The 144,179-nt window shown below is 43.9% G+C and overlaps 1 protein-coding gene across 1 annotated transcript; it reads left to right on the top strand.

Annotated features, from left to right (window-relative positions):
• Nucleotides 1-28,619: 28,619 nt before the first annotated feature.
• On the top strand, nt 28,620-139,762 carry gabrg1 (gamma-aminobutyric acid type A receptor subunit gamma1; the record flags this gene model as incomplete). Its single annotated transcript, XM_041190138.1, has 8 exons — nt 28,620-28,806; nt 51,763-51,830; nt 64,512-64,732; nt 71,966-72,048; nt 81,252-81,389; nt 109,132-109,284; nt 114,543-114,748; nt 139,487-139,762. Coding segments are annotated over 8 exons (1,332 nt in total), but the record flags the coding sequence as incomplete, so codon positions are not given.
• Between the last annotated feature and the right edge of the window lie 4,417 nt (nt 139,763-144,179).

The raw sequence follows: 144,179 nt of genomic DNA, 5'->3' as shown, positions 1-144,179 counted from the left end.
ATTGCTAGATCTGCAAAAAGGCTTGAAGTGTCCAGTTTTGTCATGCTGGAAGAATTTCACGCACCCCTGCTGGGCAGTCTTTGTGTCTATGCTGGATTTTCACACTACAAAGCGAGCATTTCAAAATGGCTGCCGGTGTGGAGTTTCCCGCCCTTTCACTTGCTTTGGCTGGCTTATGTATGGGTGGGGCCATTGCCCATGGACCTACTCAATCCATGGAGTCATGTGAGGCCTCAGTGATCCCACAAATTATAGTCCGAATAAATGCACTAAGCCTGGCTTGCCTCACCTATTGGACTGCTTGATCCAAAGTCAGATCATGGCCAGAATTTCTAACTCATTGGGTGGGCACACGCCTGACCCAACCAAGCATAAAATGACACGTGATGATGTCGGGTGAGTGCCCCGACGTCATCGCGCACTTGTGCGAATTTTCGGTCGGCGGGTGCGCGCTGGAGTCGGCAGCGTGCCCGCCGACAATTAAAAGGCCTATTAAGGCCAATAAAGTTATAATTGAAATAAATTTTTCGCTGCCCTTCCAACCTTATGGAAAGCTCATCCACAAGCGCGATGAGGATTCTAATGGCAAATAAAAATAAAATAAAAATTTTAACATTTCATTTATAACATGTGACAGAGTCACTTTAGGGGACATGTTTTATAACATTTTTTAAATCTTGATTTTTAATGTTTTAAACTGTTCATCTCCTTGAGACAGCTCTGTGTCTCTGGGAGTTTTTCCCGCATTCACCCACGTACATGCACAAAGTTCGTGCTCGCCCTCTTCCGCCCATCCACCTTCCCCCCACCCCCACCAGTGCTGCCGATTGCATTTCACGCTGGGCAGGCCTTAATTGGCCTGCTGGACTGAAATTGTGGTCCGGCCCTGATCGCTGGCGGCAGTCAGCTTCCCACCTGAGCCCACCCATCCAATGAAGGAAAAATCCTCCCCCACCTTTGGTCTGCAGAATATCGGAGAGTTTTTCAGCCATGGTTATGTGGATTAGCTTGTCCTTCAGCACCAAGAGCTAGCTAAGCAATATAGGTCATTTAGGCATAATTTAATTGATTTCTCCAGGTTGTTGTGAGCACTGGTTAAAACATGCTCTTTCAATTTCTAAATTTTGCTTTGGATTAAGATAGGTGTCAAAGGCTTTAATAATGGAGTCAAAGTTCATGGTGGACTCCTGCACACACTGCCTTGGGAAAACATCATCTGCTACTGGACCTTCTGCATAAAGAAAGGAGCTAACTTGAAGGTTTGGTTCTTTTTGTAAAGAGCTGATGCTGCTCGGTACCATAGAAAATGGTGTTCCATAACTCCCACTGCTGGCCTCTCTGCAGGCCCTCGAGGCAGTCAAACAGGTGGGGCAAAGGCAGGGACTGCTCACCAGGTATGGTCATTGTTACCACTCTCCAGTGTGCCTCCTTCATCTGCAGCATTAGCCTGGACTTCTGGATTACTAGTCCAGTGGTATTACCACTATGTCACTGTTTCCTCATTTCAGAAAAAAAAAACCTGGCTTCATACTTGAGAACAGTATTGAGAAAGATTCAATGCTGATATCTATGGTAAAATCGCACTGTTCACTGAACACTAGATGACCCCCTGATGGGAATAAGCATATTGTGATAGACACTCCGGTATCTCCTCTTGCATTACTTAGACAAGCCTTAAGGCTTTGTGCCTTAACGCGAGAAGCATTCGCAATAAAGTGGATGAATTAACCGTGCAAATAGATATAAGCAGGTATGATATAGTCAGGATTACGGAGACAGGGCTGCAGGGTGACCAGGGATGGGAACTGAACATCCAGGGGTATTCACTATTTAGGACAGACAAAAAGGAAAAGGCGGTAGAGTTGTATTGCTGGTTAAAGAGGAAGTTAACGCAATAGTGAGGAAAGATATTTGCTCCGACGATGTGGAATCTGTATGGGTAAAGCTGAGAAACACTACGGGGCAAAAAATGTTAGTGGGGGTTGTATATAGACCCCCAAACTGTAGTGGTGATGTTGGGAATGGCATTAAACAGGAAATTAGAGACGCATGCAATAAAGCAACATTTGTAATTATGGGTGACTTTAACCTGCATATAGATTGGGTAAATCAAATTAGTAACAATACCGTAGAGGAGGAATTCCTGGAATGCAAGCGGGATGTTTTTCTGACCAATACATTGAGGAACCAACTAGAGAATAGGCCATCCTAGACTGGGTATTGTGTAACGAGAAAGGAATAATTGGCAATCTAGTTGTGCGAGGCCCTTTGGGGATGAGCGACCATAATATGATAGAATTCTTCATCAAGATGCAGAGTGACGTAATTGATTCTCAGACTAGGGACCTGAATCTTAATAAATGAAATTATGATGGCATGAGGCACGAGTTGGCTATGATGGATTGGGAAACGTTACTCAAAGCAATGATAGAGGATAGCCAATGGCAAACATTCAAAGAATGCATGGGTGAACTGAAACAATTGTTTATTCTTGTCCAGTGCAGAAGTAAAACAGGAAAGGTGGCCAAACCTTGACTTACAAGGGAAATGAGAGATAGTATTAGATCCAAGGAAGAAGCATACAAATTGGCCAGAAAAAGCAACAGGCCTAAGGATTGGGAGCAGTTTAGAATTCAGCAAAGGAAGACCAAGAGATTGATTAAGATGGGGAAAATAGAGTACGAGAGTAAGCTTGCAGGGAACATAAAAACTGACTGTAAAAGTTTCTATAGGTATGTGAAGAAAAAAAGATTGGTGAAGCCAAATGTAGGTCCCTTACAATCAGAAACAGAGGAATTTATAATGGGGAGAAAAGAAATGGCTGACCAACTAAATAGATTCTTTGGTCCTGTCTTCACAAAGGAGGACACAAATAACATACCAGAAATGTTGGGGAACACAGGGTTTAGGGAGAGGGAGGAACTGAAAGAAATCAGTATTAATAGGGAAATAGTGTTGGGGGATATTGATGGGATTGAAGGCTGATAAATCCCCAGGGCCTGATAATCTACCTCCCAGAGTACTTAAGGAAGTGGCCCTACAAATAGTGGATGCATTGGTGCTCATCTTCCGAGATTCTATAAAGCCTGGAACATTTTCTACAGATTGAAGGGTAGCTAATGTAACCCCACTATTTAAAAAGGGAGGCAGCGAGAAAACACGGAATTATAGACCTGTCAGCCTGACGTTGGTAATGGGGAAAATTCTAGAGTCCATTATAAAAGATTTAATAGCTGAGCACGTGGAAAACAGTGACAGAATCGGACAGAGTCAGCATGGATTTATGAAAGGGAAATCATGTTTGACTAATCTACTGGAATTTTTTGAGGATGTAACTAGTAGAGTTGATGAGGGGAGCCGGTAGATGTGGTTTATTTCAGAAGGCTTTCAACAAAGTCCCACATAAGAGATTGGTGTGTAAAATTAAAGCGCATGGGACTGGGGGTAGTGTATTGAGGTGGATAGAAAACTGATGTAGAGTAAGGCTGAATGGAAACAGAGTAGGAATAAATGGGTCTTGTTCCAAATGGCAGGCAGTGACTAGTGGGATGTGGAAGGGATCAATAACCCCAGTTATTCACAATGGATATTAATTATTTAGATGAGGGAACTAAATGTAATGTCTCCAAATTTGCCGTTGACACAAAGCTGGGATGGAGGGTGAGTTGAGGAGGATGCAGAGTTGCTTCAGCGTGATTTGGACAAACTGAGTGAGTGGGCAAATGCATGGCAGATGTAGTATAACGTGTATAAATGTGAGTTTATCCACTTTGGTAGCAAAAACAGGAAGGCAGATTATTATCTGGCTATAAATTGAGAAAGGGGAATGTGCAATGAGACCTGGGGGTCCTCGTACACCAGTCGCTGAAGGTAAGCATGTAGGTGCAGCAGGTGGTAAAGAAGGCAAATGATATGTTGGCCTTCATAGCCAGAGGATTCGAATACAGGAACAGAGATACCTTGCTGCAATTGTACAGGGCCTTGGTGAGACCACACCTGGAATATTGTGTGCAGTTTTTGTCTCCTTATCTGAGGAACAATGTACTTGCTATAAAGGGAGTGCAGCAAAGGTTTACCCAACCGATTCCTGGGATGGCGGGACTAACATATGAAGAGAGATTGAGTCGGTTAGGATTATATTCTCTGGAGTTCAGAAGAATGAGGGGGTATCTCATAGAAACCTATAAAATTCTAACAGGACTAGACAGGGTAGATGCAGGAAGGATGTTCCCGATGGTGGGGAAATCTAGAACCAGGGATCACAGTCTGAGGATATGGGGTAGACCATTGAGGACTGAGATGAGGAGAAATTTCTTCACCCAGAGAGCGGTGAGCCTGTGGAATTCGTTACCACAGAAAGTAGTTGAGGCCAAAACATTGTATGTTTTCAAGAAGGAGTTAGGTATAGCTCTTGGAGCAAAAGGGATCAAAGGATATGGAGAGAAAGCGGGAGCAGGCTATTGAGTTGGATGATCAGCCATGATCATAATGAATGGCAGAGCTGGCTCGAAGGGCCGAATGGCCTACTCCTGCTCCTATTTTCCATGTTTCTATGTTTCTACTTTGTCATTCTTTGGATATATATTCTAAAGGATCTGGAAATAAAAGTGATTAGTTATTACTCCACCAGTACAAATGCTCTTTCAGACATAACCGATATTTACTATGTTCGGTGTAGGTAGATTGGAAAGGGATGGTATTTCCAAGCAACCTTTCACATGTTTCCTTTGTAGAGGGGGACATAGTGCAGTGAAAAATTAGCTAGTGAAATTGTCAGTATAATCTCCAATGTGTTATTTCTATTGTGTGGCAAAGGAGAGGAGGGTAAGTGAGAAGCAATTATGGACTTCCAACTGTGACGAAGCAAGAATCCACAAAGCACAAGCCTCTCTGATTTAGGGGCTGTGATGAAAGTATTGATGCACATACACATTACTGTAATATACATCCCTCGTGCACAGAAGTAAAATGGAGATGCCTCTCTACAAAGGGCACATCCATCAAAATCAACATCTATATTCTTATTTTGGGCTAGCATTCTCTGTATTATCCTTCGTCGGCTAAATTTAACTGAATCCAAATAATCATTTTTTTCTGCACATCACATTTCTGCACAGCTCATCACATTTGATTAATCCATACAGCTTTACTGTAGATCAGGACTTCTCAACTGGGAGTCCTGGGGGCCTGCGATAATTGTTTCAAGGGGTCCACCAAAGATAAAGAATTCCGAAAGCTACCACATGTATGGCACATGTGCCTTCCATAAAAATCATCGGCCAAGGCTTATGGTCATCAGTTCATGTGTTGTCAAGGAGAGAGCAACCAGTCTCAGAAAGCCCTCTCCCCTTGTCTTTTTACTCAAATGAAAGTAGAAGCAAGACTGGCACAACAGTCAACAATCAGTGCCATCAAAACTCTATCAACTCCGATGAACTTTACCAACCTCAGGAACAGCTTAGTAACTTCAGTATAACTCTAATAACCTCGGTGACAGATCAGTAACTTCAGCAGAATGCTACCCATCTCAGCGACAGTCTCAAATTCAGGATAAATCCAACAACCTCAGTATCAACTTTGGTAACTCATCCTTTTTCAGTAGAGCTCTACCAATCTTGGTCATGGTTTACTAACTTCAGTGACAGTGTATCAACTTCAATAACATGCTACCAACCTCAAGAAAAAAATGTAAATTAGCAGGAGCAAGATAAATTACAAAGAACAGAAAAAAACATTGTAATACATGGATAAGTTTTTAATTTAATACTTCCGCACCTTGACAGAATTGTTGGTAAGTTCCAACAAGTTTTGCACAGAATCATAGGCCAGGATTTTATGGCCCTGCGGCATAGCCGCAAAATCCGGACCATGAATAGTTACTGTCCATCAAGTCCATCACACTCTGCAAAAGCAATCCAGGTGATTCTACTACCCACCCCACCACCCCCACACACACACACACACACCACCGCCCCCCCCCACCCCCCCAGGAAGTTTTGCGAATCTTTTCCCTTCAAGTTTTTAGCTAATTTTCTTTTGAAGGCGTCAATTGAATCTGTTTGCAGTATCTTCTCAGGCAGTGCTTTCCAGATCCTAATCACTCCATGCTTAATAAAGTTTTTCCTCATGTTGCCTTTGGTCCTTTTGCCACTCATCTTATAGCGCTGTCCTCTGGCTCTGAACCCTTCCACTGATGGGAACAATTTCTCTATATCTACTCTGTCTAGAGCCCTCATGATTTTGAACATCCCTAGCAGTTCCCAGCTAATTCGCAACTCTAAAGACAGCACTGTGGGTGTATCGACACCACATGGACTGCAATGGTTCAAGAAGGTGGCTCACCACCACCCTCTTGAGTGTAATTAGGGATGGACAACAAATGCTGGCCTTGTCAGTGATGTCCACATTCCATGAAAGAATAGATATAAATAAAAGAAGAATAACCCCAGCTTCTCCAATCTATCCACATAACAGTAGTCTCTCATCTCTGGATCCATTCGTGTCAATCTTTTCTGAACTCTATCGAAAGCCTTCACATTTTTCCTTAGGTGCAGTACCCAGGATTGGACACAATACTCCAGTTGTGGCTGAATCAACATCTTATAAAGATTCATCAACTTATTAATTATTAATCATTAATTAAAACAAATGGCCATAATACATATTTAATTGTATTTCTAATGTATATACAGATTTTGTTGTGTTACAGGGGGTCCATGAAATTTGATAGCATAGGCAAAAGGGTCTTCAGGAGCAAAAAGGCTGAGAATTCCTTGGGGAGGACTTTCCCCTCGGCACGCAGGCTGGTGGGCCCGGGAGCTGCCTTGCATAGGTTCACCGCCCGCGATCAGGCCCCGACCGTGATTTCACAGGGACATGTGAAATATGAGTTTAAAAAACTTAGTCATTATTCGAAACCTCATCCCGCCCATGGATGAGGTTTCGTTAAAAATGCAAAGGCCGCCTGGCCTATTTGCCTGCCCACCAATTGAACGGTTGGAAAAATTCAATATAATTAATTAAGGGTCTTAATAGGCCTCTTAATTGTCGCGCTGCCACCTCTCACGTGTGCCCACCGACCTTAAGATTGCGAGAGTGCGCAATGATGTCAGTTCGTTCGCCCAATGTCATCGTGCACTTTCATTCCTGCTTGGGTCGGGCACATGCCTGCCCACGGGAGGAAAGTTTCTGCCCCTGCCCTAGGTTACAGGGTGAATTTTACACCTTTCGTTGGGGGACGGGACTCCGATCCAGAAGTATGTGGTTCACCAACTCCTGCCCCTGCCTTTTAAAGACATCACATAAAGCATTTATTGTCCAAGTAGTTTCTGCCCAGTGGGAAGCTGGCCAACAACCTACATGAAGAGTGGGCAGTGTGCCCACTTGGGGCTTCAGGGCAGGACATCTAGGGAGAGAGAGGTCAGGCTGTTAACCAGAGATCAGTCACAGCCAGCTATTTAAAGGCATCAAGGAATGGGTTGGTGGCAGCTGCACAACAATTAGTGGCCTGGAGGCAGAAGTTTAGACCAAGAAGACTTATAACGCTGTTGAACTACTACAGTAGCAGCTAAGAGCTTGTTTTTACATTTTGGTGATTATTGTGCCAGCAGTGTATTCTTCAGGATCCTTGCCAGGGAGGATGTTATCAGGGCTCATAGCCTTTGCAGTATGCAGTACCTTCAGCTGATATGTGAAGTGAATTTCATTCATTGAAGACTGATATCTTTGATGCTAGGGACCCCAGGAAGAGACTGATATGGATCATCCACTCGGCACTTCTGGCTGAAGATGGAGTGTCTTTTACACTCATGTGCTAGGCTCCTGAATAATTGAGGATGGGGATATTTGTGGAGCCTCCACCTTGAGTTAGTTTTTAAATGTCCACCACCATTCATGACTGGGTCTAGCAGGGCTACAAAGTTTTTATCTGATCCTCTGGTTGTGGGAATAACTTAGATCTATCACATGCCTGCATATAGCCCTATGTTGTAGCTTCACCTGGTTGCACCTCATTTTTAGATATGCCTGGTGCTGCTCCTGGCATGCTCTCCTGCACTCCTCACTTAACCAGGGTTGTTCCCTGGCTTGATGGTAATGGCAGAGTGGGATATACACCGGACCACGAGATTACAGCTTGAGGTTGAATAATATTCTGCTGCTGATGATGGCTCATAGCATCTCATGAGGCCCAGTTTTGGGCTGCTGGATCTGTTCTGAATCTATCCCATTCAGCATGATGGTTATGCCACACAACATGATAGAGTATCCTCAATGTGAAGATAGATTTTGTCATGGACAGATGCGTCTGTGACATGTAGTTTGGTGAGGAGGTTTTGTTCCCTCACCACCTGCCACAGGCCTACTCTGGTAGATATGTTCTGGTGATACTGCCAAGTCAGTTTTGGAGATGGGCATTGAAGTTCCAACCCAGAGAACATTCTGTGTCCTTGCTACCCTCGGTGCTTCTTCCAGTTCTTGTTCAATATGGAGGAGCATTACAAAGAGTAGCTTTTAATTACAGGTGTAATTTGAACCGTATCCCCAGAGCATGAGCTTCTGTCTCTAGATTACTAGCCCAGTAACATTACCCCACCGTACCTGCATACCATCTCGCTGTATATTCTCAACTTTAAGTAGGAGGAGATGAACACTAAATACACAGATTAAAAGGAGATTTAAAATACAATCCCTTTGTTTATGCAGAATACATTTTGCAGTATAATAGATTGGAGTTGTGGAATTTAATCATCAAAGCATTGGTAAAAAATTAACATACCATCCCATAAGAATAGAATTTGGCTCTCAGAGGCTCCCATGTTATCATTATCAATTATCATTACAGCATAAATGTTCGCAGTGTCTAAAAATCATTATAAAATCCTCTGACTCACAATGAGCAACACCATGGCCATATAATGGTAATATAAATTTATGTTATATAAAAACCATTAATTCATAATTATCAATGAGTAAGTTTGACATAAAGTCATGGACATGTTATTTTCTTATTTACTCATGGCAATTGGAAACCTTATTTACTCTAAGCATTCATATGGGTCTGGATTTTCCTTCATTATTGCACCAAGAATTTGGGGGAAAGGCTAAAATTGGTTGGTAAGGCTCCTGCCCAACCTCACTTTCCCTTCTCCCCACCCCCACTGAGCTGGCCATTAACCATTCATTGCCCTGCATATAAATGCTGACAAGAAGGCAGAGATGCACTGCCCCATTTTCATACTTGTTGTCAGCATCTTTTCCATCATCAGAAAGCTGGTGGTAAGCTAGGAACCAAGTCTGCATGTAGGACAATGGGATAAAGACAAAAAATGCTGTAAAAACTCAGTAGGTTAGGCAGCATTTGTGGAGAAAGTTAACAGTTCAGGCCACCAACTTTTCATCAGGAAAACTGGTTGGGTCCATACTGTCACTATCTGTAGAAGAGGAGGAGATTTTGGCCCATGATGTTTTTTAAGGGAGAAGATTTTAACCATTCCCCACAACTCCACCCAGCTGGAATAGTATGGGCGAAGGATTGAGATGAAAGGTAGGGTTTAGCACGGCATTTTGTTCCCTCATCTTAACTTGCCTGCTTGAAGTACAGGATGGCCACCAGCACCAGCGGCAGCCTAATTTCAATGACAAAATCACACTTCTTGATGCCATCAGGACATTTTGAATGTTTTAATTGCAGGCCTCATTAAGCCTGCACAGTTTCAAGCCTGCCAGCAGAATCTGATGACCGGTAGGAACAAGAGTGCTCCTCCTGGCTCATGAAATTAACTTGAGTTTTTCCTGCTCCAGGCCCCCTTCCTGATAGCAAACATTCCTAATTGTGCCTCCTTCATTCCTCACCAAACCTTCCAGAACATTTGAGGGAGTCTCGGTGGTGGCCTGCCATCCCTACAAATTTGTCTACTGCACTCTGGCAGTGTTGTCCTTCCTGCTGTTTTCGGGTGTGAGTTAGTACTGGAGAATGCTAATGAGCTCCAAACTACATACTCCTAGACAGGATGCACAGATCACTGTCTGTTTTCACCAATACCTGCCTTGAGTTAAAATCCAACCTAGAATTTGTATTAATAAGCAATGTATAAACAATTAACAAGTAGGTGCCCAGGATGCATGCTGGCATGTGGATAGAACCATTGAAAAATTACAGCACAGAAAAAGGCTGTTCAGCCCATCATGCCTGCACTGGCCAAAAAAGAGAACAGAAAGAAACTAGCTGCTCATTTAATCCCACTTTCCAGCATCTGGTCCATAGCCTTGTAGGTTACAGCACTTCAGATGCAGATCCAGGTATCTTTTAAATGAGTTGAGCATTTCAGCCTCAATCACCAATTCAGGCAATGAATTCTAGATGTTAACCACCCTCTCGATGAAAAGGTTTTTTGTCATGCCCCTTCTATGAATCACCTTAAATCTATGCCCCCTGGTAATTGATCGCTCAGCTAGGAGAAACAGGTCTTTCCTGTCTACCTGTCTAGGCCCATCATAATTTTGTACACCTCAATTAGGTCACCCCTCAACCTCCTCTGTTCCAAGGAAAACAACCCCAGCCTATCCAATCTCTCCTCATAGCTGCAATTTTCAAGCCCTGGCAACATTTTGTAAATCTCCTCTGCACTCTCTCCAGAGCAATTATGTCCTTCCTGTAATGTAGTGATCTGTGGATGCTTGCTATTTTCCAGTAAATCATGGTATTTTGACTTGATCCTATGTATTGCAGCAAGCTCAGTGGCAGGGGTACAGAGCCCCCCTGATTTTCAGCCATGCTACGTTTTACATCAGAGATTCATGGAAATCTTTTGTAGCTATTTATATTTTCTAGTTTTTCTTCAGTAAGACCAATATTACACATATTATGAGCTGTAAAAAAAGTAATAATTCAGTATATATTAAACTAATTTACTAAACAAACAACATTATATATACCTGATTGATGCAGTTCCTTTGTACTACAAGCAGAAGATCTGTTGTGCAGATATTAAGTTTTAATTTTCTAAAATTTTCTCTGATTAGAGCATGTATCTCAATTTATTTTCACATTATCCCAAAAGCAATAACATAATTCCTGGTGTAGTAGATTTGCATAGTGGGTGCAGCACAGTCAAAATACTCAGTACTGACATTGTGATGTGTCTGTGGAGACATTACACCAAAGGTCTATCATAAAACTAGTTGAAGCTGTTGGATTGCTCTTACATGATTGCTATAATCTTCTTTTCAATATGTGTAATGACTACACTGAACAAAAAGTTCTAACTATAATGGTTCCTAGTATTGTTTGTTTGCTTCAAGCTAACTAAAAATCTGTTCAATTAGCCTTTGGTGTACTAGTTTTGTGCAATCGCTGAAGTCAGACCATTTCTCCTTCTTCCTACAGTTCATCTTCTGCAGGCAAGGGGAACTCCTTCTGGCTGCACGCATTTCCCACTTCTGCTAGCAGAATTTTTCAGAGCACTGTAGACATAAATGGTTTTTGACACTTCCTCAGGGCTGTAGAGTGGAACCTCACGTGATATGTCCAGACGTCAGGAGCATTGCTTCAACATTCTTACATTATGTTCCACAAAAATTTGGATGGAACCTAGTGCTTGTAGGTATAACCTTTCCTACTGCCTTTAGGGGTCATGTGATTGTGCTGACAAATGAACCCCAAGTGCAGTTAATCTTTATGGGCAGAGCTTTCCAGTTGTGGACCTGGTTCAAGCTTGTAGCTTTTAAAAGAGCTCTGTAATAAAGTTATCTGTTTCAAGAAACCTGTCCAGTACAGCAAGTTGATAAATAGTCCTGATGCTGTACCTCACCTTGTGAATGTGAGTACGTTAATTCTTAAGGAAATGGAGAAAAGTACACTCATCAGTCATGCCACCTTTCAACAGAATCAACCCTATGACTCGTCCATGGAAGACTGGAGACAGTATGTAGAGCGCCTAGCTTTTTATTTTGTGGCAAATGAAATAACAGTGGAGGAAAAGTCAACCTATTGGCCTTTTGGATTTGATTTCTATGTCTCCAGAACCCTCTCTGCAGCCGAGAAGGGTTATTTCCAACTTGAAAAGGAAGGTTTTTCAGTAATATTTGGCTTGAAGAAATTCCATCAGTATCTGCATGGATGATAATTCATCATAGTATCAGACAATAAACCATTAATGGGTTTATTTAGTGAAGCTAAAGCCATTCCGCTGATAGCCTCAGCCAGAATTCAACGTTGGGCTTTGATTTTATTGACATATGAGTATACCTTTATGCACCGTCCGGGTGCACGCATTACAAATGCAGACGGACTCAGTTGGCTTCCATTACCAGATAATATTGCACATGCTCCAGTGCCACAAGAAGTTGTACTTGTGTTGAATTTTTTGGACTCCTCACCAGTCTGTGCAAAGCAGATAAAGAAATGGACAAACAAGGATCCAATTTTGTTAAAAGTCCGAGACCAGGCATTGCAAGGATAGTAGAATTCACCAGCATCTGAAGAGATAAGGCCATTCCATGTCCGTGAAACAGAGTTAAGTTGTCAAGTTGGAATCTCGTTGTAGGGATCCAGCATTGTCGTCTCTTTACAAGGAAGGGAAACACTCTTGATGCTCTTGAGCTTCACAGTGCACAAGCAGGTACGTCAAAGATGAAGATGCTTGTACAAAGCTATGTCTGGTGGGCAGGCATAGACAGTGACCTAGAAAGAATGGTTAAACACTGTCTCCAGTGTCAGCAACAACAGAAGTTGCCCGTTTCAGCTCCACTGCATCCGTTGGAGTGGCCCTGGTTGACCCTAGGTTAGACTACACATAGACTATGTAGGTCCATTTTTAGGTACCATGTATTTATTGATCATCACGCATTCTAAGTGGATGGATGTGTATGAAGTTATATCACTGACATTGTGGGCAATTATTGAAAAGCTGCACCAATATTTTAGTGTACATGGCCTACCAGATGTCATTGTTTCAGATAATGGTATTGCCTTTACTAGTACAGAATATCAGAAATTCATGAGCTTAAATGGAATTAAACATATTAAAACAGCATCATATTATCCATCATCAACTGAGTTAGCTGAAAAATCAGTACAAACTTTCAAACCAGGAATGAATAAGTTATTGAAGGTATGTTAGAAATTCGAATTTCACATTTTCTTCTCAACTATCATTCAACTCCTCATGCAAATAAGGGTTGAACACAGTCTTAATTAATGATGAAATGCCGCCTTCATATAAGGTTAAGCCTGGAGTTTCCAAACTTAGAGGGAAAGGACCAGAGTACTCATAATTGAATCACGGTATTTATAACAAAGCTCAGATTTATTGTGGGAGATACAGTTTTCGTGTAGAATTTTGGAAATGGTCCTAGTTGGGTTCCTGGCATAATTGTCTCTGAATGAAACTGGATCCTTTTCATTCCAAATGGAAGTGGAAGACCGGATTGTTTGAAAATATATGGATCATCTGAGGAGTAGAGAGCTATTCTGCCTGGAATTGATGTTGAGCCTTTAATCCCTGAGATGACAGGTTGACCCAGAATAGACATACCTGGTGTCTCTGATAAATTATCTGATCATGAATTGCCATTGTCCCTGATGCTGCAGTTCCTGATCAGGTTGATCCAGTGGGAGAATCTCAAGCAGTAAAGCTATAGCTGAATTAGAAAACCACCTCAGAGACTTAATCTATAATCACATGATCTGTGTATAAATGTATATGTGTGGATTAAGGTGTTCTTTGTAAATAAGAAATGTAAAAAAAACTAAAGGGGGAGGAAATGTAGTGGATAGTAGGTAAAACCTTTCCTGCTGCCTTTAGGAGTCATGTGATTTTATTGGCAAATGAGCCCTAAGCATGGGTAATCTTAGGGGTGGAGGTATCTAGTCAGGGACCTGGTTCATGCATGTAGTTTCTACAAGAGTTCTATAATAAAGTTATCTGTTTCAAGTAAGAAACCAACATCAAGTTTATTACAGAACCTCACTGTATTTTCTTCAGCTTCCACATTGGGATACTAGGTAGATATCAATTACCAATTCCACAAGATCTCCAGCAACCCTTTCTTCTGCTCATACAAAGAGCTGCATCACCTATTGCATGATTTGGTTATGGTAATCTAAGATTATCTGCATTTTGATCAAATTAAATCCTTTCTGATTTACATATGCCTGTGTTGTTTAATACACTGTACACTTTGGAACTCAGTCATCTCGAGGAAGCGCTGGGCCCTTAGTGTTTAATTGTTCAATTGTTCTGTATTTGATTATGTGAGTCTGGTAACTGATCTATGCTAACTGTGTTTGTTTGGTTAAGGCTGGATGTGGAGTCAAAGCAAAGCAAACAGACACTATAGAAGCTGAGCAATAAGCATGAGCGTAGGCATTTTGGATTGCAGAGATATTTAAATACCCTTGTAAATAAACGATTGTTATTTCTACATTAGTCTGAGATTCATAAAATATACAACAGGCCCTCTTTTCGATGTGGGGAAATGACAAATGGGTTGCCTCTGGCAAAAACGGTGGCAGTGATCAACTTGATGCATCGGTAAATAGACAGCTGATTAATGTGATAAATGTTGTCAATGGTGGCTTGAATTGATTTGGTAGCATAAAAGTTGAATATAGTTGTAGATTAACTGCAGCAGGCACAGCTGAATCCCAGCTGAAAGTCAGGCTCATGACACATTTGGGTGATCCATCCCAGCTGAATTATAGATCATGAAAGCAGGGTATTCCAATAATTCCAGTTAGCTACATCTGGATTTTCTGATATAATTCTGAGTTGTCAGCTGTACCGGTGTCCTCCCTCCACAGTTTTTATCTTTTTCCTATAAATCCAGGATGGCCTTGGGAAAGCCTCCTGGAATACTGATGGTCAATACTGCTTGTAGCTTCTGGAGTGATTACTGTGTGGTATCTAGGATACATGTACTGAAGAAATGCCGAATAGAAGGAAAACAGCAGTGAATCACGGAGGTTGGGTGGGTGGGGGGAAACAAAAGTTCTGAGGAACAATATTCAGTTTGTGGTTATTAGCATTCCGAATGAAAAACTCGCTATGGCAACCTAGCTTTAAGAGCAAGGCCATGAAATTCTGTGGTTAATGTTCTGCTCTCTTGCTGTAACTTTTACAGAAGATTAGTGGAACCCATGAAGAAATGGTGTAAGCAGTAGAAAATAACTGTTCTCCTGCCTGAACTTCAGCAGCAAAGCAGTTCAGGAGAACTCCTCCGGAGTTTGAAGGTCGTGGAGTTCAAAACAATTTACAGCTCTCCTAGTGCATACTGAAAAAAGGTGCTCAAAGCTAGACTGCAAAACTGCAGAGAATCTTGTTTGTGCCCAAAGCACGGTCAGTAGGATAAAATTTCTAATCTGTACCAAGATCATCTCCACACTGATTCTGTTGCTTCAAAGTTTTAAAATTATTTTCCCTGCCAAATCAGGTATCCAGTGCCATGTGGGCTGAAGCCCAAAATCCCAATTCTGCAGGCTAAGCACAGTGCTGGCAAAGGCCTCTCCTGATGTGCAGCATTGCAGAAATGTTTTATAGTTTTGCCTTTGCAAGATAATCTGGCAATTAATAAAAAGAAGCAACAGATGACTGGAAACATCACTGTATTTGCATACTAATCACCTTTGTTAAAAGGCAATGTGATTTTGTAGGCTGTAGGATATTAGTGGATATAATTGATGAAGGGCAAGTGTGAAGCTGACATCTCCCAGTTAGGAAGGACCTCAAAATATATATACAACATAATATGTTTGCAACAACTGTTAACTTCAGCATAGCCCACACTGTAACTCTGACATACCTCAGCAAGTTCCACAGTCCTGTAGAGAACATAGCCTGTCAACAACTCCTGGTTTCCCTTCATTTCTTTTCATAGATTTTATACATAAGGTGATCCAGATATTGGGCAGCCAGCAGCCCATGTTGCACCTAGAATCACCATCAGCTTGGAGATGTAGAGTGTGAGAAGTACCTCTTGTACATGCTTTCCCTGCTCATAAACCTCAGGAGTGATTCTATGTTAGTACATTACACTGGTCTGGTCCCACCTGGTGCACTGTGCAATTCTGGTCTTCTTATGAGAAAGATATCCATTGGAGAGGGTGCAGTGAAGGGCAACTAAATTGATTCAAAGGATCTGAAAATGGCAATAAAATCTCAATTATTCAAGTGCTGGTTTAGAAGAAAAATTGCATCATTTTTGTGAGGGTATTAATCCATGCGTCACATGCATGTGCAACTTTGACACCAGACCTGCTGCTTCTGGGCTCCATAGCTCTAGTTAACAACCTTTCTTAAATATACACAGTTGAACATGCATTCAGCAGCATCAAGTTCCAGCCCATGAAAGGCATCACCCCACCACCACATTCCCCACCACCCCCTCCTCACCCACCATCACCTCCCCATCTCACCCACCACCACCTCCCACCCATCACCCACCACCTCCTGCCCATCACCCACCACCACCTCCTGCCCATCACCCACTACCACCTCCTGCCCATCACCCACAACCACCTCCTGCCCATCACCCACCACCTCCCGCCCATCACCCACCACCTCCCCCCCTCACCCACCACCACCACCCCCACTCACCCACCACCAACTAACCCCCCCATCCACCACCACCTCCCCTTCTCACCCACACCACCTCTCCCCTCACCCACCACCTCTCCCCTCACCCACCACCATCTCCCCCCTCACCCACCACCACCTCCCCCTCCCTCACCCACCACCACCTCCCTGCCCCCCTTACCCACCACCACCTCCCCCCTCACCCACCACCTCCCTTTCTCACCCACACCACCTCTCCCCTCACCCACCACCATCTCCCCCCTCACCCACCACCATCTCCCCTTCCCTCACCCACCACCACCTCCCTGCCCCCCTCACCCACCACCACCTCCCCGTCCCTCACCCACCACCACCTCCGCCCCCTCACCCACCACTACTTCCCCCCACCCATCCACCCACCACTACCTCCCCACCCCCTCACCGACCACTGCCTCCCCACCTCCACCCACTACCACCCCCTCACCCACCACCACCCACTATCAGTGTTGTTTAAATACATCATCATCCAACTAGCAAGATACTTGCTTATTAGTTACTATTGGCTTTATCTGAGTTTGTGGAAGGGCTGTCTGTTGGGGGAGTTTCTCAAAGTTATTAAAGACTGGAAGGAATGGTGATGCACATAAGGAAGGCACTGGTTGTCATTGTAAGAACTCTGAGCACACCATTTGCTACCAGTCACAGTTACCAAAGCAACAGTTCCCTATGGGCTGTTGCATAAAAGAGAGATGGGTGTAGAGGCAGCAAAGAAGGGAAATTGCTCACTGAGGGAGGAGGAGGGGGAGAAGGGCTCTCAGAAGGAGGCCTTACTCACCTAGGGTCTTCCAGGAACACTTTTCCTACCTATATCTAAACAAGAAGCAGTGTGCTTGGCATCTGCAATCCACTAGGAAGTGTTCAAACTCCGCTATCCCTTGGAACCAGGCCAGCAGCCCAGAACAGAGTGAGGCAGTGTTGCTAGTGGTGGTGGAGTTGACTGTGACCCTCATTCGACCTGCCAAAACCCTTCCATTAATCTCCAGAATAGGTGTCCCGATTCATGGTAGTTTGGCAGTGACCTCAGAAAGAGAAGGGGGATGAGCAGGAGGAGGCAGCCGGCCCATTCACATTCGGAATGGACTTTACCCTGAGATCCTTACTCGACTCTAGTTTCCCTTAACGCTACCCCAGATCCACATTGTTGAACAGTCCCAAACCTTACCATCTCTTTTGTTATGGACCATCACAGCATCTTCTTGGCCAAATTCCTGCACTAAAAGGCATCATAAAACTGCCATTTCATAACAACTTCATGCAACAGAACATCCAATAATCCATACAAGACTGAACCCCTGTGCATTCCCTTGGTGCCTGTCTTGCTGGTGCCTTTGCCTGTCTGCCCTAGTGCTCCCACGCAATGCTGGCCCAGTGGTTGCAGCTGGTGGAAGGCTCCTGACTTTCATGATAGGGGGACCACAGGTGGCCTTGGAGGATAATCTCCAGCAGCTCTGGGCCTAGAATACCCAACTTTGGACTGAACCATCTTGGCGTGGTCTGAACTGGCGGGCTGATAGACAAGCATGCTGGTGGAGTGGCAGTGGTGAGAAGATGAATGCTGTCATCCTGTGAGAGGACAGCAGTTTCGTGCTCCATGTGACCACAGCCACTCCTCTCGGTGACAGCTCAGCAATCCCAATAATCTGCTGGAGGACAGATTCCTGGACTGCTGTGACACCCTGCAGGTCCCTATGCGGATGGGGATCCACAGACATGATGAGCCTGCATGGCAACAATCTGAGATTTTATGATCTCTGTCTGAGCTTCTGCTGCAGCTCTCAGAAATTGTGTGGCTTTTGCCTTGGTTATAATGAAAGCTGAGACATCAGCCATCAAACTGTACATTAGGGTCAAGTCAGCAAATGCTACCTTGGAGCATGTCATCACTTCCAAGCTGGAAAGGAGGGACTTCAAACTCTGTGTGAAACCCTGTGTCGAGTTGGAGCCAGGTTCTTCCATGCGCTGTGACAACAGGCTTTCTGGCAGACCTAATAATGCACCAAACATTTCAGTGTACATGTCCATCAGCCTTTTTCCATATGCTGCCCCATTGAAGTCCTTCATTTCAGTCCTGTGCAGAACCTGTCTGCCACCTTGCCCACTGGAAGCTGGCACTTGCACGAACATTTACCCTGGCTTTACTGCAGCACTCTTGTGTGATGCTTCGCCACATGCAGATCCCACCCCTAAGCTCCTTCTAAAGTTTGTGCAGTGTTATTGTCTGAGCTCGCGGCTGTGTCAGATTGAGAGATAATATATCTTGCTCAAAAACCTATTTCTAGGCTTTCAACCGACAGGACCACTGGATGGCCATGCAACAGTTCCTTACGTTAATGACTTGAATGAAGGGATCCCTTATGGCACTGTCATTTGAGGAATTGAATGTAGAATTAAGGATGTAATGCTTCAGTTATTGGTGAGACTGCATCTGGAATATTGTGTTCAGTTTTGGTCTCCTTATTGAAGGAAGGATGCAAATGCATTGGAGGCAGTTCAGAGGAGGTTTACTAGATTGATTCATGGAATGAGTGGGTTGTCTTATGGGGAAAAGTTGGACAGACTGGGCTTGTTTCTATTGGGGTTTAGAAAAGTAAGGTGTGACTTGATTGAAGCATATATGATCCTGAACAGTATTGACAAGGTGGATGTGAAAAGGATGTTTCCTCTTGTGGTTGAGCCCAGAACTGGGGGGCACTGTTTTAAAATTAGGGGTCGCCCTTTTAGGACAGAGAAGAGAATTTTTTCTCTCTGAGGGTTGTGCGGTTTTGGAACTCTCTGTCTCAGAAGATGTTGGGGGCGGGGTCATTGAATATTTTTAAGGCAGAGGTAGATAGATTCTTGTTAGACAAGGATATCAAAGGTTAACAGGGATAGATGGAAGTGTGGAATTCAAAACACAAACAGATCAGCCATGATCTTATTGAATGGCGGAGCAGGTTCAAGGGGCTGAATGGCCAACTTCTGCTCCTATTTTATATGTTCGTAAAACTTTAAAACAAAACTTAAAACCAAATTATAATGGTGTTTCTGGGGCTGATGATGCACTCCAGACCCTGCAGTGCCCACCGGTCGCGGAAGCATACCAATGGACACCGTGTGCTCCCTCCCCAGGCCACCTGGCCACGAGTAGCTGCTGGAGAGGGGCAAACAATTGGGCAGGATAACCCCATTGACCGCCCACTGCCTGAAGCTATTAGTGACCAGCTTGACCAGGCCCAGGAGCAAGCTTACAAGGAGGCCCTCTTCCCTCTTCCCTCTTCCCTCTTCCCTCCTTCCTCCTCCCTCCTCTGCACAAGGTGGCCAAAGGTCAGGTGCATGGTGTTGAAGTGCAAATAGAATTTGAGAAGCAGCCTTCTAAAACCCTGGAATAAGGGTCCTCTTACATTCTTTTGTTTATTTGATTCTGCTCAAAAGGTTAAATTAATAAATTAACAAACCAAATTAAGGGTATAGTCCCTTAAAGAGGCACTGTAACAAACAGACAAAAATCTTAAAGGAAACTTATTAAAATTAAACCAAAATGTGATTTTTGTGGTGGGGGAGGCCAAGGCAGGGGAACCAATGATGCACCCCAGCCCCTGCGGTGCCCACCAGCCATGGAATGCCTCAATGGTGCTGCTGGAATCCACGTGCTCCCTCTCCAGGGACACAAGGCGGCGAACATAGCTGCGCAAGAGGGACAGACAGTCTGGCCAGACGAACCTCCCTTGACTGCCCACTGCCTGGACCTTTTTAATGGCCAGGTTGGCTAGGCTCAGGAGCAGGATTTCAAAGACGTCCTTCTTCCGCCTCCAACACCCCCTCGCCCCCATTCCCCTTCCGCACCAGATGGTCAAAGATCAGGAGCATGGGATAGAACTTGAGGAGCAGCCCCCTCAAAATAGTAGAACAGGAGTCCTTTATTTATATTCCTTTGGGTATAACAAATAAACAATTAAATGTGACATGTTAACAATTTTTAAATTCATTTACGCGGTGTGAGCTTTGCTGACCAGGCCAGCATTTATTGCCCATCCCTAGTTGCCCTTGAGAAGGTGGTGGTGAGCTGCCTAGGGCAAATGAATAAGAAAGAGCAAATGAACAAATTAAAGGGGCAGTCCCTTAAAAGCAAACTGCAGCAAAAGATAAAACCACAAAGAAAACTTTCAAAAGTCAGATCAAAGTGTGATTGTGGGGGTCAATGTTGCACCCCAGTCCACGCGGTGCCCACTGGACATGGAAGGCCTCTAACATGCCAATGTTTACAAAATTATTGACCTTTGCAAAAATGCGTCTGTGACCTCCTGGATGTATTTGTGGGTGGACACTTGAAAGATCTCACAGAGGTCCCCAGCAGAGTCCTGGAAAGAGCCACTGGTGTAGAAGTTGAGTGCGGTGGTTACTTTCAAAGCCAGTGCCAATAGATGTACTCCAAGTCCCCGTGGCGCCAAATCCTGCAGAATTAGTAAATGTGAGTCACCAGATCCCTTGACATGCAGAGGCATCTATGACATTGGTTCTCACTCATGTGCAAATTACATGTGCGATGTCTATATACACTGGGTCTAGTGAGGCGTCTACGAATTACAGCTCGCTGAGGATCATCCTCTGTCCGGAGGAGGACTTGCTCCCCCTTGGTCTTGAGGGTTCACTCCTCCCTTTGGTGAGCCAGGCACCTCCGTTGCCGCCTTCTCATTCTTCTCTTCTGCCTATAAGCAACAATACAGGCAGCGATAACACCAGGCTGCATCCTCCTAATGGTCTCCTCACTGCAATGTCATTGAGAAACATGCAACAGTCAGCACTTGTTTCCTAAGGTCCACTTGCAGTCAAGGGATTGTCTGTGATTGTGAGCTCAAGGCCTTTTTATGCATGCCAGAGAGTACTGGCCCCTTAAATGATGCCCAGTGCATGGTGAACATGAACATTCATCACAATTCTCCCCCCAACCCCCACCCCCACCCCCACCACCCCCAGCCCACATGACCAACTGCCAACAGCTTCGTCAGGTGACTGGATGTTCCTTGTTCTGCTTGTAGTCCAAGCACTGGGATCATCGTTACCTGCACTCCAAGCCTGCGCTGTTTGGACTAAACATGGGAGTGAATGTTCAGTGAATACATGCGAACAATTTAGGGGGTTCAGAGGGTTCTCCTCTGAGTGGTGAATGGCCACATCTTATCAAGCTTATCCAGTCGACCAATAGTTCTGCAGTTTCATAACACTCTAGTGAATTTGAAGGCTGCGAATGAGAGGTTAAAACTATGGGAACAATCACTGCCAGAAGAGTCAGGCATGCTTGTGAGGCCAATATTGCCAGCAGATTCCAGGACATGGATGACAAGATGCACTGAGGATCCCCCTGGACAACTCTCCTCCGTCATGGGCCAGCATGATCACCAGCAAAGCTACTCCCCTAATTTCCCCATGAACTTCCATATGACAGTGCATCATTGCCCAGCACATTCACATTGCTCTGAAGTTTGAAGGATGAGCAAGCCTCGAGGGCACGTGTCCGTGCTGAGGTGAGGTGCTATCTGGAGGAGGGTGTCCAGGCATCAGACATCAGAAAGTGCTGCCTCTTCACATGTCCGTCCAGCAACCCAGTCACAACAACACCCTACAATATGCAGGGGCGTTTGCATGATCCTCAGGGGGTTAGTGGCTGCATGCCTTCAACCTGGCAAGGCTCCTCAAGGAAATCCATCGAACCAATGCAGCCAAACACAATGTGTTACACTGATGGTAACACAGAAACATAACACTTGGAACAAGGCAGCTGAGTAAATACCGCTGCTGTGACTGCACTTGGAGATGATTCAGTGGCTGCGGTACACTCCCCGGAATGATGCTGACATCCAGCAGTTTAAATTAGGGATCCTGAGCTGCATTTCTCCTAACCCTAATATGGAGGTGGAGCATTATGAGGTCAGACACTTGGCTGCCTGATCTTGAGAGTTCTCCCCTCACACATAACTACTGTGCCCTCGTGGCCAGCCCTGGCCCTAGTGAAGTCCAAGATGATCAGACAACATGAAGCCCTCAAGAGCATGCATCATTGCTAATGAGAAGCACTGTTCTGCTTCATCACATATTCACTCCTATCCCATTGCTCCCCTCCACATTGAAACAATAATGTGCAATTCCAAAGCATGCCTAAAGGATGTTTTGTCCTCCAGAAATCACCATTTGGAAGTAGCATCAGTAACCTCTTGAAGTGTTAAGCTGATGGGATGCACAGCATTGTCTACCAGCTTTGTGACCAGACCCTTCTCCCCGCAATAGTCACAGCTACAAGGTGAGAAATGCTTAAGGTTGGATGTCTTGACGCCTGCACACAAATGTGCCATTGCTTCATCATCTTGAAGTGTCAAGGTGCTCCCACAGTTTGCTGAGTTAGCAGATTGACACTGGGAACACCAAAAACCTGTTTGGCTTAGGGCAGCACATATAAGCTCTGAACCCTGAGCTCATATCATCAAATCCCTGCTGAGAGACAGTGGGCAGATGGAGTTGGACAGTAGATGAGCCTTCTCTATGTATGAGCACATCTCCCCTTAAACACCACACATTCACCTGTCAAGAGTGCAAACGAGAAATTGCCTCAATTGTACAGAGCCAAGAATGTACATGACGGGACACTACGAGGCATGGGAATGAGGTTTATCCACAAGCAAACAACATAAAGGTGCAGGCATTACTGAGTTGCAACCTGAGGCATGCAGCGGACATCCCTTCTTGATGTTCTCAAGCTCTCTTTGCAGCTCCAGCAACTGATTTAGGACTGAGCCCGGAGGCTTGTCATCAGACTCAGACTCAGCAGAATTATGGCCTCCAGCAATCCTCCAAGTGCCAGCGACCTCTGACGTCTCTGCCTCCACCTGCTGTGGACCAGATGGTGCACTGTGCTCACCAGTTTGTGAACCTGAGTCCAATCTAGAATTAGGAGCCACTGAGGTGTGTGTCTGTGCTGTGGTGGATGGTGTGGTTGAGCGCTATGACGGGTCTTAAAAGGTGCTGTCCTCAGGTTCCTCACCTGAGGTTTTGTCGGGGCTGAAGTTGAGGGTCTGGCTCATGGATGCCCTTGGTGGCTTCTCAGAGGTGCCTACAAGAGAAAGGACTGACAATTAGTGCATGGCCGGTGACCCTGAAACAGGAGACATCACTCACAGTATGGTTGTCTGATGGATGTTGCAGTGCAGGATCCTCACTTGGGTGTGCACTGCTGGCCTCACTATCAGCGCAGGCATAGTCTAAGCCTTCTGTGGACAGCCCTATGGCTCTGTTCTCAAAGTCTGTGAGAACCTTGATTTTGGGAATTCAAACGCCTCTTTGGGACCTCTCCTTATTGTGAGCCGGCTTGTCCTGCATGAAGACAGATGGAGAGACTGGGAGCAAGACTCATGCGAGAGCAAATGATAAGGATGCCTCGCATGTGTAGGTGGAGCCCTGGGCAGGATTAGGCCACAAACTCCAGAGGGGACGCGGAGTGTCTGTGAGGTGGCAACGAGTGAGATCCTTGTGAATGTGTGATGTGCTTATGAGAGTGTGAGTTGAGAATGATGAGATGGTTGATCTACCCTGGTGGAATGGAGAACATTCATCTTCTCCCTGCACTGGGGTGGCTGACTTCTGGCCATTTGCACTGAACATCGCTGCAACCTTGGTGGAAGGCCTGCCACCAGAGTGGGGGTAGAGAACATCATGACGGGCCTCGACTGCACTCCGATGAGGCATCACTGTACTTGGGCGCAGCATGCTTTCTGCCTTTGGAAGCTATATTTTCACTGGAGGTGTTGTAGGCTGCATAGAGTGTGAACTCTGTGCAGGGGCACCGTTTAAATATGGCACCTGGAGTTAGGGAGTGCTGAGGTCACGACAGGGCAGATGAAACAGATACCACCCGCCAATGAAATAGCATGTTCCCCATGGATGAATACTTAACGCAGTCTGAAGCGCATGATTTGGCGTGAAAACCCACCATTATGGCCAGTGGGTGGAACTCCATTTTTTATGCCCACTGATGCACTTAGTTTCACGGAAAATCCCAGCCCTAATTTTGTATAATACGCTATTGTGTGGCACCTTATCAAAAGCTTTTAGAAATCCCAAATACCTGACATATCCTGATTCCCTGCTACCCATTAATTCATCCTAAAAAAAAACTCAAACACAATTTCCCTTTCATAAATTTGTGTTGATCTTTTCGATCATATTGTGGGCTGGATCGTATGTTTCTTGCAGGGGTGAGGGAACTGGCTTCTCCACTTGGTCCCACTTCTACCATCTCTGCTCATCCAATCAAGCACCAGAAGGCCAATTCGTGACCATCTGGCAGGAAGACAACCAATTATAGGAAGGTGGGTTACTCCACACCCAATCCGGAGTGTAGGCTGGGATGTCATGTGGCAGCGGAGGGGTAGAGCAGCGAGCAGGAAGTCGGTCATGGCTAGAAACCATACCTCTCAGCACTTACACATTACTGGCCAATGTAATGAGCAACTTATCTTTGCAGGGCAGGGCCCTGTGATCAATCACCACAGTAAAACCACATCTAACTTATAAAACAGCATCCAATTAAGAGGCTTGAAGTTGTCAAAACATTTAACACTTAACTGTCAGAATGTTCCCGACTCTTCAGCAGGTTTCCCCAATGTTCCCTAACTCTTTTACCTGGTGGGTTTCCCAAGGGCTTCCAAAACCAACCCAACCTGATGGAAATGCTATGTGATATGAAATATATACTCCCCCTAGGCCTGTCAATGGCCACCCCGATGTCACAGGCTGTATACGTAGGGGTGCAACCTGAATCTAACCCAAATCCCTTCCTGCCTATGGGAAGTTTGTGTGGGGCTTCTTTTGTGACGCGGAAATTCAAGTTTCAAGTGTCACTGCCTCAGTTTTAGCGGTTTCCCCCACCCATTCCTGACATTTTTGGGACATGGAAATCCAGCCCAAGAGCAAGGAAGTCTTGCTGCAGCTGCTTTTGTGAAACTACACCTGGAATATTGGGTCAGTTTTGCTCTTCATAATGAAAGAAGTACGTACGTACTTACAGGGGGTGTAACAAGTGTTCAATAGATTGATTCTTGGCATAACAGTGTTGTTCCATGAGGAGAGAATGAGTAGAATCGGCCTCTACCCTCAGGAGTGATCTCATTGTAATATATAACATTCATATAGGACTGGACAGAACCGATGTAGAGTGCCTGTTTCCCTAGCTGGAGAGCCTGTAACAAATGGCATACAATCTCAGAATGAGGAGATGGCCATTTTGAACTGAGATGAGGAAAGGTTTTGTCACTCAGAGGGTTATGAAACTTTGGAATTTTCACTGCAGCGAGCTGTGGATTCTCGGTTATTGAGTATATTCATGACTGACATTGATAGATCCTTGGAGGCTAAGGGAATCAAAAGATATGGGACCAGGCAGGAAAGTGAAGATGAGGCAAAGCTATGCTTTCAATGAACAGCCGAGCAGAGTTGAAGGGCTGTACAGCCTCCTCTGCGGCCTTCTACCGGCCATGCTATAGGCACCACAGGTGGGTGGTGTTGGAAAACTGGCAAGCTGGCTAGTAGCACAAATTGTCACCCCTCCCTGCCTGCCTCTGTATTCCCCTCCATCTGGGGGGGAATTCCTGCGCCTGGTGTGGGACTGTTGGTAAATGGAAAATTGGGTCTGTGGTTATTAGTATTGTATTCCGATGAGTTGTATACTACAGTCCAAACAGAAAGTTACTATTTAGGTTGTCATCTTAACCTGTCTCCCTCCCCATCCTCCTTATGCCACTGCTGAGCTATTCATCATGGCCCTGGTGGTGAGGGCTGTTTCTTCATGATGATGAGATTATGCAGCTTGCAGCAGACCATCATGAATCTTCATGCCTGCTCTCACTCCTCCTGGATAGTTTAGGCAGTGGGAGCATTGTTTTAGCATGTTAATCATGTACTTTATCACATTTATTGTGGTGTCATGGCTTTCACTGTATGCAAGCTGTGGTTTGTGTGGTTTTGTGTGTGAGTGTGTGTGTGTGAACTGCATGCTGAAGTTGTCAATTGTCAGCAGATAGTCCTTTTCTCCCAGTAGCCGCCCTTTGGTTATCCTCGTGGCTCAGCAGAATGGCACAAAATGAAGGTATCAAGACTGCCAGGTTACCTGATGTTGACCTACATGATTGTGTGTGTGTGGTCACACACCAGCTGGTTGTTGAGGGAGTGATTTGTTATACTGGGCAGAATTGACATGTAGTGCAAAATGATATGCATGCAGTCAATGGCATCTTGCACCATAAGAATTGGCAAACCTTGCAAAACTGTGGTCCTCGTATCACTTGCTTTTCTCTGGCAAAGATGTAATTAGCTCTCAATGAAAAGAGCGTCTGTGACTCCCCTAAGGACCAGTGGATGGCAAGCTGTAAAATGCTGCAAATTTCTCCGGTTCCAGTTTGGAAGGATCCAAATGCAAAAAAGTTCATCATCGAGATCACCTTGACAGCTACTGACATTCAATCCTTGTTCTGAAAGATTTTTTTCTATTCCTTCATGAGATATGAGCATCACTAGCTAGGCCAGCATTTATTGCCCATCCCTAATTGTCCTTGAGAAGGTGGTGGTGAGCTGCCTTCTTCAACCGCTGCAGTCCATGTGTTGTAGGTACACCCACAGTGCTGTTAGGGAAGGAGTTCCAAGATTTTGACCCGGCGACATTGAAGGAACGACAGTATATTTCCAAGTCAGAATGATGTGCCACTTGGAGAGGTAATTGCAGGTGGTGGTGTTCCCATGCTTCTGTTGCACTTGTCATGGTAGAGGTCATGGGTTTGGAAGGTGCTGCCGAAAGAGCCTTGGAGAATTGCTGCAGGCTATCTAGCAGACAGTGCTCACTGCCACTGTGCTGCTTTGTCATGGATGACGTCAAGTTTCATGAGTGATGTTGGAACCACACACATCTAGGCAAGTGGAGAGTATTCCATCACACCCCTGACTTGTGCCTTTTAGATGGTGAACAGGCTTTAGGGAGTCAGGATATGAGTTACTCACTGCAGAATTCCCAGCCTCTTACCTGCTCTTGTAGCCACAGTATTTATATGGCTAATCCAGTTTAGTTTCTGATCAATGGTAGATGGCGGAAGATTCAGCAATGGTAATGTTGAATGTCAAAGAGAGATGGTTGGATTTTCTCTTTTTGGAGATGGCCATTGCCTGGCACTGGTGTGGCATGAGTGTTACTTAGCACTTATCAGCCAATCCTGAATATCATCTAGATCTTGCTGAATATGGACACAGACTGCTTCAGTATCTGAGGAGTTGTGAATGATACTGAACACTGTGCAATCATCAGCGAACATCCACACTTCAGACCTTATGGAGGGAAGGGCAGGATGATACCAGGGATCTCAATTATGTGGAGAGATTGGAGAAGCTGGAATTGTTCTCCTGAGAGCAGAGAAGATTAAGGGGAGACCTAGTAGAAGTATTCAAAATTTTGAGGAGTTTTGATAGAGAAAGGAGGACGAAGGTGTTTCCTCTAGTGGATTGGTAGCCAGAGTTTATAGATTTAATATAATTGGCAAAAGAACTAGAAAAAAACTTAAGAATTACTTTTCAGTGCTGTGAGTTATGATCTGGAATTCATAGTTTGAAACGGTGGTAGAAGTAGATTCAATAATAAATTTCAAAAGGAATTGAATAAACACTTGAAAAGGAAAAAAAATTGCTGGGTGGGGGAAGAACAAGAGTGAGACTGATTGCATTGTTCTTTCAAAGAACCAGCACAGGCACAATGAGCCAAATGGCTTCTTTCTATGTAGTATCATTGTATGATTCTGTGATTGAAAAGGGCTTATATGAATTCAAGGGCTGTCATTTATGAAATCTGCAGTTCACAATTGAGCCAATATAGGTATTGAAATGTAGGAACCTTAAGTGTCACAATATAGGGACAATGGCAAGAAGATCATTGCATCATCCATTTTGCTCTAAATTGGTGGATAATTGTCATTTCTTTTTGTACTTGTCTTCTATCTCTCCTTAACCTTATTTCTATTGCACACTCTTTATGTATCTAGTGCAAACAAAGTTGATGATGAAGATTATGAAGATACAGTATTAAATAGAACATGGGTCCTGGCACCAAGAGTCCATGAGAGTGATGTGACTAATATTCTGAATGACTTACTGAAAGGATATGACAACAAACTTAGACCAGATATTGGAGGTAAGCAGTTTCTTAATTCTATAGTGGGATAAAGGAAATCTATTAATGTTTGTATCCTACTTGGGAGTTCATTGGATTAACAATGATTTTTTAAGTATTAAATTGTAATTTTATTTATTCCAGTAACAGTATAGTTTACTTTTAAATGGATGGGAGTTGTAGTGAGACAAAAGCAGTATATTTTTACACAAAAAAGCAAAATACTGCAGATGCCGGAAATCTGAAATAAAACCATAAATGCTGAAAATAATCAGGTCAGGCAGCATCTGTGGAGAGGGAAACCAAGTTAACATTTCAGGTTGATGGACTACCAGCAGAACTGGAAACAGATTTAACACGTCCACCGATGCTGCCAGACCTGTTGAATATTTCCAGCATTTTCTGTTTTTATTTCAGATTTCCAGCATCCACAGTACTTCAATTTTGCCTATGAAAGAGCAATTGTGTTTAGTCAGTTATAACCGGGACGGGAGGAGTGCACAGCTTATCTAGCTCCACTGCTCCTCAGGCTGCACCATTAGTTTAAAAGGTTAATACACTCACCAAAATGGCCTATTATTTATCTTCACTATTATTAGACCCAGAATAAAAGAGACTTTAACTGGGCTTCTTTCATTAAACTCAGAATGATTGATTTATTATAAAAGAAAACTTTTTTCTTGAAACAACTTGCACTTAACACACAATTGTACTCTGGAAGTATAACTATTTACCCCTTTTAAAAGTACCTCAGCATGCACACACATGCACGTGCACACACATACACACAAACAAAGGACAAGCAGATAGGGCCTTTCTGCAGAGATGGGCTTTAGAGAATAGGCATTAAAAAATGAAGGGGTTCGACACGGTTGATCTGGAGCTCCCTCATGTGAAGTCAGGCCACTGGTCCCAGTAGATGAAGGTTCTCTGGCTACAGATTTATAACCACATACACAATTTCAGCCAAGGCAGAGAGAGAGAGAGAGTCAGTTAGGGTAGCCTTCCTGCTTAGCTTATTCCACAACAAGACTGAGTTCACAAAATAACAGGTTCAAAACTTAAAGCTTGTCTCTGCCATGTGATTTCCAGTAAATCACTTGCCTGTGCCTTTACCAGTTTATTTCCCCCATCAATTAAAGTGATTGCAGTTCAAAACAAATAAACATACCTTAAGTACTACGCTGGTCAGGTGATTTCTTGGAATAGGCACGCCTGTTGACAGTTCCAAAGTGAACTTATGACCTTTAAAAAAAAACTTCAGGCCAGCATCCCAATATCCAGATAATGCAATGTCTTTCCATACTTTAAAAGAAAAATCCAGTTTGTGAAGATATGGGTTTTCCAACACCTCTGCCCTTAAGGAATGAAATGCCATTTCCAAATGTGTTTCATTACAAAGTTTCATTACAGGAAAGATATACACAATATAAAAACAAAATTCAAACATGCAGTCACTCACCCATTCATTCCTTATCCATAATCTGTACAGTTTTCTCTGAATTTCTTGTCCTGCGGATAATTCGACAAAATTTACATTCTTGATAATGCATCAGTGATTATATTATCCTTTCCAGCAAAATGAAAAATCTTTAAGTTATCACAGGAACACAGGAACACAGAATTTTAATGGCACAGAAGGAGGCCTTTCAGCCCATCATGTCTGCACTGGCTCTCCAAATGGGCATTACGACCTAGTGCCATTGCGCTGCCTTTTTCCCGTACCCCTGCACATTGTTTCTATTCAAATAATCATCTAATGCCCTCTTGAATGTCTCGATAGAACCTGCCTCCACCACACTTCCAGGCAGTGCATTGCAAACCCAAACCACTTGTGTGAAAACGTTTTATCCCACGTCACATTTGCTTCTTTTGCAAATCACTTTAAATCTGTGCCCTCTCGTTCTTGATCCTTTTACGAGCGGGAACAGCTTCTTCCTATCTACTCTGGGTTATAAGGCTTTATTAGCAAACTCCATCAGAACAGTCTGTCATTCTGCATCTTAAATTTTTCTGCAAAGGCCAAGGAATTATGGTCAATATATACTAGTGTTTCTTAACAGCCATGACGAATATATACCTCAAAATGTTTAAAGAGCCAGTAACAAACCCGGGCTTTCTTTTTCTAATGTAGAATAAGTATTTTGATGTCGTTTTTTTTAACAAAGTACCCCAATAGTTTCTCTATGCCTGCTTTAACTTCTTGCAATAACACTGCACCCACTCCCAAGTCACCAGCAGCAGTTGCCACCTTGAAGGATTTAGTGAAAGTAGGGACAGCTAACACCAGTTCAATAGTTAGAATCACCTTCAGCTTCTCAAAAGCTGTCTAACACTCTCTTAACCATACCACCTTTGTTTTCTTTTGCAATAAAACTCTTGGTGGCCCGGCTATTGTGCTGAAGGTTGGCACAAATTTACGATAGAAGCCTCACATCCCTAAAAATCTCATGATTTCCCATTTAGTTTTAGGGACAGGGAATTCCATCAAAGCCCATACTTTAGCTGATTTTGATAACCCTTGCCCCTGTCCTATGCTATGCCCTAGATTAATTACTCATGCTTTTGCAAACACACTGTTGGCAAGGTTTATTTCTGGATCCACAAACCGTATATTGTTTAAATAGGTTTTCCAATTGTTTCACATGATCTTTCAAAGTGTTGCTATAAATCAATACATGGCCCAAGTAAACTACACAATTAGGAGTGTTAGTTATCACCTGATTCATTGGTCCTTGGAAAGTGGCTGGAGCATTTTTTTAAGCTGAATGCATCATTTGGCATAGGTATAGCCCATTCTGCCTGACAAAAGCTGAAATCTCCTAAGCTCACCATGTTAATGGTACTTGCCAGTATTCTTTCAACAAATCTATCTTGGTAAGCAACTTTGCACTGCCAACTTTGTCAATACAATCTTCTAAACAAGAGATTGGGTAGGAATCTGTTTGTGTTACCGCATTAACCTTTCTATAATCTATGCAGAATCTGGTTAACCCATCATGTTTAGGCACTAACACACTGCTTTGATTTGGCTTAATTAGGTTATTTTCTAACAAATATTTAATTTCTACCTTCACCTGAGCCTGTTTCTCTGGACCTAAACAATAAGGATGCTGCTTTAGAGGATGGGATACTCCTACATCCACATCATGTACGGCCAAGGCTGTACATCCTGGTTTGTCTCTACAGATTTCTTTAAATTCCATAAGTAACCTCACTAGATCTTCTTGTTGTCCTGCATCTAGGTATAAAACTATGGTGTCTAACTGTCCAAATATTTCTGTGTTAGCTAACTGGATTGTAGGAGGTTCAATTTGTGAACGTCTAAGTCTTCTTCTACTTCACTCTCCCTGCATCTTTCATCCTGCACTGTGCTTATAACCTGATATACTTGCTCCTTCTTATCCTCCTCCCTATGATGGTATTGTTTCAACATATTGATATGACACAGCCGATTCTTTTTTCTACCATCTGGGATAGCTATCAAATAATTTACTCTACCAACCCTCCTAATTACCACGTCTAACAGCACCTGTGGAGAAATAAAAAAACAGAGTTAATGCTTCGAGTGGCTCTGAAGAAGAGTCATATCACCTTGAAACGTTAACTGTTTTTTTTCTCCACAGATTCTGTCAGGCTTGTTGAGTTTTTCCAGCATTTTCTGTTTTTGTTGCAGATTTCCAGCATCCGCATTATTTTGCTTTTCTCCTAATTACCATGTATGGAACTGCTGAACCGAACTTTCAGAGGTTCCCCTGTAAAGGAAATAACACTAATACCTCACCCCCTGGTTATAATGTTTGGATCACAGCTTGCTTAACGGCCCACTCCTTCATCTTTGTTTGAGAAACTTTAAGATGTCCTTGCAGGCTCCCGTGAGCGGTCCCTAGAACATTGACACAGAGGGCAGAATCACCCGTGCCAGCTGGCGTTGGGCTGTATGAGCGGACAATATGGCGAGGAGGCCAAAAATCAGTTTCACGACTTTGTCAAACCAGTTTGCGATAGTCCAATCAGCCCATCAATGGCAGGCCACAATTCCTGCTGTTGGATGTCGGGAACCTTATTGTAATACATCTGCATATCATTATAAGGCCAGCCTGCCGTAATCATCCCCCCACCCCCCAAGCTGGATTATCCACCCACATCGGTGTAATTGCACGTAGATGCGTTTCACAACAGTATATATAAGGCGTGCACTTGGGCTGCACTTTGAGAGAAACTCGGAGGTTTGTGCACAGTAATGTTGCACAGCGCTGGCCTGGGTCGCCTGCTGGCCTTCAAGGTTGCGGTGCATTGGAGGCATGGGGGCAAGGGTTGTCCTGCGGTTGAGATGAGTTGAGGGTGGGGGCGAGGCTGGCCTGTGGTTGAGGAGACTTGGAGTTTGGGGGGGGGGGGGGGGGGGGGGGGGGGGTGGGTGGGTGGGGGGGGGGGGGCGGTGGACAAGGCTGTCCTGTGGTTGGCGGTGGCGCACAAGCACATACGGGGTTGAGGGGAGGGAAGCGACTACTCATTAGGGAAACGTTGTATAAAGTGACCATTCATCTGCAGCTGAGACAGTTCAGATGCAGCCACAACGTGAAGTTGGGCCTCTAGCTTATCTGCCCACTCGAGCAACACAGAGGCATGAAAGTGCCGCCAAATGCTCCAGAGCTTTTTATCCCTTGTGCACAGACTGCAAACTAATGAATGCACACCAGCTTTTTGGAACATTTTATTGGACTGCAGAACAGTTGGATGACTGGGCACATTGTACAGTCTCCTTGCTAAAGGTGGCCATGGAGCAGTCACAGGTGGAGATGCTCACAGCCCCTTGCAAAGTCATTATCCCAGTTTGGACCAGTCTCCCCCATGGTTCAAGCTAACAGTGCAGCCTTGCAGTGTGGGTTAGGAGAATGCTTGCTCCTGAGCTGAGAGCACAGCATGCAGTCCAATGGGTAAAGCTGTCACCAATTGGTCAGGTGGAATGGGGCCCAGGTGTGTGGGGTTTCAGGCAGCCATGCTGTGCACTAATCTCTGGCCATCCAAGTGGTGGCCAGCACTCTCCGGGATGTGTTAAGATGCCTTCAGACTTAACCAAGAGACGTTCTTACTACACCCTTGATAACCTGTTCGTCCCTCTCTTTCATTCTGAAAGAGGAGTACATCAGGAGCATAGAGCCTGCTGACCTAGCTGAATGCCTCCTGGCTTACAGGGAGCAGAGGCGGCAGAGAAGACAGCGATGGAGGCACTTGGCTACGCAGAGGGAGGAGTAGCACGATCAGGGAGAAGGGGCAGCTGGAGCTCCCGTACACACCACTGAAGAACCACAGCAAGCCATCACTGGTCGATTTGTAGCTAGACCCAGGATCAATAGACACCACCTTTCATTCTTGCAGATAATTGAGAAGTAGTGTCGCCGAAGACTGTGCATGTCTGTGGAACTGGTCGGTTGCATCTGCCAACTGCTGCAGGATTTAGCACCACAGGGACTTGGGCATCCACTGCCAGTGGCTGTGAAAGTGACTCCAACATTCAATTCCTACACCAGTGGCTCCTTTCAGGGCTTCACAGGTGACCTCTGTGGGATCTCACAAGCCTCCACCCACAAATGCATCCATGAGCTCACGGATGCCATCTTCCTGAGGGCACACAACTTTATGCAATTCACCCAGGACCAAGGGAGACAGGATGCCAGAACGATTGGATTTCCTGAGATCTCTGGTTTCCTACAGGTGCAGGGTGTGATCTACTGCACTCAATTGATGGTCAGATCTCTGTCGCAACACGTGGTCAACTATGTCGACCACAAGGGCTTCCATTCGCTGAATGTGCAGCTGGTGTGCGACCACCACAAACACATCCTGCAGGCCTGCGCACGGTTTCCAGGGAGTATCCATGACTCCTACATTCTCAGTCAGTCACAGTTCCCTGACGTCTTTCAGGGTCCACTGAGGCTGCAGGGTTGGTTCCTAGGGGACAAAGGCTACCCACAGAAGGTGTGGCTGATGACACATGTGCGGCAGCCTCAGACTGCAGCAGAGAGAAGGTATAGCGAGGCTCATGCTACAGCTCGCAGCTTGGTGGAGCAAACCATTGGGATGCTGAAAATGATGTTCCAGTGCCTGGACCGGTCTGGTGGAGCCCTGCAATATAGTCCACAGATGGTGTCACGCATCGTTGTCACCTGCTGCACCCTTTACAAACTGGCGCTGCAATGGGGAGAGGAGCAGGCTGGGGAGGAGATGCAGCATCTGGAGGTCTCCTACAATGAGGACAATGTTAATGGTGATGAGGGTGAGGAGGTCCTCGAAGGCGATGACAACAGTGATGAGGCCCTTGCACTGGCAGACAAGACAAGCGTGCCCGGGAGGCCCTCATAGCTGCTAGATTTGTGGAGGGTGATGTCGTCATGTAGTGAGGAAACACCATGGGTCCTCACATTGCAGCTATGAATGTTTGTCTCCAGTCTGGCTTATGGCAGCACACATAATCTCTTTGATAATTCTCTTGTCATGGAGACACGGTGGAGGCCCCAATCGTCACTCAATTGCATGAGGATGATGATGCCATGCAGTGAGGACACTCCATAGATCTTCATATAGCACCTGAGAATGTCTGACTCCTGTCTGGCTGAGGGCAGCTTGCTTGTGCTCTGTGATCAAGGTCATCTCAGAGATGCAGCTCTGAAACTTTAGACCCACCGATGCTATGTCCACCTTTAGCACCTTCAGGAGCTGGTGCACAACATCACTGGTCTCAGATGCTGGTGTGATGGGGGCCAGCTCCACCTTAAAGGCGCTGAGAGCACACAGAGAGTATGAGAGAACTCTGTGACACCTGCCCACTGCCGAGGTGCAGGCATCAGTAATGTTTCCAGGGAGTGTGAGGCTGGACCATCACTGTGGTCTGAAGGCTGCACAGAGCACAGGGAAGAGGCCCTGGACTGAGACACCTGCCTTTATCTTGTGCAGAAATGATTCAAATCTGAGTGATAAGAACACTGCTCATCAGAACAAGGAGCCACAGGCAGGGAGACAATCTTGGGAGTTTATTTACAACAGTGAACATTATGTACAAGTGGTTAACACCCATGCCCAGGCTGTGCAATTACTTCCTCAGAACTTTCGTAACCCCTGCCGTTACGTCTTGGTGCTCCCCAGGCATCCACAGCAGAAGCCTGCTGACTGCGACACCATATCTATGATGACCTTGGCGGGCGTCCGCTGGAGGGCTGAGATCTGAAGGGCCCTGACCTGCTACCGGGGTCCTGCTGTGTGGCAGTGGCACCCTCCTCGGCCTGTGGAGCTATAGCCACTGAGGTCTCATGAAGGGGGGACTCGGGTGGGCCAGACAAATCCAAAGTCACCTGGGTGGATGGCCCCAGGGTGTTCACCTGCTGATCCTCCTCCCTGTGGGTGTCTGAGAGCCCCTGGCTGACTCCTTGAGAAAGGGAAGCTGGAGTAAGATCGAGCTGCCCCGCACCCCTCTCATGTACATACTGTTGGAGGTCAACTAAAGCATTGGCGATAGAGTTCAGCCCGCGCAGCAGCGCAGAAGTGACATCCTGGACCAAGGTCTCCATGGCGGCCGGAATCCTACCAGCATTGACCTTGGCATGCTGGCGCTATCACCTCAGCCTGAAGATGGCCAGACTCCTCCATTGTTCCTTACAATCTGAGGAGTGCAGCGGACATCCCTTCCTGATGTTCCCAAGCTTGCCTTTGCAGCTCCAGTAACTGTGATATGACCGAGTCCAGAGGCTCGTCATCTGCCTCAGACTCAGCAAATTTCTGGACTCCAGCAATCCTCCAAGTGCCGGACACCTGGGAAGTCACTGCCATTGCCGGCTGTGGATCAGAAAATGTGATGTGCTCCCCAGATTGTGATCCCAAGGCTACCCTAAATGTAGGTCTCACCGAGGTGTGTGTCTCTGCGCTGGTGGAGGGTGTGGGTGAGCGCTGTGATGGGTTTTCAGGGAGGATTTCAGCGGATTCCTCTTCTGAGTTTCCCTCAGGGCTTGATTTGAGGCCCTGGGTCGCAGACTCTCTTGGCAGTTTTCCACATGTGCCTGGGAAAGCAAGGGGAGATAATTAGTACATGGCAGTGGCCTGTGAAACAGGATACATCACTCACGGCATGGTTGTCTGATAGATGTTGCAATGCTAGATCCTCACTTGGTAGGGCACCGCTGACCTCACTGTCAACACAGGAATGGTCCAGATTGTCGCCGGCCATCTGGATGGCTCAGTTTTCAAAGTCCGTGAGGAGCTTGATTTTAGGTATTCCACCACCAGTCTGTAGCCTCTTCCTTGTGTTGTGTACCAGCTTGTCCTGCATGAATAGAGATGGAGACAGCGTAAGCAGGATGCCTACCCGGCCAGATGATAAATATGCTTGGCATGTGTGGAGGTGACTGGTCCCATGGATGGGATGAGGACAGTGAAGGTGTGTGTGAGACAGTGAATGGTAACGTCCCTTGAATTGGCAGTGAATGAGGGCCTTGTGGATGTGTGATGGGTTTGTGAGTGTGTGAGTTGAGAATGATGAGATGAGTGACAGCCTGGCAGAATGGAGGAGATCATTCATCCTGTTGTGGCACTATGTGACTGTCCTCTTTTGCAGGGCATTGGTGCTGACCACCATTGCCACCACATCCCAAGCTGGATTACTGATGTTGCTGCCCATCTTGCAGCCAGAGCTGGGGTAGAGGACATCACGGTGGGCCTCTACTGCGCGTAAAAGGTGTTCAAGGGACGCGTCGTTGAACATGGGGGCTGCAGTCTTTTTGCCATTTGGGGCCATGTCTTCCATCCAGCAGTTGTGGGCTGGAAGCACTGAGATGTGTGCATGCAGCTGCACTTTTAATATAGTGCCTGGTATGATGAAGCGGCGAGGTGATGGTGTGGTGACCAAATGAGAACCCTCCTGCCATGGAAATAGTGTGTTTCCCGGGAATGCATAATTAATGTGGTGGGCTGGGGATGATACAGCGTGAGAAACCGCCATTGCAGCCGGTGGGCCAAATGTCACTTTACCCGCCCACTACCACACTTAGTGCAAACCTGGGGCGATTCAGCCCATAATCTAACATAGGGTATTTGTCCCTCTGTCCTAAAAACTTTCCTTTGATTAATTTCAGAAGACCTCTTATCTCACGTCCATAAATTAATTCAAAAGAGCTAAAACCAGTCGATTTGTTTGGTGAATCTTGGGTAACAAATAAAAGAAAATCAGTCCTTTGTCCCAGTCATGGGGATATTCATGACAATGTGCTTTAATCGTTGTTTTGAAAGTTTGATGGTACCTCTCTAAAGCTCCCTGTGCCTGTGGATGCTATGCTGTGGACTTTAACTGTTTTACACCCAAACTACTCATTGGCCTGAATTTTCACCTCGGTGGGTGGGCGCAATTGGCAGGCCCAGGAGCGGCCGGGAAACGGACCGCCAACCGCAATTGTCCCCGGACCATGATTTCACACCGGTTGGCCAATTAACGGCATGAAGCGCGTGCTGAAAAGCTCAGCGCTGCCGGGGTGGGGGCGAGAGGAGCGCGGGTGATAATGTTTCCATGGGCGTGCGCAAGCGCTGAGTGAAAGCTCCATGAAGGCAGAGAGCTGCCTCGGGGAGCTGCAGACCCGAAATTCATGAAATAAAGTCATGAAAATCAGGAAAAAAAATGTCCAAGCATCACAATCAGGCACCTGAACATATAGATGATAAAAATGCTGTCCACAGATTTTTATTTTTATTTTATTTATTAATGGAAACCTCATCCCATCCGTGGACAAGGTTTGATGAAAAATACAAAGTTCGCCTGGCCGATTCGCCCGTCCCCCAACCATAAGGGTCGATGGGCTACATAAAATCGGAGACAATTGCGCCGTTAATGGCTTAATTGCCCTCACAATTGTCGGTGGGCCTGCTTCCGACTTTTGTGTTCGCCTGCCAAAAGAAATATCGTGCGGCATGACGTCGGGACACTTGCCCGATGTCTTCTCATGCAATTTTATGCCCGATTGGGTCAGGCCTGCGCCCACCCGTGGGAAGTAAAATTCTGCCCATTATGTTTTGAAAAATTTTAGAGATAAGATTGGAATCTTGATCCGAACGGATCTCTATTGGTAATCCAGATTGAGTAAAAAATTGGGTTAACTTCTCTACTACTACTTTAGCTGTTCTTAAAGGGATGGCCTCTGAAAATGGAGTTGTCATATCCATAATAGTAAGGATATACTAGTGTCCTGCTTTCGTTTTTGGTAACTGTCCCACACAGTCTACTAACACCTTACTACACGGCTCTTCAAAAACGGGTATGGGAATTAAGGGTGCCTGTTTGATTATAGGTTGTGGTTTTCCTACCATCTGGTACATGTTTAACAAAACTGCTCCATGTCCTTGTGAAGACCTGGCCAGTAAAACGGACGGTTTATCCACACTTGAGTTTTCCATATCCCTATATGTCCAGCCATAGGAATGACATGTGCTATCCGTAATATCTCTTTATGATATCTGCGCGGCACCACTACCTGATGAACAACCATCCACTCTTTGTCTGCAAGCCTGTGAGGAGGTGTCCACTTCCTCATTATTATCCCATTTTTAATATAATAATATTCTGGAACTCTCTCAGCTTCAGATTTAGTTTGGGCCAATTGTGCTATTTTACTTAACTCTGGATCGGCTTGTTGGGCCTCAACCAGAGAAGATTTATTAAACATCTCTTTTGGATTATCTTTGTCTTTAAAGAAAGTTTCAGTTAACCAAATATCTGTTTGTGGTATCACTTTGACTTCCAATGTTGGACTTTGCTTAGCCATCGCTCAAGTCATCACACACTAAGGGAAAGTTCCTGGAACCTTTTCCTATACTGCTCCATCTCTTTAACCTCACTAGGGCTTTCCATTATGGGAGAAGCTACTACCTTCGCTCTGGCTAAATCTTTTCCCAAGAGTAAATCAACTCCATCTATAGGTAACTTCTGAACAACTCGTACCATCACAGTCCCAGATAATAGGTCACACTCCAAGTGTAACCAGTACAAAGGTATGGGTATATACTCCCTGCCAATACCATATATTATAATTTTGGCTTTTAATGTGCTGATGGAAAAATTATGCCTTTCCCCAGCAAAAGTGTTTGAGTGGCTCCTGTATCTCTTCATATAATTATAGGTTTAACTGTCTCATTTGATGGATAATGATTTACTTTTCCTCACGGTAAGAATTCTCTACAAACTGTCATGTATCTTTATTCACTTCTCTTGAACTAAAGCAGTGTTCACACTCAGATTCACAGCTGTAGTTAATGCCACAACTTGATCTGTTGCATTTTCAGTCAGTGTTCTTTTTCTTGAATCACCCATATGTACCCCAATAAGTCCCATGGATTTCCCATGCAACTTCCAGAAATCTGCAATGACCAGATTTCTTTTGGCAACTTGGTTTGCTTAGCTACCTTCTTAAATGAAATGAAGAATGCCTCTACAGCCCTTTTCTTAAACTTTGGGAGGGCTTGTATCTCCCACTGGACTTCAGGTTGAAGGTGTCTTTTTCCTCATCAGAACCTTCCTCAGCATCTGTGGCCTCTCTTTTTAATTCCAGTCTTTTAAGCTGATATTCCCTTTCTCATTCTATCGCCTCTCTTTCTTTGTCTTCTCCTCTTCCTCCCTTGTTAACTTCAATCTCTGGAGGTCAAGTTTTCATGTTTCCAATTCCCTTTTCCTTTCTTTTTCTATTTCTTTTGCTTCCAGTCTTTTCAATTCCAATTCTCTTCCTCTTTCTTTTTCTTTTGCCTCCATTTCAGTTGCAATTGAATTTTAGCGAATTCAATTGACTCATCCGCTGGAGAACATGGTCTCTCTGGTATCCCTTCCAATTTCAAATGCTGTGCTATTGGCTTAACTATGTCTGCTTTCCTCGTCCATACAGGTTATTTTATTTCCAACTTATCCGCCAATTCCGTTGGCTTAGCTTTGGTTACTTTTTGTAAACCTGTCAGGAATCTTCCATCTTTAGAAAAGTCTTAGCAACTTCCAAAGTGTACTGATGCATAAGAAGCCTGGTCACTTCTGCTTCCATTTATTATCATTCCACATCCAATCACCCATTGTCCGGGTTTCAGATTCCCCAAGAGCCCCACTTTATGTTACAATCGGGATGGGAGGAGTGCGCAGTTTATCTAATCCCACTAATCCACAGGTTATACTATTAGTTTAAAAGTTTAATTCACTCACCAAAATGGCCAATGGTTCATCTTCGCTTCTGTTAGACTAAGAATAAGAGACTTTAATTAGGCTTCTTTCAATAAACTCAGGAAGATTGTTTTATCATAAAACAAACCTTCTATTTAAGAAAAAAACAAGTTGCAAGAAGTGGTTAACACACATTTGTACTCTGGAAGTATAACTATCTATCCCTTTTTTAAATACCCCAGCATGGACGGATACACACACACACACACACACACACACACAAACAAACAAATATAGGACAAACAGATAGGGCCTCACTGCAGAGAGACACTTTAGAGGATAGCATTAAAAATAAAGGACAAAGTTCATAGAGGTTTGACATTGTCAATCTAGAGCCCCGTCATGTGAAGATGGTCCCAGTAGATGTCTGGAGGTTCTCACCGACAGAGCTTTGGCATGGAGGAGAATTTAGAGCTGGACCAATTCTTCCAGTCTCAACTTTGCAGATCCAAAGTGCAGACAAGTTACACTCAGATAAGCATTTTCAGGCTACAGGTTTATAACCACACAGAATTTCAGCCAAGACAGAGAAACAGAAAATCAGTTTATTCCCCAACACGACTGAATTCTTGTCAAAACAACAGGTTCAAAAGTTAAAGCCTGTTTCTGCCATGTGATTTCTGGTAAATCATGTGCCTGCACCTTTACCAGTTTATTTCCCCCATCAATTGAAATGATTGCAGTTCAGAACAAATAAACAGATGCACTTCAAGTACCATGCTGGTCAGGTGATTTCTTGGAAAAGGCATGCTTGTTGACAGTTCCAAGGTGAACTTATGACCTTTTTGAAAAACAAATCTCCCAGGTTAGCATCCAAATGTCCAGGTAATGCAACATCTTTCCATATTTTAAAAGAAAAATCCAATTTATGAAGATATGGTTTTTTCCAATAAGCCTCATATCCTTGCTTTTTCTCCTTAACCCTCATAATTTTCTCACCTTCAACTAACTATCCAATCCACTTTTAAAATTATTATGGAATCAGCTTTCACCACTTTTTCAGACAGAATATTCCACACCCCAGAAACTCTTGAGTGAAAAAGAAAATTCTTTTCATCCCCCCTCTAGATCTTTTTGCCAATGATTTTAAATCAATGACCTAGAGCTATTGACCCACTCACTTCTCAATTATGCTTTAAGCATTAAAATTAGGAGGCTCTCATTTCTGACACTGAGAAGCTAACATAGGCTTAAGAGAACCCTGGTGACAGGTAGAGCAGTTGTCACCACCACATTCCTAACACAGAAGAGTTCTGGAGAAATTCCATCAGCAATGCCTCCGCCACAACTTCCAGGTTAAATGGGAAGACTGTTCAACAAACTCTAGCGTTTTTCCTTGAAGCCAGCTCTGAAAACATTCAGGTAAAACTCCTGCAAAATTAACCTTGATGGACTGGACACTGTGGACGGAATCGTTGTGCCCTGTTAGTGGCAGGCACCATGCCGGATGGCAGGAGCGGTGGAGAATTTGGCGTGTGGGGCAGAAATCACAGCGGATCATCCGATGGCATCCGCCATCGCAGAACACGAATTCCACTGGAGTCCGGTGTGATCATGATGCATCCCTCTAATGGGATGCAAAGTAAGGCCCGACCAGAATCTGCCCCCATGCCCGATTTACCATTACACCGGCAGGAAAACGCGCTAGTCCAGAACACGTCTGGACAAGCGTAGTGTGCAGAAGTTGGAACTTACCTTTAAGGCCTTACTTAGATTGCGGACATCTGAGGAGCAGAAGATGCTGGAGCCCTTCAGCTACCGGACCCTGGAGGAACACATGCATAGCATGCTTGGTGGATTCTGATGGACATGGCTCTGCTGCGAAACAGCTCTCGGAAGGTGGATGGTTTCTGTTGCTGCTTCATCCTGCTTCGGAAAATCATGGTCTTGACCATGGGCTGCTATGGATGATCGGCCAAAGTGAGGGAGAGGAAGGTCTAGATGTGAATGGGAGAGGAAGTTGTACTAGGGATGAGTTTGGGAGGAGGGGAAACAAAGGTGTCAGACTGAAGTGAGGTTGGGAGTGAGGGGAAGGAGGTTTTGGGGGTGGTTGAGGATGGGATGGAAAATAAAGGTGTCGGGGGGTGAGTTTGGGTTGGGGCTGAGGTCGTTGGGGGGACGAAGGTGTTGGGGGAAGGGAGGGGTCTGTGGAGCCCATGACAGCCACTTGGGGAGTGAATTGAGGACAGATGTGGTCAGAGGGAATGGTGAGAGTGAGAGGGGGCGGAGCAAGCTGGTAAGGTGGGAGGGTGAGGGTGCATAGGTAACGGTAGAAGTGGTGGCAAGGGAGGTTGGTGGGGACACCGAGGCAGACACGGACATGGGGGGGTGGGAAGGAGGAGGTCAGGGAGGTCAATGTGAATGGCGATGGGGTCATCTGGCTTGCAGGGAACATGCACGTTCACCTAGGCATCCTGGAATAACAAGGATTCGGGTTGGTAGGTGATGATAGGGAAGTGGAGGGTGATGCCAGGGCCGTCCACAGTAATGGGGCAAAGGACGTGGGTGACTCAGGGAGGGAAAAGGAAGGGGGAACTAATCAAGAACTTTGCTGCGACCATATTTGTTGAATTAAAAGTGAGCAGAGCCTCATGTTGGACGGACACAGGTTATGCATTGGAGTGCAGTCAGTGGGTTGGTGGAGATGCAGCTCAGCTCTGATGGACAACTGAAAGAGAACCCCAGCAGGCACATTGAAAATGCTCAGGACACTGAGGTGAGTGTGATAGTGGAAGGCTCTGTATGCGTGGGAAAGAGCTTGCACAAAAGGCCTTATCTCACACACACACACACACGTATCTCTCCAGAATCACTCGTGGTCTGGCTGCATGCAGTTGAACTGGTAGTGGTGGAGTAGTTGCGGGTGGGGGGGATGGGGTTGATGCAGGGGGAGGACCTGTGAAGCCTGGGAATGCAGATGAAAGACAGAATTACACATTATTCAGTGAAAGCAAATATATTTTCAGACTATAAAGTGACATGTAAATCTGTTCACCCGTGCAACCACTTGTGATCAGAATTCCTTAACTTATTTAGGTCGACCACTTTTCTATGTGCTACCCTGACATCTGCAACAGGGGTGGAGGCAGCCTGTGCAATGGTTGGCCCTGTTACCTCTGATGACTGCAGCATGGGTCCTCTGGAGACCCAAGGCCTTGGAGACCCCGGCTTGCTTTGACTGTCCTGTGGGCCAGCTGTTCCTGTGTGGTGACAGAGGACGAGGTTGAGGGGGTCACAGTAAAGTGGACTTGGAGAGAGCAGACAGCCTCTGGGATTCCTGAGTGGATGGGCTAGTGGTGCCCAGCTGCCGCTCCTCCTCCCTTTGTGTGCCTGAGGACCTGAATCCTTGAGGGGGAGGAGAACCTGGTGGGTCATCACGGTGAGCCATTTCTCCATTGCGTTGCCACTGCAGGAACTCACCATAGCTACCACGATGGAGTGCAGGTCTGTGTGCATCTCTGCATTCTGCTGGACCTGGGTCTCCAAGGCATCTGCCATCCTCCCTATGGAGACCTCCGTATGCACACATGTGGGCACCAGTTCATCAGAGAACAGGTGGACGCACTCCTCTGGCTCACATGCCACTCTGTTGAGGGCTTCTAACAGCTCATGTGTGATGTTCTCTTGCCTTCTGCTGATTCTCCAGGATGAGTTGGAAGGCTGAATCCAGAAGCTCGTCATCTGACATGGACCTCGCAGATGCTTCTTCCCCAGCAGTCCTCCGAGTACTGGGGAGCTTGGCTGAACCTGCCTCCTCCTCCTGCTGTGGACACATGTCTGTGCAGTGACCACCAGATTGTGAACCCAAGCCTGGTCTAGATCCAAGTTCCGCCGAGATGTGTGTCTCTGCGCTGGTGGAGGGTGTGGGTAAGCGCTGTGACAGGTCTTCCAGGCTGCTTATTTCCAGCTCTTCAAAGGAGGAGGAGTCCTTTTGGCAGGAAGTGACGACCTGGATGGAGCTGAGGAACTGACTGGCTGAGGGTGTCGTTCGCTTGGCAGAGCTCCCTGTGAACCAAAGTAGAGATAATTAGTGCATGGCATCAGAGTCAAAAGCAGAAGAGAGAGTACTCACAGTTGCATTGAGAGAGGGAGGATCTGGTGCAGGATCCTTCAATGGGTGTTCGCCACCAATCTTTTCGTCACTTTAGGCACAATCCACTTCCTCACCAGTTAGCACAACAACACGCTCCTCAAAGTGAGTGAGGGGCCTAATGTGGGCCACTCCACCCTCTCCCTGCAGTTGTGAGCCATCTTCTCCTGCATGAAACCAGATGGAGGTAGTGCGAACAGGACACATAACACTACATGGAATGTTTGTCTGGTGAGCGGAGCCATGGGTGGGATGAGGACGTCAGCTCCAGAGGATATGAGCCTGATGGAGATGTGAGATGTGTGAGAGTTGGTGGTGTTGTTCCTTGAGGTGTGAAATCTCTTGAACCAGCAGTGAGTGTGGCCCTGTGGATTTGTGATGGGTTTGCGAGTGTGTGAATTGAGAGTGATGAGGTGGTTGACTTAGCCTGGTGGAACGGATGAGATCATTCATCCTCTTCCTGCACTGGATGGCTGACCTCCTCTGTGTTCTGGTAGCGCTGACTGTGCTGTCACTGCTTCCCAGGCCAGATTGGTGACTCTGGTGGACCTCCTGCAACCAGAGCAAAGACATCATAGCAGCCTTCCACTAGCTCCAGCAGTTGCCCCAGAGAGGCATCACTAAGTTTGGGGGCTGACACTTCATTGCTTTCGGAGCCATCTGTTGCTTGGAGCAGTCCTGGTCTGTAGACATCATGTAGGCATGTTCTCTGGTGCGCTTTAAGTATGGTGCCCGGAGTTTGGAAATTCTGATGTCATGGCGTGGTGGGAAAATGCGACCTCCCTCCAGCGATCCAGCATGTTTTCCATGAGTGCATTGTTAATGAGGCTCTGGGGAGGAGATGATACGGTGTGAAAACCCCCCATTGCAGCCGGCAGGTAAAATGTATTTTTTTACGCCTGCTACCACACTTAGTGCAAATCTGAAATGATTCCGCCCTGTGTCCCGAAAGCCAAAAACTGCCTCTCCTGCCAGATTCTGTTCTCTCAACTCTCAATGGTCAGCATTCCAGGGGAGGACAAAGAAAACACTTGAAAAACACTCTGAAGCTCTCCTTGATGCATAGTGACATTGACATTAATGACTGGGAGGAGCTTGCTACCAATCATTCTGAATGGCTAACTTGTCCATCAAGCTGCATCACACTTTGAGTCCCAGCATCTTAAGGATGATCATCAGCAGGTTGGCAGCAGAGAAGAAAAGGAAAGGAAGCAAATCCTGCATTCCAGATCCCACTACCTCATGGAATGTCCTGTCCCATATGTCCAAAGATATCTGGGTCAAGAATTGGCCTGTTCAGTCACATGAAGACCCATGGCAGAAACTCGTGACCCTGAATAGACATTATCAAATCAAGGGGCAGCCGTTGCTGATGAGCTTCACACTCTTCAGGTGTGTTCCCACAAAATTCACTGGCCTTGAGCCAGGGACACTCAGTGGCTGAGGCACAGCAGAAGGAATCTGTCCAATCTAGCTGTTCCCTTAAGGGATTAAAGAAATGTTAGGCAGCAACAATCAGCCAGTGCAAAGGCTGAGGTGCTGTAAGAAGGTACAAGGTTATTTTGACATGCAGTCATGTCAAGAAGTTTCCATCAAAAATATAAGGCTGTCACCACACTTACATGTCATACTAACAAAGCATTTAGAAGGAGCACAAGATTAGACAGCAGAAACCACATCCCATACATTGTTCCCAAAGGAAGCAAACAATAAGTGAACGTGCACAAATTGGTACTGGGGAAATGTAATGATTGCATTTTCCTGCTATGCCTGTACTAAGCCCTGAGCCTCCTAGCTGGCCATTGAACCACTGTAAGTACAGTGGGATAGGAATTGTCAATGACTGGTTAGTTTTGAACCCATTCCAAATCGCAGGAATAGTGTAAATAACATGCAAAGGCCAGATACCTACACCATTTAAAATTGTTGGAAGGGTGTGTGGAATGTGTGGATGTACTCACCATCACGGAACTATCTATTGAAACTTTACACACACATTCCCCATGATTTCTCATCCATAACTAATGTTAGAAATCCCAAACTTTCATTGTTCCCAGATAGCTCAACTGAATAAAGTACTGAACAGCTGATTCACACTGGCAGATACAGCAGATCCTGATGCTGTATTGATGTAATCAAGAATCTGAGAGCAATAAATATTTCCCAAAAGTTCATGTTGCATTCTTTATCTACATAGGGTGGAATTTTCCGTGCCCATTGGTGGTGGGCATGACAGGTGGCGTGAGTGGACAAAATGGTGCGATTGATTTCACGACGGCGGGAAGGCAGTTCACAATTTGTCCGCTCAGCCTGCCGACAGCGGGCTGCGTATCCTGCCATTGGTCATCGGGAATCTCATTGCCAGGCTCTTGCAACCCCACTGGATCATCTGTCCACATCGGCAAGAAAGCACGCTGATCACCGCTGCCACTGCCTCCCAAACCAGACTTTTGGTCATGTTGCTGCCCAACCTGCAGCCAGAGTTGGGGTACAGGACATCCCGGCAGGCCTCCACGACATCCAAAAGTCACTTGAGAGACCCATCATTCAACCGGGAGGGCTGCAATCTTTTTGAGTTTCAGGGCCATGTCTTCCATGCAGCAGTGGTGAGCTGGAAGCACTGAGATGTGTGCTTGCAGCTGGACTTTAAACATGGCACCTGGTGTGATGCAGTGCGGGATGATGGCAGATGGGCGAATGAGAGCCCGCCTGCCATGGAAACACCGTGTTTCCCGGGAATGCACAAATAATGTGGCAGGTTTGGGACGATACGGCGTGAAAACCCACCATTGCAGCCGATGGGTAAAATGTCATTTTACCCGCCCGCTACCCGCACATAGTGGAAATTTGATCTTGTTATAATTTTACAACAGTGCATTGCATTTAACAGCTATATCAGATATTGGATTATTCTAGCACAATTTGAAGGTTTGAATGCAGTTGGATGGAAAACACTCTTGTTCCTCAGGAATCACTAATGATTATAATCAGTGGGAGATACCCTCCAGAATTCTCCTTAAAAATTGCATTTTACACCTTCTCAAATTAAATATCGGAGGCACTGAAATTCTAAAGTCAGCAGTTTAACATAGTGGTAACAAAATAAAACAAGTTTGTGTCTAATTGCTGAATAATCCATTACTGGATTGGATTTTGGCACAACAGAATGGACAATAACATTTTCATGGATCAAAATTGAATATTTAACTTTTCAGTATTCAAACATGTCTGTAGTGAAATAGCAAAAATAGAATTAATCTGCCATCTATCTACACAAGTTCAATCAGTATAATTATTTCCCTTTATATGCATGGGGCATCATTGACAGATTGAGTTAAGGTGAGAGTTCAAACAATAAGAGAGAATGTAATAAGAGTTGAATTTTCAGCTCCAAAATATTTAAAATAAGAATGCTGAAATATCAAAAATCTTCATTGACACCTGGAAAAAAACAGCAAGACATGCACTAAAGGCTGATCATTAGGGCACTGGCCCAGGTCTTCTGGTCAGTGGCAATGCTGGGCACATTGTTGCTGCCCGTGAAGTTTTCTGTGCCTCAACAGGGAACTGCCCATTTTTATTCAGGCCTTCTGATCCCAGCTGAAGCAGGAATGGATCAGCGCAACCCCTCTAGGGTAAGCGAGTGCAGGAGAGTCAAAAAAGGAGAGGTCATGCTCCCTTTTTACAGCACTAGCTGCCGTATTCAGGTAAGTTTTTAAAGTTCTCAAGTCCTTTAATGAATTAGTGTGGGTTAATGAGTGAGTGAGTGGGTGGGTGAGTGAGAGGTTGAGTGAGAGGGGGCTGAGTGAGTGGCTGGGTGGGCGGATGAGTGAATGAATGAGTGGGTGCGTGAGTGTGTGGGTAGGTGGGAAGTCAGGTTGGGTGGAGCGGGCAGGTCGGGTCCAGGGGTGGGGAGTTGGTTAGTCGGGTCGAGTTGTTGGGTGTTTGGGGTGGGGAGGTCAGTTGCGGTGCTCAGTTCAGTTATGCTGTCTAATCTCTGAGTAAGGCCAGATATTAACAAGCTTAACATTTCCTAGCTAAGTATCTAAGTTAAGTCCCGTGTATCTGACCCAAGTCTCTGACACTGTGCTCAGTGTCGTAGACTTTTGCAGAGGCCCCAGGGCAGCTCAAATCAGACCATCAGCAGTTTAAACCTCCCAGGCAATTACAGTGCATGTGCTCCAGGACTTCCGATGGGCTCCAAAGCACAACACAGACTTAAATCCAGATTTTGCTGTTTTGGATATTGGAAGATTTGGCCCAATGCATTCAAATTTGTTTGGGTTTCATGGAAAGGGAGCAGAGAAATATTTAAGGGAATTTTTCTAGACCCAGCACTGGGACCTCATCATATATTCATGATGAGCACTTAGCCTAAATGGACTTGCTTACAGAAACTTTGAGTGAGAGGGGTCAGGAAATAGTATCCAGCTCAAGTTGTCATTAAAGTGAGAAGTAGTCATTGTTACTAGGCAGAACATGAGAATTGGTAATGCGAGGGTGCAGATCAGCTCTATTCTCAGATACATGTATGGAGGTTATCTTAGAAGAAGTATGGCAAAGCCAAGTTTGACATCTCACATACCTCCCTCAGAAGAAACATGCTCACTGCTTGACAAAAGGTAGCTCTCAGGATAAATGACAAGACCTGGAAGCAGATGGAAAAAATTATTAATAGTTGCTAGAAGTCTATCAAGTGTGGCCAGCATTGTAGTCCATCCTGTCAATTGACAAAGCATGCAGATCACTAATAGATTCCTCTCAGCTTGTAGCAGCCTGATGCATTGCTGAACCTTCACAAAACAGTTCTTCCCAAGCTGCATATGTATGCCAATACTGCCAACCGCTGACACTTCAAACTGCATCTGTTGTTGCTCAACCATTTAAAATGCTTCCTCAAAACAAGCCTACTGCTTTCCTGATTGCATGGCACATGTTAATTTACTCACATAAGCTACAATGCAGGGCGGCATTTTATCTATCATTTGCCTGCTGTTGCAACTCTCAACATGTTGGTACAAGCTCTCTGCTTGCAGGATGAAATAGGAAGGAACAATTAAGTCAGATCAATCAGTCAAAAGAAGTAGACCTTCCTGGACAAGGTGGCACTTGATTACATGGGCCATAGTCCAGTTGGAGGATTCCTCAAACGGACTATATCATAATTATTACTTTTTTTTCCCTCCAATCATTGACTAGCTAGTTTATTCACATTAAAATAAACATCATGGACCATGTTATTATCTTTATTTTAGGGATGTATTTTCAGCCACCGGTACTGCATATGTACTTCTGTTTCTATTGCATCCTGAAGAACAAGTCACAGATCTGAATGGCATCCACAAAACTAGTACAATAGTGCACTCATGGGAGATCATGTTTTGATTGCTGGGCAAAAAATTCAGTGTTAGTGAAGTAACAGCCAGTTTTAAACCTTCCTGGATTTTCTTTTCTATCAATTAGGTGGGGTAAAATGGGCTGCTGATTCGCTATCATATATTTTTCACTTAGCAAATTAAAGTTAAAATGAACACTTGCAACAAGCACCAGCACAGGTATAAAACTAGGGTTTTAGCCAGTGCATCAGGGTGAGTATGCATTGGATGAAGCACAGAGCACAAGTGAATACATGCATAAGGTGATGGCAGAAGGTGAACTTCAGGGGGAAACAGCTTGCATCTTTCTTTAGGTGCAGGGCTCTATGACCTAGAGCTCAATGGTTGTGCAATACATTAGTCACAAGTCACTTGGATGTGGATGATTCTGATCAGTAAATAGACAATAAGTAATAGACACCACCTTTCAGGATATGATCTCTATACTTGCATTTGCATAGCATATAGATGTGCATTTTAACCTTTTTGCAGGTCTATTGATAAAATGGTAAGATGAAAAGCAAAATTTGTGAATGTTTTTGATCATTGGGAGCATTGTACTTCCTTGTTACTGAATGGTGGTACATGTCTGTGAAGTAAACTTACATGTGAAGTACATTTATTGGGTGAGTACTGAGATGTTTATTAGCTTGTGGCTAATCAGCAGCTTCTATTGAACTCAATGGTTGGGATTTTCCAGCTCTGCCAGTGGCAGGCAGGGCGGGAAAATTTGGAGAGTGGCTAAAAGTCAATTCTTTTGGCTGCTTTCCAAACTGCCCCATCTCACCTGTGATGATGCCCAAGGTTGTTGGGGCAGGAGAAACCCGCCCCATGTATTTTCCTCTATTTGGATTTCCTTATGCTCTTATCCACCTATAAAACTGCAAAGCAACATGTTTTCATTATTAAAGGGAATATTTAACATCTTAAGCATAATTATAATGTTAAGTGCCAAATATAAACTCCATTTTAGAGATAAATATCTGACGACATTTCAAGAAATCCTATTGTTATCTTACATTTTTAGCTGTACCATCAGATATGCAACTGCAGTTTAAAACAAAGCATGGTGTGTTTCTGTGCTCAAACTGTAATTATAAATGAGAATAAATCAAATGCTTGCTTGTGAAACTACTTAATAAAGCAGAGATGATTACTTATAGCACAATATTACTTCAAAAGGAGTTTTTGATAAACACATTTTTGGCTTGCTAAAATTAACAAAGTTTTATATTATCTTTCTGCCTTGGTTACAACCCTGAAATGTGGTAAATTTGCAGTGAAGCCAACAGTGGTTGAAAGTGATGTCTACGTGAACAGCATTGGACCGGTTGATGCAATTAATATGGTAAGTCTGTATGAGATTTTGTGTTTTTCATTGTCTATCAGTTTATTGTTTAACTGTCAGTGTTTTATAAGGTGATCTTGGATATAGCTTTTCTCACCGAGCTCATCTGTTATATCAGTGAAGAAGGAGATATTGCTTAAAATTTGCCTTTTTGCATTTCAGGATAAATGCTTGTTTTTGAGGAATGCCAAGTACTTGTTACAAGGCAACTATAAAGAACTTCTACCTTTTCAATAAAATAATTGAGTGAACAGTATCAAGGTCTCTTTTTCACGGACATTTGATAGTGCAGCCCTCTTTCTATATTCATTTACCATCTTGAAGTGCAGATCCAGGTAAGTTGGTGCTCAATTGATACTGGACCCAAAATTCCACAGGGCCTTTCTTGGACTCCTCTTATGCCTTGGTGGAATACAAGCAGAGTTCTCAGAATAAAAAACATTCTTCTATCTTCCCCATCATCCATCCTGATGTCAAACTGCCATATCTAAAATAAATAACTATGATAATTGACTATGCAAGTTAGGAATTTTAGTAAACCAAATTCTAATCCTTAGTTTCCATGGTTGGGTCTGTTACAATCAATTCATTCAATTTCTGAACAGACGTATTTTTGACTCTGTGGAGATGGGTTGGGTAGGCCCTTGAAAAGAACCATGCAAAGAGCCCCAACGCTAGCTGCTTCTGCACACTTCTTTGTGGTGCTATAACCTTTTTCACTCTCCATCATAGTAGATATGGAACTGCAATCTGTAGATTAAATCTAGTTCAAGGCACTTGTTTAGATTATTATTTTTAAACATGTTTAAAGTTGAGTACAGGTAAGCTGTTGATTTAGTTGGAGCAGGTGACATCTGATTCTTGGTTGTGCCATGAGTATCTGGGAAGAAATCTGTCCAATCACTGATAGTTCAACGGGAAAGAGCAGGTCATCCCATGGTGATGATGCATTGTTTGAAATACAGATATCAAATTCAAGCCAAAATAGAAGTCATTATCAGATGTGCTCCACATCATTATCCATTATATATAGCCTTGTTGACTAATTTCATTTGTGATAATGAACATTGATGAAAATTGTAATCATTGTGACTTGCACAGAATGGTGTTAGCGTTTGAACTTCTTCACCCTGTCTTGCTTTGATACATCTGCCAATCATGTTCTAAACCTTAATCTAAAACCAAGATTGTTCTTTCCTGCTGCTAATGGCAAGCCAATGGTCATAATAAGCAGTGGGAACCATATATAACCTTTATTCCCAGTATGCAGTAGAAACATTTATATATTCTCAACCCCTATCTACTCTCCTAAGTTGCTTACATATTCCTATACTCTATATTGTTGAACTCGTAACCAAAATGTATTTATTAATTCTGGAAAAACAAACATCATACCGCCATACTTTGATTTGGCCTTGTCTCCTCTTTCAGCATACAGGTAAAATTTGGTTTGTGGATTAATAATGATCTTGCCTATTCTTGCCCATGCCATAAGGAATAGCTTCCTATTATAGATGCTAGAGAGAAGAGTGGAAATTGCAAGCTCATTATGCTATCATTGGTTGAAAGTGATATTCTGCAATCTTTTCAGTCCATTGGGAATGTTAAGAAAATCTACCCCTTTTATTTATTGAGGAAAGGCCATTTTATCATCAGAATGCTGTATGCTAATTGAATATTTGTAGGGGTCAAATTTAAATCAGTTGACTTGTAGAACACTGATATGCTTTGAAATGTTTTGAGGCAATGCCTGAACCAGTGTTGAAAACCTTTATTATGTTTCACATTTCAGAACTCAAATCTCCACTATTTAGTTCCGTACTCTGATAATCAGTCAGAATGCAGGAGTTCAGTAAAAAAAGAAACAGCCTTCACACAAAGGTGCCAGGATATTATATTGAATCTCATTACATGTGCATCTCTTTGGAAGTGTTTGAAAAGCTCATAAATCTGCCAAAATAAACAAACATCACTTGGATAGGCATTTGAAAAAACAATTATCCCCTCTGGAAAGCTCAGAGCTCTATCAAATCCATCAAACACACATTCCCCTAGACTGCTGTAAACAAACCCTGCACTTCAGAATCCTTTGGTGTTTTGGAGGGCAGCCAAGCCATCAAACTCACATGTTCAGTTATGGAAACAAACTCTGCAGTTCAGGAGCTATTAGTGCCTTAGAAGGCAACCAAAAGCTTCTATATCTGTCACAGTTTTCAAACAGCCAAACAAATGATTGAGCTGTTCTGCAAAGAATGAATGAAAGCTCAGACATCAATCAAAACTTTCAAACATCCAGACAGTTGACTCAGCTCTTCTGCAAAGAAATAAAGAAAGCTAAGAGGAGAATCTAAACAAATAGCTAAATATCTGACACTGGGCTAGACTTCAATATTGTACAATGTAGAACAGTACTTTATCCAGTTTATAAACTAAACTATAATGCATCTGAAGACTTTTCCGCTTCTGTAATGCTGTTCTTTCACTTAACAGCTTGCTAGTTGTCAGAAATAACAAGGTACCAGCATATTATTTAATGGTCATTTACCTTTTCCAATCATAGCACCATTATTACTCACTTTTGTAAACATATAATTCAGGCTGCAATTTTTCATGATGAATTATAAAGGAGGCAACACCATTTTTACTCACCTTTAACAATCTTCCCTTCTCTAATACATGGTACAGGCCTCCATTCTGCAGGTGTGATTTAGAAAGACTTCCAAAACACAGCTGCCTCATTGAAAATTGCAGACATTCTGTAATGCCCACTTCCAGAATGGTGCCAGCAACTTCTAAAATGCAGCATGTGGAGATCCTGAACATTCCCCTTTCCAGCTACATTGAACATAGCTGGAGACAGAGATAGAGGCAGGAGCTCGGCAGCCATATTTTTAAATATTCTAGCTTCTTGCAAAATCCAGCCCAGTAACTCTGACACTGGATCTTTCTTAGCACTTTTTATGAGAGAACAATGCAAATTAATTTGAATATATTATTTTAAAATTTCAAAGTAAAACAACGAGTCATTTGAACTCCTGTACCCATCAGCAAAATTGTCTGAACAATTGCGCATTACTTGGGCAACTGAGGGTGAATAGAAAACAAAACATTTTTACTTGTTAAGTCTTGTTAAAATGAAATTTGAAAACCAAATGCAGAGTTGGACAAATTTGGAGAAAATGAAAGAAGAGTATTTAACTCAAAGTAGACCAACAGTTACAAAGGCCGAGGTTTTGAAGTACCAGACACTGAAGTAAATAGTACAGCCTTTACAGTTTTAGTCTCCTTATTTAAGAAAGGATATAAATACGTTGCAAGTAGTTCAGAGAAGGTTTTTTTGACCGATCCCTGGGATACGGGGGTTATCCCATGAGGAAAGATTGGATAGGTTGAGCCTGTACCCATTGGAGTTTAGAAGAATAAGAGATCTTATTGAAACTTATAAGATCCTGAGGAGGCTTGACAGGGTGGATGCTGAAAGGATAGTTCCCCTTGTGAGAGAAACTAGAACGAGGGGACACAGTTTAAAAATAAGGGGTCTCCTATTTAAGACAGAGATGAGGAGGGTTTTTTTCTCTAAGAGGGTCGTGAATCTTTGGAACTCTCTTCCCTACAGAGCAGTGGAGGCAGGGTCAATGAATATTTTTAAGGCAGAGGTAGATAGAACTTTCACTAACAAGGGAGTGAAAGGTTATCGGGGGTAGGTGGAATGTCAGTTGTGGCAACAATGAGATCGGTCATGATCCTATTGAGTTAATGAGCAGGCTCGAGGGATCAAATGGCCTACTCCTGCTCCTAATTCGTATGTTCTTGCTACAAATTAGTTTTCTCTGCTGGAGAATACCATTGTCAGGTATCCTGCTATGCTGCACTAGAAAGGTGAGAGAGCAGACTGAAATCAGTGACGTGTGTCATCTGACAGAAGAGGAGTTGGGGGATATTATCTGCAATGCATTACCAGTGGCAGCGAGTGTCACCATTGCCCTCAACATTTATGCTGCAGGGACCTTCCAAACAGTTAGGAGTCAGCCACTTTGTCATAGCTCAAACCATTTAGAAAGTACCTGAAGTCCTGTAACATCAAGCTTTATAAGCTGAGCATTGAGCAGCAATTAGCTGGCACAGCCAGGCGGGTAGATGTGTTAGACCAGTTCTTCCAATGCAGTTTATAATTCAGTTCAATAATATCGCTTCTTTGCTGCCCATAGTTCAGACTGTCAAGTACCTTTGAAAATCTTTTGATGTCAGAGACACCGTAAAAATATAAGTTGTTGTTGATAACATATTTGCAATTGCATCACTGCTGTTCATTTTGTTCTTGTTGTGGAAAGCTGCATGTGTTGCCTCAGATTTGGCTTTGGATATCTGCACTTTATTATCTGTACAGTGAAAGAATGACAGGTTGTAAGATATATTAATGTTGATTTTTGGTGCATGGAATATATGTGTCTTGTGTTTTTGTTACTATGTTTCTTTTGTATGCTGTGAACTTCTGTATGTTTGATTTTCAGTCCCTATTGTATTTTGTCCCTGAGTTTAACAACAAAATGCAATAATGTGTAGCTGAATAACTACTGGTCAGTCACAGATGGTAAAAGTAGCTCACAATCTATATCTGTGACAAACCTTGATGTGCTTTAAGGGATCTCCATTGCTAGAATTTTATGGGCTATTTGCTTTCAGAGGCAGCATCTGTTGTAACTTCTACAGATGGTATAAAATATCCTTTGATATGAGTGCCAACTGGCTGCATCTGTGCCAATGTACACATGCTACACATCTCTCGACCACTGACCTATGTGAGTACAGAAGTTTGAGAATGTCAGAGATCCCTTGATCCATCCTCATTGTTATCTGTAACCATTCCATAAATGAGTTGAAGCATGCCATGATTACTCCTTGAAGGTTGCACACCAGAGCACCAGTTGGAAAACTCACAAGGAACTCTCAATTGAGTGGTATAATTCAGATATCCATGCACTCTTAGTGGGAAAGCTTGTTCAACAGGAATGTGGGTTGGGCAACAATACTGTAATACCAATTCTCTGAGTTGTGTTGGGTGGTACATTTTATATGTGACTTTTGAATTCTTGTTGCTTCATCAATGCGTTTTTTGCTACCCCGGCTGCAGAGCAACAGGACAACAAGAGCAACATTTATATAGCACCTATAACACAGCAAAACATGCAAGGTGCTTCACAGAAACATTAGAAAACAAAGGGCAGAATAATGTGGTCTGAAAAAGGTAATGTTCCACAACAACGGCGATGTGTTATCTCGTGCGATGACATCAGGTCGCATTCCCAACCTCATAGCACCAGAAAACAATAATGCAGTCAGCAGCCTGTCTTAGTGTTGGGTACTTGAGCTAATTAGCAGTCCAATCGATTGCAATAATATGTGCTGAGTGTGATAATATGCTCAGAATGTGGGAAAAATGCCAGGTGGGGAACTTGTCTTTTCCTATAGTTACATGGTCAGGCCTGATTTCTAGGCAGCCGTTAGGTTCAGTGTTTGACTTCAGCAGTCCAGCCTGCTGTGAGTTGTGTGAGCAGTTATTATTTGTGGGGGTGAATTGAGTGTAATTTAGCGGTGCTTTAAACCTGAGAGTTGTCTGCAGCTTGTGCACTTAGTGCCTCATCTGCACTTCAGCCTGTATGGTTTAAGCAACATGGAGATAGTGGTCTCCATGGGTGACACATCTTCCAGTGAAGAGGAGAGGAGGATGAAGAGGAGAAGGAGGCTGAGAAGGAGAGAGAGAAGGCCAGATGGTCAGGATGCACTGGAGGTGCATGAGGATGCTGCAACTACAGAGGCGTAGATCAAGGCCTTTTGCTCCCAGTCAAGCAGTCAAGGGTGAGGACGAGTTACCTTTGAATGCCTGAGACACAGCGACTGAGGAGATTCAGGCTATCGAAAGCCAGAGTGACATCTTGGTGTGAGATTCTGGCAGGAGATATTGTTTTCAGCTGTGTGGGTGGTCATCCAATGACAGTAGCTGTTAGGGTCACTGTAGCATTAAAGTTTTTTGCAACTGGATCCTTTCAAGCTGTGTGTAGAGACCTCAGGGAAATAACACAGTCTGCCACCCAGCACTACATCAAGTCTTCACTGATGCAATGTTCCGATGGATAGGCCAGTACATTGTATTCCCCATGGACCATCACAGTCAATTTGAACGAACAAGAGGCTTTGTGACGCTGGCAGGTTTCCCCAGCATTCAGGGAATAATTAACTGCGTTCACATCACCATAAAGGCTCCAACAGGCCAGCCCTACACATTTATGAAAAAGAAGGGCTATCACTCTTTAAATATGCAATGAGTATGGAGAGCCGATGCAGACACGATGGGCCAAATGGCCTCCTTCTGTGTCACTAAAATTCAGTGATTCTGTGACCACCATTGTCGGAAGACTGCACTAGGTGCCTAGGCAGCTGCCAGGACTCCTCCATTCTTAGGACCGCTCAGGTGCCAGACATGTTTACTGGACCTGATGCCATGTATGGTTGACTGCTGGGTGACAAGGTGACAATGATACCCTTTGAAGGAATGCCTCCTGATGCCTGTGAGGGTTTCTAGAACAGACGCAGAGAAGAGGTGCAATGACAGCCACGGCACAACCAGGGTCATCGGAGAAGAGACAATTGGGCTCCTAAAGATGGGGTCCTAATGCCTGGATAGATTGGGAGGAACACTGCAGTACGCTCCAACCAGAGTGTTGCTGATGGTTGTTATGTGCTGCACTCTGCACAATCTTGTGCTTCAGAGAGGGGATGCCCTGGAGGAAGAGGAGCCACAGGAAACCAATCAATCCTCTGATGATGTGATCGATGAGGATGTAGGGGAACCACCAGATGGAGAAGTGCAAGGGCCTGCATGGGAACATAGATGGCCATGACACACTTGAGGCCTTAATAATACAGATGCTCCAGTAACTCGTGCAGCCGAGGCCTCTGAGCTGTCTATACTCCCAATGCCACCTTCACGGAAAAGCCATTCCAAAAGTCCTTTCAGCACAATCACCTGCGCCATCCATCAACCATTGTTGCAACTTGACACACCTTCCACTTTATATTCTGCGTGGTCCACATCCCCCGTAATTTTCTTAAACCAAAAGTAATCTATTCCACCTCTGCATGATGGCTTTGAAGCACATAGTTTATTTACAATTGGCCAATGGGCGCTCTCAAGGATCCAAAATCTAAACGCACCCATGTGATTTGACATGTGTCTACTGTGGCATCTTTCTCAATCTCTTCCATGTGCTGTGGTGTAGTGCTCCCCCCTCACATTCAGTTGCAGTGGAGGGAGGCTGCTTATCCACTTTCTCAGCCTGTCATGGATGACTTTGGCTGGTATCCTCTGTGCGGGTGAGACCTTGAGGGCCCCGCCACATTTGAAATCTCCTGCAGAGCGGCAGCTGGCCCTTCTGTTGCCATGGCACTCGAGAGTGACTGTGCCAATGGTGAAGGGGTGGAGAAGGGGTTGCCCCCATCAGAAGTGCCCTGAGAGGTGATTCCAGATGGCGGCAGCTGCTGCTCAATCTCTGCCATGATGACCAATTGGGCTTCCCTGCCTTCCTGAGAGGGACATGAACTGGTTGAGTGTTGAGGCTCCCAGTTTCCCTGGTTCTGGACACCTGAACACAGAGCCAGGGCGATGGAGTACAGGTCAGACCACATACCCATGATTGCTTCTATATTCTGCTGGGTTTAACCCTCCAAGGCAATCACCAGCCTGTTCCTGGAGGAAGCATGGCACTCTGAAGATTGGGCTATGGCAGAGCACATGGCCTGGATGGACACCTTCCATTAAAGCACTCTTGCCTATAAACAAACAAATAATGGACTCAATTTATACTCTGGAACATGAGCACATATTGAATTGTTATGATGACTTAACATGTGATCTCAATTCTCTCTACACAGGTGTTACCTAATCTGCTGAGTATTCCCAGCATTTTCGGTTTGCATTCGGATTTCAGGGTGAGGACTGCAGATATCCTTCCCTAAATGACATCAGTGAGCCAGATAAGTTGCTCCAACAATCAATAATTTCATTGTCAACATTACTAAGATCAGCTTTTTATTAAATTCCACCAGCTACCATGGTGGAACTCCTTTGGTATCTCTCCCAAATCTCCATGCACCTCACGCTGGACGTCTAGTATCTTCCGACTTACGGATGACTCCAGTTACTTAGGAGACTCAAGCACTCACGGCATGTCACTGCTGACATCTGCAGCCTCCTGGAAGAAAACCTGGAGAGGAGGGAAAGATAGTATTTGTGGAGGATGACCGTGAGACATGGGTGCGAGAGGAAATAGGATAAGGGTGAATGTTAGTGTTGGCTATTCAGATGGGGATGTGAGGTACCTGGAGAGGGAGGGATGAGTGGAGCCACAAGGTGTGTTGGTCTGACAAGTGCTGTGGCACTTGGTACATGTAAGTGTTTTTCCACTCACCTGTCATGCCCTCCTGAGGTCCTGCATCCACTTGGTGCGCTGTCTGCAGGCTAAAGGGACCACACCCCTGCTGCTGACTTCCTTGGCCTTTTTCATCCATGCCTGCTTGATTAAAGAGACTGCCCTCTTCCTCTTGTTCTTGGGAAAATTTGCCTCACTGCATGTTCCTCAGATCGCTCAGCAGGGCTACCAGGTAAGAATAGCAGCACAGTGATCATGTTACTGGATTAGTAATCCAGAGAGCCAGATTAATGTTCCAGAGATGTCCAAATCCCACCATGGCAGCTGGTGGAATTTAATAAAAAGCTGGTCTTAGTAATGTTGACAATAACATTATCGATTGTTGGAGCAACTCATCTGGCTCACTGATGTAATTTAGGGAAGGATGTCTGCTGTCGTTACCCTGAAATCTGAATGCAAACAGAAAATGCTGGGAAAACTTAGCAGATGAGGTAACATCTGTGTGGAGAGAATTGAGATCACATTTTAAGTCAGTGACCAGTCATCAGAACAAATCAATTTGTGCTTATGTTCCAGAGTAGAAATTGAAATCTATTACTTTTTTGTTCAAAGGCAAGAGTGCAGTAATTGAGCCAAGCAATGTGGGTTGGGACATGTTAATTTCTCCTGTGAAAATTCCTTTCTGCAAAACAATCTCTTTGTCATCATGGATGTGTCATTCCATTCGTCGAACCCAGCAGTTTTCACAGGTTTACTTGCTACCCTTACAAACATTTATCTCTGCATTTGACTGAATATATCTAGGTAACTATAGCTATCATTTTATCTCCATATACATCCTGTACTGTAATTGTACAGTAATAATCTCACTTTATCTAAAGCATGTAGCATCTTATGTGTTGGACACAGTGTTCACATTGTCAGACAAGCCAAAAAGCTCAAGCTGAAAAGATATCATGAGAAAAATGGTCTTTCTGAATCTGATTATCAATGATTTTTCAATTTTTGTCATTTATATTGTTTAAAGGCTCCTTAGCTTTTTGTTCATCGTTAAGGGATACATTTTGTTTTTTTTTTTGCAGTACTGTGTGCATTCCTGACATCTGTTAGAGGGTCATAAAGATAAAAAAAGGGCATTTGATTTATTTTCAAATAAGAGGAAATTATGAGGCAAAGCATGTTTTGTGACGTTAATAATTTCCTAATTATCTCCCTGATGTAATGTCAAAATTTGATCTCTTTATTTAAGGACCTGTTCTAACACTTGTAAAATATGACACTTCTGTTGTACATATACCGTGGAAGTCCATAATATGCCATTTTAAATTCCTTTTCGGATTATTTTTAATCTTTCAATCTACAGAAACATCCCATTTAATTTGGAGAAAAAGAGCATTCAATTCATTAATGTATGTCATTTGCCAACTTAAATGTAAGATATAAATTGTTCTCAGACCTTATGGAAAGAAAAAAAAATATCTGGCGTGGTTTCCCAATCCCCATAGCCATGCTTCTTTGCTGTAGGATGGTGGGCACAAGAAGATCCGTTCATGATTATCCTCCTGGAATATGGCTGCATTATAAAAGCAAGGCAAAACCCCAACAATATTGTGTTTTGTCCCAGGTTGATCAACCGACTTTTGTACTCTTTACCATTGATCAGTACAAATCTTTTAGTCACACACTCATTATCCTGCAATAAGACCTTTTATTTTTTAAAATAAGCATATCCAAGGCTGTCTAGGCTAAGAGTAAGGATATTAAGGACAGTGCCAAGGATAAACATTGTACTGTGGGACTTCAGGTTTTCACTATCCTTGGCAGAATCTGAGAACTGTTGTTTTCAATTGCATGACCTGGCTCCTAGTAGCTACCAATGAGTGTTTCACAACATTTTTTGTATTCAGTTTCCCTGCGATCCCAGGTCTTTTCCCAAAATTGTTCTGTTGCAACTGCTAGAAGAATTATAAGATTGTGTTTTGTTGTGACTCAGTTTTTGATCTAGCCACCCCCCAACGACATGTTTGTCCTACGTTCAACGCTTCTGCAGATGTGCAGAAGAGATCAGAAACTGAACAACACTGACGATTGAGCTTACGTGTTATTACAGTGGTAGAGCAACTCTGCTCCTGTGTACTTCACCACTCAATTTTTATTTTTCAAAGTACTATCATGCAATACTCTGAGAAAAACTGGTTCAAACAGCAGTATGATTAAAATAATCAATTCCTCCACCATTTACTATTGTACAATATTATGTCGAAAAAATCTTCACATTCAGCAGCAAGTGTTCAGTAAGCCTTTTCTCCTTGTTTGCCTATCATAGACCTGTGATGATGTCCAAAAGGTATCATTAAGTGATGCCACTTCTTGCCAGTGATACTTTCAATAATTAAGAACATAAAAAAGAGAAGCAGTAGGCCATTAGATCCTACAATGCTCCACCATTCAGAATGGCTATCCTTATAACTTAATCCCATCTTCCTGCCCTATTCCCATATCCCTTGATTCCCACAGCATCCAAAATTTATTGACCTCAGTTTTGAATGACTGGACATCCACTGCTCTCTAGGGTAACACATTCCAAAGATTCATAGTATTTTAGTTAAGAACTTTCTCCTCAGGTCAGTCCTAAATGGCTGACCCCTTATTCTGAGACTGTGGATCCTCATTCTAGGTTTCTCAACCAAGGGAAACATTCCCCAGCATCTACCCCGTCAGGCCTTTTAAGAAAGCTGCATGCTTCAATTAGATCTTTTTCATTTGAGGGATTATAGGCCTTGTCTACTTAATTAATAAAAATGGTGAAAAACCAGCAGCAATCCATATGTGATCATTATCAGTGATTTATTACATGATTTGGAAAAAGTACAAATTATTAGAAACTTTGCATGACTGCTAGAACACCTCAGAAGTTATATTTACTTATAAAATATAGATTAACTGGAATGGATGATAGGGATCTGAAGACCATTAAATCTCCTAAGAGAATTGTACATTGCTTTGGCTTAGTATATTGCACTGTACTTTCCTTCTGTTGTATTGTCTTTCTATTGTATTACCCTGTGGAAATATCGCATCAGTAGATTGAAATGTAATACAATCTTTGCACCCAATAATAGCACTGTTGCTGTTCATTGAAATGCATGGCTGTTTCTGTTATTATTTAGATATTGAGTTCAGACCAACTGCAAAGTCCTGGAGACATTAGAAATAATTACAGGGGATGTTGTTAAGGCTCAGCTGCAGCCACTGCAACCCCTGAAAATTGACGAGCATCTCTGGGGCTTGGCTGTAGTAGACACAACTGTTTAAGCAGACTGTGCTGCAGCCATCCGTGTACACTTTCATTTGTTTAAATGTTTAAACATTTATAGATCAGAGATTTTTAAACTACTGCCTATTGAGAAGTGGATGCGCAATCCCAAAAATGGTCTGAAAAGCACATCAATTAGCATAAAAAGCATTAATAATTTACATAAAACATATCATCCTGACCTTCATAAACCTCTCATGCTTTTTGCAGGGTTAAATTTAGAAACTAGTTAATGAACAGGAAGAGAAGTATAATAGGAAGTCAGGATCTATGCGAGACATTTTCATGTTGCCATCAAAACTAGGTGAAATTATAGAGCGCTAATATACAGAAAATGTGTTGAAAATCCCTGCTTTACATGTTCACAGCCTCGCAAGTGATCCACAATCTAACAGGACACATTTACAAATCCGTTGTGCCTCTTGGTGCACCAGATTTATATAGCAGTCATATTTTACTACAAGCTACCTCATACCCTAACATTAATTCATAAATGTTATACTACAAGTAGATCCTGTTCAGTCATTTGATCATGTTCAATGTTTCCCATGTTTCTGAAGAGAACATTAAGGTTTGCCTTTGGATTCATGAAACTCAATAAAAGGTTTTTAAAACCCCTTTGGAACGCTCTTAAGTTCCATTTATTGGTTGAATTGTTTCAAAACAAGCGAAGTATCAGGTTTATTGCTCAGACCATTTTGTTCTTGATATTACTTTCAAGTTAGGTTCAATGCTGAAAACAGTTCTGTGTAGAAGACTTGTTCATGGCATATATCAAAATGCTGAAGTTATTAATTTGTGGAAATTTGGAAAATTGCAAAACACATGAAAATGATGTGACTTATTTATAGACTATCAAAGCAAATGCAGTTCAAGGTTTGATCATAGAAAGGTTGAAGTGTCTGGTAAATATGATGTAAATATTTGATTTCTTTTCAGGAATATACCATTGACATATTTTTTGCACAGTCTTGGTATGATAGCAGACTTAAATTTAATGGTACAATGAAGGTTCTCCTGCTAAATAGTAACATGGTCGGCAAAATCTGGATCCCAGACACTTTTTTCCGAAACTCAAGAAAATCGGATGCTCACTGGATAACAACTCCCAATCGATTGCTAAGAATTGGGAATGATGGAAAAATACTGTATACGCTAAGGTAAGACTGTTGGATGAAATGTTTAATTGTGGTGGATCGACCAATTAACTGGGAACGCTGCAGTTCCATCTCCTTCCAGATAAAATGAAGAACTCAGAATCGACACCAAAGCTCAAGGTTTTTAAAAATTCTATGTCATTGTGGTTGTAAACTGATGTCTATTGGGAGTCATGCAGAATCTGTTAGCAATCAATTGGCTTATGGTTTTACAAATATACTGATAATCTATTTATGCACTAAAATGCTTGCCACAGTATTACTTTAAGCATTCATGTTCAAACTAAAGGTTTCTATTATTAAGTGTCATTGACTGGGGAATTAATGTGAGAGGTTTCATCCCAATTCCAATCCTGGAATCCTTATGGAATAAACAAAAAAACTCTAAAAATTGTACCCATAAAGTACAAAACTTGATATAAGCTTTTCAGTAATAATTAGGAGAAAATTGCAACTGGTCACAAAACTCTGTGGTCTTTTACAAATGACTTCAGTTCATGTTGATGATCAGACATTGGCTTAGTTTTTAAGTGCAGCGAGTCTGTTATCAGCATGCCTGTAAATCCACAAGCCAATGACCTCTAACAGAAAATGCTCATTATTTTCCTGAATGCTGCAATTATTGCATGTGTTAGGTAACATTTTTACATGTTTTTTTTTACTTTAGAAATACGTTCACCCATTTCTGCTCATGAGTAGCAGCTAGCCAGTCAAACTGGCAGGTATACTTGTATGAAATTGTGCATCACAAATTCAATAGAACCTGGCCAATCAGCATTTATTAAGGATTTTATTGAAGTGCTTAATCACATGTATTTTCAGATAGGTGGTGAACTTTGTGCAGTGAGGAAATTAGAATACCTAAGCAATGACCGATTGCACTTCTTTCCAATCCTATTTAATTGACCCTAGTCTGGCAGCACATCAAGACTGGTTTCGTGTAAAGCAGGATGAACTTTTGTGGCTCAGAGTGTGACCTATAAATTAAGTTCAGTGTAACCCTGCTTGGACATGTATTCATGAGTGCATCAACACTGACATAGACATCCTAGAGGTCTAGAAAGAGATTAGGAGGAACTATCACTACACAAGGATAGCCACCAAGTTAATGTGAAAATGGAACTGGGTCTACAGTGGCACCAGAGAGGACCGCAGCAGTGAAGTGCATTTAAATAGCACCTTTAATACCACATTTGGTCAAACTGTAGCCAATGGGTATTTGGGGAAAAACTCTCCTGTGGCTAGAATCATATCTGCCACAATGGAAGATCATTGTGGTTGTTGAGAGCCAAACATCTCAATCCCACAACATCCCTGCAAGAGTTTCTCATTGGGTGTTAAGGACTGTAACGGTTGATGTGGGACTGCGGAAATGGTACTGCCCAAATTATGATGTAGACAGTCCCATGGGAGTAGTAGCGCATAGCAGTGGGCCTGGTAGAAGATGGGATGAAGCTAGCAATGAATCAGGACTTTATCCTGTATCTGTGTATATAGTTTTGTGCAATTAATAAACAGTTTTTAAAAAATTCATTCATGGGATGTGGGCTTCGCTGGCTAGGCCAGCATTTATTGCCCATCCCTAGTTGCTCTTGAGAAGGTAGTGGCGAGCTGCCTTCTTGAACCGCTGCAGTCCATGTGATGTAGGTACATCCACAGTGCTGTTAGGAAGCGGATTTCAGGATTTTGACCCAGCGACAGTGAAGAATGAAGGTATATTTCCAAGTCAGGATGGCGAGTGACTTGGAGGGGAACTCTCAGGTTGTGGCATTCCCATCTACCTGCTGCCCTAGATGGTGGTGGTCGTGGGTTTGGAAGGTGCTGTCGAAGGAGCCTTGGTGAATTCCTGCAGCGCATCTTATAGATGGTACACACTGCTGCTACTGTGCGGTGGTGGTGGAGGAAGGGAATGTTTGTGAACGTGGTGCCATTCAAGTGGACTGCTTTGTACTGAATGGTGTCAAGCTTCTTGAGTGTTGTGGGAGCTGAATTCATCCAGGCAAGTGGGGAGTATTCCATCACACTCCTGACTTGTGACTTGTAGATGTTGGACAGGCTTTGGGAAGTCAGGAGGTGAGTTACTCTTTGCAGGATCCCTTGCCTCTGACCTGCTCCTATTGCCACAATATGGCTCATCCAGTTCAGTTTCTGGTGAATGGTAACCCCCAGGAAGTTGATAGTGAAGGATTCAGTGAGGGTAATGCTATTGAACATCAAGGGGCGATGGCTGGATTTTCTCTTGTTGGAGAAGGCCATTGCCTGACACTTGTGTGGCATGAATGTTACTTGCTACTTGTCAGCCCAAGCCTGGATATTGTCCAGGTCTTGCTGCATTTGGACATGAACTGCTTCAATATCTGAGGAGTTGTGAATGGTGCTGAACATTGTGCAATTATCAGAGAACATCCCCTCTTCTGATCTTATGATGGAAGGAAGATCATGGATGAAGCAGCTGAAGATGGTTGGTCCAAGGACACTCCCCTCAGGAACTCCTACAGTGATGTCCTGGAGCTGAGATGACTGACCTCCAACAACCACAACCATCTTCCTTTGTGCTCGGTATGACTTCAGCCAGTGGAGAGTTTTCCCTCGATTCCCGTTGACTCTAGTTTTGCTAGAACTCCTTGATGCCACAGTCGGTCAAATGCTGCCTTGATGTCAAAGGCAGTCACTCTCACCTCACCTCAAGAGTTCAGCTCTTTTGTCTATGTTTGAACCAAGGCTGTAATGAGGTCAGGAGCTGAGTGGCCCTGGCAGAACCCAAACTGGGCATCAGTGAGCAGGCTATTGGTAAGCAAGTGCCGATTAATAGCACTGTTGGTGACCCCTTCCAATACTATGCTGATGATCGAGAGTAGGCTGATGGGGGCGGTAATTGGTCATATTGGGTTTGTCCTCCTTTTTGTGCACAGGACATACCAGGACAATTTTCCACATAGCTGGGTAGTTGCTAATGTTTTAGCTATACTGGAACAGCTTGGCTAGAGGCGCAGCAAGTTGTGGAGCACAAATTTGCAAGCATAAGGATACAAGCCTCTGGACCTCTCCATGAGACAACACAAAACTTTACAACAGTTGAGAGCCAAACATCTCAACCCCAGGCCATCACTGCAAGAGTTTCTCAGGGCAGTTCCTGAGACCAAATTAACTTCAGCTTCTTCATTGGCAGCCTTTAAAAGGTCAAAATAAAAGCTGCTTGTCAATATTTGCTGCATTTGGAACCCTTAACCTAATGACCATCTTCAACTTGAGAGAGCCTAACACACCCCAGTACTCCATGCAGTTACAATATCGTCGCACTTGTTATGTCAGCAAGACATGAAATAAATCCAAACTGTGCACATCAGACTTCACTCTTTTCTTTTGCTATTTTTAAAATGGACTTTCTGCTGAAGCCAACAAGATGGCAGCTACAAATCACATGACCACAGGAAATAGCCCTTTATTTTGGAAGCTTCCACCAGAAGTTACAAAAACGAATAAATCCACCTCTCAGCATTGTGGACTCTCACACCCAATTGAAAGGATATTATAATGATGAAACCAGGGGACTTACAGGGATCAAAGCTCATTATTCTTGCTGAGGTGCTAACAGGCCCATCTCATACTTGGAACCGCCAAGGTCCATTTCGAGGGACGACCATTGAAATGACCATTGACAATGGATGGCATTTGCATCTTTGTCGCTTACTCCTCTAGCGGACTCAAAGGTTCTGCCAGACAATGGCTTCCCAACACAAGATCCTCAGCATGGATGGTGACTCTTTCAAAAGCTAATGGCTGGGCCATTATCAGTCCCGAAATCAAAGCCAGTCCCAAATGCTAGATAAATATCCCTTTGAAATCGCAGTGGAGAAATAAGGTCACATGACTCAAGTGACTATTTTTGAAATCTCTATATTCCTTTGAGAACTGAAAAATCCTCAATCTGCTGAATTACCAGCCAATCAAACAGACCTACAGCAGAACTCCCAGCTGACCAAGCAGCTGGTCACTATGGGCAGAATTTTCTGCCTGCCGGGCGGCCGGGCCTGACCCAATCTCTGGTGGGCGGGGAGCTGATCCCCGCCAGTGAAGCGGGCCGCACCGCCATTTTACATGGGCGGGCCAATTAAGTTGGCGTGACGTCCAGCAGGAAGGGGGGAATCCCTAAAAGCGAAAGTGCGCTCTTTCACACATGTGCACGAAAGAGCGCACATCTCCCTGAGGCTAAGTGCAGCCTTAGGGAGATCACTTCCACTCTGAAAAATATTAAAAATAGAAAATAAAAATCCTTAACATGTCCCCCTCATGTGAAAATGTCATATGAGATGGGACCTGTTCATAATTTACAGATAACATTATTAAAATTTTGAAAACCAACCCTGCATGAAACCTCATCCCGTCACTGGATGAGGTTTCATGTTTTCTCTATTTTCCGCTGGGGCTCCTGGCCTGCCCGCCAATCTTAAGGTTGGACAGGCAGGTCCTTTAATTGTTTAAATGATCCTGTCAATGGCCTCAATTGGCCATTGACAGGTCGGGGGGGTGCGCAGCTGATTTTGCTGCGCCCCTGCCTTCCTGAATATTTAGTGCCTTCCTGAAAATTTAAATGGGGTGGGATGACACCGGGGATTCCGCCCGATTTCATCCCGTGTCATTTTACATGTCGGCGAGCAGGCTCTGCTCCCTGCTCACTGACTGCAAAATTCTGCCCTCTGTCTCAACTCCTCAAAGCCTATTTGACTTCAAAAGTCTCTGATCATCGCCTGCCAAGCAGTCTAAGCACGGAAACCCCATTGTGCTGCGTGGTCATTTATTTCAAGGATTTTTGTCTTCAACCAGGAGCTCATCTGGGCTGAACTCCACATAAAGAAAACATCCTCTGGACTTTGACATTTTGGACTCTACGAATCACGTGAATTAATATTCATTTCTGCTGTCCTTTCACTGTTAATACCCATGGTTGTAAAAACTCTCTATTTTATATTGCCCTTACTATGTATATATATATATATATACATATATGTGTATGTGGTTGCGAACACTCGCCCCACCCAGGTTTGAATGTGTGAAATAAACTAACCTTCTGAGTTAATCATAAAGAGAGTTTGCTGTGTGTTACTTATAAAATTGAGCCACACAAGCTAAGGGTTTGGGAAAACACACCACAGCCTAGTTTAAAAATAATTCACAAACACGGGTTGGCGGTGAGAGGAAAACAAAGTGCAGTTTGTCTCTCTCCTGTCCGTAACACACTATTAACATTATGTGGTTACATTTAACCAGGAACTCAACTGGGCCAGTCACATAAATACTGTGGCTACTCAAATAGATAAAAGAATGCGTATTCTATGACAAGTTGCTTATTTCCAAACTCTCCAAACCCTTTCCAGTACCTACAAAGATCAACCCCCTTCACCTCTCTGGGGGAAAAAAAAATCTTTCCTCATCCCCCCTCTATTCTTTCTACCAATCACTTTAAATCTATGCCTCTTGTCACTAACCTCTCTGCTAAAGTAAACAAGATCTTCCCATCCACTCTATCCAGGCCCCTCACAATTTTGAACATCGCAATCAAATTTCCCCTCAGCCTTCTCTTTTCCAACGCGAACAACCCCAGTCTATCCAATCTTTCCTCATAGCTGTAATTTTCTCATGTTCTCATGTTCTCAGCTGAGGTCACCTCATTCCAATGCAGGTGTATGAAGTCTGAAATGTGCTAGCATCTGCAGAAGTCTCAAGAAGCAAAAGATTACACAATTAATGGGAGAATACTCAGAGGTTTGAAGGATGTGAGAGATCTCCGAGTGAATTTCCACAGATCCCTGAAGGTAGCAGGACAGGTTGATAAGGTGGTTAAGAAGGCATAGGGAATCCTTGCATACATTTGTAATGAGAGGTTATGGTGAAGTTGAATATACAAGTAAATAGGTTGAGTTTTAAAATTTGCATTAGGTGATATGTAGGGACTTGGCTTTTCAGCTATTAAATTTCAAAAGAGAGTTCAGAAATGAAAAGGGACTTTTACAGCTTACAACATTTTCATAAGTAAACTAGGGAAGATTATTCAATTTTATTTTACCTGAAAGTGGAGGCAATAGGAAAACATGAATGATTTTTATATTTAGGAAAAATTAAGTTCCAAGAAGTGCTTAGGACAATGGAGTCTAAGATGAATGGGGAAAAGGATATTTAAGGAAAGATGTTTAGTTAAGTTTTGTTGACTGTGTGGCGGAGATGTTCTGTGACCAGCTCTGTGCTGAGAAAAATTATGAATTTGAAGTAGCCATCCAGCTTCAAGTTAGAGAAGTCTTTGTTTTCAGAAAGCAATCTGTTCCTGAACTTCCTTTGGATTTCCACAGAGTGGAAAGAGTGCGAAGTTGTGTTGTATACCTTTCTAAATTGAAAGCAGTTTTGCCTTAGGTAATACTACTGGATTTTTATGGTTAAAAATCTATAAGGGAGCTGTTGCCAAGTAACTTGCTTGTGTGTTCTGGCCAAGTGAGCTTGTTGGGGAAATGTTTTGTTAGTCTGTTTTAACTGTGTAATTATAATCTAATGTGTTAAAGTGTTTTCCTTCTTGTTAATCAATCTTTTAATTTTAAAATCCAGAAGTGTTACTGGGATTCTATGCTCTGGGGATAAGTAGTTTTCCCATCATTTTCAAAATACAAGAAAAAAGTTATGATCAGTAAGATAAGTTTCCCTCTGGGATTTGGCTTGCTTCATGAGTAACATCAGCTGTGGTTGTAACACTCACGATTGGGCGAAGAGCCCCCACTTTGCGCTGCTAATTGACCACCTTCCCACAGGGTGGCCGCTAATTGGCCGTCTGATGCTTGATTCACTGAGCTGAGACAGCAGGGGGTGGGAGCAAGCAGACTGTGCACTCTCCTTTCCACATTCCTCCCCCTGCCAAAAACTGTAAAATCCAATCCTATGAATAAATGTATTGTTATGTATCTATAGTACCTTCTCATTCTATACAAGCTATATAAACCTAATATATTCATGAGGCTCCACTCATTGTGTGTACAAGATGGCTGTTTTATAACAATGGTCACTGTTTTAAAAGTCCTCCAATACAGATTGCATTCTTCTTTGGAAATTCTGAATTAGACATCATCACAATACCAGTCAATTTAACAAAATAACATTTGCATTAATGTGTATTTCAAATCATTAAAATTGGCATTAACTTTGATTGGACAAAGTTGTTCATTTTGTTTGTTTCCTTTTTATTTGCCACATTAGGTTGACCATCAATGCTGAATGTTACCTTCAGCTCCATGACTTTCCTATGGATCATCATTCCTGCCCTCTGGCATTCTCGAGTTGTAAGTGTTGCATAATGTACACCTTTGCTTCTAATACAAAATAATTTGGGATATAAATAATGCTGTAATAACAGCAAATTACTAGGTAGGTGCATCAAGTAATCAATGGGCCATTATCTTTAGTACGTAATAGCCCAAATGAATTTGATGGTGCAGTGCAGCCTTGTAGTATGCAGTGATCTTTCAAAGCGCCATCAGTCAAATTCAGCATTATTGTCTTAACATGTTAGCTTCCTTCTCACTGGTCACATGCTTGTGACAAAGTATCCTATCTAATCTAGTAATGCCCAAAGTGCACTGCGGTGTGAATAAAATGTGAATAAAATAAAATTGTTTTAGAATAGTGTGAGTAAAGCTCTCTCTCTTGTTATTTAATACAGATATTTAAACAAATCCTCTCAGTTACTTGAAAGCAATTTATTATTTTTTTTCTCCAATAAATAATGTGAACAAAATACTTTCATCATTTTTGTGTGAAGACGACTGTTATCAATTCTTGATTCTTGGAGGCTAAATATATAATTTGCATTTAGTTTTAGGAAATACAGAATCATAGAATGGTTACAGCACAGAAAGAAGTCTTTCGGCTCATTGTGCCTGCACTGGTCCTCTGAAGGAGCAATTCATCTAGGGCGGAATCATTCAGTCCCTTTGGCAGCGAGCATCATGGCGGTTGTGATCAGATAATATGGCAAGAAGGCTAATAATTGGTTTTACGCCATCGTGCAACCAGTTTGCAATCATCCGCTCACCCATCAATGGCGTGCTGCGTTTCCGGCTGCCACACATTGGGAATCTAATTTCAATACTTCTGCATCTCATTAAAAGCCCTGCTCGCTGGAATTATATCCCCACAATGAATTATCTGAGCACACGCCGTGCTTGCATACCAACATGTTTCATAACTGCACTTCCCTTGGGACTTCGAGGTTTGTTTGCCTACCTTGCTTCAGGCAGCACTTGCGGTCATCAGCACCAGGCTTCGCAGATAGCGCCGCATCACTTTTAGGGGAGCTCAAGGGCAGGCCTCATGGGTAGGTCTCTACCTACCAGACTAGCCGTAAGGTAAAGGTGGTTTTTCAGTGGCTGCAGGGTAAGGGCTTGCTTGGGGAAGGGGGAGAAGTGGCCTCAGGCAAGGGAAGAGGATGCAGGGAAAGGGCTGTACTGGGTAAAGGGGTTATCCCAAGGTGTGTGCGGGGGGCACATGTGGGCCTGTGCAAGTCACCTGTTCCCTAGTGGGTTCCACGACGTACTGGTCTAAAATACCATCGTTTAGGTATAGTTGTGAAACACATCGACGTGCAATCATGTCGGCATGACCCGGATGATCCAGCGTTGAGGGGATGATTCTGGATAGCAAGACTTACGGTGAGATGCTAAAGGATGGAAATTAGGTTCCCAATGTGTGGCAGCGGGAAACATGGCCCCGCCGCCTACCCCCACCCTATTGATGGATGGAGAGGACGATCGAAAACTGGTTTCATGACAGCATGAAACTGATTTTTGGCCTCCTCACCATATTGCCTTAATCCACCCTCCCTGTCTGCCATGACACCCGACATGAATGAGGCTGGAAAATTACAGTCATTGTCTCTCTGTGTTCTTCCCACCAACATGAATTACTGCACATTTCTCGGCATTAAATTTCATCGGTCACTTGTTTGCCAACATATTTCACCAACATGTCTATGGCCCTTGGCGGGCACGCGTGATCGGCAGGCCCAGGAGCAGCCAGGAAACAGGACCCCGACTACAATCGGCCCATGACTGCCATTTCACGCTGGCTGGCCAGTTAAGGCCCGCCCAGTTTGAAACGCTTCTTCCCAATGATTGGGAAGGGCTGGATGGGAGCACTGACCTGTCAGGCGCCAGTTCCAATAGTGACCCGGCGGGAGGTTTGAAAACAGCAGAGGCAGCACCTTGAAGGCTGCCAGGGAAGAACCTGGAGACTGAAGCTATGGCCTCAACTGCGGCTGGAGATACCAGGGGGAAGGGCAGGTTGGCTGGGCATGGCACCTCCCCACTCCCCGCCCAACCAGTTTTCGGATGAATGCCTCATAGTCCTCTTGGAGGACATGGCTGCCAGGAAGAACACCCTCATCCTCAGAGATGGAAGGAGGAGACCACCGCACCAGGGGAGGAGGTGGCAGCCACGATGTTGTGCGGTGCACATGGGTGCAGTGTTGCAAAAGGTTCAATGACCTGCTGCGCTTGGGAAGGGTCAGTACCGTGTTGGCATGGATCAGTGTGGTGAAGTGTTAAGGGCTGGCCATGCCCCCTCCCTATGGAGTTCAGGGGTGTTAGAGTCTGAGTGCCAACTGTCAGTGACGCCGGAGCTGGCCAAGGGGGTGAGCCCTGGCTGCGTGGACCGAGTGCTGGCTGCGTGGACCGAGTGCCTTGCGACTCAAAGGTCATGACTCAGATGTTCCCTGCGAGCTGTTCCTCAGGTGGGGTTGGCCAGACTGCAATGGCGCTGCAGGTAGAGAGTGGACTAATCAATGTTCTTCTGTCCATTTAGGAGAAGACAAGGTATAGCTACATTGAGAGGTCACGGACAAATGGAAGCCCCCAAGCCTCTTAATATTGACCAGATTTAAGCAGGCCGCCTTGGAGCTGCAGAGCCGCCAGGCACCTCATTCAGCCACTCGTGGAGAAGCTGGGGTTTCAGATGAAGGTAAGAGTGCAGTGCACAGAGGTGAGAGTTTCGGATTGTGCAAACATTCTTGTGTACTCTCTTAATTAATGGGAGCTTCAAAACTGGAGTCCCCATTGATCATTGAAAGATGATGGCACCATGGTGCAGATATACATTGACTCACCAGGGTGCCTGGCATAAACAGTGACAGTGTGATGACTTAAACTAATGCCAAGTTGTTGTTCTCCCTTAGAGTCGCCAGCTCACACTCATTCGCAGGACCCTGAAGAGCCACCCCTGATGCCAGAGGACCGCTGGTGTTCAGCTACACCTGCGTCACACCTGCTCTCTGAAACAGGCACCAGCACAGATACAGCACCTTGGTGGGTGTTAGACATTCAGCTAGAATGTCAGTGCATAGCAGTGAGGGCACTTCACATTTGCTTGAAGTTCAGGCGGAGATAAAGAGAGCCTAAGGCGCTGGCGGTTGGAGGACTGCTGGAGACTAGGACGATGTTGAATCAAAGGCAGATGATGAGCCTCTGGAGTTCGTCCATTAGGTGGCAGATGCTGGATGTCCAGCAAGATGTGCGGGAGGATCTGGTGGACATCCATAAGGGTATGCATGTCATGGTCTCTGTGTGAGGAGTCCATGTGGAGCGTAAGCACTGTGTTGACCCTGAAGGTCGAGCGCATTGCCACTTCCATTGAGAGAGCAGCGACTCTCATGGAGAGACAGTTCCAGGGACAGAATCAGGGGTTCCTGGGTTGTGCTCGGACTGCAAGCCTTCACACAGACAGTGATCTCAGGTTGTCAGTGCCAGTGTGGGAGATGGATGAGGCACCCAGTATTGCAGCTGGGTGCGCATCCATCATTAGTGAGCAGGGAGGTCCAGAGCGATCTCACGTTGACACACAAGCTGCTTATCATCTCTGTGGGCTCCTCTCAGTGTGCTCTGGATGTCAGCCACAGCTCTTCTGCCCCTCTGCCAGTGACCGTGGCATCTGATGAGGCTGAAATGACTGGGCCAGCTGTGGCACTGGCCAGTCCCTCCCAGGCAAGTTCAGCCCCGGCTCCACTTGACAGAGGACAACTGCCAAGGTCATCAAGGCCAACAAGACAGCAGGGTCAGCAGCTGCCTCCAATGCCGCTGTCAGCGAGGGGGAGGTACCAGGATGCAGCACTTATAAATGTAAGTTCAAGGCACCATGAGCACAAGAGGGACTGTTCACGGGTGATCTTCTGTTCTGTGATGTTTTGTTTATATGTTTAGTGGTGTGGAAATGAACATCAGAGATGGTCATGTTAATTTGTTTTGAGTGTGAAAATTATATAAATTTTGCTTTTGTCGTAATGGCCTGAGTATGCTTCAATTTATTTTTGCTGCAGGGTATGCTAGTTTGTAATGCTGGGTGTGAGTGGCTCTAAACTTTATTGCACAGGCACTGAGTGGACCTTGCGCTCAAATGAAAGGGTCATTTCAGACATCCTGGATGGAGGCGGCAGCCCTGGCATGAGGTGGAAGCAGATCTTTAGCAGCCTAGCTGAACGAGCGTTGGTTCAAGGCGTCCCTGAAGGATACAGAGATCTGCCTCCACATCCTTAGCGTTCTCCTCACCGTGCTCCACTTCTGACTCGCTACTGGACTCATCTCTGTGGCCTGTGGAGCTGCCTCAAGATCCTCTTCCTCCAGTGGATACCCCCTTGCCAGTGCCAGATTGTGGAAAGCTCAGCATGCAACCACTATCAGTGACACCCGCTCTGGGGGGTATTGTAGTACTCCCCCAGAATGATCCAGGCATTGAAAGTGCATCTTCAGAAGAACAATGGTCCTTTCTATCACCGTCCATGTGGAAGCATTACTCTTACTATAATGCTGCTCTGCCTCTGTTCTTGGGTGGCAGAGAGGGGTCATAAGTCACCTTTTGAACAGATATCCCTTGTCACCCAGCAGCCATCCATCCAGTTGGGCTGAAGCACTGAAGAGCCCCAGCACCTGGGAGTGTTTGAGGATATAAGCGTCATGGAAGCTTCCAAAGCACCTTGCATAGACTTATAGAATCTGCATCTTGTGGTCACAAAATAATTGGATGTTCATTGAGTGGAATCCCTTCCTGTTGACGAAGGCACCCGGCTGACCCGCTGGTGCCTTGCTGGCCACATGTGGACAGTTGATTACACCCTGGATGCAGGGGAACCCAGCAATCACTGCCCAGCAGTCTTCTGGCTCACTCAGCCTGACTGGCCTCATTCGTACGGAAATGAATAAATGTCATTACCCGTCTGAACAGAGCTTCTGTCACCAGCTTGGCACAACTGTAGACAACTGATTGGGAGACTCCACACAGATCCCCCACTGACTCCTGGAAAGAGCCGGAGGCATAGAAGTTCAGGGCCACTGTGACCTTCAGAGCCATTAGCATGGGGTTTCCACAAACACAAATGGAGCTGATCTCAGGCCCAATCAACTGACAGATGGAGATCATAGTCCCCTGTAGAGGCGGAGCCTCCTTTGGCATTGCAATTCAGACATATTGAGGTAGTTGCATCGCCACTTGTAAACCCTGGCAGCAGGATAGTGGCATCTTCTGCGTCCTGTTCCGCCTTGGACTACCTACTGGCCCTGCGCCCCTTGTGTCTGCACCTCTCCTCCCACTCGTCACTCCGTTGGGATCTGCATAGGGACACCTGGCCTCCTCTCCCCTCTGCCCCTCTCTTCCTTCTCAGAGGAGGTGCCTCCAGCAGAGACCACAGTCCCCATTACCAGGTTAACAGATGCTGTCTGATATCTGGAAGGGTACACAAGATCAAAATTGGCTGGAGGCCTTGGAGACACCAATTAGTCCTGAAACGAAGCCTAGAAATGCTAAGAATGATGTTCAGAACTGAGACGAAGCTGTCAAGTTCCAAGAGCAACCAGCAGCACACTATCTCCCAAACTCCTCACTACCTACACTGGCAATGCTACTGACCCTTTTTGTCTCACCCTTGGATGAGGTTTTGCAAAAAGTGGGCTGCCCGCCTGCCCATTTTGCCTGTGTGATGAGTGCAAAATCGTGCAGGCAATGTAAAATCGGGTTCAATGTGTTTTTAATGGCCCTAATTGGCCTTTTAACTGATGGTGGGTGTGGCTCTGACACCCCCATGTGCCTGTCGACCTGAGGATTGCGTGTGTGCAGGATGATGTCGGAGCGCTCTCCCGATGTCATCTCGCGCGGTTTTATGCCTGATCGGGTCAGATGCACGCCCGCCTGCAAGGCGTAAAATTCTGCCCTTTGTCCTTTTGAAGTTCTATAGTCACCGCCGCATGGTTCACAATCATCCAAGAATTTTGAAATTGCGCCCTGTGCACCAAGATCTAGGTCATTAATACATGTCGGGAAGAGCAGGGGTCCTAACACTAATCCCTGGGGAACTCCACTATGAACCTTCCTCCGGCCCAAAAAACAACTGTTCACCACTTCACTGCTTCTTGTCACTCAACTAATTTCGTATCCATGTTGCTTCTGCCCCTTTTATCCCATGAGCTGTAACTTTGCCCACAAGTCAGTTGTGTAGCACTTTATCAAGTTTCTATTGGAAGTCCATGTACACCACATCAACAGTCTTCTCATATTTGCTTCTCTTATTTGTCTTTTCAATTCTCCTCTGAACATTCTATATTCTGCCAGGTTCTCACTTGTATTATCCACCTAACATCTGCTACAAGCACACTTTTACTGCTTTATCTTAATCGCTATCACTCCCATTGTCCAGGAAGCACTGGATTTGTTTGCCCTAGACTGCACTTGAACTATCTCGTCTTTAAATGCAGCTCATTGCTCAGGAGTCAGAGCACTTACTTCATTCTGGAAAAATATTGTAATACAGCAAAATGTCTCCAGGGATCTGAAGTTGCATAAAATTACTAGATTTAACTGAACGTTTGAATCAACTTACAGCTCATTCTAACTACTGCCTATCTTAAACATTCTACATGTGATCAACAACTAATAGAAAATCTGAAAACATTCTCATCTTGAACTAATAGGAAATCCCTGACTCTGTCTCTCGCTTGGAGCTGAATTTCCTACCTGAGTGGCTGTGTTCACAATTAAATAGTTGTGTTATGTCTAATTATTATCCAGCTTTACAGCTCATCATTGGAGACGAGAGGCGAGCAGAGTAAAGGGGCAGTGTGTATGCGGAAAATAGCAGGGAGAGAAGAGGGGAAGAATAAGAGAGCAAAGGTAGGAGGTCTGAGGTATGGTGAACCAAACCATCAGTTCTCCAATTCCACTCCAACAACATGTAGAGGCTAGCTAAAGCTGTTTCCCCCTCAGACAAGGAAATATCTGCTGATCAGTGTGGTGGATTGAGTGGATGGGGCAACTGTATGTTATACTTCACTCTTCTGTGTCCACAAAACATGTCTGTGGGGAGCGAGTTATGGTGAGCTGAAGCTTGGCATCTGAGGGGCCAGAAATTCATTGTCCTACTATTCTTGACCTAGGCAAAAACTGGTTGACTTTGCTTGGGGATAGGGTGTTTTTGGGGTAGTGCATTGATTAGCAACACCTACCTTCTCATTCTATCCTTGAAATCATACTCAGTTAGGGGAGGCTGGGACCAAATTGCTCAAAGGGTCAAATGAAATGGGACGATCATGGTCATGTGGACAGGGAACAATCTAACTTTTCAATTATCGGGAAGGAGGAAGATACCAACAAGGGGGATGATGGACTTCAGAGCTGGGTAAGAAAGTGTTTGCTCTGAAGGGTGGCTGTAAAAGGAGTGTTTTGGGGCATTGCATTTTTGTATTTCTAGGGTTTCCTAGACCTTTGATGTTCGGAAAAGGGAAAGCTTTGGATTGTTAAACTTCAAGCTTACTTTCAGGGGGTTTCGCAGATTAATCAGATGACCAGTGTATGTAGATGTAGAAAGTTAACAAGTATCAAGGGTTCTTTATAACAGATTGGAGATCCTGCTAATCTTTTACCATATCCCCTATAGAACTGAGATAGGAATTACTGCCTCATGGAGTCCTTGGTCCCAGTAACCTCCCCCCACGGATCACCACGTGCCTTGTAAGAGGTCCATTACAAATGAAATCATAAACTCCTGGAAACAGTGGCCATTTGTTTCAACCCAGTTTCCACCATTTCTCTGGGAGTTCTGCTGGTCTGCCATCGTATTTACAGCAGGAGACTTATGGAACCCATGCAGAATTTCCATCCCTGTGCATTAATATACTTTTGGTCTCTAGTGAGCTATGTCATGTATCCAATTCAAACAGAAACCCCCCCAAGGTTTCTTCAACATTGAAGTACCACCTTAGCCATAGAAATCAACCTTTTCCAGTGCACACGCCCGACATTTTCATTTCCTAATAAGTCCTTCAGAGCTCCGAATGTTAACTCTGTTTTGCTTTCTACAGATGCTGCCAAACCTGCTGAGTTTTTGCAGCACTTTCTGTTTTTATTTCATCTCCATTTCCCACTTGGTTCTTAATGTGTCTCAATAAAGAGAATACTGAATCCATGATCTGTTTATAGGTGCTTTTTGTTATGCCCCAAAACATTCCTTTTGCTCTAACCTCGGGTGTTGCTCTAACCACCTATGGCCAATGGAAGTTAGATTGAAAATATCTTAAAGTATTCACTCAGGACCAACATTTCCCCTAAGTTGCATAGGTGCGTAGTCTGGCAGAACATGGGAATGTGCCGCACAAGGAACAAACAAGTCACATTGAAGCTACATTCCCTTTAAGATGTGACTGCAATCCAAAATGCAGGCAAGCTTTTATTTTGCTCTCCATGGGAGAAGAGAGACTTATTTCATTTTTATCATGATAACCTTACTTCCAAGTAACACCAGTCCAGGTTTTGATATAAATTATACTTGTGCATTACATCGCCAGAACAGGAGTAAGCTACAATTGTTTAGGATCATCTGCATCTTTTGGCAGTGGCCCTGAAATTCTATCAAATGAAAGGATTACCTGTAACTTTCCATCAGGTTTCTGTAACTTTGGTAGTAGATCGGACTGAGCCCCACAGAATTAAGGAAAGCCAATTTCTGTTTAATTACAATAGCCTTCCACTCAGCCTTAAAGCTGGCTGAGATGCGGTGTGGCAGGTCACATTGAATTGTACTTGATCTCAACTGAATGTCAAGAGAGTAATCAGCATCATTTAAATAACTTTACCTGGGAACAGCTGGTGAACGGCTGCATTAGACCTTGTGGCCTGCCATTGACCTATTCAGCCAGCAGTCCCTGGCATAGCCAATGAGGAACAGATTTTCCTTTCTTAAATTGTTTGCGATCAGAATTGGAGCAAAGAATGCTATCACTCCTAGTTAAAGTGCTAGAAGTGGCTGGGGTGATTATTTTGCAGGTGGAATAGATCCTAAGGTATCTCCCACTGCACTTCATTTGACTTATGCCCAGGAGCCCACAAAACACAAGCAGGGAATCCAGACTAATCTGTGCTGTGGCATAAGGCATTTGCTTTTGAAGTAGACTTTTGAAGTCAGCATGAGTTAATGTCTTGTTGCTTTTCTATGTCTCATAAATTTCATTTGCAGATGGGTACCCGAAAAATGAAATTATGTACCGCTGGAAGCACGATCCAGTTGAAATTGTTCATCAAAAACATTGGAGACTTTACCAGTTTGCATTTGATGGATTCAGAAACACCACTGATGTAATGCACACACAATCTGGTAAGAAAACACAGCAATGTTTCTGCAAAAGTATTACCTTTTCTGTCACAATTTTTTTTATAACGTTAGATATGATTACATTCTCACCAAACAATAAAATATTTTCAGAACGATAATTCCCTTGGTACCTCAGTGGTAAGTAGGCTGTCAAGTGTGGCATTGCATGATAAAGACCATAAAGGGTTGGTCTGATATCTAATCTGTACTGAATTATATGATCTTATCCAAGATAAGAGTAGCATTTCCACAATAGTTTCAGCAGACCTGGGCTGAGAAAGGAGAAAACTGAGTTAGGGTCTGAAATCCTAATCGCTCTGCAGAGTTTCCTGCTAGACCTGTGTGCATGTGTATATATATTATATGCTGACATTGTTTAAATTCACTCTCGCCACTTGGGCAAGCTACTAAATACAGCTAGCGCCTGTGAAACTATACCCAGCATGCAGCAGTACCTTCCAAAGAGGACTGGAGAAAATTGAATGGAGACACGAAACACACTAAAATCAGGCATTGCACCTGATGCTGACAGTTTTCAGACAGATGGGGCAGGTTAAGATTGCTCCCAGAGAAAAGAGTGGGAGGGAGGAGGACCTGGAAGCAAGCAGCAGCACCTGAAGGAGTGTGAGAGATGAGGACCTGGAGACAGACAACAGCACCTGAAAGAGCTATCCAATCCAGTCAATTGCAACTGCATTCTGAGAAAAATCAAAGCATAACATCGCAGGAAAACAAGTAGGTGATTGGTTGGTGAGTATTTTTCTCATTTATCTTACAAAACCCAGTTAATTTTAAGGTTTTATTAGTAATAGCAATGTTTATTAATCATACTAAAAGATATTAGATTGGCTGTTGAATATTTTCTATTTATCATAACTAGGGGATTTGAATTGGATAAGTCGAATATTTATTGAAATAATAAAAATATAAGCATAGGCAGGACTAGAGACATTAATTTCAATTAATTAGTCAAATAATTCATTAATTCCATGCTACAAAAATGGTTGAGCTTATGGCGCAGATTGAAATTGGCAGGTATGATGTGGTGGGCTTCACAGAGACATGGCTGCAAGGGGATCAGGACTGGGAGCTAAATATCCAAGGATATACATCCTATCAAAAAGATAGGCAGGTTGGCAGACAGGGTGTGGTTGCTTTGTTAGTAAGAAATGAAATTAAATCGATAGCAAGAAATGATGTAGGGTCAGATGATGTCGAATCTGTGTGGGTAGAGCTGAGGAACCGCAAAGGCCTCCAAACAGTAGTCAGGATGTAGGGCACAAGATACGCCAAGAGATAGAAAAGGTGTGTAAGAAAGGCAAGGTTACAGTGATCATGGGGGATTTCAATATGCAGGTCGACTGGGAAAATCAGGCTGGTAGTCGATCCAAAGAAATGGAATTTGTGGAATGTCTACGAGATGGCTTTTTGGAGCAGCTTGTGGTGGAGCCCACTAGGGAACAGGCAATTCTAGATTTAGTGATGTGTAATGAGGCAGATTTGATAAGGGAGCTTAAGGTGAAGGAACCCTTAGGAGGAAGTGACCATAATATGATAGAATTTACCCTGCAAATTGAGAGGAAAAAGCTGGAATCAGATGTAATGGTATTACAGTTGAATAAAGACAACTACAGAGGCATGAGGGAGGAGCTGGCCAGAATTGACTGGGAGATGAGCCTTGCAGGAAAGACAATGGAACAGCAATGGCAGGGGTTTCTGGGAGTAATTTGGGAGACGCAGCAAAAATTCATCCCTAGGAAGAAGATGCATACTAAAGGGAGGATGAGGCAACCATGGCTGACAAGGGAAGTCAGGGACAGCATAAAAGCTAAAGAGAAAGCATACAATGCAGCAAAGAGCAGTGGGAAACCAGGGGATTGGGAAGCTTACAAAGACCAACTGAGGATAGACAACTAAAAAAGAAATAAGGAGGGAGAAGATTAAATATGAGGGTAAACTAGCAGTAATATAAAAGAAGATTGCAAGAGTTTTTTTAGATATATAAAGGGTATGAGAGAGGCAAAAGTGGACATTGGGCCACTGGAAAATGATGCTGGAGAAGTATTAGTGGGGAACAAAGAAATGGCGGAGGAACTGAATAGGTATTTTGCGTCAGTCTTCACAGTGGAAGACACGAGTGACATCTCCAAAGTTCAAGAGAGTCAGGTGGCAGAGATGAGTATGGTGGCCATTACCAAGGCGAAGGTGCTAGGAAAACTGAAGTGTCCTGATGAGTACAAGACTAAAAGCTTCGACATGTCTCTTTTTGCAGCAATACTCGAGAAAGGGATAATCAATAATCTCATTGAAAAGGAGCTTCTAGGGAAGAGTGACCATTATATCATGGAATTTTACATTAAGTTTGAAGGTGATGTTGTTCAATTCAAGACTAAGGTCTTAGATCTACGTGTTGGAAACTAAGAAGGTTAGACAGGAAAAATTATCATTGGGAATGAGGAAATAACAGAGGCATTGGAAAAATAAGTGTCTTCTACTATGAAGACAGACACAAAGTTTCATTCCAGAAATAGATAGTAAACTAGAGGCGAAAAATAGGAAATTAATATCAACAGAGAAAAAGTATTGGAGAAACTTAAGGGACTAATATGCAACAAATCCCCAGGACCTGATGACGTACACCATAGGGTTCTAAAGGAGATAGCCTGGCTGTAATTTTCCAGAATTTACCAGATCCTGGAATGGTCCAATTAGACTGGAAGTTGGCAAATGTTATTCCACTTTTTAAGAAAGGAAGGAGAGAGAAAACCGTGAACTACTGGTCACTTAGCCTAACATCAGTTGTTGGGAAATACTGGAATCTATTATTCAGGAAATCTTAGCAACGAACTTAGAAAAGCATAGTATGATTAGGACAATCCAACATGGTTTTATTAAAGGGAAATCCTGTTTAACAAATTTATTGGAGTTATTTGAGGATGTAACTAGTAAGGTAGATAAAGGGGAACCAATAGATGTAGTATACCTGGATTCCAAAAAGTATTCAATAAGGTGCCGTACAAAAAGTAACAGGAAAGATAAGTGCACATTGAGTTGGAAGGAATACAATTAGCATGGATAGAGGGTTGGTTATAGATCGGAAGCAGAGAGTGGGCATAAATGGGACTTTTTCAAGTTGGCAGGCAGTGAATAGTGGAGTGCTGCAAGGGTCAGAGCTGGGGCCTCAGCTATTTAAAGTCTATATTTATGACATAGATGAAGAGACAGAGAGTAATGTATCTAAGTTTGTTGATGATACAAAGCTAGGTGGAAAGTTAAGCTGTGGGGAGGAAACAGAGAGGCTGCGAAGAGATATAGTCAGGTTAAGTGAGTGGGCAACAAGTTGAAAGATGAATTATAATATAGGGAAGTGTGAAGTTATTCACTTTGGCAAAAGAATAGAAGAGCTGAATATTTTTTGAAAAGGTGAGAAACTTGTAAGTATGGATGTTCAAAGAGACTTGGGTACACTCATTCAAGGGAAACAAGAAGTTAATGTACAGGTACAATAAGCAATTAGGAAGACAAATGGCATGTTGGCCTTTATTGCAAAGGGATTGGAGTACAGGAATAAAGGAGCCTTGCTACAATTTTATAGGGTTTTGGCGAGACCACATCCAGAGTACTGTGTGCAGTTTTGGTCACCACATTTAAGAAAAGATATACTTACATTGGAGGCAGTACAGGAACAGTTCACGAAATTGGTCCCTGGGATGAGGAGCTTGTCCTATGACGAGAACCTGAATAAATTGGGTCTATTTTCCCTGGATTTAGAAGAATGAGAGGTGATCTCTTTCAAACATACAAGTTTCTGAAGGGGCCTGATAGTGCAGATGTTGAAAAATTGTTTCTGCTGGTCGGGGAATTTAAAACACAGGGTACAATTTCAGGACAACTGGCCGATCATTGAGGACTGAGATGAGGGGAATTACTACACTCAAAGAGTTGTGAATCTTTGGAATTCCCTGTCACAGAGGGTTGTGAATGCTCTATCGTTGAATTTAAGATTGGGATAGGCAGATTTTTGGTCTCTCAGGAATCAAGGGATAGTGGGATTGGCAGGGAAGTGGATTTGAAACCCAAGATGGGCCATGATCATATTGAATGACAAGCAGGTGTGAAGGGCCATGTGGTCTTATCCTGCTCCTATTTCTTGTATCCTTGTGTTCTTGTATGAGGGGAAAATTCGCTGTAGTAGGTTTGGAAACTGCATTAAAAGATATAACAGTAGACAGGCAATGGTTAGCATTTTCAGACCAATATATGGTTTGCAACAAATTTCCATTCCCTTGAGGCACAAAAACTCAGTAGGAAAGGTGATCAAGCCATGGCTAACAAAATAAGTTAACAATTGTATTAGATCAAAGGAAGAGGCTTATAAAGTTGCCAAAAAGTAGTAAGCCTGGGGATTGGGAGCATTTTAGAATACAGCAAAGGATGACCAAGAAACTGATAAAGAAAGAGAAAATAGAATATGAAAGTAAATGGACTGTAAAAGCATTTATAGCTATGTAAAAAGGAAAAGATTAGCAAAGACAAATGTGGGTCAACTACAGGCAGAGACAGGTGGATATATAATGGGAACTAAGGAAATGGCAGAGAAACAAAGCAAGTACTTTGTGTCTGTCTTAACAGAGGAAGATACAAAAAACCTCCCAGGAATACTAAAGAGCCAAGGGACTAGCAAAAATGAGTCACTGAAAGAAATTAGCAATAGTAAAAAAGTAGTACTGGAGAATTTAATGGTCTGATGTTTGATAAATCCCCTGGACCTGATTATCTACATCCCAGAGTGTTGAAAGAGGTGGCACTTGAGATAACAGATGCATTGGTGGTCAACTTCCAAAAATTCTGGAACAGTCCGGGCAGATTTGGAGGTTACAAATGTAACCACACTATTTAATAAAGGAGGGAACAAGAAAATGGGGAACGACAGACCTTTAGGTCTGACATTATAGGAGGAAAAGTACTAGAATCTGTTAAAAGGAATGTGATAAGCTGACACTTGGAAAATAAAGGTAGGATGGGGCAGGGACAACATGGATTTATGAGAGGGAAATCATGTTTGACAAACCTGTTAGAGTTTATTGAAGATGTAACCAGCAGAACAGATAAGGGGGAACCAGTGGATATGATGCGTTTGGATTTTCAGAAGGCTTTTTATATGTTCCCACACAGAAGACTAGTAAGTAAAATTAGAGCACATGGGTTTGGGAGTAATATGCTGGTAATAAACTGCCTTCAGCTGTTTCTTGACATCATGTGGAGTGAATCAAATTGGTCGAAGACTGGCATCTGTGATGCTGGGACCTCCGGAGGGAATCCAAGATGGATCATCCATTCAACAATTCTGGCTGAAGATTGTTGCATATTCTTCAGCCTTATCTTTTGCACTGATGTGTTGGGCTCCCCCATCATTGAGGATGGGGATATTTGTGGAGCCTTCTCCTCTAGTGAGTTGTTTAATTGTCCACCACCATTCACAACTGAATGTGGTAAGACTGCAGAGCTTATATCTGATCTGTTGGTTGTGGGAGCTCTTAGCTCTGTCTATTGCATGCTGCTTATGCTCTTCAGCAAGTATGTCGCCCTGAGTTTTAGCTTCATTTTAAGGTATGCCTGTTGTTGCTCCTGGTATGCCCTCCTGCACCCTTCATTGCCCTTTGAGGAGACATTGAAGTACTGGGCCTATATCCTCTAAAGTTTAGAAGAATGAGAGGTGATCTCATTAAAGCATACAGATGTTTACAGGGCTCAGCAGGGTAGATGCAGAAAGGATGTTTACCCTGAATGCAGGGTGTAGAACCAGGGGACACAGTCTCAGAATAAGAGGTAGGCCATTTCGTGCTGAGATGAGAAGGAACGTTTTCACTTGGATAGTGGTGAAACTTTGGAATTCTTTCCCTGTGTGGAAGCTCAGCCATTGAGTATATTTAAGACAGAGAGTGACAGATTTCTAGATATTAAAGATATAAAGGGATATAGAAATATTTTGAGAAAGTAGTGTTGAGGTAGATCAGCCATGATCTAGTTGAATGATGGAGCAGCTCAAGGCTTGCAGCCCCCACTATTTTTTCAAAAACAACATTTGAATGGCCTACTCCTGCTCCTATATCCTGTGTTCCAATGTTCCATGTGCAATTTTAAACGGGGGGCTTTTCTCTTCGATCCCAAAAGGAGAATTTTGGAAAACTAGATACGATACCATCAACGTCTCCAGGCATAAAGGGAAGAATATTCCGCCTATTGAGGGAAAAGTGCAGGCGTGGGCGCATGCAGGCGCGTCTCCAATTGGTGCCCAAAATTGGAGGCAAGCGCCATTTTACATGGCCGGGCCAATTAAGGCCAGCCCAGCATGACATCTGCCAGGGAGCGCTATGCACTCCCAGTGCGGGCGGTGGTGGGGGGGGGGGGGGGGTGGGGGGGGGGCCGGCGGATTCCCTCAGTTGAGAATGTGCTCTTTTGTGCATGCGCATGAAAGAGCACACTCATCTCCCTGGGACTAAATGCTGCCTCAGGGATATCAGCGCCAAATTTAAAAATGGTCAATGTACAGAAATAAAATTTCCCTGTTATGTCCCCTCATGTGACCCAGTCACATGAGTTTGGACACGTCCATCACTTTTAATCAAACATTTATTAAATTTTTAAAAACCCTCATGAAACCTCGTCCTGCCTGTGGATGAGGTTTCATGCTTTTACTGAAGCCCACCAGGGCTCCCGGCCTGCCCATCAACCTTAAGGTTGGACGGGCAGGTCCATTGATTACTTGAATGGCCTCAATAGGCCTTTGACAGTTGGCGGGCGCACAGCTGATTCGGCTGCGCCTGCGCCGACCTGAAAATCGAAATGACGCAGGGTGACGCCAGGAGTTCTGCCCGATGTCATCCCGTATCATTTTATGTGTCGGCGAGCAGGCCCCGCCCCCCCTACTCGCCAACCTCAATATCCTGGCCAAAGAAAGACAAAAGGTAGAATTTTGCCCGATGTTGGCTGGAAAAGCAGGTTGCTGGCACACACGGGCAGCCAGCAGGACCTCCCTTCAATTTTACTGGCAGCAATCAATTAAGTGGCTGCCGCCAGAGTTGCTGCCCTGTTTATGACAGCAACCCACCCCAAGAGATTCAGACCAATCACATTTCCGACAGCTCAGAAGCCTCAGCAACGCCATCAGGAACTGTGGTCACTTCTGAAGCAGATGACCTGCTGCTTCTGTTGGTAGGCACAAAAATATTAATTAAAAAAATGATATCCAAATGATGGAGGGGAGACCCCCTCAAGGGAAATTGCTGGGGCTGTGGGACTTTCTTCCCTGTTTGCAGCCCCCACTAATTTTTCAAAAACAACATTTGGGTGTAACATGTCACTGGCAGCAGCCAATTAAGAGGCTGCCACTGGGACCGCCATTCAGTTGAGGGCTGTGGCCCACAGCCCAGAGTTGTGGGCCCAATCAGAGGGCTGGCAGCTTGGTTGTATGACAGTTAGAGGTGATCAGCATTGAGGCTACAGCAGGAAGAACAGGCCACCTCAATGCCCTCAAATATGAGGTAAGTTTTCCTTGAGCGTACCAGGGCCTGGCAGATCGGGGGCATGGGGACATATTATATCAGTGGTGTCTTAGCTGTGAGGTCAGTCATTGCCACCAGGGACCCATCCTTGGGTCATTGAGCAGCCATAAAAGAACACCCCGCCCCAGCACCCCCACCCCGAAGAACCTACTGGGCAGCTGCCAGGGTTAATTGGTGGTCTGCTTAGCTGGTGGTGGGCTCTCATGGGCTGGGAAAAGTGCTGGCGATGGCAGCAAGAAATTCTGAGTCAGGATGACAGCATTCGTCCTCTCACCACTGTGCACTCCGTCAGTGCCTTTGCTGTTGCCAATCAGCCAGCAGCCCAATCTGCTGCCACCAAAGTCAAGTTAGTGCAGTCCAAAGTTAGGATTTCTAGGGCTAGAGATGCTTTTCACTTGCCATCCTGCAGCCGCTCAGGTGTCACAGCATAGGAAAACAAGAATATAAGGAATAGCAGCAGAAGTAGGCATTTAATCACTTGAACCTGTTCCACCATTCAATAGGATCATTCTGACCTCAACTCCAATTTTCTGTTGGATTCCTAGCGTCCAAAAGTTTGTCAATCTCAGCCTTGAAAAACTCGATGGCTGAGCATTCACCACCTCTAGGTTAGGGAATTCCAAGGGTTCATGACATTCTGAATGAAGAAAGTTCTCCTCATTTCAGTCCTAAATAATCAACCACATATCCTGAGACTATGACCCCTATTTTTTGATTCTCTAGCTAGAAGAAAACAGCCTTTCAGCATTTACCCTGTCAAGCCCTCTCAGAATCTTACATGTTTCAATGCAATTAACTCTCACTTTTCAAACGATGGAGTATATAGGCCCATTAAACTCAATTACCCCTCATAGGACAATCTTCTTATTCCAGGAAGCAATCGAGTGAACCTTCATTTCACCATCCCTAAGACAAGTATATCCACTTTGAAAGGGAGATAAATGGGTCAAAGACTAGTATCTTAAACTTAAATAAGGCAACTATGTGGGGATGAAAGCTGAGCTAGTTGAACGGGAAACTAGGCTAGAGGATAATTCAATAGAGAAGCAGTAGCAGACATTTAAGGGGATATTTCAGAGTATTCAGAATAATTCATATTATAAAGAAAAATTCGAAGGGGAGGACCCACCATCCATGGTTAACTAAAGATGTTAAAGAAAGCATCAAACATAAGGAAAAAGCATACAACTCCACAAAGATGAGTATCAGGACAGACGGTTGGACAGAATATAAAGAACAGCAGAGAATAACTAAAAGGTTAATCAGGAGAAAGAAATGAGAGTATGAGAGGAAGCTAGCTAGAAATGTAAAAATGGATAGCAAGAGTTTCTACAGGGTATTTAAAAAGGAAAAGAATAAGTAAAGTGAGTGTTGGTCCTCTCAAGAGTGACAGTGGGGAGTTAATATTAGATAATAAGGAAATGTCAGATGAAATGAACACATATTTTGCTCCTGTGTTCATGATAGAGGATACAAAAAACATTCCAGTAATAGCTGCAAATCAGGAGGTGAACGGGAGAAAGGAATTCGGTGAAATTGAAATCACTAGGGAAACGGTACTGAGCAAATTGATGGAGCTGCAGGCTGGCATGCCTCCGGGTCCCAATGGACTATATCCTTGGGTCTTAAAAGAGGTGGCTAATGAGGGAGTTGATGCGTTGGTGTTAATTTTCCAAAATTCACTAGATCCTTGAAAGGTTCAGGCTGAAAAGTAGCAAATAAAACCCCTCTATTCAAGAAGGGAGGGAGGAAAAAAACAGGAAACTATAGGCCAGTTAGCTTGAAGTCTGTCATAGGGAAGTTGTTAGAATCGATCGTTAAGGAGGTTATAGCTGGGCACTTAGAAGGACTCAAGGCAGTAGGGAAGAGTCAACATGGTTTTGTGAAAGGAAAAAAACAAAAAACTGCGGATGCTGGAAATCCAAAACACAAAATAAAAAATACCTGGAAAAACTCAGCAAGTCTGGCAGCATCGGCGGAGAAGAGTACAATTGATGTTTCGAGTCCTCATGACCCTTCAACAGAACTAAGTAAAAATAGGAGAGGGGTGAAATATAAGCTGGCTTAAGGGTGGGGGGGAGAGAGAAGTGGGGGGGGGGGTGGGGGGCGGGGTGGTTGTTGGGACAAGCAAGCAGTGATAGGAGGAGATAACCAAAAGATGTAAACCAAACACATCTTCCCTTCACTCCCCCCCCCCCCACCCCCAGTGGCATTCCGTAGGGATCATTCCCTCTGTGACACCCTGGTCCACTCCTCCTTCACCCCCTACTCCTCAACCCCCTCCTACGGCATCTCTCCATGCAAATGCAAGATATGCAACACCTGCCCCTTCACTTCCTCTCTCCTCACCGTCCAAGGGCCCAAACACTCCTTTCAAGTGAAGCAGCATTTCACTTGCATTTCCTTCAGCTTAGTCTACTGCATTCGTTGCTGCCAATGCGGTTTCCTCTACATTGGAGAGACCAAACGCAGACTGGGTAACCGCTTTGCAGTACACCTTCGGTCAGTCCACAAGCATAACCCAGACCACCCTGTCGCTTGCCATTTTAACACTCCACCCTGCTCTCTTGCCCACATGTATGTCCTTGGCTTGCTGCATTGTTCCAGTGAAGCTCAATGCAAACTGGAGGAACAGCACCTCATTTTCCGACTAGGCACTTTACAGCCTTCCAGACTGAATATTGAGTTCAACAATTTTAGATCTTAAACTCCCTCCTCCATCCCCACCCCCTTTCTGTTTCTTCCGCCTCCTCCTTGTCTTTTCCAATAATTTATATAGATTTTTCTTTTCCCACCCATTTCCATTATTTTTAATGTATTCCACCAATCATTTATCTATACCTTTTATTCCCTTTTAGTCTTATTTCATCCTACCCCCACTAGAGCTACCTTGCTTGTCCTGCTATCCATTCTTAATTAGCACATTCTTTTAGATAATATCACCACCTTCAACACCTCTTTGTTTTTTGTCTGTGACATCTTTTGGTTATCTCCTCCTATCACTGCTTGCTTGTCCCAACAACACCCCCCACCCCTCCCCTTAAACCAGGTGATATTTCACCCCTCTCCTATTTTTACTTAGTTCTGTTGAAGGGTCATGAAGACCCGAAACGTCAACTGTGCTCTTCTCCACCGATGCTGCCAGACCTGCTGAGTTTTTCCAGGTATTTTTTTTTTTGTTTTGTGAAAGGAAAATCATTTTTAACCAATTTAATGGAGTTTTTTGAAGGAGTAACATGCACAGTGGATAAAGGGGAGCCTGTAGACGCATTGTACTTGGATTTCCAGAAAGCATTTGACAAGGTGCCACATCAAAGATTATTATGGAAAATAAGAGTTCATGGTGCAGTGTGTAACATGTTAGCATGGATAGAAGATTGGCTGGCTGGCAGAAAGCAGAGAATATGCATAGATGAGAATGCGGAAATTGAAACACAAGAAGAAACACAAGAAACACATAGCCATTATCTTATTGAATGACGGAGTAGGCTTGAGAGGCCAAATGGTCTACTCCTGTTCTTATTTCTTATGCTCTTATGTTCTTATCCTTACTTAGGTACTGAGACCAAAACTCTACATAATATTCAAGATGAGTTCTCACCAAACCTGTACAATTGTAGCAAGACCTCCTTACTCTTGTACTTCAATCCCTTGCAATAATGGCCAACATATCATTTGCCTTTCTAATTGCTTGTTGCAACTACACACTAACATTCTGTACTTTGTGTACAAAGACACTCAGACCTCTCTGATCACCAACATTCAATGGTTCCCCACTATTTGAAAAATATTCTACTTTTCCTACCAAACTGAATAATTTTCCCACATTAGGGAAGTGGGTGGATGTGGGATTTGGCACTGTCGTCCAGCCAACCACTTTTACATCCCTGTTCTGCCTTCATTTTCCTGAGGACCAGAAATCTGCCATATTTGGAATTGAGACCAATTAATCTTGCCAACGAGTTCATTATCTGCTTATTAAGCATTGTGGGTGTACCTAAACCATATGAACTGCAACAGTTCAAGATGGTGGCTCACCACCACCTTCACCAGGGCATTTTGAGATGGGCAAAAAATACTGGCCTAGCCATTGATGCCCAAAACCCATGATGGAAGAAATTTACAAAAAAACAAGGGAGCACAGCTGAGAGTGCTATGAACACTTTAATCACAGAAATTGTTTCATTATCAAGGCGGGAGAACATTCTGGAATGTTCCAGCATAAAATGACATGCGGTAATGTTGGGTGTGAATCCTGATGTCAACGTGCCTCTTTCCAATCATCTGTTCAGCGGGTGTGGACCGGAGTTGGCTGCACGTCCGCCGAACTGTCAATGGCCTGTTAAGCCCATTAATAAACCAATTAAACAAATTGTCAGGGCTGCCCATCCAACCTTAAGGTTGGTGGGCAGGCGAAGAGCCCAGGCGGCCTTCGTATTTTTCATGAAACTTCATCCATGGGCGGGATGTTGCATGTCACATGAGGGGCCATGTCTGGATAATTTTATTTTTTTTTTCAAAGTTTCATTTTGAGCCTAATCTCCCTGAGGCAGCTCGGCTTTGCCTCCGCCCGCGCCCGTTCCCAACCAGCCCACCCGACGGGGAGAAAATTCTCCCCACAGTTCTTTAAAGGGTTAATGCAAGACCTCTGACTGCTTTTCTTGGAAGAGACATCCATTTGCAAGAAAAGATAATAAGCAGTTGTAAAGAAGTTGGAAACCTCTTGACCCTGGTGGAGTGTGTACAAAAGGAGTCACGTGGTAGTTTATGGCTCTGGAGAAAAAACATGCCTGGAACTGTATTTAAAAAGTTGGTTTTGGTTTTGCTTTGAGAAGAAGGACCAACTGCAGCCTTTTTGCAGTCCAGAGCCAGTCCACAGCCAGAAGCGAATATAAGATGCTTCTACAACAAAAAGAAAAAATGCTGGAAAAACTCAGCAGGTCTGACAGCATCTGTGGAGAGAAGGAAAGTGTTAATGTTTGAAGTCCGTATGACTCTTCTTCAGAGCTGCTTCTAAGTTGCTTTACATGCTGGGATTGAGTACCTGCAGGTATTCCTCAAGTCTGCCTGAAAGCAGAGCAAAAGTCATCGATTGTTTCACAGATTAGTGCTGAAAGACCAACTGCATTACCCGAATGCCATTTCAAGGATTCCATTATGTTTACTTTTCCTTTAAACCATTGACTTTTAACCTTTGGCAGATTTCTTTTGTGTGTGTGTGTGTGTGCGTGTGAGACTGACCGACTGACTGACTGACTAAGGGTATCTCAAAAGAGTAATTATTATACTTTCATATTCCAACCTGTATGTTAATAAGTCTTGCCTTTCTATTTGACAAGACTGTTTTTATAATAACCTAATAAGTTTGTTGTTTAGTGAAAGAAGCCTTGTTGTTAATGTCTCTTTTATTCTGGGAAGCAGTAGCAAAGGTAACTAATTGGTCATTTTGGTGAGTGAATCGAACATTTAATCTAATGGTGTGACTTGTAGAGTCGTGGGATTAGATTAACTGCACATTCCTCCCAATCTGGTCGTAACATAGAATAGGGTCTCTTGCGGAATTTGAAACATGGTAAAAGAGGATAAAAGGAAGGAGACCAGCTTTTTTATACAGTCGTAAACCAAAATGGTTTGGAAATTGCTAAGACTTTTCTAAGGATAGAAGACTTAACCCTGACTGGTTTACAAAAAGTAACCAAGGCTAAACTAACGGGATTATCAGATAAATTGCAGTTGGAATTGCAGACGAATATAGTTGCGGTAATAAAATAGCACAGCATTTGAAATTGGAAGGGATACAAGATTTTTCAGGGGGTGAGTCAATTGAGTTAATGAGGATTCAGGTGCAAATGAAGGACCTTGGAATGAAAAAAACTGAAAAAAAACTTATATTGGAGGCAAAAGAAAAAGAAAGAGAAAGAGCAATGAGAAAAGTTGAAAAAGAAAAAGAAACAGAATTGGAAATGCAGAAACTTGACCTCCAGAGAAAGAAGTTAGCAAGGGAGGAAAGAGAGAAGGCTAAAGAAAGGGAGGCAAAGGAGAGAGAGAAGGAATAAGAAAGGGAATACCAGCTTAAAAGGCTGGAATTAAAAAGAGAGGCCTCAGGTGCTGAAGAAGGTTCAGATGAGGGAAAAAACACATCCAAGCCAAAGCCCAGTGGGGAGATGTTTAAATTTGTACAAGCCCTTCCAAAGTTTGAGGAAAGGGCTGTAGAAGCACTCTTCATTTCATTTGAGATGGTAGCTAATCAAATGAAGTGGCTAAAAGAAATCCGGACATTGTTCCAGAGAGTAAGTTGGTGGATAAAGCTCATCAGGTTTATGCATCGTTTTTAGAAGAGCTTTCTAAAGATTATCATGCAGTAAAAAAGGCTATTCTTAGTGTGTATGAGTTGCTCCCTGAGATATACAGGCAGAAATTTTGAAACATAAGGAAACAGCCTGGGCAGACCTATGTTGAATTTGAGAGGGTAAAGCAAAGTAATTTTGACCATTGGATATGGGCATTAAAGATAGAGATAACGTATGAAGCCCCTAGGGAAATAATTCTCCTGGGAGAATTTAAAAATTCACTTCCCCCAGTAGTTAGAACCCATGTTGAAGATCGGAGAGTTCCAACAGCTGGACAGGCAGTGGAGATGGTTGATAACTATGAGCTGGTCCATTATTCAAAACCTTTTTTTTCCATCGCCCCCACAAGCCCAAGAAGGATAGAAGGTGGGAAGGTGAAAGGCAGGCTTATTGCCAAGGAAGGAGAAGCTGAGAATGCTCCAGGAATTCCCCCTCGGAATTCCCCGGAAAGGAAGGTACTGAGGGTGGTAGTGATACTCAAAGGCCTAAGTGTTTCCATTGTAATAAGTTGGGTCATGTTCATGCAGATTGTTTGAAGTTGTGCAGGAAATCCATGGGACTTATTAAGGCATGTAAGGGCAATTCAGGAAAAAGAACCCTGACTGAAAATACAACAGTTCAAGTTCTAGCGCTAACTACAGCTGTGAATCTGAGTGTGAACAATGCTGTGAGTTCAGGAGAGATGAATGAAATACATGAGAATTATAAAGAATTTTTGTTGAGAGGAAAAGTAACCGCTTAACCGTCAAATGAGACAGCTAAATCTATAATTATATTTAGAGATACGGGATGCACTCAAACACTTGTGCTGGGGAAACGCATAAGTTTTCCACCAGAAAGCACATTAAAAGCTAAAGTTTTAATATATGATATTGGTGGGGAGTATCCATGCTTTTGTACCAGTTGCATTTGGAGTGTGACCTATTGTCTGAGATAGTGATGATAGGAGTTGTTCAGAAGTTACCTATAGATGGAGTTGATTTACTCTTAGGAAAAGTAATAGCTTCTCCCATAATTATGGAAAGCCCAGGTGAGGTTAAAGAGATGGAGCTGTGTTGGAAATGATTCCAGTAATTTTTCCTTCGTGTGTGATGACCCAAGCAATGGCTAAGCAAAGTTTATCATCGGAAGTCAAAGTGATACCACAGACAGATGTTTGGCTCACTGAAACTTTCTTTTAAGACATAGGTAATTCAAAAAAGATGTTTACTAGATCTTCTCTAGTTGAGGCTCAACAAGCCAATCCAGAGTTAAGTAAGATAGTTCAAACAGCCTAAACTGAAGCTGAGGCTGAGGCTATGTTCCAGAATATTATTATATTAAAAGGGGATACAAATGAGGAAATTAAGACCTCCTAACAGACCTGCAGCTGAGAGTGGTTGTTCATCATGTAGTGGTACTGCCCAAATATCATAAAGAGATATAAAGGATAGTACATGAAAATTTATGGACATGAGGTAAGTGGTCCTCTGAAATTAATGAAATACATTTTTTAGGACAGAGGGACAAATCCTCTATGTTAGATTATGGCCAGGATTTCCCAGTCGGCGAGCGGGGGTGGGGCTTGCTTGCTGATGCGTAAATTGACACAGCATGATGTCGGGCAGAACTCCCGATGCCACCCTACCCCATTTAAATTTTCAGGTTGGCAGGGGCTCAGCCGAATCAGCTGTGCACCCACCAACCTGTCAATAGCCTATTGAGGCCATTAACAAACCAATTAGTGTAATTAGTGGATTTTCCCATCCAACCTTAAGGTTGGTGGGCAGGCCGGGAGCTCTGGCGGGCATTGGAAAAAGCATGAAACCTCATCCACGGGCGGGATGAGGTTTCATGTATGTTTATAAATTTTTAATAAAAGTGAAACTGAAAATGATGGACATGTCCCAACTCATGTGACAGTGTCACATGAGGGAACATGTCAGGGAAATTTTATTTTTCTGTTTTCAATATGTTTTTAATGTGTAGCCAATCACCCTGAGGCAGCACCTAGCCCCAGGGAGATGAGTTCGCTCTTTCATGCGCATGCGCGAAAGAGTGCACCCTCGGCTCAGGGAATCCTCCCCCCTGCCTGCACAGGGAGCACATAGCACTTCCTTGCAGATATCACGCTGGGCGGGCCAATTAAGGCCCACCCACATAAAATGGTGGTGTGCCCCCGATCGGTGGCGCTGATCCGAGGCGTGCCTGCCCACGCCCGCTCTTAAACTTTCCCCCCGTGACAGGGGGAAAGTTCTGCCTTATGTATCTGTGTTCCAGGAACAGCTCACAGGAGCCTGCAAAATGGCTGAATGACATCTTAAAAGTTTCTCAGACAAAGATAAAGGAATGGCTAGATAAGCTGTTACCCGAACATTACAACCAGGGGATGTTAGTGTTATTGCCTTTACAGGGGGCACTTCTGAAAGCATGGTTCCGTGGTCCATACAAGGTAATTAAGAGGGTATGATAAAGTAACTTATTTGATAAAAATCCCAGACTATAGGAAAAAGAATATGCTGTGTCATATCAATATGTTGAAACAATATCATTGTAGGCAGGAGGATAAGAGGAGCAGGTAAGTCAGGTACTAAGCACAGTGAAGGATGAAAGAGGCAGTGAAAGTAAGCCAGAAGGAGATTTAGACAGTTCACAAATTGAACCTCCTACTATCCAGTTAACTAACACTGAAACATTAGGATGGTTAGACACCATGGCCAGAATTTTCCCATTGGCGATTTGGGGGCGGAGCCCTCTCACCGACGGGAAAATAATGCGGGATGACATTGGGCGGAACCCTGACATCATGGCAGTCCCTTTAGGTTTTCAGGAAGGTGGGTGGACAGTGAAATCAGCTGTCCGCCCACCAACCTGTCAATGGCCAATTAAGGCCATTGACAGGCTAATTAAGATTTTTAAAGACCTGCCCATCCAACCTTAAGGCTGGCGGGCAGGCCAGGAGCCCCAGCGGGCTTCTGATAATACATGAAACCTCATCCACCAGCGGGATGAGGTTTCATGTTCCTTTTTAAAAACTTTAATAACTGTAATGTGATATTTATTAACATGTCCCATCTCATGTGACATTGTCATATGAGGGGGACATGTTAATACTTTCATTTCTCTAATTTTTAAATTTTGTACGCTATCAGTAATCTCCCTGAGACAGCACCTTGTCTCAGGTAGCAGTGCGCTCTTTCGCTGGGGATTCCCTCCACCCCCTGCACAGGAAGCGCATAGCACTTCCTATCGGGAAGGCTACCAAGGGCAAAATTCTGCCCCATGTTTTCATACTTAGGTGCAGGACAATGAGAAGATCTAGTGAGGCTACTTACAGAATCTAAAGGTCTCTGTAGGGACAAACCAGGATGTACAACTTTAGCCTTATATGATGTGGATGTAGGAGAATCCAATCCTGTAAAACAGCATCCTTATTGCTTAGGGCCACAGAAACAGACTCAGGTGAAAGTAAAGATCCAGTGCATGTTAGAAAATCACTTCATTGAACCTAGCCAAAGCAGCTTGGGTTCCCCTGTTGTGTTAGTGCCTAAACCAGATCATTCAATCAGGTTGTATATAGACTACAGAAAGATCAATGCTGTAACAAAAGCAGATTCCTACCCAATTTCTCATTTGGAAGATTGTATTGACAGAGTTGGCAGTGCTATGTCTTTTTTACTAAAATAGATCTGATAAAGGGATATTATCAGGTTCCTTTAGCACCCTGAGCTAAAGAAATATCAGTCTTTGTCATGCCAGAATGTCTTTTCCAATGCCAAGTAATGCCATTTGGGCAAAAAAATGCCCCAGCAACTTTTCACAGGCTAATGAACCAAGTGGTGGCCAGTGTTCCTAACTGCGTGGTTTATCTGATATATAGTGACACGTGTAAACACCACCTGAAACAGCTAGAAGCCCTGTTTAAAAAATGGTCTGCTGATCTGGTAATAAACTTTGCCAAAAGTAAATTTGCTAAAGCGCGAATAACTTATCTAGGGCATATATAGGGCAAGGACAACTGTTTCCAAGAACAGTGAAAATACAGGCATCAGTGGAGTTCCCTGCCCCTAAAACTAAACAACAGATCATGAAGTTCTTGGGGACATGTGGGTTTTACCGCAAATCTGTTCCAAATTTCAGTACTATAGCAGCTCCACTGATGGACTTGCTACAAAAGAAGGCAAGGTAGTGTGGACGGGAGAGTGCCAGGCATTTTTTGAAAGGCTAAAAGAATTATTGATCAATGAACCAGTGCTCAGTGCTCTAAATTTAACTAAATCCTTCAAAGTAGCAATTGATGCTAGTGACCTGGGTGTTGGTGCAGTCCTGTTACAAGAAGAAGAATTGGGCATTGAAAGGCCAGTGGGATACTCTTCCAAAAAGCTGAATCAACATCAAAAAAGATACTCTACAGTTGAAAAGTGGAAAACTGGTTCTTAATCATTTTGATGTATATGTCCACCGTGGATACAGGGAGACACGATATCCTGATCACAGCCGCTTAGCCTTTGTGGAAAAATTTAAGAACAAGAATGTCAGACTATTTCAATGGAGTTTATTATTATAGCCTTACCACTTAAAGATTGTCCTCATTGTGGGGAAAAACAATGTAATTGCTGATGCTTTGTCTAGGATTTAACTTTGCATTAAATTTGCTAAAGGCCAAAGCGATACAGAGAATAACTGTATTAGCTTTGTATAAAAAGTGAATGAATGACAGTGTGGGTGTCTTTCAGTATTTTTGTTTATGTTTTATTATACGTCGTAATGAAACGCATAGAAATTTAGGCATTTCATTTCTCCAAGACGGGAGGTCTCATGAACACTTTAATCATAGAAAATGGTTCATCTTCAAGGACAAAGAACATTCTGGAAGAACTTGTGTTTTAAAGACGTTGTTCTTAAGGGATTAATGCAAGAACTCTGATTGCTTTTCTTGGAAGAGACATCCATTTACAAGAAAAGGTAATTAAGCAGTTGTAAAGAAGTTGGTGGTGTACAAAAGGGGCGACATGGTAGGTTATAGCTCTGGAAAGAAAAAGCAGGCCTGGAAACTGTGTTTAAAAAGTTGGCTTTGGTTTTGCTTTGAGTAGATGGAGGACCAAGTTCTTGTGAAAGGACGACAGCAGCCATTTTGCAGTGCAGAGCCAGCCCACAGCCAGAAGTGAATATAAGCTGCTCCTAAGTTGCGCTACATGCTAGATTTGAGTACCTGCAGTTGTTCCTCGAGTCCACCAGAAAAGCAGAGTAAGAGTTAATGACTGTTTTACAGATCAGCGCCAAGCGACGAACCACATTCCCCGGATGCCATTTCAAGGACTCCATCATCTTTCCTTTTACCATTGAACCATTGAATTTTAACTTTTGGCAGAATACCTTTCTTTTTTGGTGTATGTGTGTGACTTAAGGTATATCAAAAGAGTAATTAGTATACTTTTATATTCCATTCTTCATGTTAATAAGCTTTGCCATTCTATTTGAAAAGACTGTTTTTATAATAAACTAATAAGTTTGTTGTTATTTTTAAAATTCATTCATGAGATGTGGGCTTTGCTGGATGGTCTGCATTTATTGACCATCCCTAGTTGCCCTTACGAAGATGGTGGTGAGTTGCCTTCTTGAACTGCAGTCCATGTGGTGCAGGTATACCCACAGTGCTGTTAGGGAGGGAGTTCCAGGATTTTGACCCAGTGACAGTGAAAGAACGGTGATATATTTCCAAGACAGCATGGTGAGTCACTTGGAGAGGAACTTCAGGTGGTGGTGTTCCCATCTATCTGCTGCCCTTGTCCTTCTAGATGGTAGCAGTCATGGGTTTGAAAGGTGTTGTCGAAGGATTGTTGGTGAATTCCTGCAGTGCATCTTGTGCACACTGCTACTACTGTGCATGATGATGGAGGGAGTGAATGTTTGTGGATGTGGTGCCAATCAAGTGGGCTGCTTTATCCCGGATGGTGTCGAGATTCTTGAGTGGTTTGGGAGCTGCAATCATCCAGGCAAGTGGGGAATACTCCATCACACTCCTGACTTGTTCCTTGTAGATGGTGAACAGGCTTCAGGGAGTCAGGAGGTGAGTTACTCATTGCACGATTCCTTATTTCTGACCTGCACTTGTAGTCACAGTACATAAATGGGTATTCCAGTTCAGTTTCTGTTCAATGGTAACCACCAGGATGTTAATAGTGGGGGATTCAGTGATGGTAATGCCATTGAACATCAAAGGGCGATGGTTGGATTCTTTCTTGTTGGAGATGGTCATTGCCTGGCACTTGTGTGGCACGAATGTTACCTGAAACTTGTCAGCCTAAGCGTGGATATTGTCCACGTCTTGCTGCATTTGGACATGGACAGCTTCAGTATAAAAGGAGTCACAAATACTGCTGAACATTGTGCAATCATCAGCGAACATCCCCACTTCTAACCTTATGATGGAAGGAAGGTCATTGATGAAGCAGCTGAAGATGGTTGGGCTGAGAACACTACCCTGAGGAACTCCTGCAGTGATGTCCTGGAGCTGAGATGACTGACCTCCAACAACCACAACTATTTTGCTTTGTGCTAGGTATGACTCCAGCCAGCAGAGAGTTTTCCTCCTGATTCCCATTGACTCCAGTTTTGCTAGGGCTCCTTGATGCCACACTGAGTCAAATGCTGCCTTGATGTCAAGGACAGTCACTCTCACCTTACCTCAAGAGTTCAGCTCTTTTGTCCATGTTTGAACCAAGGCTGTCATGAGGACAGGAGCTAAGTGTCCCTGGCGGATTCCAAACTAGGCATCAGTGAGCAGGGTTATTGGTAAGCAAGTGCCACTTGATAGCACTGTTGATGATCCCTTCCATTACTTTACTAATAATGGAGAGTAGACTGATGGGGCGATAATGGGCTGGGTTGGATTAGTCCTGCCTTTTGTGTACAGGACATACCTGGGCAATTTTCCACATAGCCGGGTGGATGCCAGTGTTGTAGCTATCCTGGAACAGCATGGCAATGGGCGCGGCAAGTTCTGGAGCACAGTCTTCAGTAAAACTGCCAGAATATTGTCAGGGCCCATAGCCTTTGCTGTGCCCAGTGTCTTGATATCACGTGGAGTGAATAGAATTGGCTGAAGACTGGTACCTGTAATGCTGGGATCCTCCGGAGGAAGCCAAGATAAATCATTCACTCGGCCTATCTGGCTGAAGATTGTAGCAAATGCTTCTGCCTTATCTTTTGCACTGATGTGCTGGGCTCCTCCATCAGTGAGGATGAGGATATTTGTGGAGCCCCCTCCTCCAGTAAGTTGTTTAATTGTCCACCACCATTCATGAATGGATGTGGCAGGACTGCAGAGCTTAGACCTGATTCACTGGTTGGGGGATGGCTTAGCTCTGTCCTATCACTTGCTGCTTATGCTGTTTGGCACGCAAGTAGTCCTGTGTTATAGCTTCACCAGGGTGATATCTCATTTTAGGCATGCATGGTGCTGCCATCCTGCACTCTTCATTGAACCAGGGTTGATCCCCTGGCTTGATGGTAATGGTAGAGTGGGGGATATGCCAGGCCTGAGGTTACAGATTGTGTGTGAGTACAATTCTGATGTGGGCTGCTGATGGCCCACAGCGCCTCATGGATGCCCAAACTTGAGTTTCTAGATCTGTTTGAAATCTATCCGATTTTGCAGGGTGGTGAACATAGAAACATAGAAAATAGGAGCGACAGTAGTCCATTCGGCCCTTCAATCCTGCTTCGCCATTCATCATGATCATGGCTGATCATCCGACTCAATAACCTGCTCCCGTTTTCTCCCCATATCCTTTGATCCCTTTTGCCCCAAGAGCTATATCTAACACCTTCTTGAAAATATACAATGTTTTGACCTCAACTACTTTCTGTGGTATAGAATTCCACAGGCTCACCACTCTCAGGGTGAAGAAATTTCTCCTCATCTCAGTCCTAAATGGTCTACCCCGTATCCTCAGACTGTGACCCCTGGTTCTGGACTCCCCCACCATCGGGAACATCCTTCCTGCATCTACCCTGTCTAGTCCTGTTAGAATTTTATAGGTTTCAATGAGATCCCCCTCATTTTTCTGAACTCCTGCGAACATAATCCTAACTGACTCAATCTCTCCTCACATGTCAGTCCTGCCATCCCATCAGTCTGGTAAATCTTCGCTGCACTCCCTCTATAGCAAGAACATCCTTCCTCAGATAAAGAGACCAAAACTGCAGACAGTATTCCAGGTGTGGTCTCACCAAAGCACTGTATAATAGCAACAAGACATCCTTGCTCCTGTACTCGAATCCTCTCGCTATGAAGGCCAGCATACCATTTGCCTTCTTTACTGCCTGCTGCACCTGCATGCTTACCTTCAGTGACTGGTGTACAAGGACACCCAGGTCTCATTGCACATTCTCCTCTCTCAATTTATAGCCATTCAGATAATAATCTGCCTTCCTGTTTTTGCTACCAAAGTGGATAACCTCACTTTTATCTAAATTATACTGCATCTGCCATGCATTTGTCCACTCACTCAGCTTGTCCAAATCACACTGAAGCACATCTGCATCCTCCTCACAGCTCACCTTCCCACCCAGCTTTGTGTCAACTGCAAACTTGGAGATATTACATTTAATTCCCTCATCTAAATCATTAATATATATTGTGAATATATGGGGTCCCAGCACCGATCCTTGCGGTACCCCACTAGTCACGGCCTGCCATTTGGAAAAAGACCTGGTTATTCCTACTCTTTGTTTCCTGCCTGCCAAACAGTTTTCTATCCATCTCAATATACTACCCCAATCCCATATGCTTTAATTTTACACGCTAATCTCTTATGAGGGACTTTGTCGAAAGCCTTCTGAAAGTCCAAATAAACCACATCCACTGGTTCCCCCTCATCAACCCTACTAGTTACGTTCTCAAAAAATTCCAGTAGATTTGTCAAGCATCATTTCCCTTTCGTAAATCCATGCTGACTCTGTCCAATTCTGCCACTGTTTTCCAAGTGCTCAGCTATTAAATCTTTTATAATGGACTCTAGAATTTTCCTCACTACTGACATCAGGCTGACTGGTCTATAATTCCCTGTTTTTTCTCTACCTCCCTTTTTAAATAGTGGGGTTACATTAGCTACCCTCCAATCTGTAGGAACTTTTCCAGAGTCGATAGAATCTCGGAAGATAACCACCAATGCATCTACTATTTATAGGGCCACTTCCTTAAGTATTCCAGGATGTAGATTATTAGGCCCTAGGGATTTATCGGCCTTCAATCCCATCACTTTCTCCAACACCATTTCCCTACTAATACTGATTTCTTTCAGTTCCTCCCTCTCCCTAAACCCTGTGTTCCCCAACATTTCTGGTATGTTATTAGTGTCCTCCTTTGTGAAGACAGAATTTAGTTGGTCAGCCATTTCTTTGTTCCTCATTGTAAATTCCCCTGTTTCTGACTGTAAGGGACCTACATTTGTCCTCACCAATCGTTTTCTCTTCACATACCTATAGAAGTTTTACAGTCAGTTTTTATGTTCCCCACAAGCTTACTCTCATACTTTTTTTTCTCCTTAATCAATCCCTTGGTCCTCCTTTGCTGAATTCTAAACTTCTCCCAATTCTCAGGTCTGTTGTTTTGTATGACCAATTTGTATGCCTCTTCCTTGGATCTTATACTATCTCTAATTTCTCTTGTAAGCCATGGTTTGGCCACCCTTCCTGTTTTACTTTTGTGCCAGACAGGAATAAACAATTAGATAAAAACAAAAAATTGCAGATGCTGAAAATCCAAAACAAAAACAGAATTACCTGGAAAAACTCAGCAGGTCTGGCAGCATCGGCGGAGAAGAAAAGAGTTGACGTTTCGAGTCCCCATGACCCTTCAGCAGAACTGCTGAAGAGTCATGGGGACTCGAAACGTCAACTCTTTTCTTCTCCGCCGATGCTGCCAGACCTGCTGAGTTTTTCCAGGTAATTCTGTTTTTGTTTAGGAATAAACAATTGTTGCAGTCCACCCATGTGCTCTTTGAATGTTTGCCATTGCCTATCCTCCGTCATCCTTTGAGTAATGTTTCTCAATCCATTATAGCCAATTCATGCCTCATACCATCATAGTTTCCTTTATTAAGGTTCAGGACCCTAGTCTCAGAATCAACTACATTACTCTCCATGTTGATGAAGAATTCTATCATATTATGGCTGCTCATCCCCAAGGGACCTCACACAACAAGATTGCCAATTATTCCTTTCTCATTACACAATACCCAGTCTAGGATGGCCTGTTCTCTAGTTGGTTCCTCAACGTATTGGTTCAAAAAACCATCCCATATACACTCCAGGAGTTCCTCCTCTACGGTATTGTTACTAATTTGATTTGCCCAATCTATATGCAGATTAAAGTCATCCATAATTCCAGCTGTTCCATTATTGAATGGGTCTCTAATTTCCTGTTTAATGCCATCCCCAACATCACCACTACAGTTTGGGGGTCTATATACAACCCCCACTAATGTTTTTGCCCTGCAACATGATGGAGGGCATCCTCAATGTGAAGACGGCACTTCATCTCCACAATGGCTGAGCACCGATACTGTCATGGACAGATGCATCTGCGGCAGGCAGGTTGGTGAGGATGAGGTCAAGTATGTTTTTCCCTCTTGTTTGTTCCCTCACCACCAGCCACAGCCCCAGTCTCGCAGCTATGTCCTTTAGGACCCGGCCATCTCGGTCTGTGGTGGTGCTATTGAGCCACTCTTGGTGATAGACATCAAAGTCCCCCACCCAGAGTACAATCTACACCCTTTCCACCCTCAGTGCTTCCTCCAAGTGGTGTTCAATATGGAGGAGGACTGATTCATCAACTGAGGGAGGGTGCTATGTGGTAATCAGCAGGAGGTTTTCTTGCCCATGTTTGAGCTGATGCCATAAAACTTCGTGGGATTCAGAGTCAATGTTGAGGACTCCCAGCGAAACTCCCTCCCGACTGTATACCACTGTGCCACCACCTCTGCTGGGCTTGTCCTGTCGGTGGGACAAGACATACCCAGGCACGATGATGGTGGTGTCTGGGCATTATCTTTAAGGTATGATTCTGTGAGGGTCACTGTGTTAGGCTGTTGTTTGAATAGTCTGTGAGACAGCTCTCCCAATTTTGGCACTAGCCCCCAGATGTTGGTAAGGAGGACTTTGCAGGGCCGGCAGGGCTGAGATTGTCATTGTCGTTTCCGTTGCCTAGGTTGGTGCCGGGTGGCCCGTCCGATTTCATTCCTCCTTTGAGACTTTATAGCAGTTTGTCACACTGAGTGTCTTGCTGGGCCATTTCAGAGGGCATTTAAGAGTCAACAACATTGCATCTGGAGCCGCATGTAGGCCAGACCAGGTAAGGATGGCAGATTTCCTTCCCTAAAGAACATTAGTGAACCAGATGGGTTTTTACAACAATCAACAATGGTCCATGGTCATCATTAGATTTTTAATTCCAGATTTTCATTGAATTCAAATTTCACCACCTGCCATGGCGAGATTTGAACCAGGGTCCCCAGAGCATTACCCTGGGTCTCTAGATTACTAGTTCAGCGACAATACCATTATGCATCACCACCCCCCATTAGTGAAAGAAGCCTGGTCAAAGTTTATTTTATTCTGGGAAACAGTAGCGAAGGTAAACAATTGGCCATTTTGGTGACTAAATTGAACATTTAAACTAATATTGTGACCTGAGGAGCAGTGGGGCTAGATTAACTATGCACTCCTCCCATTCCAGCTGTAACAAGAGGGACACTAAGCCATTGGCCTATTGGTGCCATTGAGTGTGTAGAAGCTGCAGACAGTGTGATCTGTGCTCACTTGGGCAGTAGAGCGGGGTCGTGACCTTCTTGGCATTGTTACGCCATAAGAGGAGGGTGTAAGGCTTCAAGAAACCATCATGAGTGCAACTGAGCACAAGTAAGTCAACAGCTGGTAATGTGCTTACAATTCTCAAATACTAGATCATGTGGCGAAGAGGCGAATCATTCTCCACCAGAGAGGCAGAGCCTCAGACATGCAAGAGGCAGCGGGGAGCGATGAAGGGCAGAAAGGCAAAAGAGGCCTGACCTGGTACACCACCGAAGGCAAAGTTGCTTGAAAAATGTCAGAGAACCAGTGCTGCAGGAGACTGTGCCTACCCAGGCAGATGGCCACCGAGGTTTGTATCGTCATAGCAGAAGATCTCACAATTTGCAGTACTGCTGGCCATGCCCTGCCAGTAGCCGTCAAAGTCATTGTGACCTTGAATCCATTGCCTCTGGCTCCTTCCAAGGATTTATGGACCTTGGTGGCATCTCTCAAATGGCTGCTCACCACTGTATCTCACTGATTGCTGATATATTATTTGTGAGAGTTGGCTAGTACATACAATTTTAAACAGATGGGCTCTCCCATGCACAGAGGGCAATGGGAATTGCCTCCCTCCATCTCTGGGTTTCTTCAGGTGCAGGGAACCTCACAGGGAATCATTGATTGCACCCATGTGGCCATCAAGGTGCCACGAGAGCATCCAATCAGATTCATCAACAAGGAGAACTTCCACTCCCTCTGTGTTCAGATGGTCTGCAACCACAACAAGAGATCCCTACAGGTGTGTGCTCATTTTTCTGGCAGCTGCCATGACTCCTTCATCCTCCAACAGTCCAGGGTGCTACAGATCTCCATTCCGCCAACTGCCCCAAACATTGCGGAGGCACAACCCTGCTCTTTGTTTTCCCTTCATACCTTTTTTTATGCTACAAGGTGTCATGATCTAATGTACGACCTGAAAGTGTGGTGGTAACTGATTCCTTAGGAACTTACAAAAGGCATTTGGATGCAAACTTGAAGAGGACTAATTTGCAAGGTAGGAGAATAAACTGCCAGGGTGCCACTGAATAGAACAGCTCTTGCAAAGAGTCAGCACTGGCAAGTTGGGTTGAATGACCTCCTTTTGTGCTGCAAGATTCAATGATTCTGTTCAGTTCTTTCTTTGTTGCTTAAATATTTGTCTGTAAGGTGCATGTCCATGTAAAATGATTACTTATCAAGTATAACAGTGCTAACCATGTCACCATTCATCTCACCATAATTCCTTTTTTCACTGGTCAAAACAGCTGCAGTCCTTCTTTGGCCAGTAGCTACTTGAGACTCTAAAAGACTCTCCAGTCATCTGGTGGAGTCAGCAGCCAAGATCTCATGTAAATGCATTTAGCACTTATTTCAGGATATAACTAATACTGATTTTCATGTTCTGGCTTGCACCCCTGGGTGAGACACAGTACTGACATTTAATGCTCAAATGCACTCAATAAAGTGCTGCTGATCCTATGCCGAATTCCTCTGAGAACTTAGGATATTGGCATTCTTGGCATTGAGAGTCCCCAGTTTCCTCCCTCTTATGTGACTGCACTTGTAAGGACAGAGGCCTTACCCTTTGAAGGAGGCCTAGTGTAACTGGGCCTTGGCCTAATGACAGGCTGTCGAATGTTATGCAAGAATGCATCAGATGGGCCACAGATTTTTGGCCCCATTAATTTCACTGAGACACCAATTATATCTTATCTATTTATTATGATAATTTCATTTCAGCACTATGTTAGAACATCAGTGCACTAGTTAGCTGCCAGAGATTTTTTAAAAATCCCTCACCTTTCTGTACACATAAAAGGTCCCCTAACAACATTGTTACAGTCTGAATAACTGTAAATACACCTTATAACGTAACTGAAGTAAGTGTAATCAATTCTATTGAAAATGTGATTAAGAAAATACTTGGAAAATCAATTCCTATTTACTGACTCATCCTTAAAAAACACTGTTATTTAAGTTAACTAAAATGTTATTTAATTTTTCTCTTTACAGGAGATTATGTCATAATGACAATATTCTTTGATCTAAGTAGAAGAATGGGGTACTTCACTATTCAGACCTACATACCTTGCTCGCTTACAGTGGTCCTGTCTTGGGTGTCATTCTGGATCAATAAAGATGCTGTGCCAGCGAGAACATCATTAGGTACAACTTGATTCCAAACAGATTTTTAGAGTCAAAACATTGACTATGAAGGAGCTGATGCATATAAATTGTTTTGTTAAAATGAACATTAATAAGAAATGAATGGAGTTTAAGAGACAAAGGGAAAGACATTAAAGTCATTGATGCCTGTTTTTTGGGTGCTGCGAGTGCCCTTAGAGCTACAAAATGACATTTGTGAGACACCATGTTTGTGTAGGCATTAGCGCATGTTCAGTGAACAACTGCTGGAAGTGTAGAGCTGGTGGTTCAAGAAGCCAGCTAACGTTTAACAGCTCCATGGCTGTCCGATCCCACCTTGTGATTTTTGATTGTGTCTGGAGAGCCTTCTTCTTCCCTGCAGATACAGAACATCTCTCCTCCTTCCATCTCCGTCTCGTCCATCAAAACCTCTAGTACAGCATTCAGAAATTGCGGAGCCCTCTCTCTCCCCTGTTGTGCTATTTCTCACTCTTTCCCAGGTTAGATTCTCTACAACAATGACTCCCGGCACCTGCTTCAGACACAATACATCTCCTACCTCCGCCACTATCCCACCACTAAATTTAAACAGTACAGGCCAGCTCTAAGTGATGAGTTCTACTTACTATATTTGGCCCTGCTAATGTGTCCAGCCATTGAGCAGCACAGTTAGTGTTAGCTGCACACAGAAATCATTCAAATGAATGGGTAGCAGGAAGCTTGTCTGCATTCAGGCAATGTGTCCAGGTCATCACTCATTGAGATCCCTCCATCTGTTTTCAAGACTATCCAATTAAGCCTTCAGGGTCTTTTTATTCCATCCAAATAAAGCTGATAGAACTCTAATTGTATGGTAGTAAAGTAGGCCATAGGTTATTTGGGAAGTCATCTTGTACACAACCAGATGCTGAGATTGAGAAAACTGTTCTGTCGCTCATTTCTGCTCACCTAAGGTGTAGCTGTAACTTTTAAAAGCAATGATTAGTTAGCTGTTGAAAATCCAGTGTGAGAAGGATAATATAACTTATAAGTGCATGTGCAAGATATGCTTATTCCTATTATCAGTTGTATCAACTTAATATTCCACAATTTTTTTGTAGCATTATCTTCACACACACTTTTCCTTTTTGGGAAACAAATGGAAGGATTCCTAGGCTGATTGAAACATGTTTACAAACACTCCTTCTATGGTCAACAAGTTCTGGCATAGGACCTGAACCCAGAGTTTCTGGTTCAGAGGCAGTGATATTACCACTGCACCATAAGGCCTCCCTAAATTGCCACTGAGAATTTGTTTCTGCAGCAGGACATAATAACATAAGTTATTTTTCTTAATCTGGACTTTAAGGGGAAAACGCTTTTAGAAGATACTTATTTATACTGCTTATCATGGTGATTATAAGATAGTTTCAGCTCTCCGGTATTTCAGGAATTAGTGCATGACTGTAGCCACCCCATCATCAATTCAGAATTTAAGGCTAGATATAAAACAATTTAAGGAGGCAGTCTCTAAATTTTACACAAATTGACTCAAACATGAACAAAAGTAACATTTTAAAATTTAAACATCAGGGGTTACAGGTTTACAAAAATGCTAAATGTATGCTGTCTGCTGGATAACTGGGCGCTTTCCTCTCAACATGGCTGCTTGGAGGTATTTGTCTGCCATCTTGAAAATTTCCTTTTGCTTGGGCCAAAGCTATAAATAAAAGCAAGTACAACCCCAAAAAGGACATGCAATTGTTTCACTCTGACCCCCTGAGCTCCCAAAGCCCAAGATCAGGAGCTCAAGGGAGACTTCCACTGACAGCAGGCACAAACGCCAATACTTTTACTTCCACTTGCTGCTCCTGACTTGTACTCAATCTCATGATTTATTTTGATTGAAGCTGCAATAAAAATCAAAGCTCTGCTGAATAAAATAGAGGAAAATCAATTTCAATTGAGTTTCCTTGGCAGTAGCAGTGTTTTAATCAGCATTTTTGCTTTCATATAGTAAATCTTTCTTAAATAATAATTGAATGCTTGAAAGTTTTTAGAGGTCCAAGTGAAACTTAGTACCTCAAATAACTGAAAACACCCAACTTTACCTCTCCGCCAGCTTTCTTGAACTTTCTACACCTTCTGTGCTGTCCGACTGCTAGTCTGGCACACAGTCTTGAATGAGCCACAATTTCTTCCTGTTAAGCTTTCGATAGACAAAAAACATTGTCTTCAGTCTCCCCCAGGAACTTTATTCCTCTCTCCAGACAGAAACACATTATTTGCCATCCTGACCTCCTAATTGACCCTAAGCTGAGCTCCTGATTCTCTCCTTCTCAAAGCATGTCTACTTTCACTTCCATAACATCACCCACTTCTGATAAAAGTAAAATACCGCAGATGCTGGAAATCTGAAATAAAAACAAAAAATGCTGGAAAAACTTAGCAGGTCTAGCATCTGTGGAGAGGGAAACAGAATTAATGTTTCGAGTCCGCATGGCTCTTCTTCAGAGCTAAAAAGTAGAAATGTGGTGGATTTTATACTGTTTAAGAGTGGGTGAAGCAAGTGAAGCTAGATAGGTCAGAGAGAGGTGGGAGTTAAGGAGAGATTGACAAAGATGTCATGGACACAAAACAAAAGAATGTTAATGGTAGTGGTAAAGACTAAACAAGGTGCAGATAGTGGCAAAAAGATAAGATAGCAGAATGTGTTAATAGCAGAATAAGGGTCAGTGCTCTGTGAAAACACAACATATAAACCAGTGACAGATGGCCCTATGCTGTGACCAAGGTTGGGGGGTCAGGGATGTTGGGGCAAAAGGAATTTTTAAAATTAAATAAATAATTAATTAAAATTAAAATGAAATAAAAAAAAACAATTGAATTAAAAAGGGATGAAGCTGGAGGAGAGAGTTAATGATCTGAAGCTGTTGAACTCAATGTTAAGTCTGGAAGGCTGTAAAGTGCCTAGTTGGAAGATGAGGTGCTGTTCCTCCAGTTTGCGTTGGGCTTCACTGGAACACTGCAGCAGGCCAAGGACAGACATGTGGGCAAAATAGCAAGCAAAATGGACGTCAGGGACATTCTTGCGGACTGAGTGAAGGTGTTTCACAAAGCAGCCAACCACTTTGTGTTTAGTCTCTCCAATTTAGAGGAGACTGCATTGGGAGCAGCGAATACAGTAGACCAAATTAAAGGAGGTGCAAGTAAAGCGCTGCTTCACCTGAAAAGAGTGTTTGGGCCCTTGGTTGGTGAGAAGGGAGGAGGTGAAGGGGCAGATGTTGCACCTTCTGCGATTGCATGGGAAGATGGTGTCAAGAGCAGATGAGGAGTTGGGGGGCGATGGAGGAGTGGACCAGGGTGTCATGGAGGGAATGGGCCCAACAGAATGCTGACAAGGGGTGGTGAGGGGAAGATGTGTTTGGTGGTGGCATCATGCTGGAGTTGGTGGAAATGTCAGAGGATGATCCTTTTAATGCGGAGGCTGTGGGGTGAATAGGTAGGACAAGGGGGACCTTATCATGGTTCTGGGAGGGAGGGGAAGGTGTGAGGGCAGAGGTGCAGGAAATGGGTCGGAAATAGTTGAGGGCTTTGTCAACCACAATTGTGGGGGGAGAACCTCGATTAAGGAAAAAGGAAGACATGTCAGAAGTGCCGCTTTGGGCCCACTTCTGTTCTTACTTCAGTCCACCTGGAGCTAAAACCTTCATTGATACCTTTGTCATCTCTATACTCAAAGATTTTCTGACCTCCATCCATTCTCCACACACTAGAGACCTTATGTCACCCAAAACCCTCCTTCCCATATTCCTATTGCGTATGAAGTCCTGCTTGCCCATCACCCCATTCCTTGTTTGTCTACGTTAGCTTGTGGGCCTCAATAATTAATCTTAAAATTCTTATCCTTATGTTTAATTCTCTCAATAACCTCAATTTCTCTTTGGGTAGCACCTGACAAACAGTTTTTCTTCTGTCTCTGTTATGTTGTGCATTCTTCCTTTCATCAACTCACCATTGGCAACTGGGTCTTGAGCCATTTGGGCCCCAATGCTCAGGAATTCTATTCCTAAATCTTTCTGTATCCCTCTCCTCCTATAAGACCTTTCTTAAAACCCACCTCTATGACCATGATCTTGAGCCCACCTCTTATAGTTTCCTTCTTTGGTTCAATGTATATTATTTAGTTATGCCTTTGTGAAGCAGTTTGGGGTGCTTTTCAATGTTAAATGTGCTATATAAATGCAAATTGTTGTTACAGTTTTGTTGCTATACTAGATTGCTTTAAACTATCTAACATGTTCAGTAAAGCACTGGGCCGTACGGCTGCTAGAACAAGACTTCTGCCTGACATAAAGCTGTGCCTTGACCTTGGTGCCTATCTTTTAGGTAGGCACCCAATCTCCATTGGGAAGTGCCGCTGGATTGGTAGTGGAGGATTGTTGGAGCAGACTTAATGATCTAGCAGAGTGCAGGGCTGCCAGTAGTCTCCAAATTGCTGCAAAAGTAGACATTTTTCCTTAAACTGTCTCCCCTAGTTGCTCCAGCTTGTGTATTATATCTCTGCATGGTTGAATGAAGAGGTTTTGCTGCTACAAGTTTCACAAGCATAAATGGATGAACTATGTCCTGAACTACATTCATCTTCTTATAATATATCCACCTATATATGGTGTTCCTTATGCAAATATGCCCAGGCAGCAAAAAAATAAGGGGTTAGAAAATAAGGTAGGTGCATGGCAAAGCACATCCTTGAGGTATTGTTTACTCCAGGCCCACCAAAAAAAAAAGTGAGTGGGCAGGAAATCTGCCCTTGACTTTATTTTAAACACTGCAGCATCAGCCTAATGTCTAACTATAATCAGGAATGATTTTAACATTGGTAAACGCTTTTACAAATTTTATCTTAAGCTAAGAAATTTGAGTATAGAGTCTATGACATTCTGACCACATGATCTTAAGTTCGAACATTGGCAATGCCTGATGCTTCAGTTTAGTATCTTGATGAGCTGAATTTTGTCACTTCTTTGGCAACCTTTTCAATGGAATATATTGGAGGAGTGGACAATGTCAATGATAGCAGCTATGGAGAAGTTCAGATCCTTGGCTTTCTCTTCGTTAACTGGAGGAAGGTATGCGTTAACAAATAACCTGCAACAATGATCTTTGAGACAACCAAGAAAGGACCATTAAAGACATTTGATGGACTTTGTTTTCTGTACATCACTAATACATTTTGCAAAGTGAAGGCAAGGTCTCATATACTCCATGGAATTTATAATAATTTCCATGTTCACCAGGTATTACAACAGTTTTAACTATGACGACGCTAAGTACAATTTCCAGGAAATCGCTACCAAAGGTGTCCTACATAACTGCCATGGATCTCTTTGTGTCTGTTTGTTTCCTCTTTGTATTCGCTGCCCTCATGGAGTACGGGACCCTGCATTATTTTGTCAGCAACAGAAATAACAGCAAAAAAAAGAAGCAGAAATCCAAACCAGCTGTAAGTTGTTTTTTCGGAAAAAAACTTATCATTATTGATTTTCAGTAAAATATCAGATTTTCATTTTAAAAAATGCAAGTTGAAATTTAGAATGTAATACTTGGGCCTTGAAATTACACTGTGAAAATACTAGCATACAAAGATCTGATGTTTGTACAAAGCCCTTTGCCTTATTGGAGATTTCCAATCAAGCCATTAACCCAAGGCCCTCATTACTTTTTCAGATGAATGCAAAAGATCCCATGGCATTATCCAAAGAACTCCCTGGAGTTCTGCTGTCCTGGATAATAACTATCCCTCAAATAACCCCTTCCAAGCAGATTATCTAGTCAATTAACTTATTACTCTTTGTCAGACCTTGCTGTCAGTAATTTTGTCTGCCGTCTTTCCCTACCTTGCAACAGTGATTGTGTTTCACAAGTTAGCTGGGATGCTTTGATAAATGCAAGTTCCTTCTTTCTAAATGAAATACTTGAAGTGGGTTAGTGTCTGTTGAAGTAGCTGACAAAGATTTCGGATGGTAATCATTACACAGTTATTTCAAGACTTTGATGTCCATGTCCACCCTTTAGGAAATATTATCAGCAAAAAAATATTTTGCATTGGAATATAATCACAAAGTATATTTTCATTATTGAAAGAGAACTTTGTGATAATACGGTTGAGTTGTTCACCATGGGAACTCCCAGTTTTTCTTTGGTTAATGCCATGGTATCTTTTGCATATGCCTGGAAAAGCCAGGTCAAGTCTTTGGTTTAATGGCTTGATGGCAACCCTCAAATAAGATATGAGGCAAAGGGATTTTGTACAATACGAACAATCCATTGCATTATACTTGTCAGCTTTATCACTGAGATTTTGTATACGTTATTATGGGCAGATATAGACTGATGTGTCACTTGATGAGTTTTGTTTCACACTGTTGTTAAATTAAAAATTGAGAGCAGAGAGTGGATAATAGAATAATTAAAGGTTAATTAATATATAATCATAATAATAGAATTAATAATAAGAATGAAAAATGAATAATATTAGCAAGTTAAATCAATGAAAATTCAAAAGCTGTTTTGTAAATTGTTATGGCCCGGTGAAGAGGGGTGAAATTGACTCCCCATATCATACCACTCAAAGTCTGACCCTAATGGTTTTCTTGTGAATTTAGAAGGATTGCTCACTGTCTGTGCTTAAATATTTTCATGTTCACTGAAAAGAAACTAGTCTAGCAGGCATTCTTGGGTTTAAAACAAAAAGGAATTAGTTTTTATTGAGTGAAAAACACACCCAGGTGAAGATGTAAAAATATTTAAAAAGATAAACCTGTTTCCCCTTCGCAACACACACACCTACACACACACACACGTATGCAAAGTTTACAAGTTATGGTGTAGGTAGTTACTTTCTTAGCCAAATTAAAGTTCAATGTTGAAAAAATTAGACTTCACTGTTTATGAGTCCTTGGCTGCAGCAGAAATTTTTCATGGTGATCTTGAAGTTCCAGAAGTAGAGTTGAAGCCCATGTAAAAATGTAAATTGCTGGAGAGAATTTATTTTTAAAACGTAACCTGTCTTTTCCAAAATGTCAATGTTTTTTGTACCCGAGGTTCCTTTCAATGAAAATTAGCTATCTCTTTGCTGGATTTTTAACTTTAATAGAGCCTTAACTTGGGAGAGGCGAGAAGGGAGCTCATCACTGCTTCATTGGCAGTCTTTCCAGACTACTGTTTTTGCAGCTTGTGTGCTGTATTAAACAGATTTCAAAAAAATGGTTACCTCAGTCACATGACCTCTCTCTCTCCATAATAATTTCAGAAGGTATTTGTCTAACTGATATCTGAACCAACCGTGGATTTTGTTTCCTGACCAGGATGATCTGATACTGTAATGTCCCAGCCATTAACTTCTGAAAATCCATTATCCATCTTGATGAGAGAGGAAAAACACCATTCCGTGAGCTATTCTCCCAGTAGACGCTCCACTTGAGAGGTAGCCTTTTAGATGAGCAAATGTGAGGACCATTTCCATTTACAGTAAATCCTTTTGAAGTAGTTCTTGACATCATCAGGTGTGAAATTCCAGAGAAGGTTGTTATAGCATATCTGAACTGAAAATCACATTAGAACTTTCCAAAAGCTGGCTAACTTACAATACCAGATGTCAGGTGACTTGTGACAGCCATTTCAAGTCAGTTTCTTTTCTTGCTTTTAAAAAGTCTGTTAAGAAACTGAAACTTACCAGTGAGGTCGAGAACTCCAATTCCCAATGAGCCTCAGGCCCTGTGCACCTGTTCATTAAGGAGAAAAGAACAGTGTGAAAACCATAGTCAAGTGTCCCAGAGAGAGGTACCAGGGACAGGGAGTAGTTCCAAGAAGTATCCAGAAGCAGGGACAAGAGGCAGGAGACAGGAACAGCTCCCAGTTGAATTAGGAAAAGGAGAAACAGTCTCCAATTATAGAGCGAGCTCTATAATTATGGAGTGAGCTCAAGAGAAGCCCTGAAAATTAAAAAGGGCAAGAGGAACTCTGAAGATCCAAGAAGGCAGCCAAAGGTTGGTGACTCCTTGCTGTGGGCCATTGGGGCAAAGTTACCTCTTTTGGAGCAGTAGTGTTCTGCTCGGTATGGCAGAGGATCTGAACTTGTACTTGTAAGTTGATGCTTGAGTATACTCAGAAATCCAGGGGAGTGTAATCTCGGAAGGCGAGATTGAAACCCTGCAAGATGGGTCAAAATTGAAGCTATCCGAGTGGAGCGACCTTTAGAGAGAATTCCAAGGTGAGATCTTCAAAGGTAAAGATTGGAAATCCTCACGAGAGAGATGGAGTGTCAGTGAGGTTGGTTGCCTGACAGTGTGACTAACAGCTGGGTGAGTTGTTGAGAAATCCATGGAATCAGGTATGGTCGTATTTGGCATTTATTCTATATTGTGGTGTATTAGACCACAGTTGGCCTGTTAATTCACATGTACCTCATACTTACCCTGAACATTAGAGTATAAGATAGATATTGTAAATTGTTTTATCTTTCTTAACTTGTATAGTAAAGTTTATTTCTGTTTGTTCCAAACCTATGGAATCTTGTGGCTTTATTCACTTAAGTAAGTGTTTTGAATTTCAAACTTTGTCTACTTAAACAAAACATTACTAGTCTTGAATTGGGTCTCACCAACAACTTGGGGTCCATCCAAGGATTTTAACAAGTCCTTTTTACACAGTTCAATATATGTTTGGTCAGCCGGTGAAATTACAGATTGATATCACTCATCCACATATCACATCATTGTGCCAAATGCATAAAGAGCGAAAGGATAACTAAGGAAAGAGGAGGGCTAAAGGCGACCAAACATGATTTTCTGTGTGGAAGCAGAAGACCTGCACTTTGTTCTATATAATACTTTTCATCTGTCTTCACAAAAGACAGGGGACAATGCAGATATTGTAGTTAAGGTGGAGTGTGAAATATTGGGGGAAATAAACATAGTGGGAAATATTAAGGGGTCTAGTATCTTTGAAAGCAGATATATTGGCAGGTTTCGCCTAGATAAAATAAAGCCAGAAGTTATCGCTCGTTGGGCGGGCACACGCTCGACCTGAATGAGCATAAAATGATGCGCGATGACGTTGGGTGAGCGTCCCAATGTCATCGTGTACTCGCGTGATATTTCAGTCGGCGGGTGGCACAGCAGTCAGCAGCATGATTGGTGGGCAGGTGAAAAAGCTAAGCAGCCTTTGCATTTTTTGCGAAACCTCATCCACGGCCAGGATGAGGTTTCGATCCCTCATTAAAAAAAATTTCATACTAATTTCTAACATGTCCCTGCTCATGTAACGGAGTCACAGGAGGGGACATGTTTTTTAACATCTTAAAATTCATTATTTTTTTTTAACATATCTTTATCTCCCTGAGGCAGCTCCGCTGCTCGCCTCCAACCCCGCACCCCCCCCCCCCCCCCCCCCCCCCCCCCCCCACCACTCACAGGCAGTGCTGCAGCATGCGTTTCACACTGGGCGGGCCTTAATTGGCCAGCTAGTGTTAAATTGCGGTCAGGCTTCGATCCCAGGTGGCGATTGGCTTCCCGACCACTCTCGTCCGCCCCAGGCGAAGGTAAAATCCCGACCTATATCCCAGGCCAATAAAGAAATGAGGGAGACATAACAGAAGCTCTGACCATCATTTTCCAAACATCTCTGATGATAGACATAGTGCCAAAGCATTGCTAATGTTGTACTAAAATAATAATAAAAACAAAAAAACTGCGGATGCTGGAAATCCAAAACAAAAACAGAATTACCTGGAAAAACTCAGCAGGTCTGGCAGCATCGGTGGCGAAGAAAAGAGTTGACGTTTCGAGTCCTCATGACCCTTCGACAGAACTTGAGTGAATCCAAGAAAGGGGTGAAATATAAGCTGGTTTAATGTGTGTGGGGGATGGGGGGGGTTTGGGTGGGGGGAGTGAAGTGGAGGGGGTTGGTGTGGTTGTAGGGACAAACAAGCAGTGATAGAAGCAGATCATCAAAAGATGTCACAGACAACAGAACAAAAGAACACATAGGTGTTAAAGTTGGTGATATTATCTAAAAGAATGTGCTAATTAAGAATGGATGGTAGGGCACTCAAGGTATAGCTCTAGTGGGGGTGAGGGGAGCATAAAAGATTTAAAAATAATGGAAATAGGTGGGAAAAGAAAAATCTATATAATTTATTGGAAAAAACAAAAGGAAGGGGGAAACAGAAAGGGGGTGGGGATGGAGGAGGGAGCTCAAGACCTAAAGTTGTTGAATTCAATATTCAGTCCGGAAGGCTGTAAAGTGCCTAGTCGGAAGATGAGGTGTTGTTCCTCCAGTTTGCATTGGGCTTCACTGGAACAATGCAGCAAGCCAAGGACAGACATGTGGGCAAGAGAGCAAGGTGGAGTGTTAAAATGGCAAGCGACAGGGAGGTTTGGGTCATTCTTGCGGACAGACTGCAGGTGTTCTGCAAAGCGTTCGCCCAGTTAAACTTTGCGAACGCTTTGCAGAACACCTGCAGTCTGTCCGCAAGAATGACCCAAACCTCCCTGTCGCTTGCCATTTTAACACTCCACCTTGCTCTCTTGCCCACATGTCTGTCCTTGGCTTGCTGCATTGTTCCAGTGAAGCCCAACGCAAACTGGAGGAACAACACCTCATCTTCCGACTCGGCACTTTACAGCCTTCCGGACTGAATATTGAATTCAACAACTTTAGGTCTTGAGCTCCCTCCTCCATCCCCACCCCCTTTCTGTTTCCCCCTTCCTTTTGTTTTTTCCAATAAATTATATAGATTTTTCTTTTCCCACCTATTTCCATTATTTTTAAATATTTTTAAATCTTTTATGCTCCCCTCACCCCCACTAGAGCTATACCTTGAGTGCCCTACCATCCATTCTTAATTAGCACATTCGTTTAGATAATATCACCAACTTTAACACCTATGTGTTCTTTTGTTCTGTTGTCTGTGACATCTTTTGATGATCTGCTTCTATCACTGCTTGTTTGTCCCTACAACCACACCAACCCCCTCCACTTCTCTCCCCCCACCCAAAACCCCCCCACCCTCCACATACCTTAAACCAGCTTATATTTCACCCCTTTCTTGGATTCACTCAAGTTCTGTCGAAGGGTCATGAGGACTCGAAACGTCAACTCTTTTCTTCTCTGCCGATGCTGCCAGACCTGCTGAGTTTTTCCAGGTAATTCTGCTAATGTTGTACTGTTGTTTGAAAGAAGAGGAAGGGATAGACTGACGAATTACAGGAAAGCCATACTCACTTTTACAGTGGGCAAATTATTAGAAAAGCTTCTGAGGGACAGGATAAATGATTATTTAGAAAGGTACAGATTAGTCAAGGACAATCAGCATGGATTTGTTCAGGGAAGGTTGTGCCTTAATAACCTGATTATATTTTTAAGGGGGTGATAAGATCAAAGAGTTTGGTGCATTTGATGTAGTCCACTGGATTTTAGGAAGGTTTTGACAGATTCCACATGGCAGAACGGTCAGAAAAGTAAAAACCCTTGGGATCCAAGGGAAAGTGGCAAGTCAGATCCAAATTTGCTTGTGTGAGAGATGTGCTAGATAAAATTCAACCCCAGATGTATCTCTTATTAGCATATCAGTGCAAAAGACAAGGCTGAAGCATTTGCAACCACCTTCAGCTAGAAGTACTGTGTGGATGATCCACCTCAGCCGTCCCCTGAGGTCCCCAGCATATGGAATATTTTCATTTATTTGCCAAGGCATAGGATATAAGAGCAGGGAGGTTATTCTAGAGCTATATAAGACATTAGTTAGGCCACAACTTGAGTACTGTGTTCAGTTCTGGTCACTTCATTACAGAAAGAATGTAATTGCATTCGAGAGGGTACAGGGGAGATTTACAAGGATGTTTCCAGGACTGGAAAATTGCAGCTATGAGGAAAGATTGGATAGGCTGGGTTTGTTCTCCTTGGAACAGAGGGACTGAAGGGAGATTTGATTGAGATGTAAAAAATTGTGAGAGGCCTGGACATAATGGATGGGAAGGGCCTATTTACTTAAGCAGAGAGGTCAGTGACTAGGGGCATAGATTTAAAGTGATTGATAGAAAGATTAGAGGGGAGATGAGGAAAACATCTTTCACCTAGAGAGTTGTAGGGGGCTGAAACCCACTGCCTGAAAGGGTAGTAGAGGCAGAAACCTTCAACTCATTTGAAAGATGTCTAGACTGTGAACCAAATGGTGGAAAGTGGGACTAGGCTGAGTAGTTCATTTTTCAGCCAGCACAGACATAGTGGGCCAAGTGGCCTCTTTTTGTGCTGTAAACTTTTTATGACTCTATGATTACAAATGCCAGTCTTCAGCCAATTTGATTCACTCCACGTGATATCAAGAAACATCTCAAATCACTGGATACTGCAAAGACTATGGGTCCTAACAATATTCTGGCAATAGTACTGAAGACTTTTGCTCCAGAACAAGCCCCACCCCAGTGAAGCTGCTCCAGTACAGTTACAACACTGGTATCTACCCACCAGTGTGGGAGATCGCCCAAGTGTGTCCAAGCCACAAAAAGCAGGACAAATCCAACCCAGCCAATTACCACCCCATAGGTCCACTGTCCATCATCAGCGAAGTGATGGAAGGTGTCGACAGTGCTATCAAATGGCACTTACTCAGCAATAACCTGCTCACTGACACTCAGTTTGAGTTCCACCAGGACCACTCAACTCCTAACCTCATTACAGCCTTGGTCCAAACATGGACAAAAGAGCTGAACTCAAAAGGTGAGGTGAGAGTGACTGCCCTTGACATCAAGGCAGCATTTGACTGTGTGGCATCAAGGAGCCCTGGCAAAACTGGAGTCAGTGGGAACCAGGGGAAAATTCCTCATTGGTTGGACTCATACCTAGCACAAAGGAATATAGTTGTTGTTGTTGGAGATCAATCATATCAGTCCCGGGACATTGCTACAGGAATTCCTCAGGCTAGCATCCTAGCCCAACCAACTTCAGCTGCTTCATCAGTGACCTTCTCTCCATCATAAGGTCAAGAGTAGGGATGTTTGCTGATGATTGCACAATGTTCAGTACCATTTGCAACTCCTCAGGTACTGAAGCAGTCCATGTCCATATGCAGCATGACAATATCCAGGCTTGGGCTACATGTCGCAAGTAACATTTGTGCCAATCAAGGGCCAGGCAATCAGCATCTCCAACAAGAGAGAATATAACCACCTTCCCTTGACATTTAATGGCATTACCATCACTGATACCCCACTATCAACATCCTGGGGTTTACCATTGACTAGAAACTGAAGTGGAATAGTCATATAAATGCTATGGCTACACAAGCAGGTCCGAGACTGGGAATTCTGAGGTGAATAACTCACCTGATGACTCCCCAGAGCTTGTCCACATTCTACAAGGCACAAGTCAGGAGTGTGATGGAACTCGCTCCAGTTGCCTGGATGAGTGCAGCTTCAACAACTCAAGAAGCTCAACACCATCCAGGCCAAAGCAGCCCGCTTGATTGGCACCCCAACTACCACGTTAAAAATTCACTCCCTCCACTATTGACATATAGTGGCAGCAGTGTGTACCATCTACAAGATGCGCTGCAGGAACTCACCAAGGGTCCTTGCAAACCCACGATCCCTACCACCTAGAAGGACAAGGGTAGCAGGTACATGGGAACACCACCACCTGCAAGTCCTCCTCCAAGCTACACACCATCCTAACATGGAATTATATCATCACTGGGTCAAAATCCTGGAACTGCCTTCTTAACAGCATTGTGAGTGTGCCTAAACCATAAGGAACACAGCGGTTCGGGAAGGCAGCTCACCACCGTCCTTTCCAGGGCAATTAGGGATGGGTACTAAATACTGACCCAGCCAGTAATGCCCACATCCTATGAACGGATAAATAAAAGTACCAGGATATAAAGGGTAATGGTCAATGGTGTCATCGTGACTGTAAGACTATTTCCAATGGGGATATGCAGCGCACAGTGTTAAGGCATTTGCTTTTCATGGTGTATATTAATGATTTAGACTTAAATGTAGGCAGTTTGATTAAGAGGTTTGCAGATTTTACATTAGTTGGTGTATGGTTGATAGTGAGGAAGAAATCTGTAGAATTTAGGAAGCTATCAATGCTCTAGTCAGATGTGTAGAAAAATGGCAAATGGAATTTAAATGGAAAATGAAAATGTGTGAGGTAGTGTATTTGGAGAGAGCAAACAGGCAAGGAAATTCACAATAAATGGTGGGATCCTGAGAAATGTAAGGGAACAGAGGGAGATTGAAGTGTGTGTCCACAGATTGCTGAAGATGGCTAGACAAATAGATAAGGTGACCAAGGGGGCAAATGGGATATTTTCCTTTATCAGTCAATGAGTTTAGACCGGATAGCTCTTTGGCCTGGAAGGTCATTCCCAGGTTGGGTGTGCAGATTGAGGTCATTTCCCGGCTTCATGAATCCAACCCGGGAAAAAGTGATCCTGAAGTGTGGATTTGCATTCCGGGGAGGATGTGATGAGTGGGCTGGATTAGAAGTTGGTCCTGCTGCTTCCGAAATAAGTGTGGAAATTGCCAGGCATGGAGGTGGACTAAGTGGAAGGCCTGCCCCTGTGCACCATCAGTTATGCACATGCGAACATATGAACAAAAAGCAGGAGGACGCCATTCAGACCCTCAAGCCTGCTCCACTATTTAATAAGATCATGGTTGATCTGATAGTAACCTTAAAACTGCATCCTGCCTACTCCCAATAGTTTATTACCCCCTTGCTTACCAAGAATCTATCCATCTCTGCCTTAAAAATATCCAAAGATTCTGCTTCCACCCCCTTTTCAGGAAGAGTTCCAAAGACTCACCACCATCTGAGAGAAAAACTTTTGCCTCATCTCCATTTTAAATGGGCAACCCCTTATTTTTAAACAGTTTAAAAAGTTCTAGATTCTCCCATAAGAGAAAACATCCTTTTTACATCCACCCTGCCAAGACCTCTCAGGATCTTACACGTTTCAACAAAGCCACCTCTTACTCTTCTAAACTCCGGTGGATACAAGCCTAGCCTATTCAACATTTCCTCATAAGACAGCCGGCCCATTCCAGGTCTTAGTCTGGTAAACCTTCTCTGCACTGCTTCCAATGCATTTACGTCCTGTCTTAAATAAGGTGACTAACACTCCAGATGTGGTCGCACTAGTGTTCTATATAACTGAAATATAATCTCCCTACTTTTGTATTCAATTCCCCTTGCAATAAATGATACAATTCCATTAGCTTTCCTAATTACTTGCTGTACTTGCACACTAGCCTTTTGCGGTTCATGCACTAAGACACCCAGATCCCTCTGCACCTCAGAGCTCTGCAATCTCTCACCATTTAGATAATATGCCTCTCTTTCATTCTTCCTACCAAAATGAACAATTTCGCATTTTCCCACGTTATGCTCCATTTTCCAGATCTTTGCCCACGCACGTAACCGATCTATATCTGTTTGTAGCCTCCTTACGTCCTCATCACAACTTACTTTCTTACCATTCTTTGTGTCATCAGCAAAGTTGGCAACCAGCCCCTCTATCCCTTCATCCAAATCATTTATAGAAATTATAAACACATGAGGTCCCAGCATTGGTCCTGTGGCGCATCACTTGTTATACCTTGTCGACCTGAAAAAGACACATTTATGCCTACTCTCTACTTCCTGTTAGCCAGCCAATCTTCTATCCATGTCAATATGTTACTCCCTATATCATGAGCTTTTCTTTTCCTCAATAAACTTTGATGTGGCACTTTATCAAATGCCTTCTGGAAATCCAAGTACAACATATACACTGGTTCCCTTTATCCACAAAACATGTTACTTCCTCAAAGAACTCCAATGAGTTGGTTAAACATTATTTCCCTTCCACAAAACCATGTTGACTTTGCCTGATTACCTTGAACTTAACCAAGTACCCTGTTATAGCTTCTTTAGTAATAGGTTCTAACATTTTCCCTATGACAGAGGTTAAGCTAACTGGCTTGTAGTTTCCCACTTTCCATCTGCTTCCCTTTTTTAGTAATGCTGTCTTCCAATCTAATGGGGGCTTCCCTGAATCTAGTGAGTTTCAGATTTTTTTTTATTATTCATTCATTCACTGGTGAGGGCCCACATTTATTGTCCACCCCTAATTGTCCTTGTTCAGAGTCTGCTGCATTGCTGTGTGTCTGGATTCACATGTAGGCCAGATCAGGTAAGTATGGCAGATTTCCTTCTGGAGATTAGTGAACCAGATGGGTTTTTGAGACAATGGTTTCGCAGTCATCATCAGACTTTTAATTCCAGATTTTTATTGAATTCAAATTTCACCATATGCCATTACCAGTCAAGTGACAATACCACTCTGCCACTGCCTCCCCAAAACCAATGCATCAATTATCTCACTAGCCACTTCTTTTAAGACCCTAGGATGAAGCCCATCAGGGCCCAGCACTTGTCAACCTGCAGCTCGAATAATTTTCTTAGTACCACTTCTCTGGTGATTGTAACTTTCCTGAGTTCCTCCCTCCCTTCCATTTCCTGATTCATAGCTGCTTCTGGGATGTTACTTTACCCTTTAGAGTGAAGTCTGATGCAAAATACCTGCTCAATTCATCTGCCATTTCTTTTGTTGAAGTTATTTAAAAAATTAATTTAAAAAAGCAGCCCTCCAGCCCTCACTCCTCACACCTCTTTGCGCCCCCACCTAATTCATGCCATCTCATGCCACCACTCATCACTCCATGGCCCCTCATACCTCCTATGCCACCATATGCTCTATCCACTATGTCCTTTCATATTCCCAATGCCACCCTATTCCCCTCTACCTCCACCCAATGACCCCTCATATCCCAATGCCACCCTCTGCCCCTCCATACAACTTCATGGTTCCTCATACCCTCTATTCCAACCCATGTCCCCCATTCATCTCCATAGCCTGTTGTAGCTCCTATGCCAACTCATGCAAATCCATGCCCCCTACCCACCACCCTTTTCTCTTACCCCCACCATGCCAACTCACTATCATGGGCAAATTTCAGGAGACATGCTGTGTATGGATGAAATCACTGTTTGAAAAAAACTCTCATTGATTAAAAAAACATTCAATACCACTATGCCACTGAAATTCCATCAAGTAATCTCTTATGAAAACATGCATCTCTATTCTACAATCACTTGAAACTGTCAATTAAACTGCTCACTTAACAGGCCCTCCACTGTAATAATGTTAGATTGTGAAATCAGTCGTACAACACCAATCCTATAAGGATAACCCTCAGGCTTATGTCAACAGAGAGAATGAAATATCAGGCACTGCTTTTTTTAAATCTCCACAACATTTTTAAAATTTAAAGTCCAGCTCAGTTAAATGGCTTGACAGCTTTGACAGTCTCAATGAACTTTGACAGTTCCAATGAGTTTTGACAGTTCTTTGACAGCTTGATAGTTCTTTGACAGCCTTACAATTCTAACGAGGTTATGCACTTTTTACGCACAATCATATTTACTTTTAACAATCCCATATGGCACCTGACCTGTTCTAAAGGATGCCTTGCCTCTCTCAACAATGTCCTAAGATCATATCCAACCATACATCGGGAACATCATTTTAATACATTTGCATCTAATTATAAGCCCAGCTCGCCAGAATCATTCCTTCTCGCTGGATCATCCGGGCACGTTGGCATGATTGCGTGCCGATACGTTTCACAACTGTACAGAAAGAGTATTCATCTGGCAAGCTGAACTTTGAGGGGAACTTGGAGGTGACTGCGCACAATGTTGCACAACGCTCATGAACATTGCCCGTAGGACATCAAGGAAGGGGCGCTGCGCATTCGGTGGGAAGCACAGGTTAGTTGCTCTTTTCTGGCTGGTCCTCAGTGTGGTGCCGGCTCTAGGTCTCCAGTGCAGGTCAGGCCAGTAGGGTGGGGGCCATGGCAGCATGGACTGATGGAAGTACACAAGCATATATCAGGGTGAGGGAAGCGACCATGCACTTGGAAAAGCTTGTCAAAAGTCAGCATTCTTCCACAACAGAGACTTTTCAGCTGCAACTCCATTGACATGCTTGGAGTAATGGGGTCTTAAGCTTTTCTGCCACTCAAGCAACAATAAAGCATAAGAGTGCTACCAAATGCTCCAGAACTTTTCATCCCTCGGCTGCAGACTGCAAATTAATGTGTGTTTTATTAGGCAGCAGAACAGTCGCTAACTGGGCAAGTTGTAGAATCCCTTTGTGAAAGGTGGCCATGCAGCAGTCACTGGTGGAGGCGCTCACAGCCCCCTGCAACAATATCTTTATTAAGGTTTGGACTGGTATCCATCACGGTTCAAGCTAACAGCACAGCCTCGCAGTGTGGGTTAAGAGAATGCATGCGCCTGAGCTGAGAGCACAGCATGTAGTCCAGTGGCCGAAGCTACCACCAATTGGTCAAGTGGAGTGAGGTGGAGGTTGGTGGGGTTTTGGACAGCCAATGAGCACAGTACAAACTGTCCATCCAAGCGGTGGTCAGCAATCTCCTGCATGCATGAAGGGGACTTGAGACTTAACAAAGAGAGATCCTTAGTTCACATATGCTAACACACACGTATCTCTCTTTGATCCTGCAGGAGGAGAACTTCAGGATCATGGAGCCTGGTGATTTAGCGCTGTGCCTCATGGCTTACAGGGAGCAGAGAAGAAGAAGAAGAAGAAGAAGAAGAAGAGAGCAACGGAGGCGCGTGACTCGGCAAAGAGAGGAGAACCGCCCTTAAGGTGAAGGGGTGGCAGGGCCTGCTGGGAAACAGCTGAAGGTCCACAGCAAGCCCTCATTCATCAGTGCTTTGCTAGGCCAAAGGTCTATAGACAGTACTTGTCATTCCTGCAAGTGACTGAGAACCAATGTCACTGAAGACTGCACATGTCTAGGGAACTGATCGGTCACATATGCCACCTGCTGCAGGATTTGGCACCATGGGGATATGGAGGGCATCCACTGCTAGGGGCCATGAAAGTGACTGCAGCACTCAATGTTTTATGCCATTGGCTCCTTCCAGGGCTCCACAGGTGGTCTGTGTGGGATCTCGCAAGACTCCACGTACAAGTGTATCCAGGTGGTCACAGATGTCATCTTTGTGAAGGCACAGAACTTTTTGCATTTCACCCAGGATCAGGAAAGCCAGGAAGCAAGAGAGTTGGGATTTGTCCAGATCTCTGGTTTTCCACAGGTACAGGGTGCCATCGACTGCACTCATGTAACACTTAGATCTCCATGGCAACAAGAAATCAACTATGCCAGCCACAAGAACTTTAACTTGCTGAATGTGCAGCTAGTCTGCGACCACCACAAACACATCCTACAAGACTGCACACGATTCCCAGGGAGTGTCCACAAGAAAGCTGAGATTTGTGGTGATCTCTGGTCTCCACAGGCACAGAGTGCCATCAACTGCTTTCAAATGGTGCTTAGATCTCCATGGCAACAAGCACGTCAACCACAAGGGCTTCCACTCACTGATTGTTCAGCTGGTCTGAGACCACAACAAATGCATCATGCAGGTCTGTACACAATAGCTTGAAAGTGTCCATGACTCTTCCATCCTCAACAGGTCTCAGATCTCCGACAACTTCCAGGGTCTGCAGAGGCTGCAGGATTGGCTCCTTGGGGACAAGGGCTACCCTCAGATGATGTGGCTGATGATGCCTATGCGGCAGCCTCAGACTGCAGCAGAGCAACGGTATAACGAGGCTCATGCTTTGACCCGAACTTTGGTGGAGGAAATGATAGGCATTTTGAAAATGAGGTTCTGGTGCCTCAACAGGTGCGGTGGAGCACTGCAATTCAGTCCCCTGAGGGTGTTGCGCATCATTGTCGCTTGCTGCGCACTCCACAACCTGGCGCTGCAATGGGAGGAGTTGGAGGAGCTGCATGTCTCCTCTGATGAAGAGAACATAAAAGGGGATGGCAGTGATGAGGTCCTCGAAGTCAAGGATGCCGGCAATGAGGCCATTGCACTGGCCAGGCGAGGCAGGTGTGCTCAGGAGGCTCTCATAGCTGCAAGACTCATGGAGGATGATGACAAGATGCAGTGAGGACAGTCCTGATATCTTCACCTTGAACCTGTGAACATTTAACCCCTGTGTGGCTGATAGCAGCGCACATATCTTCAGTGCTCAGACTCATGTCATGGAGATGCAGCAGAGGCCCTAATAATCGCTAGATTCCAGGAGGATGATGACGACATACAGTGAGGGCACTCCATAGATCTTTACGTTGCCTCTGTGAATGTTTGATTCCTGTCTAGCTAAGGGCACATCACTTGTGTTCTGTGATCAGAGTCATATCACAGAGGTGCAGTCGTGAAACTTTAAATGCACCTGATCCTTTGTCAGCCTTCAGCACCCGATCCCTTCAGGAGCACACTGACTGGTCACAGATGCTGAAGAGATGAGGGCCAGCCCCACCCCAAAGGTGCTGAGAGCCACAGAGAGAATGACGGAACTCTGTGACATCTGCCCACAACATTCTGGCAGCAATGACCAGCGCCATCAAGGTGCAGGCATCAGTATTGTGTCCAGGGAGTGTGAGGCCGGACCATCACTTTGGTCTGAAGGTTACACGCTGCACAAGAAAGAGGCCCTGGACTGAGACACCTGCCTTTATCTTGTGCGGGAACCAGGGTTTCACATCTGAGTGACCCAAACACTGCTCATCATAACAAGGAGCAATAGGCAGGGAGACATTCTTGCGAGTTTATTTACAATCGTGAAGATTATGTACAAGTGATCAACATCCGTTCCCAGGCTGTGCAACTACATCTTTGTAACCTTCCTAACCATGCTGCTATATGTTGGTGCTTCCCAGACATCCACAGTGGAGGTGGAGGCTGCCTGCTGACTGCAACACCTCACTTGTGATGATTTTGGCAGGCGCCCTCTGAAGCATCGAGAACTGGAGGGCCCCGGCCTGCTTTTGGGGACTTGCTGTGTAGGAGTGGCAGCAACCTCGACATGTGAAGCTGGAGCTACTGAGGTCACAGGAAGAAGGGATTTGGATGGGCTGGACACTCGGAGTCAGTTGGATGGGTGGCCCAGGGTGTGAACCTGTTGATCCTCCTCACTATGGATGCCCAAGGTCCTCTGGCTGACTACTTAATGAAAGGTTAAACTGTAGTGAGATCGAGCTGGCCTGCATCCCTCTTGTGTTGAGATTGTTGAAGGCCAACTATGGTGTCAGCGATGGCATCCAGCCTGCGCAGCAGTGCAGGTCTGATGTCCTGGACCAAAGTCTCCACAGCGACCTCCATCCCACCAGTGTTGACCTCGGTGCATTGCAATGCCAGCACGCTCACCTCAGACTGAAGGCAGACGGACTCCTTCTTCGGGCCTTGCAACCTGAGGAGTGTAGCAGGCATCCCTTCCTGATGTTCCTGACCTTGCCTTTGCAGCTCCAGCAACTGAAGTATGACCGAGTCCAGAGGCTCGTTATCTGACTTGGACTCAGCAGATTTCTGGCCCCCAGCAGTCCTTGGAGTGCCGAAAACCTGGGAAGTCCCTGCCTCCACCTGCTGTGAAACAGTGCGATGTGCCCACCAGACTGTGACCCCAAGACTACTCTAGAGCTAGGTCACACTGAGGTGTGTGTCTCTGCACTGATGGAGGGTGCGGGTGAGCTGTGACGGGTCTTCAATTAGGGTGTCATCAGATTCTTCTTCCGAGGTGTCTTTGGGACTTGAGTCAAGGACCTGGCTCTTGGACCCCTTTGGCTGTTTCTCAGGTGTGCCTGTGAAAGCAAGGAGAGAAACTGAGTGCATGGCAGGGGACTGTGGAACAGGGGAACTCACTCACGGCATAGTTGCACTGCTCTGTCAACTTCACCGTCAGGACAGGAATGATCTAGATTGTCACCAGCCAGCTGCATGACTCTATTCTCAAAGTCTGTGAGGACCTTGATGTCTCCACCAGTCTGTGACCTCTCCCTTTTGTTGTGTGCCAGCTGGTCCTGCAATGAAAACAGATGAAGAGAGTGTAAGCAGGACATCTGTTAGGCTAGATGAGAAGGATGCCTTGCACACGTGGATGGTGAGTGGTGCCATAGATGGGATGAGGACACGATCTGCAAGGCAAATGAAAGTGTGTGTGAGAGAGTGAATGGTAATGTCCCTTGAACTGGCAGTGAGTGAGATCCCTTAGGACATGTGATGGGTTTGTGAGTGTGTGCATGGAGAGCGGATGAGTGTGTGCTTGGTAGAATGGATGAAATCATTCATCCTCTTTCAGCAATGGGTGGCTGCCCTCTTTTGCAGGGCATTGGCGCTGACCACCACTGTCGCCGCCTCCCATGCTGGATTGATGACCTTGCTTGCTGGTCTTCACCCAGAGTGGGGGTGGAGGTCTTCATGGCAGGCCTCCACTGCATCCAATGGGTGCCCCAGGAAGGCGTCGCTAAATCTGGGGGGCAGCCCATTTCCTCCCTTTGGCAGTCATGACTTTGCAGCAGCTTGCAATCCCTTAGAGAGTGCTAGCTCTGTGCAGGGGCGGCCTTTAAATATGATGCCCAGATTACTCACTGTCTGAGGTGACGGCGGGGCGGGTGAATCAGAGGCTGCCTCGCCAACGATCCAGCGTGTTTCCAGGGAATAAATTATTAGTGAGGCTTGGGATAATTCAGCGCAAAAATCTGCCATTGCGGCCAGCGGGTTAAACGTCATTTTACCATCCCCTACTGCACTTTGTGCAAGTTTGAGACGATTCTGCCCATAGCCTGCTGTTTCCTTTTTGACGTGGCGATTAGTGTCCTCTGAGACTTGAATTTACATGTCCCTAATAACTATGTTGTGAATGTCTTCATTTTCAAAATAATTAGGAAACCATTTAATCCTTATACTTACCTTCTTCCATCTGGAATTTCACTCAGTCTTGTAATTGGGAAGACAGAAAATAGGCAGCATCAGATACAAAGAGCTCTGAAACTAGTTTTCTGAAAATATTTCAAATGGTATTTGACTGTCAGCCTTGGATTTGTAGTGCCACTCTCACCTCTAGTGCCACTCTCACCTCTAGTGCCACTCTCATCACTCTTACCTCTAAGCCAGAAGCTTGTCGGCTCATTCCAAAGGCTTGGATATTGAATTTGATCTTGTCCCACTTTCAGGGCTTGATTTGGCGCTGAAGGAAACTGAACCAAGCCTAAGCATGGTTTGCACAAATTTGGAAATAGGAACCACACCTACCCAGACTGGAGGCAGACTGTCTCACTGCTATGCAACTGTTTTATGACTTAAAAAACTAGAGCAGTCAAGCCAATTTGTGCTACTTGAGCATGTACTGTAGGCTGACACTTCACTGTGGTACTGAGGGAGTGATGCACTAACGGAGGTGTCCTTTAATGAGATGTTAAGGCAAGATCCTGTGAAGCCTCTTAGATACATGTAAAAAATCCCATGGCAAAAGCAGGGGAGACTTCCTGGTGTAGTTGCTAATATTTATCCTTCAATGATCTTAGCCAAAACAATTTAGTCATGTTTAGGGTTAGGGTTAGGTTGTTTGTGGGACATTGCTTGCACAAATTAACTGTCCATTTCTTACATTTCAGTAGTGACTATACTTTCATTGGTTCTGAGGACATGAAAGGCATTATATACACTTTTTTCATTAAGCAGTCAACTTCCAATCAGTCAAATGGCTGTCAGTTGCTCTGAAGTCCCTTTCATCTTGGGCTCAAGAGTAGCTGGAGCACTAGTTAGAAAAGTGGTGAATACAAAATGGACATTACAAGCATAGTTGACCTGAATCATAATTTATTTGGGAGTTCAGGAAGCACTACTTGTGGATCACACATGACCCTAATGTTTTGACTCCTCTCTGGATGTGGACAAATTGTGTCATATGGGGAGAATCATAAGTGAAAATGAAGACAAAGGAAAGGCAAGAGAAAGCAAGATACTTATCCACTGATTTCTGAGTTAGTTCATGCCCTACAAGCAGATATTGTTTCATCAAAATAATCTAAACAGCATGAACCACCATAACTCCTTTTCACTGTTTTATTTTAAAAGCTACATCCTATTTAATACATATGATTTTCAAATTATTAAATCATAGAATCTTATAAAAGGAGGTCATTTGACCTGTCAAGCCTCTGCAGTTTCTTTGAAAGAGTTGTCCAATTTAGTCCTATACCCCAAGATTTTTTCCCATATCTGTGCAAATTAGTCCTGTTCAGATACATGTCCAACTGCCTTTTGAAAGTTACCATTGGAACGTGACTCCATCACCCAGATTTCAGATATTAACAATCCTCTGTGTGAAGAGATTTCTCTTCCTTGTCCTTCTAGATGTTTTGCCAATGATTTTAAATCTCTTACCTTGGATTACTGATCCACTCCCAAAGGAAACCATTTCTCCCTACTTGCTCTACTAAATGGCTCCCCCTGGCCTCCCAAATCATTTAGAACACAATATCCCAATTTGGTCTTCTGTTAGACATATTTGCCCTGAGGAGCATAATCCTAGCTTCTCCTGTGACTCCACATAATTGAAGTCCCTCATTTCTTGGTATCATCCTGGTAAACATCCTTTGTGCTGTTTCCAAAGCTTTGACAACCTGTCCAAAATTTGGTGCCCAGAAAGGCACACAGTGGGCAGAATCTAAGTGCTGTAGTTTTATGACGCTTTACCTGCCAGGCACATGGAGGCTCCCTATGTCATATCATCCCAATCCTGCTCCATTTCCAGGAAACATGCCTTTCCATGGTGGGCGGGCTCTCATTTGCCCGCCATGCCATTACCTCACCGCTTCATCTTGCCGAGCACCACATTTAAAGTACAGCCGCGCGCACACCTCTCAGTGCTTCCAGATCAGCTGCTCTGAAGACAGGATGGCCCCGAAAGGCAAAAAGACTGCAGCCCCATTCTTCAGTGACACGTCCGTCAAGCATCTTTTTGACGCCGTGGAGGCCCGCCATGATGTCCTCTAGCCCCGCTCTGGCCGCAAGGTGGGCAGCTGCATCACCAATCCAACATGGGAGGTGGTGGTCACCGCCAATAACCTGCAAAAAAGGACAGACACCCAGTGCCGCTACAGGATGAATGGTCTCATCCATTCCGCCAGGGGAAATCACTGGTCTCATCACTTTCAACTCACACACTCACAAATTCATCACACATTCACAGGGATCGCACACCTCAACGGACAACACCACTAACTCTCACTCACACTCTTCCATCTCCATCTCCACAAGACTCATACCCTCTCTAGCTCATGTCCTCATTCTGTCCATGGCTCTGCTCACCGCACAAATATTCCACACAGTGTCATGCATCCTGCTCACACTCTCTCCATCTGTTTTTATGCGGGAGAAGCCTGCTCTCATCAGCAGGAAGAGGTCCCAGACTGTAGGTGAAGTGGCCCACATTAGGCCCCTCACTCACTTTGAGGAATGTGCCATCGCGCTGACTGGTGAGGACATGGATCATGCCTGCAGTGATGGTGAGGTCGGCCGCGAACACCCTCGAGAGGATCTTGCACCAGATCATTCCGCCCTCAACGCATTGTGAGTGATCTCTCTTCTGCTTTTGACTCTGCTGCTATGCATTAATTATCTCTACTTTGGCTCACAGTAAGCTCTGCCAAGTGACTGACATCCTCAGCTCCACCCAGGTCTTCACCTCCAGCCAAAAAGACACCTCCTCCATTGGGAAATAAGCAGCTTGGAGGACCCGTCACAGCGCTTACCCACATCCTGCACCAGTGCAGAGACAAACACCTTGGTGGGACCTAGATCTAGGGCAGGGTCTGGTTCACAATCTGATGGTCACCACACTGACACGCGTCCACAGCAGGAGGGAACAGGTTCAGCCGAGCTCCCTGGCATTCAGAGGACGGCTGGGGAAGAGGCATCTGTGAGTCTGAGTCAGATGACAAGCCTCTGAATTTGGCCTTCTAACTCATCCTGGAGAGTCAGCAGAAGGCGTGGGAACATCATGCAGAGCTATTGGAAGCCCTCAACAGAGTAGTATGTAAGTCAGAGGAGTGTGCCCGTCTGCTCTCTGACGAAATGGTGCCTGAAGTTGTGCGTAAGGAGATATCATGGGGAGGATGGCAGATGCCATGGATACCCTGGTCCTGCAGAATGCAGAGTAATGTGTTGACCTGCACTCACATCGCGTGAGCCATGGGCAAATTCGTGCAATGGCCATGCGAGAGGGAAACGGGGCACCTCGGCGTCCCTTCAGGTGCTCCTTCCCCCCAAGGAGTTAGGCCAGGACCCTTGGAAACCCAAAGGGAGGAGGAGCAGCAGCTGGACACCCCTGGGTCATCCACTCAGGAATCTCAGATGCTGCCCTCTCCCTCCAAGACCCCTTTGCCCGTGATCACTTGACCTCATCCTCTGTCACCACAGAGGAAGCAGCTGGCCAACAGGTGATTCTGGAGGGAGAAGTGTATGCGTGGAGGGCCTTTTGGAGCCTCGTACAAGTACTCTCTCATGCCCTCGGGTCCTTCATGTACCACACTCATCGCAAGGTCCTGAGCATTTTCAGTGCTGCCCACTTTTTTCAATTGTCCACCTGAGTTGACCTGCATCTCTGCTCACCCAATGATCACACCTGATCTCGCCCACCACGACTGTCATTTCACTTTCAATTTAGACCGCATGGTCTTGATTCACCTTTTTGTAAGATTCCCCGTCTTTTCCCCTCCCCCAGTCACCTGTTTACTTTCTCCCATCACTGTTAACCCCCCTGGTGTGACCTACCAGACACAACCCTTTTCCTTTGGGGATGTCCAGGTGAATGTGCACATTTCCTTCCTTCCTAAAAAACCCCAGCCCCATCCACATTCACCTCCCCGACATCCCCCTTCCCACCTCCAGGCTCGTGTCTGCTTCTGAATCCCCACCAACCACCCTTGCTGTCCCTTCTACAGCTACCATAGAACCCTCACCCTCCCACCCTACTGCCTCACACTGTTCTTGGTCATTCTCACCATTCCCTCAACACTTCCACCCTCAGTTCGCTCCCCAGGAGGCAGTTTTGGATTCATCAGAGCCCTCCCTAGCACGTTTGCCTAGACATCTCCCCCTCCGGACCCCTTCCCCCCTCCACACCCCTTCCCCCCCCTTGGAACTTCTTCCCTCCTTGGAAACCCTTTGCCCCTTTGACACCCTTTCCCCCAGGACTCCCCCTCCCACTTGTCCTCCCCCTGACTTCTCTCCCGCTTAGTCTTTCCCCCTTCCAGACTCCTTCAGACACCGTTACTTCTTCAACCACCCTTTCCACTCTTTCCTCCACTCTGCTTCCTCCAGCCTTACTCCCTCCCCTCTCTACATTCCTTCCTTCCCCTGGACTTCTTCCCTTCTCCGTACTCCTTCCTCCCCATGGATTCCCTCCCCTCACTTCTTTCCCCCTCTGACTTCCTTCCCTTACACTTTCCGCCCCCCCTTACACCTACCACCCCAGTTCCTATTTTCTCCCCTGTTACCCTCTCCCCCCCCTCCTAGCCTCCCAGGCCTTATAAAGTTATGTAATTGTATTACAATGAGGTTCCCAACGTCTGATGGCGGGAAACGTGGCCCACCATCGACAGGCTGAGCTGATGATCGCAAAGTGGTGTCACGTTGTCGTGAGTCTGGTTTTTGGCCTTCTCACCATCTTGTCCACCTCCTGACACCTTCCTTTCCCTGCTTCCCAACCCCACCTCCACTGACACCTTCATTCCTCGCCACCGCCCCCCAACCATCCCCCCCCCACCCCCCACACCCCAGCCAACCTCATCTCATCCTGACACCTCTTCCTCCCAGTTGATCCTGGACCTTCCTCTCCCACCCTCCTGATATACCTTCCTCTCCCAAACATAGCTAGGCCTCCCTCTCCACCCCTCCGACCATCATCCGTTGTGAACAGACCTTCAACGGTGACTTTTCATCTTCCGCGAGCTACTTCGCAGTAGAGCCATGTCCATAAGAATCCATCCAGCAGTAACGTTCCTCCAATGTGCCGTTGCTGCCAGGCTCCAGCATCTTCTGCTCCTTGGATGTCCGCGATGTGACCGAAGCCCTGGTCGTGAGTCCCAACCACTGCATGTCAAACTTGGTCAAGATGTGTTCTGCACGAGTGTGTAATCATGCTGACGTGGGCAGATGATCCAGCTAGGGGGACGATTCTGGCGGGCTGGCCTTATAAAGTTATGTAATTGTATTACAATGAGGTTCCCAACGTCTGATGGCGGGAAACGTGGCCCACCATCGACAGGCTGAGCTGATGATCGCAAAGTGGTGTCACGTTGTCGTGAGTCTGGTTTTTGGCCTTCTCGCCATCTTGTCCACTCACTTTGCCGAGTTGCGCAATGCCAGCTGGCACGGAAGATTCCGCCCAATGTTCCAGCTGAGGCTTAACCAGTGATTTGTCAAGGCTTTGTTGTTTTGTATTCAAAGCCCCTATTTACAAAAATAAGTATTCTGTACACTTTCTTAACTTGCTTTGCCATATTCACAGTTTTGTGAAAATATTCCCCCATATTCCTCTGCTAAGAGTATTTCCATTTAGGTTATTGGCATATATCAAAATTACTTACTTAAGAAAACTATAAGCAACCATTAATTGTTATATTGTGTAACATGACAAATCATAGAACATCTAATTTATTTCTATACCTCCTAATCCCATATTAATTACAACTAAATGTTATTGGGAAACATTTTTGGACACAAGTTAAATAAAACCTAAAATGGATAACATTTTTAAACTAATTTCATATTGAATTTGAAATCAAGTTAGGAAATATGTGTCATTATTTTCCACTCAAAGTTCCTTAAAACATATAATAATATATGGCAGCATACGGCAATATGGATTTGCTTCTGCTGTTGGTATTCCTACCTGCTGAGTTGTCATTCTAAGCCATGTTAGTGTGGGAAGTACTGAGCACTGTACAAACATTTTCCTCCAGAGAATGGGAGAAAACTGAAGGGTAAAACACCCAGAAGCTTTGATTCACTGTCAGGCCTCGTATCTGCCTTGTCATCGATACTTGACAATTGGTGCAGTGACAGCAGAAAGGGAGGAGAAAATCTGTCAGAGATCAGTTTACCATTCATAGATTAAATATTTACCTCAACCCATAAACTAAAACAACAGTCACTGAGATAGCTTAAAGAATTCTCATATCTCTTTTTATTGGGCTGGTATTTCCATGTCATTAGGAGAAGGGTCAGAAACTTGAGGGCACATGTTTAAGATGATTGGCAACTGAACCAGAGGATCGATGATAAATTGTTTTTATTCAGTGAGTTGTTATGATCTGGAATACACTATAAAAAAAAGTTGTGGAAGCAGATTCAATTGTAACTTTCAAAAAGGAAATGGATAAATACTTGAAGAGAGCTGACAGAGGCACAGGGCAGGATTTTATGAGGTTGCGGGCTTGTTCCGCACCAGTCCATCCCACAGCCATAACATGCTGTGAGAGGGTTAAATTGGCTAACAGTGGAACTTCCATCCCTCATTCGTGAGGAAGTCCCAGCAGCTCCATCACTCCTGGCAGTGCCAAGGCTCAGTTATGGGAACTGCCATGACTGCAGGAAGAAGACCAAAGAGGAACATGGTTGCCCCAGGAAGGTAAGCCCCAGGGTTTTAGGGTGGGAAGTGTTGTAATATGAGTACTTTATATGTCTCAATGATGGGATCTTGAGACTTGTATATTTAAACATGAACTATTTATTTACAGATCCCAGGTTGCTGTCATGGGTGGTGCTGTTACCTCTATGCAGGCTGGTTTCAGAGTGTTCTTTCTAGAGACTGTTCTGGCATCATACCATGTGTGGTGCTATTCTCCAGTCCCATGTTAATCTTTGCTCTGCCAAGCACCTTTATATTACAATGGCATGCAGGCACATCATACAACAGGGAGGATCCTACAGTCCAGGAAGGGAGGAGAGGGGGTAGGGGACTGGGTCCTGTTGGGCAGGCAGCACAGAAGAAACACATGTTCAATCCAGTCCAAGATGTGCCAAAAATCCTCCCTCTGTGTTATGTGAAGTGTCATTGAAGTGTCTAGGCTGATGCTTTATGAGCTGCAAGTTATGCCAACATCTGCAATTCAGAGATGCACATAGTTTTCTTCCTTTGGTGTTTCTGAGGCAGTTCCTAATCTTTGTTTTATTCACCTTTATAGAACTCAAATCCTCACCGAAAATTAAGATTCAATAATATGATTTTTTGCTGTATTTGCAGAAATCACCTGGCATTAAAGTCCGTCCAGGATCAACATTAATTCAGGTGAACAACATCACACACCTACAAGAACGTGATGATTATGGCTACGAGTGCTTGGATGGCAAAGACTGTAACAGCTTCTTCTGCTGTTTCGAGGAGTGTCGTACAGGTGCATGGAGGCAGGGTCGAATACATATCCGTATTACCAAAATTGATTCCTACTCTAGAATATTCTTCCCTACAGCATTCGGTTTGTTCAATCTCGTTTATTGGATTGCATACCTTTACCTATAAAAAAATACATTCAGTGACATAAGAAGAGGAAGAATAAATCTGCAGTGGTAGAATTTTAGTCTATACAACATTTGATTGTGTTGAAATCATAAAAATGCAATGGTTCAATATTAACACCTTCAACAAAAGAAGAATAATGTGAAAAAATAAGTTTTCTATCATTATCTTTGAATCAGTTGACTTACTGCCAAATTGTGCAGCTTACCTTGAATTCTTGTGCCATATACATGAGTCATGCACATTTTCAAATAACAATATTTTTCAAGATATAAATTTGATAAAATACATACATTTATATTCATTTTAACTCTTGCATTTTTGTCATATGGCAGACAGCTGATGGATAGTTGACTTGCATTGCAACTTGGGCAGTTTCAACAGATAGCGATTATGTAGGATAAATCTACAGAATCCCAATTATTCATTTCAGGAAGAACAATTTAGTTCTAAATTCTAAATGGAAGTAAATCTAATCTAAATTGGAACACCAAATGTCAAACGCTTAACTATGAGCTGCAAACAAGCCCATTTTCTGCTCAATACTTTTACGCTAGTTTACAAGACTTAGTGGTATTTTGACCAAAAATATAAACACAACTAAACTTTAGCACATTTTCAAACTGAAATTTTTACAGTCGTCTACAGAAACACATACTGCATCACTAAACGGTGTGGTTTCTAATGAAGTATTCATATAAGATATGTAAAATTCAGCATAAAACCCATCAATGAATACATTTTGACATTATCACGATTTGCTGATCATGTTTGCATTTTATACAGACTAAGTGCACTTAACTTCAATGTGATCTTGGTCAGCAAGCTTTGATATGACACAAATTATCCATCTTGGGGTGCTGTTATACTTAGCGGGGGGCATATCCTCCAGGCCCCAAATTATTTCTTAGCCCAGGGAGTCGGTTGCCTGAATTTTATTTGGGTGACTTCGCACTTGAATTGCATTACACAGCTTGTATCAATATAAAGCAGTTTCAGCTTTGCATCAGTGCAATCTGTGTATTATAACTGGCTAATAAATATATCAGGTTTTATAACATAATTTCAATGTCTTCAGTCTAGCACCCTGGAAAGTCCTGTACGTACAACCTGCCCAGGAGATACTGCAGTACATGTTGTGCAGCCATACTAGGTTGTAAACCCATAAGTATGCTTTATGGTGGGTGATACAAAGCCTTAACAGCAATTGAGGATCTATTGGTAATTTTGAGAACAACTATAAAAATATATCTATAGAAAAATTGTACAGCTTCTCTAAATATTATCAAAATCTCAAAGGAAGAATAATATCCAAAAAATACAGTGTAAGATGGATATTGCATTTTTATATGGAACAGAAACCCCCAGCATTATATTCATTCCTGATATGTATATAAAGGAAAGTGGGCAATAATAAATGCAAATGTTTCTTGTGTATAAAATATACTGTTAATGTGGATTTAAGCAAACGTTTTGCACTATTCATCAAAATGCCCACATTAAATAATATTGCTTTTATATAATCCCATTTAATATCTAAACTCAGTACTTAAATCCAACAAATTAAATGTTTACTGACATTTCTTAATAATTCAGTAATATAGACATTTCAGTGAATCTACTGAGTTTTGACATGTGGACACAATATAGCAAATGTCACTAGAATTTTATACAACAAATATTATATTTTACTATTCAATTTTTGTTACCGGTTCTTAAGTTCTTTTCAGCTTTCATCTTCCTTGCTTGAGTATCTGTAACATCAGAAGTTAGTAATTATTATTCTAGACAGCATTTAATGAAAATTGCATCAGGTTAACAAGATGAATGGTGCCAGCATATTTTTATTCACAGTGTCTCAAACTTACCCACTGCTAAATTTATTGTAAAACAAAATACTTCAGTATGCATACCATATTTCAATGTATCCTATATTATAAGCGTTATATTAAAACAAATAGAAAAAAAGCTTAAAACCTAATTATAGAACTGGAAAGATAGATTTATCTCTTCTCTACCTTTGTTGCTATCATTTGCTCAATTCAAGCGTAATTTGGCCTTACGCTATTCTAGCAGAAAAATGATTACCTAAGAGATTCTCTCTGGCTCACCTGAAAAGTGAAAGTTTACCTATTGAAAAATACCGATTGAGGTGGTGGCAGAGAGCATTTGCCCCACAGTGCAATTTTAAGCAGGCAGTGCTCTCTGAGCTAAGAAGTATTGTCTCACCCTCAACATAATGATTGCTCTGGGCTTGTTGCCAACTGCCCAGTCCATTTGTACTCAAGATGCCTGGTACATAAAGCACAATTTACAAAGATAAAGCTTCAGGAGGAAGGTGTTGATTGAATTTTTATTTTGTTCAGGATGTCGCGTGTGCCTGTTTGGGTATAAGAAGGGTATAGGGTTGCTAAAGTGTGATGGTTGTTGGTCCCCATGCTGGATTGTGTGGCAGGTCGTATGGCTATGGAGGAGCTAGGTCAAGCAAATACTATGTTTGTTTTGTTTTGAATGTGTTCAGAACTCAAAAGTATTTTGTCAATCTTGCGGGACTCAATCATTTCATTGACCTGTTTTGATCAAATAATTGGTAATATCTGAGCTGCAGGTGACAATGACTGAATGTCACCTAAGTGGCAGTAAAATTTTAATGCTCATCAATAAGGGCCTAAGTGACTTAAAGAAAATCGAAACATGTTATAATTAACTTGTGTACCGGACAGGTTTCTTGTTAGAAACAGGTAACTTTATTTACAGAGCTCTTTGAGAAGCTACACACTTGAACCTGGTCCACGATTAGAAAAATCCGCCTCTAGGATTACCCATACTAAGGGCTGATTCATCTGTACAGTCCAATGATCCTCAAAGCAGTATGAATGGTTTTACTTACAATCACTACAATATGTTCAGGAATAAAGGGGGAAATTTCCCAAGCAAGGGAGATGGTTTGCACGAGTGTGGGGAGTTAATTCTCCTAAAAGCGACATCAGCTTAGGATTCTGACATCATTTGGCCCATTTCCAGGTTTCACTGAGGTGAGGTTGAAGAGGAGCAGGGAACCCCCTTGGACCTGTCAAAGAAATTAAGGTACTTAAAAAGCCAATTGAGCCTCCTTTTAGCACTAATCGTTGACATTTTCAACCAGTTTCTTAACCTGTTGCCAATTCTCTAGGGTCACTGAGGTGAGTGTATAGTACCCATCACTAGAAAGATATTCCACCTCTCCCCCACCCTCCACAACTCCCCACCCTCATCTCATCATTGCCTGTTGCTAATTTGTGCACTGAAGAGCTGCAACCATGACCAGGTGAGAGGCTACTATCACAGCTGGACAAGTGATTGTCAACTTGTTAGAAGTAACTTCATCTGCTTAGCTCTTCACTCACCCTCAACTGCACTTCTCAGCTGGCAGCCTTTACTGCAGCATGGCAGCAACTTAAGCAGCTCCACCTTGTACCTCTGATGAAGGACAAGAGCAGAAGCAACACCAATGCCAGCAGGAACAGCAGGAGCAACACCAGTAGCAACAACAGGATGAGCACCAGTTGCCTTCTCTTCAGCCATAAGCCCCTCCAAAGGGCACAGGTGATGGACACAGAGATCAAATTGGAAGGAGGCAAGATCCCCAAAGGCAGGGTCTACGAGCACAAGATCAGCTCTCCTGACATGTCTGATCTACAGTGCTTCAGGAGGCTCAGATTGTCATAGCAAGTCACTGCTAACATTTGCAGCCTCCTGGAACAAGACCTTCTTCCCAGTGGACCAGGTGGGCACACTTTGCCAGTGGTCAACAAGGTACCCATCACTAGAAAGACATTCCACCTTTCCCCACCCGTCCACAACTCCCCACCTCCACCTCATCCCTGCCTATTGCTAATTTATGTCCTCTCCTGTAAGGAGAGAAAGCAGAGAAGTGTTAGTGTTCCAAACAACTTATGTGAAGAGGGCAGGACACCATTTATGGAGGGTGACTGTGAGGCATGGGTGCAAGAGGGCAATAGGCTGAGGGTGAGTGAGAGTGTTGGCTGCTCAGATATGGATGTGAAGTGTCTCAAGGAAGATGAATGAGTGATACTGCAAAGTGGGTTTGGCTGAGGAGCATTGTTCAGGAAAATGCTGGGAAAGTTTGGCACCTGAAAGTGTTATGTCACTGTAATAAACTTGGTGTGCAGGGTGGGTTTCTTGTAAGAAACAGTAAGCTTTATTTACAGACTCCTGTTGAAGTTACATGTTTGTTCCTATGCCAAGGCAAAAAGCTCCTCCCCTAAGATTCCCCACGCTTAGGACTGATTGATCTATAGACACATGATCCCCAAAATAGTAAGAAATGGTTTAACCTATAATTATGACATTCCTTCCCCTTTAATTTTGTTTTACCCTCTTATTTACAAAAACATCTCAAGCCATAATATATACAATT

The sequence above is a fragment of the Carcharodon carcharias genome, chromosome 1 (genome assembly GCF_017639515.1).
Source record: "Carcharodon carcharias isolate sCarCar2 chromosome 1, sCarCar2.pri, whole genome shotgun sequence".
Taxonomy (NCBI): Eukaryota; Metazoa; Chordata; class Chondrichthyes; order Lamniformes; family Lamnidae; genus Carcharodon; species Carcharodon carcharias.
This window is presented reverse-complemented; position numbering and strand designations above follow the sequence as displayed.